The 144,179-nt window shown below is 34.8% G+C and overlaps 1 pseudogene; it reads left to right on the top strand.

Moving 5' to 3' along the window:
- Nucleotides 1-117,803: 117,803 nt before the first annotated feature.
- On the top strand, nucleotides 117,804-118,407 carry LOC131954858 (nascent polypeptide-associated complex subunit alpha-like; annotated as a pseudogene).
- Nucleotides 118,408-144,179: the final 25,772 nt, after the last annotated feature.

Below are 144,179 nucleotides of genomic sequence, written 5' to 3'. Positions count from 1 at the left end.
GCAGGGGTCGGCAACCTGCGGTTTGCGAGCCAAATGCGGCTATTCCAGGGGTCGGCAACCCTTTGAAGCGGAAATGCCAAAAGTTACAATTTTCAAAATTTCCCTGGTTTTAAAGAGCCACTAACATGTTTTTTTTTCAAATAATTTATTTTTTTATTTAGATTATTAGTATGTGTGCAAAGAGCTGGAGAGCCGCATCTTGATATTAAAAGAGCCGCATGCGGCTCGAGAGCCGCAGGTTGCCGACCCCTGGGCTATTCTGATGTCAAAATTTGGCTCTCCAACTCGTTTCACGAATATTAATAATTATATTATTTCATTTTCAAAATTCAAAATAAATATTAGGCCTACACTGTAAAGAACCACAAATTTAAACATGATAAACACACTCATCAGAGAACCGTGAGGATAGGTGCAGTATACGGACAGCCGCTTGGGCGCCAGGCCAAGCCCTACAGCCGTGCTATTGACAGACCCGTGGCAACAATGCCATGCTTGCCACTGCCCAAGTGCCGACTTTTTCGAAATCTTTAAATGGGGAATGTTATTCAGAATGCATTTCCCTATCGGTCAGTAATCATTAATTTGACCTGAGTGACGTAGTTTTTTTAGTTATTAACTTCTTACCGTTGAGCCGGGTACTGGACGGTGGGGTACGACTTTACCCTTTGTTCAGTGGGGTGGAAGATAAACCTGGTGAGAACCAAATGACAGAAGTGACCGATCAAGGGTAATCAAACCGATACCCAGGCCAGTTAGTCGGAGTTTGTCGTGTTGAGGCCTGCCTGGATAATGGCATTGTGGGGCTGGACCTAGTTCCCAAGCGGCTGTAGCTTTCCGTATACTTTCTACCTCACCTATTCTCACTGTTCTCTGATGAGTGTTTGTATCTTGTTTAAAGTTGTTTTTCTTTATAATATTTTTAAATGAGTTTTGAAAATAAAATAATATAATCATTAAGATTTGTGAATGGAACTGGAGAGCCGCAACTTGACATCAAAAGAACCGCATGCGGCTCGCGAGCCACAGGTTGCCGGCTCCTGTTGTAGGTACTTGACGACATGGCTTGCACGACCAGTTACTGCTCGTGTGTAGTGACACGTGATGCAGCACCTTGCACATACATGCACAGACACATAAAGCAGCACCTTGCACATACATACACAGACACATAAAGCGGCACCTTGCACATACATGCACAAACACATAAAGCGGCACCTTGCACATACATGCACAAACATATATGCTTATTTTAATTTATTTAATATATATATATATATATATATATATATATATATATATATATATATATATATATATATATATATATATATATATATATATATATATATATATATATATATATATATATATATATATATATATATATATATATATATATATATATATATATATATATATATATATATATATATATATATATATATATATATATATATATATATATATATATATATACACATATATATATATATATATATATTTATATATATATATATATATATATATATAAAAAAGTTAAAACATATGATATAATAAAAGATGCACTCATCTATTTGCAGTCACATTTTAAATTAATATATATTTTTAAAAAAAATCTCTTTGATATTTTTTTTTCTATTATGTATTTTTAGTTATAATTATTTATAATAAAAACATTGAGTTAAATAAGAGAAATAAGTTACACAATAATACAACAAAAGTGACAGATTTTGCGTGTACTTTAACGAATCTTTAAAGTATAAAATCACAACTGTATTCAGAAAATATACAAACTAGTGCTACGAACACCAAATGTATATTTGAGGTAACGCTTCAATGAACTTGTGAGAAATCATTTATCTTTAAAAACATGGATTGTTTAAAATTATAGAACAGTTAAATAAAGCCAACAATTTTCTGCAATTGTGGTGGTACGATAGTGTTAACAGACATGCGCAATATTAAATTATGTATTTATCTATATATAGATTAATGACTTACTGCAATCGATTTAATAAGTATCTGAATTAACTTTAATTAGTTTAACGTTAATGAAGCGCCACAAACATTTTAAACGCCAATCACTATTTATATTACCAAACTACATACTATATGTGTTTTACAAATAACAAACACCCATATGTAAGCTGTCAGTATATTAAACGTAAGTTATATATATATATATATATATATATATATATATATATATATATATATATATATATATATATATATATATATATGTATACAATTAAACTACAAATTAATTGGAGGAGAATAGTCTAAAATCTGTCTCTATGCGATCTAAACTATGATAAAATCGTCATTAATTTTCTTTACTTAAATATATATACAGTATTGTCCTATACACTCCAGTTTATGAAACCATCTGACGTTTTCTTAGAAACACTATTCAAACTAAGAATGGACAATACATCTATCTGATCTCCTTCAACATAGAATGTGATAAGATGTCTTCACCATCTTATATAATCTTAGTGATAATGCTAATTAGGATAATCCACTCCGCATACAATGTTATTAAACTGAGCTACACTCTCCACTCAACACAAGTGTGACAATGTTACCAAAAGTTTTAAAGATTCACACGGTTCTGAAAATGTTTAGTACACTCTGTACCTCTCAATCCACGGAAATTGATTGTATAATGTTGCTATAAGTGTCTCATTCTATACAGACGTTATAAAGTTACCCTAAACTCTCAGCCCTATTTACACACTAAATTTGAGAATGTTACACAAAGGTTACATCGCCACAAAATATACTAATGATGCTCTAAGCTTTTTAACCTACGAAAGATATATTAACTTGTAATATGCCTTGTGGTGTTTAAGAGGTTTTAAAAAGAGGTGCCTCACAAAATTGACATGCATTTTATTACTTCCCTTATACAAATCAATAGAATCAACATATCAACACAACTATGTATTAAAATAAAGATCATTTACATAATATATAATGGTATAATTGTATAAACATGTTATACAAAATACAGTTTTTTTTTTTCAGAAATATCTTAAACTATTTTTGTTTGTTTGTAAAATAATTGTTTTCATGAAAAAAATAATAAAAATCAAACGTCTTAGATATGTTACAAAATATTTCTTAGACGTTCAATATTTGATAATTTATAATAGTGCGCAGGAGCAACAGACACTGTTATTATTCTTATTTTGTGTGTGTACAGAAGCGCAAAATTATTTGAACATTACAAAAAGTATGGATATTGTTATTACGGATTAAAGTAACAGTTGAGAGGTCACAGCAGCCCGTCTTTATAAAAACATGCTCATATTTGTTATTGGTTTTCTTTCCTTATCAATATAAATGGTATCTTTCATTCTACTTATGTTATCTTTCCTTCACTTAGTAAGTTTTTAATCAGCGGGGTCGAGTCGGTAAAGGTTATTGTTGCTGAACTGTTAAGTCACGAGTTTGAACTCTCGGGCAAATGAGGCTCGATTTCTAGGGACAGCAACTCTTCTAGGAGAGACAACTCCAAAATCAAACACCTGCTGTCTTGTAATTTATTCTTGGTTGGACAAACTCTAAGGAAGCAAATTCAGAAAGAAAAGGAGGCTGTCAATCGGAATAATGGTCTGTATGGTGTGTGTTTTTAAATCATTCATAACAAATAGAACACGGCTTGACAAATAACACAACACTAGATACTTCTAATTATTATGAACAAATTAGTTGCAATTATAATGTTTTGTTTACCTGCACAAAGATACATTGATGAATGTGAAATATTTTAATAAATTAATTTGTAATTTGATTAAACACAGCAACGTTTACTATGTATTACACTTAACGTTGCCCTTTTATAAGTTGTTATATGGAGATACGAGAAATGACATTGGAAATTTGTAATTGATACATCCCACAATTTATAGAATATTACCTTCTGAAAGTTTGATGTTTGACAAGGTAACGTTGGTACCACTATGTATTGTTACTGTTGTTGTACTTGAATCAGGTGTTATGGTGATATATTATCGATACATGTTCGAACTTATAACTGACCATTATTTCAGGGTGTAAACACTTAAGCCTAGAGTCAGCAGAGTGGACACTTGCCTGAATGAGACAGATGCCCGAAAAAAAAATCCCTTTTTGATACTAAACAAAAACAATAAAAAAAATTTCATTAAAATGTGAATTTGTGTATATATATGTGTGAATCCCATAATAAAACGACACAAGTGAACTTTGATAGTTGTAATGTGCAAATGTAAAATAAAACTGCAACGTATCTTTATAGTACAAAGTAATAACTGTTTTGAGGAAATAAATTATCTCCTATCTTTAAAAAAATGGCAGTGTGAGAACATAATGTTTGCAAACCTTTTGCCCTTAGGTCTCTTTTCTATAAAAAAAAAAGATGGTGTTTTGTTACTACAATATCCCCATGTCATGAAAAAGAAAAATGACACTTAGGTAGTTTCTTCCCATTAAAACGACCAAAACAAACCAAGGGATGCTATCAAAGAAATATTGATACAGGATTTAAAAGGTAATGCAAAGTTAAATATATAATAAATAAATAAAAATTTAGAAAAATATATATATATAAAACAACACTATTTTGCTTTTCAAAAATAAGCGTATATTATATTTACACCAGCTTATAAAATTTTGTTTTATAATTTTTTATTAACTTGTTTAAAACCATTGAACGTATAAATTAGATGAGGCTCGTTAGCTGGGGACAGACACTCTTCTAGGAGAGACAACTCCAAAATCAAACAACTGCTGCCTTTTAGTTTGTTCTTGATTGGACAAAGGCTATGGAAGCAAATCCAAAATGAAAAGCAGGCTGAAATCGGAGTCAATGGCCTCAATGGCGCATAACCAGTTGACACGTAACGCTTAATTGTGTTGGAGGCGTGGTCGAGTCGGCAAAAAGCTCATGGTTGATAAATTCGAACAAAGTCTCGAGTTCAAACCCACTGGCAGATAAATCTCGATCCCCTTCAACACTAATAATTAAGAACGAAGAAGAAGAAGAAGAAGATTCATAATGCTGTTCCGATATAAACGTCAACTTCAGTGTAATGTTTTTGCAATTGATTACACAACTTACCTACACCAGGTGCCGGCAACCTGCGGCAGCTCGGGAGCCGCATGCGGCTCTTTTGATGGCAAGACGCGGCCCTTTAGCTCCATGCACAAAAAATAATTATTTTATTTTATTTTCAAAACTCATAAAAATATTTTTAATTCAAAACGATATAATATTAAATGTCCACAATAAACACACGCTAATCAATTAGAATGTTTTGTTACTCCCTATTTCAATGAACTTCCTATTAAAATGTCCACATCAAACAGTGTTTCTTCTAGACTTATTTCACCGGGGGGGAAAAGGCACTTGCAATTTTGGAGGAGGGGGGGGGGGATGACGAACTAAAATTTCTAGGGTGGGGCGGACACTGTTAAATGTATATATTTTCTATATAAGTTCCATTTTATTCGGGGGCGGTAGACGTCCTTCAGGGGGGGGGGGGGGGGGGAGGCACCCGAATAGATGCCGGGAAAAAACTCTCATCCCGAATTGAAACATTCAAATTCATGGTGGATATCACAAAGAAACTAAATGACCTAAATATAAAACGGCAAAAAGACAAATGAGATTAACGTTTAGACTTTTGGAATTGATACTGGTTTGGTTCAAATGCAATTGCTAGATCTGAAAATGACTCATTTGTAGAGCGGAAAAATAGAACTCAAGAGCAAGTAAAAATAGTTGAAGGTCCAGAAAAACATAAACGTGACGCTGTACAACTGGACAGCTCTAAAAGAAATGCCGCGAGTGGAGGCACTATTCTGTGACGCATGGAATAGTCTTGAAAGATGCTACATTGAGGTGCAGAATTTAGCATTTGGAGTGCTGACGATTTTCGGGTCAACATAATAATGCAGGCAAGCAATAGAAAGTAAAGAAAGAAGGCAACTAACAAATACTAATCTAGAGCCGTGATTGAAGCTGAAAACAATAAGTTATGAGCCAGGTTTAAACAAATAAACAAACAGCATAGAATGCCAAACTATTGTAAATATTATTTAATAATTATAGTTACATAATTTGATTACTGATTTTATTATTCTAGAAGAACTAGCTAAAATACTTTACCCGTTCACAGGTGTATGTTTTTATAAGAATAAATATTATTTCATTTTGTAACTATATATATATATATATATATATATATATATATATATATATATATATATATATATATATATATATATATATATATATATATATATATATGTATATATATATATATATATATATATATATATATATATATATATATATATATATATATATATATATATATATAATCCTACTTAAATATCGTAATATTAAAATTAAAACATTAATGGCTCTTTAAAAAATGGGTATTTTTGTAAATTGTAAATTTTGGCTCTTCCGTCTCAAAAGGTTGCCGACCCCTGACCTACACCAATCGTCTGTATTAGACTCAATGCCCCAAATGTAAACAGTGCATTTCTGTAGTTTTATTAACGACACGGGTGTGACGACCTCGGAAGTATGTTTGAAGTATCTTAGCACCACGTCTGCTTGTTATTTCTATTTGTCAACTTTAACATACACACCGAGCACTGGAACAGTTTAATTCACCATTAATGTTGACAAGTTACTTCCCATTCTAACAAATCATAGTTTTCAAGGGACGTAACCTTAAAAATTAATCATGGTTAAATTTTATGACAAGTAAAACACTTGAATTATAATGTGAATGCAAGTATTTTATTTTTTAAAATATATAAAATTTTATTGAGAGTTAAAATTGAATTTATGTGTTTTGAAAAAGATCATTTATTGTTTTTTTTTTCATTTTGCTCTTAATTGAATACATTAGCTATAATAAATGCGCAACTTAAAGACAGTTGATAATTCATATTGTCAATCGCTACGTTGTTTGCCTTTGCTTCAACTACATTTGAAATTTTTCTTTAAAAATAAATTATGAACAATCCCTGCTTTGGATCTTCCATTTGTAGAAATTTTATTTATTGCGATTAATATGTGAAACAAATTCAGCTATTCGTCAATGTGTTTACCTTCTATTCTTCAGCCTTATAAAATAAAAATACTTTAAGACACAAATAGCATTATGTACGTAATTGATATTAATTAGACAATAAACAGGTATAAATATATGTTAATTTTTCGTTAGTTGTGAATAAGATGTCGCTTCAATATATGATATTGTTGTTCTATAGTTCTATGTTTGTCAACGCGCAAATTTCCCTAAAAACTGGCTGGCAAAATTAGAGATTAAATAGGGGCCTTTACATCTTGTTATTTTAATTTGAATAACTTTTCACTTGAAGCAAATTGTATGGATACATCAAGTTTGTAACATGCAGAGTGAATAAACAAAATTACACTCTAAGCCAATAGACCATTTTAAGCCGGTCAAACTCTAATCACTTTTTCTTTAAATGAATAGAAAATAAGTCAAATTTTTACAGGCAAGCAACAATTGTAATTATCACTCTACTTAACACTCACTGTGTTTATTAAATATTAATAATTGGTTAACAAAAACATGCGCCTCATCTTCTCCTTGGTAAATGATTTAAATCACCACACCAGACGTCCCTCATACTAAAGTCACACAACCACAGACTGATATGGAAACAGAAACAACAATATCCAAGGGAAACAAGTTTTAGCAAAATTGTTTTTTACAAGTCTATAAGAAAGACGCTTCGTAAACTAATAGTTTGCACCGACGTTGAAATATGTGAAGTACATTTTACTTTCATTAATTTAGTTATTCACAACTCATTAGATACGTAACGGTTTAACTTGTAGTTCAAGGTGATCATAGCTCCATATAAAAAAAATGCGTGTTATATAACTCAAGCATTAACTTATTAAAACATGCAAAACACAAGTACCATCTCTTAGTATATTATACTTATAAACCTGGACTTGTATTACTTTTTTCACGAAATTATGTCTAACCACGCAGTAGTTTTACATAATTTTCTACTATCTATCTAGGCTGATGTCCTTTTCTAACTATTGCACTGTCCGATTCTAGCCAAACTAGTGCCTTACCCTAAATACTCTACCGTCCTATCCTAACTATGTAAGGTTTTAAACCGTTTTTCTTTCAGACTTTTTTTTTCTAAATTTAGGGAGGGATGTTAGATTTTTTTTTTGGGAGGGGGGGGGGAAGGGGGGTCTGATTAAATTTACCGTTGTGTATATTTTCTATATACATTATGTTTCGTTCGAGGTTTTATCAAGTTATCTGTATAGTTGGTACATTATTTCATGTTGTCGATGACAGCAGTGAGAGGTTAAACAGTTTTGTGGTGAATTAAACACTTAAACAGTAGATTACTTGATTACTTGACACTAACACAATCTCAAGTCAGCAACTTTAATTTAATTTATGGTGAAACTAAACACTACATGATAGTCTTTGAATGTTCTAAAGAATAGCCTTACAAAAGTCAGCAACTTTAATTTAATGGATGGTGAAATTAAACACTACATGATAGTATTAGTATGTTCTAAAGAACAGGATACATGTGTTCATCAATAGCGGCCAGCCTTAGGAGCCAGCCCTACCACACTTTACAAAACAAAACACGTCTACATCCTCACAAGACTAACTTTATCGTCTTAATTTATTCTCCCGGTCACAACTTCACCCTAAGGTAACCCAACCCCTGCCTGACCCCAGCTTCACCCTAAGGTAACCCAACCCCGACCTGACCCCAGCTTCACCCTAAGGTAACCCAACCCCTGCCTAACCCCAGCTTCACCATAAGGTAACCCAACCCCTGCCTGACCCCAGCTTCACCCTAAGGTAACCCAACCCCTGCCTGACCCCAGCTTCACCCTAAGGTAACCCAACCCCTGCCTGACCCCAGCTTCACCCTCAAACCCCTGCCTGACCCCAGCTTCACCATAAGGTAACCCAACCTAGTTTTAAGTGCCCCATACCCAGAAGAAAAGGTTCTGAAAACAACCAGATCAGCACTATGTATATCAAAGCTTTCATTCCAGTCATCTTCTTGCCAATCAGAGTACACACTGACCACACTCACCAAGAAAGCTGGCACATCAACTTGAGCATAGGACCTCATTACTGAAATACTAGTTGCTATTTAACTCAAGAACTAATTGATTAAAACCTTCAAGACACATTATTCATTGTCCTGGTTTATTGATTTGATGAACCAGAACATGATTGGCCTTGAAATGGTGTAAAAAAAAACGTGTCTAAAGGGTATTTCCAAACTGTGAGATAAATGGATGCTTTTCCCATCTTAGCCAAAACATAAACAGAAAAATACAGGACTCTGGTCTTCAACAACGTTCCCAAATTGATAGCGAATTTGCTATCAAGCTCAGAATGCTACCTGTGTTGGCGTGTGTGGCCATTAACACATTAGTTATGTCTTTAATAAATTATCGGAAATTTTCCCCCTTGAAGCAATGCCGCTTGCAGACTGTTTCAAGGACTACTATATTGGCAGACCACAACGTAGACGTCGGAGACAACCTATTTCCATTTGATATGTGGTACATGCACACACGTGCTGAAGACCATATGCCAAAGTCAAACAACTCATTTGAAAGCTTTCACAGAAGTTTCCAGTCCAATATGTGATGTTGCCAACCATGAGGTTTATTGTACACAGATTAATTCAGGTCACTGTTTACCAAAACAAAACAAAAATATTGATAGCAGCGCTGGAATTTCAACAGTTGTTAACAAATTTTAATAAGCCCACATTTATAGAGTATTTGCGAGACATCGCTCACAATCAGTCTTTTAAAAATTCTAATGTTTGTGTTTTGTTTTTAATTATTAATTTTGGTTCTCATCATCTTTTGTTTTTTCCTTATATAAACCTTAATTGGGGGGTTTCTGTCCAGGGGGTTTATATCGCGATGGGGTTTTGTCCAGGGGATTCGTGTCGCGGGGAGTTTGTGTCCAGGTGGCTTATGTTGGGAGGGGGGGAGGAAGGGTTTGTCCAAGGGGTTTATGTCTAAAGAGTTTTTGACCGGACACTACTTTCCATTTTCATTGAGTTATGTTTTATGCGGTCCAGTCCATGTAGAGACATTCTTGGAAACGTTACATTGTTGGGTGACTGCAATGTAGAATAGACAGTAAACTGTGAATCTGTTCGTTGAAGCTTAAACTACACCAATCGTCTGTATTTAACTCAATGCCCTAAATGCAAACAATGCATTTATATAGTTTGTTTTAACGACATGATATGACGACCTCGAAAGTGTGTTCGAAGTATCTTGGCACCACGTATGTTTGTTTTTATGTTGTTGTTTGTTTGTTTTTTTTTTGGGGGGGGGGGGGGGCGGAACCATTAATTTTGCCCAGTTACTTCCCATTTCCTCAATTCATTGTTTTCAAGGGACGAAACCTATGAAAGTAAATAATACTCGAATGTTTATGAATAATAAAACATTTGAATGTTAAATTTAAATGTTTTTATATTGTTTTTAATGCATAGTAACATATATTACGAATCTGAATTGATTTTATTTATGGTAAAAAAGGTCCCTTTTTTTTGTTCCATTTTGCTTTTTGACAAATACGTTAGCTATAAAAACAGCTTAACCTAAAGACGCTTGATAATTCAGTCTGTTCAATGTTGTCAGCAATATTTTGCGCTGTGTTTAAATACTTTTGATAATTATAATGTGCTAATGGATGATAATGTGGTTATATACCAGTGGTCGGCAACCAGCGACTATCGAGCCGCATGCCTCTTTTGATGTCCGTATGCGGCTCGCCTGTTCCTTAAATAAAGATATTAGTTTATTTTCATAACTCATACAAATAGTATACTGAAAACCAAACACGATAAAAACACTAAGAAAAGGTGGAGTAGAGCGTATACAGACTGCTGAAACAACTTTAAACACGATAAAAACACTAAGAAAAGGTGGAGTAGAGCGTATATTCTGACAGCTGCATGGACACCAGCAGGGCCGGCGCTACCTATAAGGCGAACTAAGCGGTCGCCTAGGGCTCTATCCATAGGGGGGGCGTAAAAATGTGTAATCGCCATTATTAAAAAGTAGCTAATAATTGATAACTTTGATTATATTATAGACACAATAATATACAAAGGCTTAGCTATCTATTTCGGTGCCCAGAACGAACTATCAATTTTGCGCCCTCTCCTCAAAGTAGGCCTACATATAACTATATATTCGCGTTGGTGAAAATGCCCACCCACCCACCCCCCCCCCCACCTCTATCATTCGGAAAGGTCGTGGATCTTTTAACCAGTCACTTTGCCTTTTTTTTTGGTATCCCAGAATTGATGAAGAAAACAATTAAATAGGCCCATAATGCCAAGTAGCAGTTACCGTTCTTTATTTCGACTGTATAGGCCTGTAATTCAGTAGTTAGCTTTTTATATTATTATCTACCACGTTTGGCGCCCCACCCGCCCTCCCATAGACGCGCCTCTGTTAATATAATACAATAATTATTCCATGTAATCTAAATATTTTAATTCCGAACATTTCAGACGATTGTCTAATTTTAATGTTGATTTAGTGATCGCTCTAGCGCATGACGCGATGTTGTAAAACATGAGCAATTTTGATTTATAACAGGGTTGTCAGCCTCACTGTCTCTTACTTTGAGCTAGAAATCTCGTTAGCCAGGGAGACATTTAGATTTCCATACTAAATTAAAAGTTGGCACCACAAGATCCTCAACAGAATTTCAAAGTAGAATTCTACTACACTATCTTGGATATGGGTATGCAGGCTTTGAAAGAAAGGTTTCAACAATTAGAACAACATAGTATTCGATTTGGTTTTCTTTATGATGTATCCAATATCAACAAAAGGACATCTGCTAACGCTAATAAATATATTGATGATGATCTTTGAAATGAGTTTCAAATCCCCCCCCCCCCCGGAAGAATGTATACCGAATAATTTCGTCGCTACGAAAATTATTATTGGAATGATATAGCTGTTTACTATTGCAGTCTCAAGCAAAACATTACTCGATCAGCACTCAAGTAAATTAACATTAGTACAGTCTTCTGTTTCCAAGATTTTAAAAGTGCACGATCTGAATGGTAGAAAGAGATACACACCTCCCCCCGCCCCTACAATCCCCCCCCCCCCCCACAGTATTTAAGTAACTGTTTTTATAAAGTTAAAGCATTCGGTAAAATAAAAGATACACAATATATTTAGCCTACATTAAAATTTTAAAAAAAGAATATTAAAAAAAATATTTATAATTAATAACACAATATAGAAAAAAAAAATGAACATATTTTTTTTTTAAAATGTAAGCTTTAAAGATCTACTTTAAACTACACACGATAAAATGAAATCATAATTTTACGCACATTATAGATAAATAATAAATAAAATTGTGTTTTACTAAATAAAGGATCAGCAATAGCACACAGTTATGCAAAGCATCTGATTTACCAGATCTCTGATAAGAACGTTCTACTTTTTAGTTCAGATTTCTGTATCGCTTCTCAGCTGTAACGACACTTTCCAGTGACATTGACTTATGTTTTATGCGGTCCAGTCCATATGGAGACCATCTTGGAAACATCACATTGTTGGGTGACTGCAATGTAGAATATACAGTAAACTGTGATTCTGTTCATGGAAGCTTAACCTACACCAATCGTCTGTATTTGACTCAATGCCCCAAATGTAAACAATGCATTTCTGTAGTTTTATTGAAAGGTTGAAGGGAATGGAAATCAAAAGTTTGAGGGGGGGTCGGGGGGGGGGGTGTGCAAATCGAAAGTTTGAGGGGGGTGGATGTAAATCGAAAGTTTGAGGGGGGGGGGTGCAAATCGAAAGTTTGAGGGAGGGTTTAGCCTCTTGAAGGAGTTTGTCGATTTAAAATAGGTGGTGCCCGCCACCCTACCGATATTTTAGAACGTGCTCTAAAGTAAAAAAAGGTTGGGAACCCCTGCCTTAGAAGAAGGTAGGATATGGAGGCGCCAATGTATTTTATAATGGTGCTGAAGTAACACAATGTTAGGTTTTAAGTGAAATGTTTTTAAAATTGTTTTAGCACACTTACACAATTACAAAAATCTACATCAGAGCTGGGTGGACTTAGGAACGTCAGGAATGTATATTCGGGTAAAGCCACAATCAAAAAGAACATTCTCGAGGGAAGATAGTAATATGTTGATTTTGTATTTGAATGTGTTCGAAGTATCTTAGCATGTCTATTGGTTTTTATTTTTTAATTTTTTTAATTTTAATTTTAATTTTAATTTATTATTTTATTATTTTTTATAATTTTCCATTGTCTGGGTAATACTACACCTTTAAAATCATACAGGCATTGACAAAAAAAAAAAGTCAAACATTTCCTGCTATTGTGGTGGTATGATAGTGTTAACATAAATGTAGAGCATATTCAAGCAAATATATTTACATATATATGTTAATGATATAAATACAATGATATTTAATTAAGTAAAAAAAATATTGATTTACATCAATCGATTGAATAAGTTAACGAAAATTCCGTTTAATTAGATTAACGTTGGCGATACGCCGCTACCATTTTATACGCCAGTCAATTTATTGTTACCAAAAGTCTCTACAAACTAGAAATGTTATACAAATGTCAAAAGCACATATAGAAGCTATCAGTATAATACACTTACTTATCTTGAGAAGTAAATTAAGTTGATCCATATTAAATCAAATTTTAAAGGAGTTGGTTGGGAATAGACTAGCATCTGTCTCCGTGTGATCTAAACTTTTAAAAAGTCGTTATTAATGAATGGTGTCTAAAGTAGAGGTGCCTGACATAAATGACAAGCATGTGTTACTTCCCTTTTAGCTATCAATGTACACAAGGGATACAACCTAAACATATTTATTAAATTATTTATTAAAATTAAGATCATTTACATTTATGTAGGTACACATTTATAAACATGATAAGTAAAACAAATATTTAAATATAAGTATGAATGACGTAATATTTTTTTTCTTCTTTAAAGCATTTTTGTGTGCGTTAAAAATATAGATACATTGCAATACCTTCGATATGTTAAACATTATTTCTTATATGTATGATCTTTAATAACGGTAATGTTTTCAGACTCGTATATGTCTTTGAATAATTTTCCTTTCATTTTTCCCCTTAGAAACTCACATATAATTTAACATTACCAAAAGTACAGACATGCTCACCACCTGGTAAGGTAAAATTTGATTTTACAAACAAAGCAGCCCGTCTTTGAAAACAACTACGTATATATGTAATTTTGTGTTATCCTTTCCTCTCTAATTAGTATTTCTCTTTAATTCTACATAATTTTTATATTGGTTTAAAATAATATAATACCTTAGAACAGGGGTTCCCAAACATGTGCCCGCCGAACGATTCGTGTGTGCCCGCCTCTAACTATTCGACGGAGACAAAAACATTTTCATAAACGTTATTGAAAGGTTGAAGGGAATGGAAATCAAAAGTTTGAGGGGGGGTCGGGGGGGGGGGGGGGGGGTGTGCAAATCGAAAGTTTGAGGGGGGTGGATGTAAATCGAAAGTTTGAGGGGGGGGGTGCAAATCGAAAGTTTGAGGGAGGGTTTAGCCTCTTGAAGGAGTTTGTCGATTTAAAATAGGTGGTGCCCGCCACCCTACCGATATTTTAGAACGTGCTCTAAAGTAAAAAAAAGGTTGGGAACCCCTGCCTTAGAAGAAGGTAGGATATGGAGGCGCCAATGTATTTTATAATGGTGCTGAAGTAACACAATGTTAGGTTTTAAGTGAAATGTTTTTAAAATTGTTTTAGCACACTTACACAATTACAAAAATCTACATCAGAGCTGGGTGGACTTAGGAACGTCAGGAATGTATATTCGGGTAAAGCCACAATCAAAAAGAACATTCTCGAGGGAAGATAGTAATATGTTGATTTTGTATTTGAATTAATTTTAAAAAAGACCAATCAAAAAAAAATAGTAAATGGAACTATTATAATCTTCTTTGATGTGGCAAATATGCTCTAGCGAGTCATACCGCACATAAGTATATAGCCGCAGCTACATAATGATTTGTTGGTCTAGTGTTTGTCTCGTTTAACAAGAGGTCCCTTAATAATTAGTATTGTACTTTATTAATGTTATGTTATTATTATTGACTGATTGTCGATATTTGACTCAGTGAAAAGGTTTAAAAATATGATTAAATAATTAACTCAGTTTAACAATCATTTAACTTTTAATAAATGAAGTTAATAATTGACATATGAGCAACGTTTTAACTTAGTCAGATTAGCCTGAAATGGGCGACTGGTCTCCAGGGCGGCGTGGTCACACTTGCTCACACACGGACCTCTGTAGCGTCTCTTTAGCCCCAAGCTGGCCGGCTGTACAATACATGTGACAAACTTCCTAACATCTGTGTGATATGCACATTCATTCAGACTTCAGACACATACAATTTTACAATTGTTACAAATACATTTACATTAGCCTTACTTAAGGCCAACCATAAACAGTACTAGAATATGTTTTTCATTGATACAGTGGTTTATACGCATTCTATACTCATTAATATAATATATATATATATATATATATATATATATATATATATATATATATATATATATATATATATATATATATATATATATATATATATATATATAACAGTGCAGTTAATAAATGTAAGTGTCAATTACCTTCCAATGAAGCCACACAATCCTCTAGACATTTTGCCAAAACGTAAGTTTAATTTCTCCGTGGAAAACAAGCGCCGTAGCACCAAAATAAATATAATGTAAAAATGGCTAGTGCCTTAACACCCAAAAAAACGTGTACCTTCGAAGAGGGGAGAAGGTAGAGTGACCGGACTGTAGCGTCCCTACCCTACAGGTCACATGACTCAGGCTCCGCCCTCGTGACCGCAGTCCGAGGTCGAGGCCCGGACAGCCTTACGATACCGCTGGACTCAGGTCCAGGTGTGTACCGTTACCTGTGGGGTAGCAAGAAGGGGGGGGGGAGAAGTGGAGACACCATGATAGATATTTATAATCTATCATAACTCTTGAACACGTTGGGACGAATCTCTCGCTGTATTTTTTCCTCAGCTAATGCATTTTCACTTATATTCTATTTTCTTTTATATTTTATTTCATCTTGTAAGGTCTCAATAGTGTTGGAGGGCGAGATACGATGAGATTTCATTAAATAAAACTCAGCACACACGTTTACAATATTACATGTCTTGTGAAAGATTTAACAATTGTTGTGTACTGTTAAATGTGATAAACTTTATATGCTCCACTTAAATCCACATAATTTGCCGACAGGATAGTAGGTGAAGCATCGTTCAAATTATTTTGTTCCGTTGTAATTTAATATTAATTAAACAATAAATATGTATAAATATATTTTAATGTTTCGTTAATTGTGAATAGGAGGTCGTTTCAAAATATTTTATTGTTGTTCTATAGTTATATTTATGTATATGCGAAACTTTCCCTAACCTGAATCAGGTACTCATAATTGCTTGTAATTAAGAATCTACGGAATTTGATGCGAACTTGAAACTTTCGAGATAGAAGTCACATACTCTATTATTCGACCCAAACATCAATGGCGTAGCGAGGTGGTGTGTCACTCGGTGCAGCACTTAATGGTGTCACCCCCAGAGGCTTAGAGAACCTTCCCGGGTACATACAGAGTAAATAAACATAATCTGATATTCTAGACAACAGACAATTTAAAGCCGGATAAACTCTAAGCTTTTTCTTTTAATGAATAGAAAATAAGTCTCATTTTTTTTTTACGGGCAAGCAATATGTATGATTACCAATCACCTAAACACGTGTTTATTAAATATTTATAGTTGGTTAAGGAACATTTACACGTAATATTCTTCTTGGTCAATGATTTAATTTAAGTAATGAGCTAACTAGATATTAATTAGATGTTTATGTTGCCTATTAAACTTCCTAATATGATGATGTCATCAATAACTCTTACCTAAACAAAACATCCTGGGCTGTTTAAAACTCTCAATTATGAAATACAAAACAACAACGTTTTCTGTAAAACTACTTAGAACTCTCCATTTAGCTTTTAATGTCATTGTATTGCAATAATCTCACAACTTTATAAAACAATTTTGCCCTACATTCTGTATTTCTTATTTCATACCCAATGCAACAATGTTGCCCTGTGTTTGTAAACCTACATACAATATTTTGTTTTTTAGCTTGTTTTTTTAACTTAAAGTGTCAAAATCAATTTAGCATTTTCCTAGTTACCTCCCATTTATATACTAAAAAGGGGCAAGGGATGCTACCTGAAGATGCAACAAGTCGAATTAATAAGTAAAAATACTGAAAAAAATCAATTCGTTTTTAAAAATTCTGAAAAAAATCTAAGTTAAGTTGATATTTTATTTTTAACGGTAACGATGTTTGTAATAATGTATGCTTATCACTTAATATTAAATAAATGTCTATATGCTTTAATTATAATAAAAACATTGGGGATATCTCTTAAAAAATCTGTAAATAAGTAATTATTCAATTTAATTTGTGCTTAGTGATTCACAGATATAGTGTCTCTAATATTTTTGCAATACTATATTGACATATTTCAAATGTATTTAATTTCTGCATCAACTTTGTATTCATAATTCTAACTCTTCTGTACAACAAATAACTGACTATTTATGACTTTCTATTACTACTCCTCAACTAAAACCAGGACATTAAGTGAAATGTAGCGTATGACAGTATCATTTCCTTTATCGAATGTACTGACTGATAATAATACATTTGAAAAGTTAAGTTATTCAATGAACTGTTACTGCTTTATAAATATAGCCCTAGTGCCCTAATAGAAAGTTGTTTTTTTATCACAATAAATAATTCATAACTTTTTTATTGAGTAAAGTATTTTTTAAACAATTCAAGTTAATACAGCATATCAATGAGAACCGTATAAATGTAATATAATCGTTTTACTGTATGATTTATGTTTTAAAAACAAAACAAAATGTTTCAGAAATGTATTTTTCATGAATATTTGTGGACAATACTGCTCACCCATTTTACTCACTATTCATATGCTTATCAGAGCTAGGTGGAACCAAGTATGTCCTGCTTGTTCTAACATAAGAACTGAATAAAAGTAAAATCAGTTGAACACTTGACCATGCTGTTGCATTGTTAGATACAGGCAGACTAGTGATATAATTATTTATATAAAAAAGGTTTAGCACATTATTTATTAACTGATTTAAAAACTAGAAAAATTAGTATATTCTAATATGATAGCAGAATCGGTTATTTTGTACAGTTTCACAAATAATTTCTCCCCAGTCTTCGTATGTAAAACACGTATATTTGAAGCACTATAGCATAGTCCCTTGTAGTATGCAATACACCAACACATTTTTCCTCATTGTCGACTTACCGCATCACGTGATCGTTTAAAGCGCCACTGTCAGCCTGGTATAAAACAAAACTGACAAGGTAGAGGCCATCAACTGGTGCAAGGAAGATGCTTGTATTTGGGTCGTAATGACCTGAGTTATGGCCTGGTATAAAACAAAACTGACAAGGTAGAGGCAATCAACTGGTGCAGTGAAGATGCTTGTATTTGGGTCGTAATGACCTGAGGTATTGCCTGGTATAAAACAAAACTGACAAGGTAAAGGCCATCAACTGGTGCAGTGAATATGCTTGTATTTGGGTCGTAATGACCTGAGTTATGGCCTGGTATAAAACAAAACTGACAAGGTAGAGGCCATAAACTGGTGCAGTGAAGATGCTTGTATTTGGGTCGTAATGACCTGAGTTATGGCCTGGTATAAAACAAAACTGACAAGGTAGAGGCTATCAACTGGTACAGTGAAGATACTTGTATTTGGGTCGTAATGACCTGAGTTATGGCCTGGTATAAAACAAAACTGACAAGGTAGAGGCCATCAACTGGTGCAGTGAAGATGTTTGTATTTGGGTCATAATGACCTGAGTTATGGCCTGGTATAAAACAAAACTGACAAGGTAGAGGCCATCAACTGGTGCAGTGAAGATGCTTGTATTTGGGTCGTAATGACCTGAGTTATGGCCTGGTATAAAACAAAACTGACAAGGTAGAGACCATCAACTGGTGCAGTGAAGATGCTTGTATTTGGGTCGTAATGACCTGAGTTATGGCCTGGTATAAAACAAAACTGACAAGGTAGAGGCCATCAACTGGTGCTTTAAGATGCTTGTATTTGGGTCGTAAGGACCTGAGTTATGACCTGGTATAAAACAAAACTGACAAGGTAGAGGCCATCAACTGGTGCAGTGAAGATGCTTGTATTTGGGTCGTAATGACCTGAGTTATGGCCTGGTATAAAACAAAACTGACAAGGTAGAGGCTATCAACTGGTGCAGTGAAGATGCTTGTATTTGGGTCGTAATGACCTGAGTTATGGCCTGGTATAAAACAAAACTGACAAGGTAGAGGCCATCAACTGGTGCAGTGAAGATGTTTGTATTTGGGTCGTAATGACCTGAGTTATGGCCTGGTATAAAACAAAACTGACAAGGTAGAGGCCATCAACTGGTGCAGTTTCCTTTTTTCTATTGGACCTTTCCATTGTATCAGCATTTCGCAGGTTATTTCATTCTTTTAATTTAATGGTCTAAGTTCCACAATTAAAGATTTTTTTTTCTTGTAACTTTTTAATTTTTTCACATGTTTTTTATATTAAATATAGTATTTATATAGTAAGCAATTAAAATAAAAATTGTTTGTTTAAACACACATATATTAACTTTTTTCCTCAATTTTATTTTAATATATTATATAGGAATTTAGAGTCTCAGATCTTAAAACAATAGCAGCGTAGTAACAAAATGTTTGTAACAGTTTGCCCTTAGGTCTCTTTTCTTTAGTGATGTGGTTATGCTTATTTTATTTCCCAGTTTCGCACATAGTATTAAATACCACGTACCAGTCGTTTAGAAACTACATATGTGAATAAATAAAAAAAAAATAAAAAGACACTGTGTTAGTTACTTCACATTCTACAGTCAGAGTTAATACAAGGGATGCTACCTTAAAGTTGCTTACAATTGTCATGAAATGAAAATACAATTGAAATACATTTTAACAAAATGAATTAAAATAAATGATAAAAATAATTTTATTTTTATATGGAAAGAAAACTTAAAACAAAATCATACATGTTTAGGTAAGCTTTTTTTTAAAGCGTTAGTGTATATGGTTCACACAATAAATATATTAAATAATTAATCCTTATTATAAAAATTGTTCTTTACTACCAATGATTGGATCTTGTTTTGGGTTTATGGAAATATTCAGAAATATGTTTTTTATGCGTTGATTAGGCAACTATATTTTAACATAAGAAATTTAGAGCAGGGGTCGGCAACCTGCGGCTCGCGAGCCGCATGCGGCTCTTTTGATATCAAGATGCGGCTCTCCAGCTCCTTGAACAAATACTATTAATCTTAAGGAAAAAAAATAAAATATTTGAAATTACAAAATGTCAGTGGCTCTTAAAAACCAGGGAAATTTTGAAAATTGTAACTTTTGGCTCTTCCGCTTCTAAAGGTTGCCGACCCCTGTCATAGAGGTCTGGGGTCGGCAACCCTTTTAGTCGGAAAAGGGAAAAGTTACAAAAGTTCCCAGTTTTAAAGAGCCATTAACATTGTATTCAATATTTTGGCATTTGATTAGGATTAGATGCGTACATTTGATTTTTTATTTAAAATAAATAGATTTAAATATTAATGAATATTTATAAGCCTACTTAAAAAAAACATACAAATATTTCGCACAAAGCATATTAAAGTATTTTACCTCGCTCAGGTGCGATGAAATTAGTAACCAAATAATAAAACTATACGATTACCCCGATCCACTTTACAAGCCAATGATTTTTGTTTGTTCTTTCTTTACGGACACCACCGGCTCAGGCTCCCTAGCCAAGCAGCCCTCAACACGACAAACTCCGACTAACTGGCTTGGGTATCGGTTTGATTACCGTGTATCGGTCGCTTCTGTCCTTTGGTTCAAACCAAGACCGCTCAGGGGTTGCCCTCACGCTTCCCTCGAACGCTCCAAGCTCTCGAGAAAAGCCACTTTGGTGGTTTCAATGTACGAGTGGCTAATCATCTAGTTCGATTTTTCAGCTAGACAACGCCTATCTAGTAGTAATCTTAGGTAGAATGTTTCGGCACGACAAAATAGAACTAAGATATTCTCGACGAACTAAACTCAAAGATCAACTCGACAACTCAACTTTCACAACGCACGACTATTCATCTTCCAACGAACTAAAAGTATTACCCAAATAAACAATCCTACCAAAGCTACTGTGTGACACTCAACTTGCGTTTTCCAACACACGATTACGCCATCTACCAAGAACCAACGAATCAACTCTCAAACACTCTAAAACGATATACTTTCAACTCATGATAATCTTGAAGACCTATACTCAACTATCAACTCGATCACTCAAATGTTCATATCGTCTGTATTTGACTCAATGCCCTTAATATAAACAATGCATTTCTGTAGTTTTATTAACGATATGGATTTGACGATCTACGGAAGTGTGTTCGAAGTATCTTAGCACCATGTCTATTTTTTTGTCTACTTGGAGGAGCCAAGTATGTTCACATACGCCATATTTTGACACCACAAGCCTCAAACATAACAACTGAACAGTAACCACAGCTAACACCACCACACCAGACGTTCTTTATACCAAGGTCACACAACCACAGACTGTTATGGAAACAGAAACTTCAATATAAAACAGAAACAAGTTGTAGCAATAGCTATTAAAAGTATTTAAAATGGACAACTTTGTTAACCAATAGTTAGTACACACTTTGACTATAAGATATGCGATGTGTATTTAATTAAATTAGCTTTTATTCAATGCTTTTCTTGCTTGTTTTAATCAATGTCCTAAAAATACTTGCAGGGGAAGCAGCAGCAGTACCTTATTCCCCACCACTTAGATACGTCACGTCTTGAACTTCTTTGTAACTTGTACTTTAAGGTGATCATAGCTCATTTTAAATACGTGTTTGAGTTTGAGCTACATTCAGCTTTATCAAGTGTTCCTAACTTATCCCTTAATGAATCTCTATCACTTCGCTAATACCATGATTTGACCACAATAACACTAAAGACTTTACAGGTAGTCCAAACACATGAAAAACTTTAGCATATTAAGCATGGACTTACTAAAATATCGCTTCAATAAACTATTAACATTAAATAAATGAGCCAACGACAATTTAGCGTAATAGAGTACTATAACAACAAGATGCTCGAATTTCTTAAAGTGATAACAATGGCCTTATTCTAACAGCAATTATTATTTGGATGTCTACCATCGATACCGTCTTTTCTAGATACTTGGCGTAAGTCTAATTAAAGTAGCGTTGTATGACGTAATACAATGCTCTGGTAGTGTAGAGGAAAACATTGTTACGTTTTGTGTAGAACGGTGGAGCACAATGACTCAACACATGTCCCGTAATATGTGTGCCGACATCATATGTCCTTTAATATGTGTGCCGACAACATATATCCCTTAATATGTGTGCCGACAACATATATCCCATAATATGTGTGCCGACAACATATATCCCATAATATGTGTGCCGACAACATATGTCCCATAATATGTGTGCCGACAACATATATCCCATAATATGTGTGCCGACAACATATGTCCCATAATATGTGTGCCGACAACATATTATGTCACATTAAATGTGGCCTTACAACATATGTCCAATAATACGTCAGCCTACATCATATGTCCAATATTATGTGTTCCTAAATCATGTCCCATAATATGTATGCCTATAACATACATACAATAATATGTGTGCCTAAAACCATGTGTCCCGTAATATGTGTGCCTACATCATATGTCACTCAATATGTGTGCCGACAACATATGTCCCATAATATTTTTGCCTACATCATATGTACCATAATATGTCCGACTACAACATATCGATGGTCTCGGTCGCAAACCGTCTAACTCAAAAAAATTTGATTTTCTTTTTTTTACATAAATCAAAAGCCAATATGATTCCCCATAATGCCTGAAAATATTATAGAAATCTGTAGAATGATTACTGAGATATAATCAATTGAACAAACCGCCTATTATTTCTAGCGCTAAAAATCTCGGCGCAAAACGAATATCGCTATATTTGTCAGTACACTTTTGATCGGGAACGCAGTCGCACGCCGTAATCACACAATTTTACAGCACAGCAGTCACAGTACTTATAGGTAAGGATATTTGATTAATTATGTTAAACTATTCTATTACATTTTATCATTTTAAAGAATAATAAACAAATAGTATTTGTTTAATATAGCCTATTTCCAGATCTTCTATAACCAAACTGATTTGTTTACAATTTTTTAGGCTAACACAATGCTTTGAAACTAGATCTTCATTCTAGAATCTAAATATCAATCAAAACAATATAATTCGAATGATATTTCCACCAGAGTGTGCAATAAATTTAATAATTGTTAATTCACTACTAGCTTTAGATTGAGGGTTTAGATACGTGTTAAGAAATGTTTATATGGTAGGTTAAAAAATGTTTGGTGTACATGTTCAACGACATGGTTAGTTGTCTTTAGTAAATGCTTTTATGATTAATCTTTCAACAGACAAGCCTATCTCAACACACCAGCCTCTCTCAACATACCAGCCTCTCTCAACATACCAGCCTCTCTCAGCATACCAGCCTCTCACAACAGACCAGTCTTACCACATAACAGACCAGCCTCTCTCAACAGACCAGCCTCTCTCAACAGACCAGCCTCTCTCCAGCCTCTCTCAACAGACCAGCCTCTCTCCAGCCTCTCTCAACAGACCAGCCTCTCTCCAGCCTCTCTCAACAGACCAGCCTCACTCGACAGACCAGCCTCTCTCAACATACCAGCTTTTCTCAACAGACCAGCCTCTCTCAACAGATTAGCCTCTCTCAATAGACTAGCCTCTCTCAACATATCAGTCTCTCTCAACAGACCAGCCTCTCTCAACAGACCAGCCTCTCTCAACAGACCAGCCTCTCTCAACATACCTGCCTCTCTCAATAGACCAGCCTCTCTTAACAGATCAGCCTCTCTTAACAGACCAGCCTCTCTCAACATACCAGCCTCACTCAACAGACCAGCCTCTCTCAACACACCAGTCTTACCACGTATCAGACCAGCCTCTCTCAACAGACCAGCCTCTCTCAACACACCAGTCTTACCACATAACAGACCAGCCTCACTCAACAGACCAGCCTCTCTCAACACACCAGTCTTACCACGTATCAGACCAGCCTCTCTCAACAGACCAGCCTCTCAACATATCAGCCTCTCTCAACAGACCAGCCTCTCTCAACAGACCAGATTCTCTCAACATATCAGCCTCTCTCAACAGACCAGCCTCTCTCAATAGACCAGCCTCTCTTAACAGATCAGCCTCTCTTAACAGACCAGCCTCTTTCAACATACCAGCCTCACTCAACAGACCAGCCTCTCTCAACACACCAGTCTTACCACGTATCAGACCAGCCTCTCTCAACAGACCAGCCTCTCTCAACACACCAGTCTTACCACATAACAGACCAGCCTCACTCAACAGACCAGCCTCTCTCAACACACCAGTCTTACCACGTATCAGACCAGCCTCTCTCAACAGACCAGCCTCTCAACATATCAGCCTCTCTCAACAGACCAGCCTCTCTCAACAGACCAGATTCTCTCAACATATCAGCCTCTCTCAACAGACCAGCCTCTCTCAATAGACCAGCCTCTCTTAACAGATCAGCCTCTCTTAACAGACCAGCCTCTTTCAACATACCAGCCTCACTCAACAGACCAGCCTCTCTCAACACACCAGTCTTACCACGTATCAGACCAGCCTCTCTCAACAGACCAGCCTCTCTCAACACACCAGTCTTACCACATAACAGACCAGCCTCTCTCGACAGACCAGCCTCTCTCAACACACCAGTCTTACCACATAACAGACCAGCCTCTCACAACAGACCAGCCTCTCTCAACAGACCAGCCTCTCTCCAGCCTCTCTCAACAGACCAGCCTCTCTCCAGCCTCTCTCAACAGACCAGCCTCTCTCCAGCCTCTCTCAACAGACCAGCCTCACTCGACAGACCAGCCTCTCTCAACATACCAGCTTTTCTCAACAGACCAGCCTCTCTCAACAGATTAGCCTCTCTCAATAGACTAGCCTCTCTCAACATATCAGTCTCTCTCAACAGACCAGCCTCTCTCAACAGACCAGCCTCTCTCAACAGACCAGCCTCTCACAACAGACCAGCCTCTCTCAACAGACCAGCCTCTCTCCAGCCTCTCTCAACAGACCAGCCTCTCTCCAGCCTCTCTCAACAGACCAGCCTCTCTCCAGCCTCTCTCAACAGACCAGCCTCACTCGACAGACCAGCCTCTCTCAACAGACCAGTCTCTATCAACAGACCAGCCTCTCTCAACAGATCAGCCTCTCTCAACAGACCAGCCTCTCTCAACAGTTCATTCTTACCATACAAGAGACCAGCCACTCTCAAAAGATCAGTCGTAACATACAATAGACCAGCCTCACATAACAGACATTAGACACCAACCTCTCTCAAAAAGACCAGCCTTACCATACAAGAGACCAGCCTCTCTCTAAAGATTAGTCTTATCCTACAATAGACAAGCCTCTCTCAACACACCAGTCCTACCATACAATACACCAGCCTTTCTCAACAGATCAGTCGTAACATACAATAGACCAGCCTCACATAACAGACATTAGACACCAACTTCTCTCAAAAAGACCAGCCTTACCATACAAGAGACCAGCCTCTCTCAAAAGACCAGTCAGACCGATCAAGAATTCAAATCGACAGATATTCGTGCACTGCAGTACAAGCCTGATGCTACTGTCTACTTCAAAGGGTCGTAAGATTATGATCTCATCTGTAGCCCCTGACAAGTTGTACAAGAGCAGAAAAAAAAGATAAAGCTGTCATATTTGAACACCTAAAATCAAGTCATAAACACACCTTTTTATGATTATTTCCCTGATTATAAAAATATGTTGCCATTTTAATGTTTCTTTATGTGACGTTTATTCAAAGAATATTTTTTTAAAATAAACACATTTTTTGTGTTACATTTTTGTAAAATAAGTAAACATTAAGTCAGTATTAATGTGATTAGTGTGTTATGTCTCATTCATAATATATCTGACAATACGGTTTCTGTTTTTACTATTATCATTCTACAAACCCAGCACCCACCAGATTTAGTAAAATAAACTGTGAGAATAGAAAGATGTAATAAATAAAGCATAACCTTCAACAGTTAACAAGTCTAGTGATAAATATTGACATAATGAATAAAGTCGAAAGCGATAAAGCCATACTAAAACATCTCTACTAAAAATTAAACTGACCCCATAATGTAGAATAAACACAAATAATTTAAATATGAGCCCAAAACTATAATCTAAATATTATGAAGTGTTAATTATAACTTAAAAACAGAAACATAACTAAATCACGTTCATTGCACAAAACGAACGAACGCGGCTGAGACCGAAATTCTCGGCTCAAAACAGTTAAGTCTGCGCGCGCACAGATAGACGGTTTGCACCGAGAATTTTAGACCGAGCAAACCGTCTATCTTTTAAAACCTGCTATAATTTTGTAAATATCAACAAAACCCATTTTAAAACGCTACAGTATAGTCGGTAGAGAGTTTCTTCGGAGATATCTTTAAAAAAAATTTGCATTCGAGCGATCGAGAAGGAAATAATCAGTTTATTGTCTCTCCTGTAAAATTTACATTTTCGGAGTTAGACGGTTTGCGACCGAGACCATCGATATGTTCCATAACATGTGTGTTTACAAAATACATCCCACACAATTTATGCCTACAACATACGTCCCATAATATGTGTGCCTAAAACATGTGTCCCATAATATGTGTGCCGATAGTAAATGTCCCATAATATGCGTCTCTACAACATATGTCCCATAATATGTGTGACTACAACATATGTCCCATAATATGTGTGCAGATAGCAAATGTCCCATAATATGTGTGCCTATAACATATGTCCCATAATATGTGTGCAGATAGCAAATGTCCCATAATGTGTATCCCAACAACATACATTCCTCCTGGACACTTACCCCAGCCATCTTTGATAAAACATGAGCTTCTATCAACATTCAAGACATTACATTAACTGTCACAGTAATTGCTCCCTTTAATACCCCGACCTTCTACAATGTTGTTCACTCTACAGTTGGCTAATGTTCTGTAGAGTCCAGCCAGGAAATGACCAGGATGGCAGGTGACCAAGGAATAAGCCACTCGTTAGACACGACATAGTCTAAACTAAGTTTCTATTGAATCAGTTTGAGCTACATTCAGCTTTATCAAGTTTTCCTAACTTATCCCTTAATGAATCTCCGTCTCTACGTAAATACCAGGATATGACCAGTACGTTTGTACTAGTGTTTCTTTAAATCAGTTTGAGCTACATTCAGCTTTATCGAGTTTTCCAAACTTTTCCCTTAATAAATCTCCCTCTACACGTAAATACCAGGATATGACCAGTACGTTTGTGCAAGTGTTTCTTTCAGCCAACTCCGCTCCCTCAACCTCACGAACAAAATAAAAATAAATAAAAGTTTCTAAATGCTTTAGACAGTGTCTGCCCCACTGATGGTTTGGAGTGTGTCTCGGTAGTTTCAAGTATCCTGGAGAAAAATGCCTGAAAACAACATGACTTGCACTATGTAAATCAGTGCTTGCACCCAAGTCATTTTCTTACCAATCAGAGTACACACTGACCACACTCACCAAGAAAACTGGTACATCAACTTGAGCATAGGACGACATTTTCTGAAATACTACTTGCTATTTAAATAAATAATTCATTGATTAAAACCTTCAATACACATGTCCATTGCCTTGGTTTATTGTGTTGATGAACCAGAACATCCTTTCATCAAAGCACGATACTGTTCTAACTACACTACATTTCACTTAATGTTGTTACTTTTCACGTTTCTTTCTTACGCTTAGAACGCTACTCTCATATTCTAGCTATACTACTGTTCTAACATAAATGCGCCTATGTCTATTCTTAACTACGCTACCGTCTTCTAGAAATAAAATTCACAATTATTTTCAATTAGAATTTAAATAAAAAATGTAAAATTAAATATAAGTTATACTATAAATACTAAATTTAAGTAAAAAGAAAAATAATTATTTGATCTATATGCATTAATAATAAAAAAAAAATTAAAAACATTTTAGTTGAAAACTTTTGGCGATTTTAAATAAGTATGTGCATATTTGTGATAGTTCTGATTGAACAACGTTTCTATATATTTGCTATTAGCATTGAAGAATTTATAGTTTACGATATACACACATTGTTTAAACTATTTTTTTACAGATTTCAACTTTGAATAAATATAGTTATGAAATAAAATAAAATTATGTAATTGAAAATAATATTAATAAAAAAAACATAATAAAAAAATAGGGATACATCTAGACTCTTAGGTGATCAGAACGTAAGGATATGTTTTTCTTCATGTTTTATCATAACTCTCTTATTTCAGCACTAACACTTTATTTCATGTCCACCCTTACGACATTAGGAAATATTATATCTCACTATTTTAAACAAACTAACATACATTTTTACATTTAGATTGCCCGCTAATTTCTCCCCCCTCCCCTCTTCTCCCCTCCATGTATTCGATATGAGAGTCAAATAAATAGCTATCAATGTAAATCTACAACAGTCTAAACATGTTGATTAATTAGCATAGTTATCGATACATGTACCTAAAAATATTTCAGGGTGCAAACATTTAAGCCTAAAATCGTCAAAAGGCTTAACAACAAAGTCCCGTAAAACATTTGACCAAATGTTGTTTGCTTATGGCCGTTTTCCCGATTTGACATTTGCCCGACAAAAAGCAGATCGGACACTTACCTGAATGTGACAAAAACCAGATCGGACACTTACCTGAATGTGACAAAAACCAGATCGGACACTTACCTGAATGCAACTGTTTTGTTTTCGCAGTCTACAAGCTTCAATTTATTTATTTAAAATAAAAAGTGAAGTTTGACTGATGTGATGTGTGAATATCAAATATAACTTCAACGTATCTTTAAAGTAAAAAGTACTAATTCTCTTTAGGAAATATTTTGATCAACCAGCAAATCTCTCACACACACAGCCTGGATTGGAAATGTGATCAAATTACAATTTATTTAAAGAAAAGTGGTCTGGAAAAATGTCAAAACTCACAGTAGAATTCTACGTGACACATTGCTGGATGAGGATGAAAAGAGCATTGTAGACGTAATGATATTTTTAGTCTTCTTGTGGAGTACAGGAAAAGAGTACTTCTTTGTTGATTGATTTTTTTTTCTAGTAGACATGAACTCGTGTTGAGAACATAATATAGGTATATGACAACATAGTAAACAAAAATACATTTACTATATTGTGACTTTCAACCAAAACAAATATTTCTAAACTCACTGGAAACATATGCGAAAAAAAACGAGTGCAAATAACTAGTGAAGTAACGCTTCCTTGAATTTCTGAGAAGTCACTTATTGAAAAAACAAATGGATTAGTTAAAATTATACAAAATTTGCCATTACATAAAACCAACAATTTCCTTCTATTTTGGTGGTACGATAGTGTTAACATAAATGCGCGATAATATTTATTTGAATATATAGATTAACGATTTTCAGCAATCGGCGTAATAAGTAAACTAAAGCAAATCGACTTTAATTATTTTAATATCTTATTTTTTTTTTCTATTATGCCTTTTAGTTATAATTTAACTGGAATAAAAACATTGAGTTTGAATAAGAAAAAAAAATCTACATACTTGCGAGAAGTAACTCCTATTGAGATAATTAAAAAAAAACAGAATACACTTTAATATGATGTCATTGAACCTGTATTTTTATAGTATTATAAAAAAATGCCAACGAAAAGATAGCAATTTACGGACTTCAATTTAAGTTGAATATACGACAAAAGTGAACTTTGAATTATGCAATGTTTACTTTAACTAATATTTATAGTGTAAAATCACAACTGTCTTTAGGAAATATTTTTAACAAAGCAGCAAATCTCTCACACAAGTAGACAGCCTCTAGACCAACTGGATTCGAAATGTGATCTAATTACAATGTATTCAAACAAACTTGGTCTGGGATAATTCAACAATCACAGTAAAATTTCAAGTTACACTTTTTTGAGTGGGTAAGAAAGAGGCGTTGTTAATTGTTTTTTTTTTTCTACTAGAGATGAACTCGTGAACATAATATGGATATGTAACTACTTTGGAAAAAAACATTGGCTACATTAAACTTTTGACTTTCAACCGAAACATTTTTGTTTTTCTAAACTCACTGGAAACATAAACGTACAAACTAGTGCTACGACAACAAAATGCACATTTTAGGTTACGCTTCAATGACTTTGTGAGAAATTTTTTGTTGTGAGAAATCACTTATCTATAAAAACATGGATTAGTTAAAATTATTGAACAGTTAAATAAAGCCAACAATTTCCTGCAATTGTAGTGGTACGATAGATCAATGACTTTTAGAAATCGATTTAATAAGTAAACTAAAGAAATAACGTTTAATTAGTTTAACGTTAATGAATCGCCACATCCATTTTACACGCTAAGCAATTTTACTATTACCAAACTACAAACCAGATGTGTTTTTATAAAAGTTAAAAGCACACATAGAAACTGTCAGAATATTAAACGTAACTCATCTTGACAAGTCAATGTATATATATATATATATATATATATATATATATATATATATATATATATATATATATATATATATATATATATATATATATATATATATATATCGATATAAAATTAAACTAATTGAATTGGAGGTGAATAGTCTAGCAATGTCTCCATGTGATTTAAACTATGATAAAGACGTCATTCATTTTCTTTATCTAACTAATTATATACGGTCTTGCCCTATACACTCCAGTTTACAAAACCATCTGACCTTTTCATAGAAACACTATTCAAACAAAGAATTGACAACACATCTATCTGATCTCCTTCTACATAAAATGTGATACTGATGTCTTATTCCGCTTATATAATTGTTTATGATATTGCTGATTAGGATAATCCACTCCACATACAATGTCATTAAATTGAGCTACACTCTCCACTTAACACAAGTGTGACAATGTTATTTTACCAAAAGCTTTAAAGATTCACACAGTTTTGACAATGTTTAGCACAACGTTGCTATAAGGGTCTCATTCTATACTGACGTTATAAAGTTACCCTAAACTCTCAGCCCTATTTACACACTAAATGTGAGAATGTTGCATAAACGTTACATCGCCAAAAATATACGGATGGTGCTCTAAGCTTTGTAACCTACAAAAGATATATTAACTTGTGTTGTTTAAATAGAGTTGCCTCGCAAAATTGACATGTATTTTATTACTTACCTTAGATAAATTAATAGAACCAGGGGATACAACTTGAACATATCAACGAAACTATGTATTAAAATAAAGATCATTTACATAATATATGATGGAACAAATGTATAAACATGACAAACAAATTACATATTTTATATTAGTAAAATCGTGAAACTATTTTTTTTTTTTGTTTCTAAAATCAATATTTTTTCATAAAAAATTAATACAAATCAAACCTCTTAGATATGTTACAAATTATTTCTTTGACGTTTAATGTTTGAAAATGTAAAATATTAGCCGTGTGAGGAAAAATAGAGTTATTATGCTTATTTTTGTGTGTGTACATAAGCGAAAAATGCTGAAAACTACGAAAATTGTGGATATTCTTGTTACGGATTAAAGTAACTGTTGAATATTAGCCCTATTTACACACTAAATTTGAGAATGTTGCATACACGTTACATCGTCACAAAATATACTAATAATGTCCTAAGCTTTTTAACCTACGAAAGATATATTAACTTGCAGTATAACTTGTGTTGTATAAAATAGAGGTGCCTCACAAAATTGACATGTATTTTATTACTTCCCTTTTACAAATTAATAGAAAGAGCAAGGAGATCATCACTAGCGCGGCGTGAGGAGAACAGCGTCTGAAGAGGAAAATAGATGATGTTATAGGAGACAAGTAGGAGAGAAGTACATCAAGCGACACAGGAAGTAAACAAATGGGTTCCATACAAATGGCGGATGGTGAAGAATCGCCTTCAATATTTAATAATACACCACTACGAAACGAGGTGGACACTTTCTTGTTTGGGGGTAGGCTAATGGCTACATTTTATACATATCCTTACAACTGCTAACTATAAGGTAGCAACTGGCTACCCAGTTACCCACGACCTCCCCTACAACTACTAGCTAGAATGTAGCCACTGGCTACCCATCTACCCACGTATCCCCTCCATCTACCCATGTACTCCCCTACAACTACTAGCTAGAATGTAGCCACTGGCTACCCATCTACCCACGTATCCCCTCCATCTACCAGGCCACGACACGACGGCCAGCGGGATGACGTGGACACTGTACGAGCTGGCCAAACACCCAGAGCCAGTCGCGTAGCGAGGGGGGGGGGGGCGGGGGGGGGGGCATATGTCCCCGGGCGCCGACCTTAGGGGGGTCGCCAAATTGAAAAGTTCGAGGGGGGGGGTGCAAATCGAAAGTTTGAGGGGGGGGGGGTGCAAAAGAAAAGTTCGAGGGGGGGGTGCAAATCGAAAATTTGCTCTCAAGGGGGGCGCCAAATTGGAAGTATGTCCCCGGGCGCCGGGAAGGGTCGTTACGCCTCTGCCCAGAGCACCAGGAGAGGATTTACGACGAGGTCAAGGACGTCTTGGATGGCAGGAAGCATCTGGACTGGTCAGTCGACTTGTTTTATTGGACGGCAGGAAGCATCTGGACTGGTCAGTCGACTTGTTTTATTGGACGGCAGGGAGCATCTGTACTGGTCAGTCGACTTGTTTTATTGGACGGCAGGGAGCATCTGGACTGGTCAGTCGACTTGTTTTATTGGACGGCAGGGAGCATCTGTACTGGTCAGTCGACTTGTTTTATTGGACGGCAGGGAGCATCTGGACTGGTCAGTCGACTTGTTTTATTGGACGGCAGGGAGCATATGTACTGGTCAGTCGACTTGTTTTATTGGACGGCAGGGAGCATCTGGACTGGTCAGTCGACTTGTTTTATTGGACGGCAGGGAGCATCTGGACTGGTCAGTCGACTTGTTTTACAACCATACACATGGTCAGTCGACTTGTTTTGCTAACCATGCAGTGGTCAGTCGACTCGTTTTGCTAACCATACACATGAAATGATGCCATTCCTTTTGATAAAACTTTGACAGAGTTGAACAGCGACAAAGACTTCTTTTTTTTTAAAGGATGATATATTTCTATAGCTTTTCTTCAGATTGCTTTGTAAATTGAATAAACTATTCTATGGATGTATAAGTTCAAATTCTTACAGTACATTAATTAAAATAATCACACTTACACATGTGACATTGCTTTATTTATAGTTATGTAAATCTATTCGTTATAAAAGAAGTGCTAATATGTACTTCAGGAATGATCTTCCGAAGCTGGAGTTCACAACGATGTGCATCAAAGAAGGTTACTTATATAAGACGTACTTTACAATAGTATAGCTATAAAAATCAATGTTTTCAAAATTGATATTATAAAAGCCAAAAATAAAAAAAAATAAACATAACGCGAGAAACCAGCATGTACTTTTTACGTTTCTAGCTCAAAATGAGTTTGGATTAAATATTTTTTGGGTTTGTTCTCTCAGAATGGTTATATATTGCAATAATTGCTCAGGATATAGATTATATATATATATATATATATATATATATATATATATATATATATATATATATATATATATATATATATATATATATATATATATATATATATATATATATATATATATATATACATATATATATATATACATATAAAAAAATATATATATATATACATATATAAATATATACATATATATATATATACATATATATATATACATATATATATATATATATATATATATATATAAATATATATAAATATATATATATATATATATATATATATATATATATATATATATATATATATATATACATATATATATGTATATATATAGGGGGTCCTAATTTTTTCTTTGCGGGGGAGCCTTTTTTTCCTAGTTCCACCACTGGTAGGCGATTGATTGTTTAAAAAATAAAACTATATTCGTTTTTTTTTTTTAATTTCCTATCCTCTTTATAGTACACATTGTTGCTTCCGTTTTCTAAATAATAAATTCAAAATGCATTGATACACTTTTAACGAAATATAGACCAAGACTTTGATTTGATCTTATATGTGTGCAATTTTTGATACGGGTCGGGCAAGTGTCCTATCGAGAAGTAGCTTACATTCAATCTCTATGTATTTATATGTTTTGGAATACTGACCTTTAGGAAAACGATCCTTAAACAAACTTGTATTTGAGCATTTATATTAGATCCCATCACATTATAGCTAAAGGCATTTAATTTTGATAAATCAAGTTTGGATCCCACATGGTGAATAAACAATAATTACACTCTAAGGCAATAGACGATTTTTAGCAGGTAAAATTCAAAGCACTTTTTCTTTAAATGAATAGAAAATAAGTCACATTTTTACAGTCGATCTACACATCCATTATGTATATTAAATATGGATTTTTGGTTAACAAAAACTTACATATTGTATTTATTCCCCTGATGAATAAAGTCATCAGATAACTAGGAGTTAATTAGATGCCTAATAAACGACTTATTATGATGATGTCACCTAAAACTCTTACCTAAACAAAACATCATGGGCTGTTTAAAACTCTCAATTATGAAATACACAATAACAACATTTCCTGTGAAGCTTCTTAGAACTCTACATTTAGCTTTTAATGTCATTGTATTGCAATATACTTATACCTTTATAAAAACCAATTTGCCCTACATTCTGTATTTCTTTTTCCATACACAATGTTACAATATTGCCCTGTGCATGTAAACCTACATAAAATGTTTTTTTTTAAGCTTGTTTTTACATTGGAGGTGCTAGTTACTTCCCATGTACACAATTAAAAAGTGCCAAGGGATGCTACCTGGAATGGCAATCAGACGTTTTAACACGTACTTAAAAGTGAATTCTCATTCACAAATTATGAAAAAAATGGCCTTAGTTAAATTAATATTTTTACTTCCAAAAGAAGTCATGTACTTATTTATATATTCATAATAACTTAAAAAAATATGTGTATGCTTTATTTGAATAAAACAATGGGAATACCCTTTAAACAATCTGTACATTTGTAATTAGTCTTATTAATCAGCGTTCCGATAAACTTCCAAAAATGTCTTAGATATTTTTGCAATATAATAATTATATCTAGAATCTATTCAGAAATAAAAATAAAAACGGCAGACTTACATACTACATTACATTTAATTACAAAGACAAAACTACATATATAAATATCTTACCGGCCATACTACGTAAAAATAAAAGCCTGCCTACACTGGTCATCTACACAACACTGGACAAACCAATGCAACCAACTACACATCAACCCACCTCAACAGGTAATCTCAACAGCTCAACTAACATCGAAAACAACAACACGGAATGTAATCACGTCACAGCTTGACACCACAAACCTCAAACATAGCAACTGAACAGCAACAACAGCTAACACCACAACACCAGACGTCCTCATACCAAGTTCACACAACTACAGACTGCTATGGAAACAGACCCAGTTGTAACAAAAGCTGTTACAAGTATTTAAGATAGGCACCTTTGTTAAGCAATAGCTAATACAAACGCTGACTATAAAAACAAAATGTATATTTTACTTTAATCAAATTAGTTATTCTTCACTGACTTATCTTACTTGATTAAATCAAATTCGAGAAAAAAAAGTGCGATTGTCCTAAAATTACTTACAGGGGAAGTAGCAGTTGTTTCTTTATTTCCCACCACTTAGATACGTCACTTATTGCACTTCTGTGTAAATGGTACTTTAAACCTCCAATACACATGTCCATTGTCTTAGCTAATTGAACTGATAAACATGGACGTTGATTGAATAAGTTGAAGATTTACATATGTTTCTACTAACTTAGATAATGTCCTATCATTACTACGCAACTGGCATACCCTAACTAACCTACAGTTTTAGCCTAAATGTGCTACTGTCCTACCCTACCTATGTTACTGTTCTATCATAACTACCCACACGTAATATCCTAATTAACCTACTGTCCTAACCTAAGGCGTCCATGTGTATTTTCTAAAGAAGTAATGTATACACCTTTCAGAGAATGTTTTCTCCACACTGTAGGATACTCCATTAGTGAAAACGGCTTTCGGGCAAGTGGCTTTCGTGAAGACAAACTAAATCACTTTACAACTAGACAAAGCCGACTACAAAGTCGACATCGATACAGCATTCAACAGCATCTACTAGCATCTATTAATATTCATTTTGACACAAAGATGAGTTAAACAACTTTAATAACAACATGTACTAACACCATACAATAACATCATACAATGACAACATACAATGGTATATTTATACGCACTTACAAAATTTAATAGAACCATATAACACAAATACTACAAAATAGCGAAATGTCATAAAAGCAACATGCGATGACATAAGTCAATTACCGCAGGGAATACCATTATGCAATACCAATATGCAAAAACAAGTGCAACAATAACATGCTATGACAATATGCCTTAACAGCATGCAACATCATTTAGCAATACACATATCCAATAAAAACATGTAATGACGAACGGTTCCCAGAAAGAACCGCAACGGAAAAAAGCGCAACGGAAAAAAGCGCAAATCAAAAAGCGCAACGGAAATAAGCGCACACGGAAAAAAGCGCAAAGAGAAAAAAGCGCACACAGAAAAAAGCGCAAAGAGAAAAAAGCGCAAACGGAAAAAAGCGCAAAGAGAAAAAAGCGCACACAGAAAAAAGCGCAAACAGAAAAAAGCGCAAACGGAAAAAAGCGCAAAGAGAAAAAAGCGCACACGGAAAAAAGCGCAAAGAGAAAAAAGCGCAAACAGAAAAAAGCGCAAAGAGAAAAAAGCGCACACAGAAAAAAGCGCAAACAGAAAAAAGCGCAAACGGAAAAAAGCGCAAAGAGAAAAAAGCGCAAACGGAAAAAAGCGCAAACAGAAAAAAGCGCACACGGAAAAAAGCGCAAACGGAAAAAAGCGCAAACGGAAAAAAGCGCAAACAGAAAAAAGCGCAAACGGAAAAAAGCGCAAACAGAAAAAAGCGCACACAGAAAAAAGCGCAAACAGAAAAAAGCGCAAACGGAAAAAAGCGCAAACAGAAAAAAGCGCACACAGAAAAAAGCGCAAACGGAAAAAAGCGCAAACAGAAACAGAAAAATGCGCAACCAGAAAAAACACAAAGAAAAATGTGCAAAAGAGAAATTTAGCACAAAGACCATATGGACTAGATGACACATTTATACATGACTGTTAGGGCTGCTGTGAGAGTGTCGTTTGATCACGTGATCTACTACCATTTAAAGCGTACCACTACCATCTGCATTCCCATCACCACGATACAGGCGATAATCACTTTACACAATGCCTATTATTTTCTTGGTCAATAATTATTCAACTACTATTCTCGTATAAACATAAAACTATCGACATTACACGAAGTATCTTTCACATTCTCCCTAGTCCGAACTACCTAGCTTGCATACTATAACAACCCGTTCCTATGGCAAAACTTCACTCTCTTTCATCCGCGTCATCAAACATGCATTCGTCATATCTCTCGTAACAACATTCATTCGCACCAAAATAACAATTTTGTATTTAATATTTTTTCACATCATGACGCACCTACCTACCTACCTACTACCCACCTACCCACCTACCTACCTACCTACCTAACTACCCACCTACCCACTTACCCACTTACCCACTTACCCACCTACCCACCTACCCGCCTACATACTTACCAAACTACCCACCAAAAAAGTATCGGCGAAGTTCGTAAGTTTCGTAAACTGTACTAGAGATCTTTTTTTTAAATGAAAATTCATTGACATCATTGACATATGTTACATATATATTACATTTTGCGACAACCTTAATTAGTGCGTTGGGCTTGTATGAAAACTCACTTCGAACTAACTCAATTACATGCTATTTATTTTAACATTACACGGTAAGCGTCACCCAACTGTTGTGATGTGAGGTGAGGACAGGTTCGACAATAAACCAACACGAAAGTACGAAAGAGACATAGATTGCCTATTAGAGAATGGACCCCTTAACTTTCCTAACCCCACCATATATATATATATATATATATATATATATATATATATACCGAGGGGTCTCTAATAAAATATGTCTAGTGCAGTTTACGAAACTAACGAACTTCGTCGATACTTTTTAGGTGGGTAGGTGGGTAGGCGGGTAGGTGGGTAAGTGGGTAAGTGGGTAAGTAAGTAAGTGGGTAGGTGGGTAAGTGGGTAGGTGGGTAAATGGGTAGGTGGCAAGGTGCGTAGGTAGGTGCGTCATGATAATATTAAATACATAATTGAGAGATACTTCATGTAATGTCGATATCAATGATATTTTGATGTTTATTTATACGAGAATAGTAGTTGAATAATTATTGACCAAGAAAATAATAGGCATTGTGTAAAGTGATTATCGCCTGTATCGTGGTGATGGGAATGCAGATGGTAGTGGTACGCTTTAAATGGTAGTAGATCACGTGATCAAACGACACTCTCACAGCAGCCCTAACAGTCATGTATAAATGTGTCATCTAGTCCATATGGTCTTTGTGCTAAATTTCTCTTTTGCACATTTTTCTTTGTGTTTTTTCTGGTTGCGCATTTTTCTGTTTCTGTTTGCGCTTTTTTCCGTTTGCGCTTTTTTCTGTGTGCGCTTTTTTCTGTTTGCGCTTTTTTCCGTTTGCGCTTTTTTCTGTTTGCGCTTTTTTCTGTGTGCGCTTTTTTCTGTTTGCGCTTTTTTCCGTTTGCGCTTTTTTCTGTTTGCGCTTTTTTCCGTTTGCGCTTTTTTCCGTTTGCGCTTTTTTCCGTGTGCGCTTTTTTCTGTTTGCGCTTTTTTCCGTTTGCGCTTTTTTCTCTTTGCGCTTTTTTCCGTTTGCGCTTTTTTCTGTTTGCGCTTTTTTCTGTGTGCGCTTTTTTCTCTTTGCGCTTTTTTCTGTTTGCGCTTTTTTCCGTGTGCGCTTTTTTCTGTGTGCGCTTTTTTCCGTTTGCGCTTTTTTCTGTTTGCGCTTTTTTCTGTGTGCGCTTTTTTCTCTTTGCGCTTTTTTCCGTTTGCGCTTTTTTCTCTTTGCGCTTTTTTCTGTGTGCGCTTTTTTCTCTTTGCGCTTTTTTCCGTGTGCGCTTATTTCCGTTGCGCTTTTTGATTTGCGCTTTTTTCCGTTGCGCTTTTTTCCGTTGCGGTTCTTTCCGGCCACCATGACGAACATATGTAAATACAACATGCAGCAACAATGTTGGAGAGCAACTTGTAATACTCAACAACAGAACTGCAAAAGAAATAATGGAAGGGGATATTCTTAATCAATACAATAGTAACGTTTTCTCAACAATAGAGTTATTGGGACACATATACATGGGGTGGCCATTAAGACCAAGTCTAACCGTTAACTTTCTGGTACCAGACTTGACTTATATTAAAATCTCATTTAAATTTGAGTCAAACTCCGAGTCACTAGATCAGGCCTTTTACTCAATAGTGTATATATTCTCTATATTCAAGCAGTGTTTCTTCCAGACTTTTTTTCTCCGGAGGCGGCACTTGAAATATTTATGGGGGGGGGGGGCGGTAGACTTTATTCGGGGGGGGGGGGGGCGGACACTGTTAAAAGTAGCCTATATATTAATTTATTATATATATATATATATATATATATATATATATATATATATATATATATATATATATATATATATATATATACATATATATATATATATATATATATATATATATATATATATATATATATATATATATATAAATGTCATTTCGTTTGGGGGGAGGGGTTACATTCTCTTTGGTTTAGGGGGTTCTAACCGCCCCCCCCCCCCCCCGAAGATATGGCTGGAAGAAACTCTGCATTCAAGTTATTGAACTTTTGTATCGCATTGGGAGCCAGAAGTTTGCCAGACGACTCTTAGATATTTAATATAGTCACTTTTTTTTTCTTTTAAGTAAATGCATCTTGCATGAATAAAATAATTAATAATTAATGTAAGATAATAATAACAGAGCATTTAAAACTAGAAACAAACGTTATTTTCTAGAGGTTTTATTACTTTTTAATGATTCATTTGTTTTTTAATATGATTCTTTTCTAATACTCTGCCTTTACAGATGTCAATATAAAAATACGAAAACTATTGTTTTTTTTTTTCAACTAATTATTTTTCACTAATTTATATCGCTATCATACTTGCTTGACATTTCCTTTTGAATAAAATATTGTTGTAGAACTGTCCACACTTTAAGTGGCTTTTGATTTATTTTGTAGTCAGGCAATTATCCATTGGGAAAACATTTGAATTTGTGGTATGGTCAATTTGGAAAACAGATCTTTGGAAAACAATTTGGGGAATTAAATGTATTCGTATCTTTTTTTTTTGAGGAATCGGAAATAAGCCACTTCTCTACAGGCAGCATTAACGTTTGAGTACTGGAAATCAAAATTTCTACTGTATTTATCAACTTGCAATATTTGGTGGGACAAAGAAATATAATATTTAATATTATGCTTTCTAAAAGATTTAACAAATAATTAGATGTTAATTACATGTTTCTGTTCCCTTTAAAATATCTCCATCAATACAAATGCAATAATGTCATTGATATTTTTCTTACCTAACAAAACATGATTTACCGTTCTATCAATTGTGAACACATAATTCTGCAGTGTTGCCCTATATGTTTGCTTAAAATAGACAATTCACTTTGTTTTAGTTATTTCTCATGTATACAATACAAATTATTAAGTGATGCTACCAATAGTGTGTATTTTTGTTAACCTTAAAGTCGGATATACAATAGACCACTTTATCAAGTTTTCCTAAGTTATCCGTATATGAATGACCAGTGCGCATGTACCAGTGTATCTTTCAGCCAACTCCGCCCCCTCATCCTGACATACAAAATAGAAAAAAAAAATTGTATAATATAAGTTTTATCAAGTGTTTCAAACTTGAAGGCTTTATACAGTATTTCTTTCAGACTTTTTTTATTCTCCGGGGAGGGGGGTATTTTTATATAAATTCCCAGGATAGAGAAGGTTCTGAAAACAACCAGATTTACACTATGTATATTAAAGGGTTCGTCCCAGTCATCTTCTGGCCTACTAGAGTACACACAGACCACACGAAAGAAAGCTGGTACATCAACTTGAGCATAGGAGGACATTTTCTGAATTACTATTTGCTATTTAACTCAAAAATTAATTGATTAAAAAATGCAATACAAATGTCTATTGTCCTGGCTAATTATGTTAATGAACCAGAACATCCGTTCACCAAACTACGATACATTTCACCAAACTTCTTTACTGTCCTACACTTGTTTCGTTATTTTCTTACGCTAACAACGCTACTCTCATATTCTAGCCACCCTAATGTCCTAACATAAATGCTCTCAGTCATATCCTAACTACGCTACTTCCCTAACTAAAACAATGTTTTACCGTTCTAGAATATAATTAACCAATTAAATATTTTATTTTAAATTGAAATTAAATCTTAAAAATAAAACAAATTTTACCTATAATTTGTTCCCATTAGCTTACATTAGATTTACCAGGGGTTACAACTCATAATTAATGTTCACAAAGAAATAGAAACAATAGTGTATCCTTACACTTAAGCAATTTAAACTTATATTTTTTAAAAAATTAGAATAATAATATATTGTTTTAGAAGACATATATAGATTGTATATGTTGTAATCGTCATTTAAAATATCAGAACTTCATTAACACTTGAAACCTTTAACTTTACTTACTATATAATTTGTATAGCTATGATATTTAGTTAAATGTAAGTGTTAATTTCATGAAAAACATCGGCTATTGTCTTTTCTAATTCGCCAATCGCAAGAATGTTTTAAAAACATTAAAAATTAAATGAAAAGCTAAATTAAAATTAGTCCCTCCCTTCCCCCTCCCCCCCCCCCCAACTTCATTCAGCAACTACATTCACGTGAGTCCTCTCTGAGCATGACTACCTGTATTCGTTATAATACAACACGATGTAAGTCAATATAAATACAAGATGTGTATCTAATCTTAGAGGCCAGGTCATCACACAGTTAATTCATCATAAACAGAATATCTGCTACATGCGTTTTTGAGCCACGATACGTTTGATGTCTCCACGATGTACACTAGAACGATGGCATATAGACCATGCACACACATTTTGGCAAAGTAAGACAAGATCCAAATGTGTATAACGCTATGATAACCACCCCCCTCCACCATTAATTGTAACACACTCATCACTAAGGACTCTTGAGTAATGAAGCAAGAGTGGCATCTCTCGAACTTTCCCTCATTATATATAATTTTGTTATTTCCTTTAATACTTTAATTTGTTTAAACCGAATAGAATCGAGCAGAAAAACTATTGCCACCAAATGAAAACAAACTGTATAAGTAGAATAGAGCGGAGGTTTAGTACTTAATAAAAGAAATACTAATTTCCTATTGTTGAGAAATCGGAAATGGTGTAGAGCGAAAGAATTCAACAAATGAAATAGTAAATCTATGAATGTAATTTCGTCTAGTTAAATGACACAATACTCAAGTTTCTTGGCATTTTATTATATTTTTAGAAACTAGAACCCGTTAAAGAACCAGTACTTTAGTTTAGTTGACACGATCACACACACAAACACACACACACCGAAACACACACACACACAAACACATACACACACACGGACAGTTTTGCGATTGCGACACGTTAAAAATTGTCAAAAATTTTGATTTCGATTACGTTTGTGTGCATAGTTACACTTGTTTCTCTACACTCTGTATTAAAAAAAAGGTAAAAGGAATCGCTAAAACATACCATCATTTTAAGAACTAACGATAGCATTAACATATACCAATAAAAACTTCAGACATTCCATACTAACCCTAACACTTATGGATATCCTAATAGCCATCATAGGCAGAAAACAAGCCTACCAACATTGTTCATCTACACAACACTTGACAAACCAATGCAACCAAACCAAACACACCACATTAAGTAATCACTTCAGCAAAACTAAAACGTCAGCAATAAAAGGTAACTTAAGCGCGACACAACCAGACACCACAAGCCACACAAGTAACACCACACAACGACAACGACCACCAGCAAACCGAAGTAAGATGTGTCTAGTCCAAAAGATACACAACCACAGACAGCTATGAGGCCAAAACAAGTAGAAAATAGTTTAATTACACAACAAACAATATACAAAATCTTCGAAAACTAATGTAGATATAAAAAACAACCCAACCAAACACTAAAAAAAAAACATTACAACTTGTTTTTATATGACTTGCAATTTACCATAAACTGCATTTCCTTACCTATATTTTTTAACCAATTTAAACCGCCGTTATAAATAGTGCGTTAGGATTTTTTTTTTCACGCAACTATTATTTCCACATAAAACCTACAAGATTTATTATTAAAAACATACTACAGGAAACAAAATGGACATTTCAAAATGTAAGCTTTAAAGATCTACTTTAAACAACACATGATAAAATCAAATCATAATTTTACGCCAATTATAGTTAAATTTTTAATAAATTATGTTTAACTTAATAAAGGATCAGCAATAGCACACAGTTATGCCAGTGCATCTGATTTACCAGATCTCTGATAAGAACGTTCTACTTTTTAGTTTAGATTTCTGTATCGCTTCTCAGCTGTAACGACACTTTACAGTGACATTGATTTATGTTTTATGTGGTCCAGTCCATATGGAGACCATATCAAACGTCACATTGTTGGGTGACTGCAATCTAGAATAGACAGTAAACTGTGATTCTATTCATGGAAGCTTAACCTACAACCAATCGTCTGAATTTGACTCGATGCCCCAAATGTAAACAAACCAGTTCTGTAGTTTTATTAACGACATAGATGCGACAACATCGGGAGTATGTTCGAAGTATCTTAGCACCGCGTCTGTTTGTTATTTTTTTTTTGTCAACTTTAACGAGCCAAGGTTTTTAACATACACCCCGAGTCAACTTTTAATTTAGCCAAGTTACTTCCCATGACATCAAGTCAATAATTTCAAGGGATGCAACCGATAAAAAGAAAAAAGAATGGTTTCACGTTTATGCTTAGTGAAACACTTGAATTATAAATGTAAATGCTATGATATTTTATTTTAAACAAAGTAACTGTTATTAAAAATTGAAATTAATTTATGTTTGTTAAAAAAGGTCATTTATTTTTCCATTTTGCTTTTAAATCAACACATTAGCTATAATAATTGCGCAATTTATAGACGGTTGATAATACAGTAAAATCATCTCTTCAGCGTCGTTCGTTATGATTGCATTTTAAATTTAAATTATACGATGCTTTGTGTTGTGGGGTGTTAGCATGTGTTGTGTTATTTGTTGACTAGTGATGTGTGTGTAATTGATGTGTTAGTGTGTAAGGTATTTACAAGTGATGTGTTAGCATGAAATATGTAAGCAAATTGGTTAGCACATTATTAGTTAGCAAGTGTTACATTAGAAAAAAAAGCTGTTGGTACGTGTAAGTTTATTCATAATTTGAAGATCAAAACTGCTTATACAATGCTTTTCATATTCCATTCGGATTCAACTGTGATAAAAGTCCACTGCTCGACAATGTGTAAACAAACTATTCTTCAGCCTTATCATATAAAAAATTCTTTTAGATATCAACAACATTATGTACGTAACTGATATAAATTAGACAATAAATAGGTATGATTATATGTTAATTTTTCGTTAGTTGTTAATCATTTTCTCCTATTGTGTGAGAGTATTTTTTAATTGGCTTTTTTTAAGGCGACTTCATATTATGCTTACACTAATGATGTGTGACAACTTCCTGTTCGATCAAGTATCTGTCGTTATCAAATAACTTCATGCAGACGAAAGAACTCCCTAACTTTTTGGCGTGTTCCGAATGTCTCGTCTCAAAATGACGTTTTAGTTTTGAAGGTTTCATAGACTCGTTGATGAGAACAAATTTGGACAGTGAGCATTGTTTATTTTCTGTTCCATTTCCAGTGATGTAAGTCAGGCCGAATTTCAGATATTCTTTCAGATATTGAGAAAACATGGATTAGTTAAAATTATTCAAATAGTAACGTTAAATAAAGCCAACAATTTCCTGCAATTTTGGTGATACGATACTGTTGACAGACATGTGCAATAATAAATTATTTATTTAACTATATAAATTAATAGCTTACAGAAATCGATTTAATAAGTAAACTATAGAACATTAAGTTGGATTAGTTTAACGTTAATGAAGCGCCACAACCAATTTACACGCCAATTAATATTTATATTAACAAACTACGTACCAGATGTGTTTTACAAAGGTCAAAAGCATATATATATATATATATATATATATATATATATATATATATATATATATATATATATATATATATATATATATATATATATATATATATATAAGCTGTCAGTTTATTAAACTTAACTCATCTTGACAAGTCAATTTATATATATTCATATACAATTAAAGTTTAAATTAATTGGAATGGGGATAGTCTATCATATGTCTTCATCTAATCTAAACTATGATAAAGTCGTCATTCATTTTCTTTACCTAATTATTTATATACTGTGTTGCCCAATACACTAGTTTTTAGAAAACGATCTGACGTTTTCTTAGAAACACTATTCAAACTAAGAATTAACAATACATCCATCTGATCTCCTTCTACATATAATGTGATACAAATGTCTTAACCATCTTATATAATCTTTGTGATAATGTTTACTAGGATACCACACCACATACAGTGTTATTAAATTGAGCTACACTCACAATTCAACACAAGTGTGACAATGTTACCAAAAGTTTTAAGATTCACACAGTTTTTACAATGTTTAGCACAATATTGCTGTAAGTATCTCATTCTATACAGAAGTTATAAAGTTACCCTAAACTCTCAACCCTAAATTTTAAATGTTGCTTAAACGTTACATCGTCACAAAATATACTTATGTTGCTCTAAGCTATTTACCTACGAAAGATATATTAACTTTCAATATAACTTGTGTTGTTTAAAATAGAGGTGCCTCAAAAAATTGACATGGATTTTATTACTTCCCTTATCGAAATTAAAAGAATCAAGGGATATAAGTTAAATATATAAACAAAACAATGTATTAAAATAAAGATCATTTACATAATATATGATAGTGTGACTGTATAAATAGAATAAAAATAAATATGTTTTTTAGTAGAAATATCGTGAACAGTTTTTTGTTTCTTTCTAAAATTAATTTTTTAATCAAAATTTGATAAAACTCAAAACACTTAGATATGTTACATTTTTTTTCTTAGACTTTAAATATTTGACATTATATACCAATCCGTGAATTTTGAACAAGTGCTGATATTCTTGCTTTGTGTGTGTACAGAAGCTGAAAAATAAAATAAATCACAATCTGGAAAAATACCAATACTGCAATACAACCATTTTTGCCAGAGCTGCATTAGTAAACAGATATATCATTCCAAAAATAATTTTCGTAGCGACGAACTCTACAATACCCAACTCATTTATTAAAAAAACAAACAAGCACATTAGAGAGTTCATATTCAAAAATACGATTAGAAACATTAGCCACAAAACCTTAATACAAAATAAATTAAATGGAGGTATAGGGCTACACGACATTCAAACTAAAATAAACACCTTCCGATTAAAACACCTGGATAGAATAAGGATAGAACCACATTATCATCCATTAGCACAATACTACATTGGGTTAAACATAAAGAGCATTTTAAAATTAAACATCATAACACCACACTATGGGGGAAATGACATAGGCAGCTTTTATAAATAAACGCTAGCAACATTCCAAGGAAACAAAAGCATTATTGGGGAAGACACAAAAAAAAATATACGACATCCTAATCAAACAACAAGCGACACCCTTATACACGAGAATTAGTTGGGCCAGGGAACACAATATAATAGACATTAAAGATACATTTAGAAACCTACATTATAAACGCATTACACCAAAAGAAAGGGAAATAGCATACAGACTGATTTTTAACACAACTCCAGTTTCACGAAATACAAAGTCAAATCAAAATGTTAAAATAACATGTCAAACGTGTAAACAAAATATACAAGAAACTGAGAAACACATTTATTTAGATTGTATATTAGTACAGAAAACAAAGCAAACACTTGCGAAAATATTAAACACCACCAATCAAACAGCCACAACAAATAAAGCAATCACACTTAATTTAATTAACACGACTAGACAAAGAACAGAAGACGAAAACAGACTAGTAGCAATGGCTATTTATAGATCGACTATATGGCAAATTAGGAATAAAGTCAGATATTTTTTCACAAAATACACGGACATCGAGTTAAAAGAAATATTTCAAGCAAAGCTAAGACATAGACTGGGAACTCTCACTTAACTGAGAAAAAGAAAAGAAATATACAGGAAATAAATAACTAAAGTATTAATTTTAATTTAGACAGTCTCAAGCCAAACATCACTCGATCAGCCCCCAAGTAAATTAACATTAGAACAGTCTTCTGTTTCCCGGGTTTTAAAATGCAGAACCTGAATGGTAGAGATACCCACTTCAACCCCCCCCCCCCCAACACACACACACACTCTCCCCCCCCCCCCCCCCCCCCCACCACTTAACCGGACTGGCGGACATTTCAAGGTAGCGTGCCCTCATTGCCAAGGGTCAATTTTATGTCATGGAAAGTTTTGGAATGATAGATCAGTACGTGATTACAGAGACCCTTCTTCCACAGTCGTTTCTATTTCTGTCCATGGGTGGCTACAGTGTGAACTTTTGACTCCGCAGCACACTAAACTAAGCAGTGAAGAAAAACCTAGTTTGCACACCTTATTTTAATCTAGTTCTTATGCCATTATATTTTTTTCCCTTTGATTATTATATATGCAATTGATGTTCATTGTTCATGTCTTTGATGCTGTGTAAAATCTATCAAATATATTATTATTACTGATATAAGTGTTTAAAACAATTGAATTAATAAAATAAAAATTTTAAAAAAATCTACCCCCTCCTCTCTCCCCCTCTATCCACTTTTCCCTCAGACATGATAACCCCACAATCCCTTTAACTGTTCCAACGACCCCACCACCCACCGCAACATCAATATCCAGAACTTATTTAAAGTTCTAAATCTTGTCTCTTTCCCCTCATCTTTCACACTGCAACCTTTTGAAAACTCAATGCGACCACTACAACACCCTTTCAACAATTCCACTTAAGTTGTTTCCCTACAAAGAAAATGCTTCACTGTCCCATTGACCCTCTGAAAAATTTCCTTTCCTCTCCCCACCCAGACTTCTGACACTTACATTTGACCATCACCCCTTTTACTGTCATCCTTTGCAATTTTTTATAATCAAATACATGACATCATGTAAACATTCATTATGTACATTTGCAAAACCTTCCGTTTTCATTTGGTGTTCAAAATTATGTTAAAAAAATTGATGTTGATGTACTTGCTTTAATTGCAAATAAAAGTATTAAAAAAAAAAAAAAAAAAAAAAAATATTTTCTCGTAAACAAAAAAAAAAAAAAAAAAGTGTGTGTACAGAAGCGCATAATTATTTGTACATTACCTACAGCAGGGGTCGGCAACCTGCGGCTCGCGAGCCGCATGCGGCTCTTTTGATATCAAGTTGCGGCTCTCCAGCTCTTTGCACAAATACTAATAATCTTAATCAAAAAAATAAAATATTTGAAATAAAAAAATGTTCGTCGCTCTTTAAAACCAGGGAAATTTTGAAAATTGTAACTTTTGGCTCTTCCGCTTCAAAAGGTTGCCGACCCCTGACCTACAGTATGGCTATTTTTACTACGGATTAAAGTAAAAGTTGAGAGGTTACAGCAGCTCGTCTCTTTAAAACATGCTCATATTTGTTATTGTTTTTCTGTCCTTATCATAAAATTGTTATCTTTAATTCTACTTATGTTATCTTTCCTTCACTTAGTAAGTTTTTAATCAGCGTGGTCAAGTCGGTAAAGTTTAGCCTATTGTTGTTAAGTAACGAGTTTGAACTCTCTGGCATATGAGGCTCGATATCTAGGGACAGCAACTCTTCTAGATGAGAGCCAACACCAAAATCAAACAACTGCTGTCTTGTTGTTTTTTCTTGGTTTCCACAAAGGCTATGAAGCAAATTCAGAAAGAAAATCAGGCTGTCAACTGGAATAATGGTCTGTATGGTGCATAGCCAGTTGACACTTGTACTTAACTTAACCCTTCCCACACTAAACTTAAGAACGAAGATGAAGAATTATATAACACGTTACAAGAGGGTAGGTATAGAGGGTGCAGATATATCTTATAAGGGTGCTGAAGTAAAAAAAAAAATGTTACGATGTAAGTACGATATTGCTTTATTGTTTTAGAAGAGTTAAACAATTAAAATAAATTACTTTTCCTTACCTATAATTGTATAACCAATTCATTAAAACATTAAATGAAACATCCTACTTAAGTTAAAAATACTGGCCGGAGATAGGAATTAAATATTCGTAACCCCTACCACACAAATTACATTAAAATATTAATTGAATAAAAAAAAAAGTACTGCCTTACTCGTTAAAAAACAAAACTATATTAAAAAGGTGTAAGAGTTTTGCATCATTCATATCGAATAGAACGCGCCTTGACCAAATAACACAACACTAGATACCAAATAATTATTATAAACAAATTAGTTGCGTAACTAATGATAATTAACAGCTTCTAAAGTGGATTGGTATAGTATATTATTTTATTTATAATTGTATTACTCTGGGAACACATGTGTATAATTTTATCTGAATTAATACTATATTTTAAATAACACATAAAATATATTTACCTAATCCTGATCAAATACAAAAGATAAATTAAAAATGTAAGTGGCTCTTTAAAAACAACTGCGACATTTTGTCAATTGTAACTTTTTGCTCTTCTTTCTCACAAGGTTGCCGGCTCTCTTCTAGTAAAATAAATACGTTTATATATGAATTTGTATCGATGTTTTATTTAATTAGTAAACTATTGATGCACTAATTCTGTTAATTGTATCCATTTGATTTATTACGATTAATCGGATATAAAATTCCACTGTTCTTCATCACGTATACATATAATGTTTTTTTTAGCTTTGACAAATGGAAATACTTTTAGATATAACCAACATTATATATGTCACTGACATGTAATAAAAAAATAGCTTTCAGCCGAGAAACAAAAACCCGATCTTCCTTGAACACGTCGGAACGAATCTCTAACTGTATTGTTTCCTTAGCTGATACATTTTCCCTTAAATTGTTTTCTGTTATATATATATATATATATATATATATATATATATATATATATATATATATATATATATATATATATATATATATATATATATATGTATGTATGTATGTATATATTACTTTCTCGTATATACGAAGTATAGAGAACGTCTTGAAATCGTGCAAAAAAAATTGGAATCTTTGGAAATTTCGACGTTTTACACTTCACTGATACGGAACTTTCCATTGTAATCATTGATGTAGCATGTTTTACTCTTTCTATAACCATCTTCTCACAATATGTGTGATGTTTCGTTAAAGATCTACTTTCGTCCGCGTTAATACAAATATTGTTATTTATTTATAAACATTAAAAATAACAACGAAATTCTGAATAATGAACAAGCCAATTACACGTATTAAGATACAATTAAACGATAAAGAGTTGGTGGGGAAGAATCTAACATACGTAATATTGTGACCTAAACTGTTATAGAGTTGTCATGCAATTTCTTTTCTTTGCTATTTATATTGTGTAGCGCTGTAGCCTACATTCTATATATAACAACATGTGACAACGTTGTCATAGAAACACTATTCAAACTAAGATTTGATTATAGGCCTACAGCCCTCTGAACACTTTCTACATAAACCATCGGAAATAAAATGTGTGATAATGCTGCCTAGGATACACCATTCAACTTCCAGCGTTATAAAATTACTCCAAACCCTCCACTCAACACACGTGTGATAATGTTACCAAAATCTTTGAGATTCACCAAATTTTAATAATGAAACAATCAGTATATTCGTTGAAACGTTTTAGATATTCATAACTATTTTTCTTACTCCTTTAACCTGAAAGTATGATAAATGATAATGTATAAAATAAAATAAAGTAACGGTAACTATACAACATTAATGTTCAAAACACGCAAAATATTTTTCAAAAATGTGAATCGGTCTTCAGGTTCGTAACGTAAAACTATTGCTTTTATTGCATCATCAACACAAACATAACGCTTACGATTCTATGCTAGCAGATACATCGTTATGATCACACCTCTCTATTACTGTGTGATCATGTATTGTTTGAACTCTTGCTCGACATGTTCTAATTTCACATTTTCAAATATCTTTGCCGGCTGCTCTACTTACGGCTTTTATAAACATAAACTAACCAGAAACTGATGTCCTCTACCCTTTCTGCAAAGTAACAAAAGAGATCATAGCTAAGCAATCACCACTAATACTGATTTGTTTGCATGTACGCTACGACAAACTTAGCTCCGCGATGACCGCTGTCTAAGCATTTCTCACCTGATCACTAAGGTGTGACCGAAGAATAACTATTGACTTTAGATTCTAGTTGTATTGTCCATGGAGGGTGGTTGTCTTTCCCTTAAGGCATGTCTCTGACATCAAAGCGGGCGGCCACCTTAATACGAAGGTGTGTCTTTATTGTTATTTCATCAGCCTGAAGTGGTATGATTATCTTATTTTCTTTAATCTTCGTATACTATATAACTAATACTAACTTTAAAATGTTGAGTGCAATATGACAAATGTATACGGCAAACGTTTCTTACAATTACTATATAGGTCTATAAACAACATTAAACAAAGTAAACAAAAACATATGACAGTCAATTAAAAAAAATCAGATCATCTAAAATCATCCACTACACTATTAAAATTTAGGTGTAAGATACTTTGTCTGAGATATGTTGTCTGAGATCGTTTGTCCGTGGTATCATTTGTCCTGATATTTTTTGTCCTGGTATCTTTTATCCGTGAGATCATTTGTCCTTGAGATCATTTGTCCTGAAATCATTTGTCCTGAGATCATTTGTCCGTGAGATAATTTGTCTAAGATATTTTGTCTGAGATCATTTGTCATGATATCGTTTGCCCTGTCACCATATGTACATATATATATATATATATATATATATATATATATATATATATATATATATATATATATATATATATATATATATATATATATATATATATATATATATATGTATATATATATATATATATATATATATATATATATATATATATATATATATATATATATATATATATGTATGTATATCTGTTATAGATTGTTTTTTTTTCCTCTTGAATGACGTTTTTATTTTTAATTCTACTTATTTTATCTTTTCTTAAAATAGTAAATTTTCTAATCATATAACACATTACAATAAGATTTAAAATATATGACGCCTGGCTATTTTATAATGGTGCTAAAGTTACAACCTGTTATGTTTCAAATGCGATATTTTTTGTTTTTTGTTTTAGATGACTTACATAATTTCAATAAACTGCATCTTATTTACCTATAGTTTTATAACCAACCTAAACCGCCAATTTTTTTTTTCAAGCAAATATTCTGTCCACATAAAACCTAATGGATTTATTTTATTGATAAAATATATAAAAAACAAAATTAACTTTTGTTTTTTAAATCTAAACTTTAGAGATTTTTTTATTTTTTTTTATTTTTTTTTTTAAATTTAAGAGTCAAAGTGTTTAACTTACACCCCTAGCAATGACACAGGTCGAACATTAATTTTACCAAGTTACTTCCCATTATTACAAATCAATGATTTCAAGGGATGAAACATGTAAAATAAATAATGGTGACATTTGCATGAATAGTGAAACATTTCAATGATTAATTTAAAAAAAAAATTGTTTTGGTTTTTATAAAATAGTAACGGTTATTGCGAATCGGAATGTATATTTTTGTCTGTTAAAAACGTCATTTTTTGTTCCATTTGCTTTTAAATGAACACATTAGCTATAATAAATAAGTCACTTAAAAACGTTTGATAATTTCAGATTAAACTTCCCTATGGCTCCCACCTAGACAGAGCAAAAAATACTTTTCATTGGACTGATTATATTTTTAAATATATATAACAAAAAAAATGGTTATATTTTAATGTAAATTATAAACAATCGCTGTTCTGAATACTCCATTTGAAGACGTTTGATTTATTTGGATTAATTGTTGAGAAAAGTCCACTGTTCGCCAATGTGTTAACACATTTTCGAGTAGCCATAACAAATGAAAATACTTTTTAGGTAAAACCTACATTAGAAACTCATAACAAAAATTATACTGTAAAGAAACAGTTCAATACCACAAGCACGACACACGGTTTGTACACGCTACATAATACACAAGGTAAAAATAACAACACCGACAACACACAAAAGAACGCACAATAAATGCTACCACCCCAAACTGCCTTGAATTAAATTTCTAACACAAATCCATCTACATACTCATTACCACCCAAGGCAAAAAGTAAGCATGTCGACAAACCACAAATATTATGGTAATTGATTAGGATTAGGTAAATAAATTTTAAATAATATTTATTCGTATAAAGACACACACGTTTTACAAAACATAATAACGTATTTTAGTTAGCTCTATTAGGATACTAAAATCAAAATATATAACGATACCACTATCCCTACCCAATTTATAAGCTACTAACTAAAAATCTATGTCATTCAAGTCAAATTAATGCACACTGACACAATATGCAAAAATGCTTTCTGAATAAAATAACAATTACTATTGAAAACAATTCGAAAAAAATTGCACTTCGGTAGTTGAAAGCATCGAACCACTGCCGCGGGGCTGACCACACCACAATATGTCGGGAGCCCATTTGTCGGTAGCCAAAATGTCGTGAGCCCATTTGCCGTGAGCCCATTTGTCTTGAGCCCTTATGTCGGGAGCCAATATATCGGGAGCCGCTTTGTCGGGAGCCAATATGTCCTGAGCCTATTTGTCAGGGGTTAATATGTCGGGAGTCCATTTGACGGGAGCCTAAATATCGGGAGCCCATTTGTCGGGAGCCTATATGTCGCAAGTCAATATGACGGGAGCCCATTTGACGGGAGCCAATAAGTCGGGGCCCTTTTGACGGGGCTATTTTGACGGGGTCGGTTTGTCGGGAGTCGATTTGACGGGGTCGTATTAACGGGGCCGTTTTGACGGGGCCGATTTGTCCCGGGCCGTTTTGACAGGGCACCCCTGTCAAAACGGCCCGGGACAAATCACATTGCCATCAATGTAAGTACACATTTAGAGAAGTGCTAAGCAAAACAAATATTTTAATGTCAGTAAGAAAGTGTATGGTGTATTCTTTTTCTTACAAATAACACAGCGTTGCTTCCCTTTTAGCAATCAAAATTAACAAGGTATACAACCAAAAAGTATTTATAGATATATTTCTTAAAATAAAGAACATTTCCATATATATATGTATATATTTATAGAAATGCTAATCAAAACTAATATTTTAAAGTCAGTAAGCAAATGTATAGTGTTTTTTACTTCCTGCAACCAATTTTTAAAAAAAAAATTGTTTATATTAAACTTAATTGAAAACTTGTATATATGTTACAAATTATTACTGTTAAGGTAAATTTTTAAAAATTAGGTAACATTTATCATCATTGTCCTGTTTTCTAAATATAACTTTGTTTTAGCACAGGAGTCGGAACCAGTAGCTCGGGAACCGCATGCGGTTCTTTTGATGTCAAGATGCGGCTCTCCAGCTCCTTGCATAAATATGAATAGTTATATTATTTTATTTCCAAAGCTCATATAAAAAATTATACTGTACAGAAAGAAACACACAGGTTTAAAGAGAAGAAAAAGAAAAACATCAGAGAACAGTGAGAATAGGTGCAGTAGAAAGTATACGGACAGCCACTTGGGCACCAGGCCCACATCCGTGCTGGGGACAGACACGTGACAACAATTCCATGCTTGCCACTGCCCAAGTGCCGAATTTTTCGAATATCATTAAATGTGGAATGTTATTTTAAACAGAATGCATTTCCATATCCATCAATAATCATTAATTTGAATGACGTAGTGTTTTATTAGCTTCCTATTGTTGAGCCGGGTACTACACTATGGTGGACGAGTTAACCCTGCGTTCAGTGGGGTGGAAGATAAACCTGGTGAGGACCTAAGGACAGAAGCGACCGGTACACGGTAATCAAACCGATATCCAAGCCAGTTAGACTGAGTTTGCCGTGTTGAGGCCTGCCTGGCTAATGGGAGGCACCTCCTGAGCCTGTGATGTCCGTATAGAAAGAAAAAAGTTAACTTCTTCTCAGGTAGATTGGGATTGTCCTTATTTTTAATTGTTGATTACTAATTTCATTATTCTGGCGAAACAAGTGTATGTTTTTATGTGAACAATTATTATTTCATATACAAAGCTATATATTTTAAATAACAAATCAAATGTATATACATTATCCTAATTAAAATAATAAAATATTGAGATAAAAAAATGTTAGTGGCTCTTTAAAAACTGGGGAATTTTGAAAAATGTAAGGCATTGCTCTTCCGTCTCAAAAGGTAGCCGACCCCTGTTTTTACACAACCGAATTATCCTTTTTGCTAAGATCAAAGTGCAATGTCTGTTCTTGAAACTGCAATAATCTTAGCCATTTGGTTAGTCGGCCTTTTTTAGATCTACTCAACTCAACAAGCAAACCAAGATCGCTCAGGGGTTTGCCCCTACACTTCCCTCGAACGCTCCAAGCTCTCGAGAAGAGTCACTTTGGTGGTTTCAATGTTCGAGTGGCTAATCATCTAGTTCGATTTTTTAGCTAGACAACGCCTACCTAGGAGTAATCGTAGGTAGGATGTTTCGGCACGACAACATCGAACTACGATAATCTCGACGGACTATACTCAAAGATCACGGATGTGACGATCTTGGAAGTGTGTTCGAAGTATCTTAGCACCATGTCTATTGTTTTTTGTCTACTTTAAGGAGCCAAGATTTTTAACATACGCCACGAGCACTGGAACAGGTCGACCATTAATTTTGCCGAGTTACTTCCCATTATAACAAGTCATTGTTTGCAAGGGATGCAACCTCTAAATATAAATAATTGTTAAGTGTTTATGCTTAGTGAAACACTTGAATTATAAATGTAAATCTTATCATTTTATTTCTTTAAAAATAATAACTTTTATTAAAATTAGAAATAATTTTATGTCTGTTAAAAATGGGCATTTATTTGTTCCATTTTGCTTTAAAATGAACGCAATAGCTTTAATAAATTCGCAACTTAAACACATTTGATAATTTATTCAACGCCATATTTGGATTGTGAATTGGAAATACTTTTGATAATTATTTTTAAACCTAAAGCGACACCTTCAGAAACTTACATAAGAAGCAAATAACAGAGAGATTAGCTATAGGTCAGGGGTCGGCAACCTGCGGCTCGCTAGCCGCATGCGGCTCTTTTGATATCAAGATGCGGCTCTCCAGCTCCTTGAACAAATACTAATAATCTTAATAAAAAAATGTTAGTGGCTCTTTAAAACCAGGGAAATTTTGAAAATTGTAACTTTTGGCTCTTCCGCTTCAAAAGGTTGCCGACCCCTTCTATAGGTTAATATTTAACACAACCCCAATCTCACGCAACACCAAGTCAAGCAAAAACTTAAAAAATTACATGCTAGACCTGCAAACAAAACATACAGGATACAGCTTCGCAAGTTTTCATGGCGATTGGGTTAATGATGCAGTAATGCATAGTAGACAGAAACATGTTTTTTACGTGTACAACTGTATGGGGGGGGGGGGGATCCGCAAATGACGTCACATGTTTAACGGCTAACAAAAAGCCAGACACTACACTGTAATTCCGCCCCTGAATGGGACATTATTTCTCTATTCGCTCTGAAAGGGACACGGGTCGCAATCCAGCTGTGGATACTACACCACAATCCACACATTTGGGAGGATCCACACGTTTACAACCCAGAGAGGTTTCACCCAGACAACCAGGCCAACATGGATCCATTCCAGTTCCTTCCCTTCTCCGCAGGGTCAAGGTCACTGTGCCTGATTATAGTATTAAGACTCACCCCAAATGTAAACAATGTATTTCTGTAGTTTTAACATGTGTGTTTACCACATACATCCCACACAATGTATGCCTACAACATACGTCCCATAATAACTGTGCCTAAAACATGTGTCCCATAATATGCGTCTCTACAACATATGTTCCTTAATATGCGTCTCTACAACATACATCATACACAATGTGTATCTACAACATATGTCCCATAATATGTGTGCCGATAGCAAATGTCCCATAATATGTGTGCCGATAGCAAACGTCCCATAATTTGTATGCCTACAACATACAAACCTGCTTGCCACTTACCATCTTTGATAAAACATGAGCTTCTAGCAACATTCAAGACATTACATTAACTGTCACGGTAATTGCTCCCTTGAATACCCCGACCTTCTACAATGTTGTTCAATCTACAGTCAGCTAATGTTCTTTAAATGAAGAGAAAATAAGTCACATTTTTAGAGCCAAGCAACATGTATAATTATGATGCATCTAAACATCAACTGTGTTTATTAAACGTTAATTATTGGTTAACAAAGATGTATGTTTTTGCATCTAGAAATTGTATTATACTTTACACTGTAAACTGTATATTATTGTGTTGTTTTAGTTATCATTAAATAAAAATGATGTTTTAAATATACAAAAAATTAATTATCTAATTTGCATACAGAGTGAATAAATACAATTACACTCTAAGGCAAGGGTTCCTAACACCGTGCGCGCGGGCGCCATGGCGCCCGTCAAACAATTCGTATGTGCCCGCCTCTCACTATTCGACAGAGACAGAATTTATTTCATAAACATTATTGCAAGGTTGAAGGGGATGGAAATCGAAAGTTTGATGGGGGGGGGGGGGGGGGAGGTGCAAATCGAAAGTTTTGTCCCCGGGTGACCCCTGCTCTAAGGCAATGCACGATTTCTAGTCGGTCAAACTCTAAGCACTTTTTCTTTAGATAATTAGAAAATAAGTCATGTATGTTTATCACTCATCTAAATATACACTGTGTTTATTAAATATTAATTGTTAGTTAAGGAAAACTCACACTTACTATTCGCGTTGGTAAATGATTTAAGTCATCTGCTAACTAGAGGTTAGTTAAATGTTTATGTTCCCTAATAAACTTCCTAATCTGATTATGTCACTTAAAACTCTTACCTAAAAAAAAAAAATATGGGATGTTTCAAAACTCTCAATTATGAAATACAAAATAACAACGTGTCATGTAAAACTACTTTGATCTCTCCATTTAGCTTCTAATGGCATTGTATTGCTATAAACTCACAACTTTAAAAAAACAGTTTGCCCTACAAAATTATGAATTTCATATTCAATACACAATGTAACAATGCTGCCCTGTGTAAGCATACATAAAATGTTCTGTTTTTAAGCATGTGTTTTATTCATTTTTAAATTGAAAGTGTAAAAATCAATTTATTATTTTTGCTAGTTACCTCCCATTTACATACTAAAAATTGGCAAGGGATGCTACCTGGAGATGCAGTACTACGAATTAAAAGTAGAACTACTGAAAACGTTAATTCGTATTTAAAAATTTTGCAAAAAAAAAAAGCCTACGCGAAGTTGTTATTTTTACTTCCAAAAGTAACGTTGTACGTATTCAGGTATGCACAATACTTTTAAAAAATGTGCGTATAATTTAATTATGATAAAAACAATGTGAATATGTCTTGAATAATCTGTTAATTAATAATTATACAAATTAATTAGTGTTAATGGAGTATCTTAAAGCTAAATGCCTTTATTATTTTTGCAATACCATATATCTAGCCCAGGGGTCGGCAACCTGCAGCTCTCCAGCTCCTTGCTCAAATATTAATAGTTATATTATTTCATGTTCAGAACTAATAACAGATATTATACTGTAAAAAAAACACAAATTTAAACATAATGAAAATGAAGGTTAAATATTAATTTCTTTTATATTTTTACAATAACATGTGTCTAGCCAGAAAAAAAAAAAATCATACATTCCATACTACATTAAATTTAATTACAAAGACAAAACTATATATATGCTGATCTACACAACACTGGACACACCAGTGCAACCAAGCACACATCAACCCACCTCAACAGGTAATCTCAACAGCTCACCTAACATCGCAAACAACAACACGGATTGTAATCACGTCACAGCTTGACACCACAAGCCTCAAACATAACATCTGAACAGCAACCATATCTAACACCACCAACACAAATTTCCAATAAACCGATCTGATTGTAATATCTCGTATCTCCATCTAACGAGTTATAAAAGTGCCACGTTAATTGTAATTCAGAGTCAAGTTTATTGTGTATAACTACCTGCAGTTGAATTAATTTAAACATATTATAGTAACGTAACTAATGTGTTTATAATACATATTTGGTATCTAGGGTTGTGTTATTTTGCCAAGGCGTGTTCTATTATTCAATTATAGGTAAGGAATTGTAGTTTATTATCAATGTTTAACTCGGAAGAGTGGCTGTCCCCAGCTATCTAGACTCGTCCGAGAGTTCAAACTCGAGACTTAACAGTTTAGCAACCATAACCTTTACCGACTCGACCACGCTGATTAAAAACTTACTAATTGAAGAAAAGGTAGCATAAGTAGAACATAAGTAGAAGTAAAGATAAAATCTTAATTGATGAGGAAAGAAAAGCAATTATATGTATGAGCATATATTTACAAAAGACGGGTTGCTAATGATCAACAGTTACTTTAATCCGTAATAAGAATATCGATATTTTTGGTAAAGTTAGAAAAAAGTTGGGTTTCTATAAACAAATAAATAAATATATAAATTTTATCACAATTAACAATCAATGACAGATTATTTTCAAAGATTAAAAGTATAGGAAATAAATCGTTACGTATCTAAGACGTTTGATTTTTATTATTTTTTCACTGAAAACAAATAATTTCAAGATCTTACTGACAAAAATTATTTGTTTTTTTAAGTGATTATAGATGTGTACCTTTATAGACTATGTAAATGATCTTTATTTTAAAACATCACTTTGTTAATAAGTTAAGTTGTATCCCCTGATTTTATTAATTGCAATAAGGGAAGTAATAAAATATATGTAAATTTTGTAAGGCACCACTATTATAGATACCACAAGTTAAATTGCAAGTTAATTTACCTGTCGTATGTTAAAAAGTTTAGAGCAACATTAGTGTATTTTGTGGCGATGTAACGTTTAAACATAAACCGTGTGAATCTCAAAGTTTTGTCATAGCTTTATCAGACTTGTGTTGAGTTGTGAGTGTTGGTCAATTTGATACCAGTGTATGTGGAATGAAGTATGGTATGAAGAATTATCATAAAGACTATATTAGATGGTGAAGACATCTTTATCACATTGTATGTATTGATGTATTGTCAATTCTTAGTTTGAACAGTGTTTATAGAAAAACGTTATCACATGTTTTGTAAACTGGAGTGTATAGGGCAACACCGTATCTATAGTTAAGTAAAGAAAATTACTGACGACTTGAAGCATAACCTCAGTTGCTAGACTATTCCCCACCAACTCCTTTAAAGTTTAATTGTATATGGATACTTGTAATTGACTTACCTAGAAGAGTTAAGTTCATTATTCTGACAGCTTCTGTATTTGCTTTTGACAATTGTAGAACAGATCTAGTATGTAGTATGGTAATAGTAAAATTGATTGGCGTGTAACATGGTGGATGAGTTTCATTAACGTTAAACTAATTAAAGTTAATTTGCTTTAGTTTACTTTTTTATCATTTATCTATATATTTAAATAAATATCATTTTATTATTGCGCATGTTTGTTAACACTATAGTACCACCACAATAGCAGGGAATTGTTGTCTTTATTTAACGGCAATCTTTGTATCATTTTAACGAATCCATGTTTTTGTAAATAAGTGATTTCTCACAAGTTCCTTGAAGCGTAACCTCAAATATATATGTTGTGGTCGTAGACTAGTTTGTACGTATGTTTCTGGTGAGAAATATTTGGAAGTCAAAAGTTTAATGAAGCCAATGTTTTTTTTTCTTTGTGGTAACATACACATATTGTTATCGTATCTAGTAGAAAAAACAACCAACCAATAATTATTACTGCGGCTTCTAATGTACCTGAGTATAGAAAACTGAACTTCATGTCCATATACTCAAACCAGAAGAATAAAATTATCATTACGTTAGAAATATTTTCTTCTCCATTCAGCAAAGCGTCTTTTGGAATTTTCCTGTGAGTGTTCACATTTTGTTTGAATGAATTGTAGTTAGATCAATCCATAATAATTGTATTATTTTATTTTATCAAAACCAAAAATATATTACACTGTAAAAACAACTTTAAACAAAATAAAAAACAATGAGAATAGGTGGAGTAGAGTAGCAGTAGAGTGTACATGGACAGCCGAGAGCCGCTACAGCTGTGGTCGATATTTTTTATATAAATTCCCAGGAGAAAAGGTTCTGAAAACAACTAGATTTACACTAAGTATAGCAAAGGGTTCGTCCCAGTCATCTTCTGGCCTATTAGAGTACACAAAGACTACACTCATCAAGAAAGCTGGTACATAAACTTGAGCCTATGACCATCTTACTTAATACTACATGCTATTTAACTCAATAACTAAATGCTTAAAACCTGCAATACAAATGTCCATGGTCTGGTTTATTCTGTTGATCAACCAGAACAACCGTTCACCTAATTCCGTTACTTTCCTACCGTAACTACGCTACATTTCACCTAATTTCGTTAATGCCCTACATTTTTTTTCTTACGCTAACAACGCTACTCTCATATTCTAGCCACCCTACTGTCCTAACATAAATGCGCCCAGTCATATCCTAACTACGCTACTTCCCTAACAAAAACAATGTTTTACCTTTCTAGAAATAAAATTGAATATTCAATATTTTATTTTCAATTAAAAAATTTAATCTTAAATATAAAATATGTTTCAACCTTAATTATTTCCCATTGTTTTACATTATATTTACAAGGGGTCACAACTCGTAATTAATGTTTTAAGGAAATTAAAACAATAGAGTATCCTTACGCTTAAGCAATTTAAACCTATATCAATTTAAAAGTAATAATAATAAAGTAATATTTAAAAGACTATATAAATTGTATATGTTGTATTTGTAATATAAAAAATAGAACTTGATTAAGATTTGAAACCATTGACTACTAACTATATAATTTGTAGACATCGGATGTTTAATACATTGTGAGTGATATAGTTTTGTGAACATGTTTTCAATTGTCTCTTTACTACGCCAACCCGCAATAATTTAAAAATTAAATTAAAAGAAAAACTAAATTAAAATAAACGAGCCGACCCGCGGTATAAAGCCACTATTTAGTTGTTTTATGTTCTACTTTTCAGTAATTCATAATTTGTGAATTCGACAGTACCAATGCTGCCACTGACAATATTTGCTTTAAAACACTACCCCCCCTACCGTATACCCCCCCCCCCCCCCCGTGAAAGCAGCCTCCTCTTAGTTACCTCCTCTAGTTTAAAATCGTTTCAAACTAAATTATCTGCCCCTAATAGCCGTCACTAAACCCAGTTCCACGAATGTAAACATTTAGAGTGAACCACAGCTCACCAGACCATGTAGTGGTGGGGTGGTAGTGATAGAGAGGAAGAGAGGGGACTGCAAGCGCGCTTGCAGCTTGTTTTCTAACGTCTCCCAGAAGAGAATTATATATATATATATATATATATATATATATATATATATATATATATATATATATATATATATATATATATAGATCCCCCTCATAATTCATTTAGCAACTACATCACCTGAGACCTCTCTGTGCATGACTACCTGTATTCGTTATAATACAACACGATGTAAGTCAATATAAATACAAGATGTTTATCTAATCTTAGAGGTCATCAGACAACACGATGTAAGTCAATATAAATACAAGATGTTTATCTAATCTTAGAGGCCAGGTCATCAGACAACACGATGTAAGTCAATATAAATACAAGATGTTTATCTAATCTTAGAGGCCATCAGACAACACGATGTAAGTCAATATAAATACAAGATGTTTATCTAATCTTAGAGGCCAGGTCATCAGACAACACGATGTAAGTCAATATAAATACAAGATGTTTATCTAATCTTAGAGGCCATCAGACAACACGATGTAAGTCAATATAAATACAAGATGTTTATCTAATCTTAGAGGCCAGGTCATCAGACAACACGATGTAAGTCAATATAAATACAAGATGTTTATCTAATCTTAGAGGCCATCAGACAACACGATGTAAGTCAATATAAATACAAGATGTTTATCTAATCTTAGAGGCCAGGTCATCAGACAACACGATGTAAGTCAATATAAATACAAGATGTTTATCTAATCTTAGAGGCCAGGTCATCAGACAACACGATGTAAGTCAATATAAATACAAGATGTTTATCTAATCTTAGAGGCCATCAGACAACACGATGTAAGTCAATATAAATACAAGATGTTTATCTAATCTTAGAGGCCATCAGACAACACGATGTAAGTCAATATAAATACAAGATGTTTATCTAATCTTAGAGGCCAGGTCATCAGACAACACGATGTAAGTCAATATAAATACAAGATGTTTATCTAATCTTAGAGGCCAGGCCATCAGACAACACGATGTAAGTCAATATAAATACAAGATGTTTATCTAATCTTAGAGGCCAGGTCATCAGACAGTTAATTTATCATTAACAGAATATCTGGTACATGTGTTTTTGAGCCACGATACGTTTGATGTCTCCACGATGTACACTAGAACGATGACATAAAGAACATGCACACCCATTTTTGGCAAAGTAAGACAAGATCCAAATGGATATAACGCTATGATAACCACCCCCACCCCCCACCACCATTAATTGTAACACACTCATCACTAAGGGCACTTGAGTAATGAAGCAAGAGTGGCCTCTCTCGAACTTTCCTTCATAAGATATCATTTTGTAATTTCCTTTAAAACTTTAATTAGTTTAAACCTAATAGAATCAAGCAGAAAAAAAAAAAACTATTGCCACCAAATGAAAACAAACTGTATCAGTAGAATAGAGCGGAGGTTTAGTACTTTATAAAAGAAATAATGATTACCTATTGTTGAGAAATCGGAAATGGCGTAAAGCGAAAAATTCTGGTCACTGGAAATGTTTAAAAAATTTAAAGAATTCAACAAATGAAATAGTAAAACTATGAATGTAATTTCGTCTAGTTAAATGACACAGTACTCACGTTTCTTGGCATTTTATTATATTTTTAGAAAATTAAAACCGGGCTAAGTACCAGTACTTAATTTTATAGACACGAACACACACACACACACACACACATCAAAACACACACACACACAATATATATATATATATATATATATATATATATATATATATATATATATATATATATATATATATATATATATATATATATATAAGCTGTCAGTTTATTAAACTTAACTCATCTTGACAAGTCAATTTATATATATATTCATATACAATTAAAGTTTAAATTAATTGGAATGGGGATAGTCTATCATATGTCTTCATCTAATCTAAACTATGATAAAGTCGTCATTCATTTTCTTTACCTAATTATTTATATACGGTGTTGCCCAATACACTAGTGTTTAGAAAACGATCTGACGTTTTCTTAGAAACACTATTCAAACTAAGAATTGACAATACATCCATCTGATCTCCTTCTACATATAATGTGATACAAATGTCTTAACCATCTTATATAATCTTTGTGATAATGTTCACTAGGATAATCCACACCACATACAGTGTTATTAAATTGAGCTACACTCACAATTCAACACAAGTGTGACAATGTTACCAAAAGTTTTAAGATTCACACAGTTTTTACAATGTTTAGCACAATATTGCTGTAAGTATCTCATTCTATACAGAAGTTATAAAGTTACCCTAAACTCTCAACCCTAAATTTTAAATGTTGCTTAAACGTTACATCGTCACAAAATATACTTATGTTGCTCTAAGCTATTTACCTACGAAAGATATATTAACTTTCAATATAACTTGTGTTGTTTAAAATAGAGGTGCCTCAAAAAATTGACATGGATTTTATTACTTCCCTTATCAAAATTAAAAGAATCAAGGGATATAAGTTAAATATATCAACAAAACAATGTATTAAAATAAAGATCATTTACATAATATAAGATAGTGTGACTGTATAAATAGAATAAAAATAAATGTGTTTTTTAGCAGAAATATCGTGAACAGTTTTTTGTTTCTTTCTAAAATTAATTTTTTAATCAAAAATTGATAAAACTCAAAACACTTAGATATGTTACATTTTTTTTCTTAGACTTTAAATATTTGACATCATATACCAGACCGTGAATTTTAAACAAGTGCTATTATTCTTGCTTTGTGTGTGTACAGAAGCTGAAAAATAAAATAAATCACAATCTGGAAAAATACCAATACTGCAATACAACCATTTTTGCCAGAGCTGCATTAGTAAACAGATATATCATTCCAAAAATAATTTTCGTAGCGACGAACTCTACAATACCCAACTCATTTATTAAAAAAACAAACAAGCAAATTAGAGAGTTCATATTCAAAAATACGATTAGAAACATTAGCCACAAAACCTTAATACAAAATAAATTAAATGGAGGTATAGGGCTACACGACATTCAAACTAAAATAAACACCTTCCGATTAAAACACCTGGATAGAATAAGGATAGAACCACATTATCATCCATTAGCACAATACTACATTGGGTTAAACATAAAGAGCATTTTAAAATTAAACATCATAACACCACACTATGGGGGAAATGACATAGGCAGCTTTTATAAAGAAACGCTAGCAACATTCCAAGGAAACAAAAGCATTATTGGGGCAGACACAAAAAAAAAAATATACGACATCCTAATCAAACAACAAGCGACACCCTTATACACGAGAATTAGTTGGGCCAGGGAACACAATATAATAGACATTAAAGATACATTTAGAAACCTACATTATAAACGCATTACACCAAAAGAAAGGGAAATAGCATACAGACTGATTTTTAACACAACTCCAGTTTCACGAAATACAAAGTCAAATCAAAATGTTAAAATAACATGTCAAACGTGTAAACAAAATATACAAGAAACTGAGAAACACATTTATTTAGATTGTATATTAGTACAGAAAACAAAGCAAACACTTGCGAAAATATTAAACACCACCAATCAAACAGCCACAACAAATAAAGCAATCACACTTAATTTAATTAACACGACTAGACAAAGAACAGAAGACGAAAACAGACTAGTAGCAATGGCTATTTATAGATCGACTATATAGCAAATTAGGAATAAAGTCAGATATTTTTTCACAAAATACACGGACATCGAGTTAAAAGAAATATTTCAAGCAAAGCTAAGACATAGACTGGGAACTCTCACTTAACTGAGAAAAAGAAAAGAAATATACAGGAAATAAATAAATAAAGTATTAATTTTAATTTAGACAGTCTCAAGCCAAACATCACTCGATCAGCCCCCAAGTAAATTAACATTAGAACAGTCTTCTGTTTCCCGTGTTTTAAAATGCACAACCTGAATGGTAGAGATACCCACTTCAACATTTTGGTAAAGTAAGACAAGATCCAAATGGATATAACGCTATGATAACCATCCCACCCCTACACACATTTTGGCAAAGTAAGACAAGATCCAAATGGATATAACGCTATGATTCCCACCCCACCCCCACACACATTTTGGCAAAGTAAGACAAGATCCAAATGGATATAACGCTATGATAGCCAGCCCACCCCCACCACCATTTATTGTAACACACTCATCACTAAGTACACTTGAGTAATGAAGCAAGAGTGGCCTCTCTCGGAAATGAATCAAAATTTGAAAGAAACTAACACATAAGATCTTAAAAATATGTATGTAATTTCGTCTAACTGTCTGAAACAGAACTCAAGTTTTTGTTGTAGATTCAGTATGTTTTGAATGTAAAGCATCAACACTTAAATTTAAAGACACGAACACAAAAAAACACACACACACATATATACACAACACAAAAACGGACGTTGTTGCAAACCGTTAAAAATAGTCAACCCTCTTGATTTAGGTTAAATTCGTGTGCACAATTACACTTTATTCTCTATAATCTCTATGCACGAAAGTTTAAAGAAATCATTAATACTAACCATCATTTTCAGAATTAATGAAAGCATTAACATAATAAAATAAAATACGTATACAAATATTTATTTATTTTCTTCATTTCTGAAATGTATTGGTGGTATCTAATGTGTTGATGGCTATTACTAAACATAATGCAATCAGTAAAGTAAATAGTATAGTTCAAACATTAATTAAGCTAAGTTTCGGTGACCGATTTGGCCTTCCCTTGAGGCTTCAAGCAAGTGCCTGTCGTGTTAAAATATTGTGTGAGCATTTTCCAAGCATCTTCTTATCTGTATTGACATGTTCTCCTATCTTGACCTGCTAGACATGGCTGTATTAGACACTATATCCCGCCTGTCCTATTTCAGAACCTGAGTCAGAATCTAAGTCAGTTGTTAATGATGGCATGTGTCTTGTGTCTGTTTGTTTTGAAGACTTTCAATTTGGATTAAATTCATAAATAAACAAACTGAACATAATAATATCTATAAAATGTGTTCACAGAAGTCTATAAAACAATGTATTTTAGTAAAATCGTCAACCACGAAAATGTTACGTTATGTCTTGTTAGTATCTTTATGTCCCTTATTATTATGTATACCGTAGTGACGCCCCTTGTATACTGAGTGTTTATGTGTAGCTGATGTGTAGCGGATGTGTGAGGCAATTAACGAAAGGCCGAGTCAGAGACAGGACGTGTCGTCTGAGCTGTCTGTATATAAGCATAATGTACTAAGGTCAACACAGAGAACTGTGAATGTTTAAGTAATGGAACAAATTAACACGTAAAATCTTCAGCCTTAAACTAGGTCCGATCCTAGCACTTGTCCGTGTCTCCATTAAGATTAGCTTGCTTCCCCGTCCCCTGATCAAGTAGTTAGTCGCTGCTCATCTAGCGATAGCTAGCCCCCCCCCCCCCAACCCCCAGGTTTTATCACTAAGAGGCTCCACCACTAGCACTAGCTGTCTCACCACCATTTCCCCTTTCCACCTTACATGTCGTAAACTGCTAATATCATGCTATTTTTTGTTATACCAACAAGCCTTGAAATAAAACTAAGTACAAACTTTTCCTACATCGATTAAACTGGCTGATAATAATACTTGAAGAGCTGACTTATTCAATGAACTGTTACTGCTGTATTGATAGTAAGCAATTAAAATGTGTACCCGTTTGTTAAACATACATATATTATTATTTTTCTCCAGAATTTTATTTTTAATAAATTATCTAGGAATTTAAGGTCTAAGATCTTAGAACCATAGCAGCATAGTAACAAAATGTTTGCAAACAGTTTGCCCTTAGGTCTCTTTTCTTTAGTGATCCAATTATGCTGATTTTATTTCACAATTGTGCATATAGTATGTAAATGTCTGTTAGAAATTGCATCTGCGAAAAAAGAAAAAAAAATACATCGTGTTAGTTACTTCCCATTTTTTAGTCAAAAGAAAATCCAAGGGATGCTACCTAAAAAGTGTTTTTCGATTGACTTAAAATGAAAAGCAAATTGAAATATGTTTTAATAAAACGTCTGAAAATACATGTTGAAAATAAATGTCTTACCTTTTTTTAGAAAAAAAAAACTTGCAACAAAATCATGCATCTTTTTTCAATTCTTTTTAAAAAGTTAATTTATATAGTTAACGCAATAAATGTATTAACATTTAATCATAACTTAAATAATTATTCAATGTCCACAATGTTCAATGATGGCTCTTTATTTGATGCAAGTATTTTTTGCATTTGATTACGTAACTACATTTTAATCTACGGAAACACTTTAGACAGTTGACAACATAGCTTGCACAAACACTTACTGCCCATTTGTAGTGACACATAAAGCAGCACCTTGCATATACATGCACAAACTTAAATCTCTGTTTCGTTTAATTAATACTATTTTTACAAGCTTTTATTTAACTCACTTCCTCGTCATTCTGTCTGTCGTCAGTCGTCAGTCTAGACGGAAACGCAGGAGTGAAAATTCGGACAGTTCTACTTGACCGATACGATTCACATTTGGCACGTGGGTCAAGACATGAAGACAATGCAATCTGAAACTAAATTTGACTTAATTGGATGCCTAATTGATTTGTTATGAATTAATTAAAATTTGGACCGAATTAGTAGGCATGTCTAGCCAACCACACCACACGCGTCATCAATAGCTGCGCCATCACGACCACGTAATGGCTGCGTTCAAAAACCATTGCGCGTCTACCGAACGTGATATTCAGTAGGCGCGCAATGGTTTTTAGTCATGTAACTCTATAGTAGATAAAACATGTAAAGTACTGAAAAAAAAATTCATAAAAAACGTTTTAATAACAAGCTTTTATGTAATGATGCACTAAAAAGTAGAAAATAAATTATAGACTACTATTTAAATAACTATAAAGAAAAGCGTGGGTGTCTTCCTTAACATTAGTAAAGGTATCCAATAGATACTAAAGTGACCCACGCTTTTCTTTATAGTTATTTAAATAGTAGTCTATAATTTATTTTCTACTTTTTAGTGCATCATTACATAAAAGCTTGTTATTAAAACGTTTTTTATGAATTTTTACTCTTTAATGTTACCACATTACTCTCTCTAGCAAGGTTTCTAGTAATAGAACACATTAATGTATGATTAAAGGGTCGAGGTTATGTGAGGCGCCGTTTATTTTTAATATATACTTTTTTTAAAATTGGAGACGCAAAAACAAAATGATTAAAATATTTAGATTCCTTTAAGTTAGAAAGCTCTATTAAACTTACTTTTCCTATTGTTTAGTACATAACATTTAATTTTATAAAAATGTTAACACCCAATGCCATTATGCTGCCAATGCAATAATTATTTTTTAATGAAATTGTTGGTCACTAATTGGGATACACAGTGCTTTGAACACAAGTGGTTTAGCCATTGTTCTTTTGAGTTTGGATTTCGTCAACAGAAAGGCTTTTTTCACTTTGCTTTTTGAGTGAAATAATGCTTATTTTAATTTCTTTTAACTATATATCAATATTGAGGAAAGTGTACATGTACTTAATTTTAGAAAGTTAAAGCATATGATATAATAAAACGTACACACATCTATATTCAGTCAAATTTTAAACTAAAGTATATTTAAAAATATCTTATATTTTAAATGGCATTTTCACTTATGGATTTTTAGTTATTATTATCTAGAATACAAATAATGAGTTGTATAAAATAAATAATTTACACACTTGCGATAAGTAACAGTTATCCTCATTCAATCGGCTGTTTGCGTCTCAACAACTAAAAGTGAAATAAATAAACAACATAATCAATATACACTTTAATATTATGTCATTGAAACTGTATTTTTATAGTACTTAAAAATGCAAACAAAAAGAGAGCATTTTTTATTTTTTATTTTTTTAAACTTTAATTTATTTTGATAGTACGACAAAAGTGAACTTTGACAGATGTAACGTGTACTTTAACGAATCTTTAAAGTATAAAGTCATAACTGTCTTCAGGAAATATTTTGAACCAAGCATCAAATCTCTCACACAAGTAACCAGCCTCTAGACCACCTGGATTGGACATGTGATCTTATAACAATTTATTCAAATAAAAGTGGTCTGGAAAATATCAACACTCAAAGTAAAATTCCTAGTGACAATTTTCTTAGTGGGTAAGAAAGAGGCTTTGTTGATTATTTGTTTTTCTACTAGAGATAAACTCGTGGACATAATATGGATATGTGACGACATAGGAAAAAAAAAACATTGGTTACATTAAACTTTTGACTTTCAACCAAAACATTTTTTCTTAACTCACTGGAAACATAAACGTACAAACTAGTGCTAGGACCACAAAATGTATAATTTAGTTAACGCTTCAACGAACTTGTGAAAAATCACTTATTGACAAAAACATGGATTAGTTAAAATTATTTTTAAAAATGCCGATAATTAAAGCCAACACTTTCCTACAATTGTGGTGGTACGATGGAGTTAACAGACATGTGCAATAATAAAATATGTGCTTGAATACATAGATTAACGATTCACTACAATCGATTTAATAAGTAAACTAAAGAACAATACGTTTTAATAGTATAACGTTTAGAAGCACAAATACCATTTTACATGCCAATCAATTTTACTATTACCAAACTACATATTAGATCTATTTTACAAAGGTCAAAAGCACAATGTGATAAAGAGTCTTGATCCGCTTATATAATCTTTCTGATAATGATGATTCGAATAATCCACATATACTGTTTTAAAATTGAGCTGCACTCTCCACTCAACACAAGTGTGACAATGTTACCAAAAACTTTAAAGATGCACACAGTTCTGAAAATGTTTAGTACACTCTGTACCTCTCAATCCACGGAAATTGATTGTATAATGTTGCTATAAGTATCTCATTCTATACAGACGTTATAAAGTTAATCTAAATTAGCTAATGTTGCATAAACGTTAGATTGCCACAAAATGTACTAATGTTGCTCTAAGCTATTTAACCTACGCAAAATAAATTAACTTGCAATATAACTTGTGGTGTTTAAAATAGAGGTGCCTCACAAAACTGAAATGTATTTTATTATTTCCCTTATACAAATTAATAGATTCAAGGGAAACAACTTGAAATTATCAACATAACTATTACTATTAAAATATTTATTAAAATAAAGATTATTTACATAATATATGATGGAATAATTCCACAAACGTGCCAAATAAAATAAAAGTAATTTAACAGTTTGATTGAAAACTATTGTTTTTCTAAAATCATTTTTTTAATTAAACATTAACAAAAATCAAACCGCTTAGAAATGTTACAAATTATTTCTTAAACGTTTAATATTTGAACACTAACATCAGTCAACAAAGATAAGTAAATAGTGATATTATTTTTATTCTGTGTACCTAAGCGCACAATTATTTGAATATTAACAAAATTATAGATATTCTTGTAACGGATTAACGTAACTGATGCATAATAGAGGCGCACAGCAGCCCGTATTAAAAAAAAAATGCTCATACTTGTTATTGGTTTTCTTTCCTTATCAATATTTTTTTTTTATCTTTAATTCTACTTGTTTTATTTCTTTAACTTAGTAAGTTTTTAATCAGTGTGTTCGAGTTAGTAAAGCTTATGGTTTTTAAACTGTCAAGTCACGAGCTTGTACTCTCGGGCAGATGAGGCTCGATAGTTAAGGACAGCAACTCTTCTAGGAGAGACAAATCCATAATCAAACAACTGTTGTCTTGTAGTTTATTCTTGGTTGGACAAAGACTATGGAAGCAAATCCAGAAAGAAAAGCAGGCCATCAATCGGAGCCAATAGCCTGTATGGTGCATAACCAGTTGACACGTATACTTAACTGTGTTGGAGGGAATCCCTTCCCACACTAAACTTAAGAAAGAAGAATATAAATTATATAACACCTTACAAGAGGGTAGGAATAGAGGGCGCAAATATATTGTATAAGCGTGCTGAAGTAAACAAAAACTCGTTAGAATTGAAGTGCTATTTTTCTTTATTGCTACATTACCTTACCAATGCATTTAAACATTAAATAAAACATCCTTTTTAAAACGTACCCTTTTTAGTATTCAAAAGTTTCAAAATTTGCATATTAATTACCAAATACTTTTTTTTCTATGAAAGCAATCACAATTCCCTCGTGACAAAAGTTGTATTTTTGCATCAAGAACAAGTACTGAAAATATGGTTGGCATTGTTTAATAAATAAAAAAGTAGTAGGCTTTTTAGTGTTAAAAACATGCGAAATGAGAAAAACAGCCAAAAGTAACGAAAACTAGGTCAGGAAAGTATCATATCTGTGTAAACTGCAAAGCCGATTGTTAGCTTTGGGTGTTTCCGAGATGTTGGAAATTAAGTTTATTAGATACATGAGAAATCCAGCTTTCCAATGATGTCAAATACAATATAATGATGTATATAAAACTTTTCATAGAGATCTTGTAAGATTGGGAAAAATTGATTATTTTTTAATTAATAGGGTCATAAAAATCGTAATTCAAACACATAAAATATTTTTTTCTCTTTAAAGTTATTATTTTCTTTATACAAAAATGGACAAAGTATCCAAAAGTGCAAGAAACTGTTCATGACGAAAAACAAGAAATTTTGTGATTTTTTTTTTTTTTTTTGCGCATATCCCCTTAAGTTGATCAATATTAAATCAAATTTTAAAGGAGTTGGTTGGGAATAGACTGGCATCTGTCTCCGTGTGATCTAAACTTTTAAAAAGTCGTTATTAATGAGTGGTGTCTAAAGTAGAGGTGCCTGACATAAATGACAAGCGTGTGTTACTTCCCTTTCAGCTATCATTGTACCCAAGGGATACAACCTAAACATATTTATTAAATTATTTATTAAAATTAAGTTCATTTACGTTTATGTAGGTACACATTTATAAACATATTAAGTAAGACAAATATTTAAATATTAGTATGAATGACGTAATGTTTTTTTTTTTGAAAGCATTTTTGTGTGCGTTAAAAATATAGATAAATTGCAACACCTTAGATATGTTAAACATTATTTCTTACATCTATTATCTCGAATAATTGTGCAATGGTTGTAGACAAGTATATGTCTTTGAATAATTTTTCTTTAATTTTTTCCCCTTAGAAACTCACATATAATTTAACAGAGCCGAAAGTACAGATATTTTCACTACCTGTAAGGAAAATTTGATTTTACAAACAAAGCAGCCCGTCTTTGAAAACAACTACGTATATATGTAATTTTGTGTTATCCTTTCCTCTCTAATTAGTATTTCTCATTAATTCTACATAATTTATATATTGGTTTAAAATAATATAATACCTTAGAACAGGGGTTCCCAACCCTGTGCCCGCGGGCGCCATGGCGCCCGCCGAACAATTCGTGTGTGCCCGCCTCTCACTATTCGACGGAGACAAATTTTTCATAAACATTATTGAAAGGTTGAAGGGAATGGAAATCAAAAGTTTAAGGGGGATCGGGGGGGTGGGGGGTGCAAATCGAAAGTTTGAGGAGGGGGGGGTGCAAATCGAAAGTTTGAGGGAGGGGGGTGTAAATCGAAAGTTTGAGGGGGGTGTGCAAATCGAAAGTTTGAGGGGGGGTGTAAATCGAAAGTTTGAGGGGGGGGGTGTGTGCAAATCGAAAGTTTGAGGGAGGGTTACGCCTCTGGAAGGAGTTTGTCGATTTAAAATAGGTGGTGCCCGCCACCCTACCGATATTTTAGAACGTGCTCTAAAGTAAAAAAAAAGGTTGGGAACCCCTGCCTTAGAAGAAGGTAGGATATGGAGGCGCCATTGTATTTTATAATGGTGCTGAAGTAACACAATGTTAGGTTTTAAGTGCAATGTTTTTAAAATTGTTTTAGCAGACTTACACAATTACAAAAATCTACATCAGAGCTGGGTGGACTCAGGAACGCCAGGAATGTATATTCGGGTAAAGCCACAATCAAAAAGAACATTCTCGAGGGAAGATAGTAATATGTGATTTTGTATTTGAATTAATTTTAGAAAAGACCAATCAAAAAAAAAAAGAAAATAATAGTAAATGGAACTATTATAATCTTCCTTGATGTGGCAAATATGCTATATCGAGTCATACCGCATATGAATATATAGCCGCAGCTACAGAGTGACTTGTTTAGTCTAGGGTTTCTCTCGTTGGACAAGAGGTCACTTAATAATTAGTATTGTGTTTTATTAATGTTATGTTATTATTATTATTATTGACTGATTGCCGATATTTAGCTCAATGAAAAGGTTTATAATTATGGTTGAATAAGTTACTCAGTTTAACAATCATTTAAATGTTAATACATAGGTGCAACGTTTTAACTTAGTCGGCGTGGTCGAGTCGGTAAAGCTCATGGTTGCTAAACCGAAAAGTCTCGAGTTCGAACCCTCGGGCAGACGAGGCTCGTTAGCTGGGGACAGCCACTCTACTAAGAGCGACAACTCCAAAATCAAACAACTGCTGTCTTGTAGTTTGTTTTTGGCTTGAACAAAGGCTATGGAAGCAAATCCAAAAAGAAAAGCAGGCTGAAATCGGAGTCAATGGCCTCAATGGCGCAAAACTTAATTGTGATGGAGGCGTGGTCGAGTCGGCAAAAGCTCATGGTTGATAAATTTGAAAAAGTCTCGAATTCAAATAAGCAGATAAGGCTTGATTCCTTCCAACACAAAAAATTAAGAACGAAGAAGAACAAATGATTAAATAAGGAACTCAGTTTAACAATCATTTAACTTTTAATACATGAAGTTAAATATAATAATTGACATAAGAGCAACGTTTTAACTTAGTCAGATCAGCCTGAAATGGGCGACTGGTCTTCAGGGCGGCGTGGTCACACTTGCTCACACACGGACCTCTGTAGCGTCTCTTTATCCCCAAGCTGGCCGGCTGTAAAATACATTTGACAAACTTCCTAACATATGTGTGATATACACATTCATTCAGTCTTCAGACACATACAATTTTACAAATGTTACGAATACATTTACATTAGCTTTACATAAGTTATAAACATTACTAGAAATATATTTTTCATTCATACATTTTTTATACGCGTCCCATACTTATTAATTAGTATATATATATATATATATATATATATATATATATATATATATATATATATATATATATATATATAAATAAATAAATAAATATATATATATATATATATATATATATATATATATATATATATATATATATATATATATATATATATATAGATATAGATATAGATATAGATATATATAGATATATATGTGGCCTCCCTATCTTCAGGCTCCGCCCAGGGGCGGAACTACAGTGCCGCCAGACCCCGTAATGCGGGGGGGGGGGGGGGTGGGGGTGGGGGGGGGGGGGTGGGGGGGGCTTATGCCATTTTAGGGGCCCATAGCCGACCATAATAATTTTTTTATAGTTAAAAAAAAAAATTCTTGCATTTTTTACTTGACGGTAAAATCTTTTGTAAATAACACACAGATCTACTACAGTTGTGATGTTATACAGTAGCTAACACATGCTGTTGCGTAAAAAAATATACATGTGTGATCTGTCGTGTGAAAGATAGGCAAACGTTCAAAACACTTCCATGACTTATTTACCTTTTTTAAATAGTTAAATAGGGGTACTCATAAGCTCCTTTTAATATATTTGTACTAAACAAATTAAAAAGCAATTTCTTCTCTTAATTATTATTAAAAAAAATAAAAGTTAAAGACTGACATAGCATAAAAAGGAAATATATTTAAAACAAATAATAGGAATAGAAAAAAAAAACATAAAAATAAACATAACACGAGAAACAAATACACATACACAGCTTTCACGTTTTTTGTTTTTTTTTCGACCGGCTCAATATTAGAGGGTCGGCTGAATTACAGCAAACATTTTGAATAAACTAGTTCTAAATTAAAAAAATAAAAATAAACTCAAAACAGACCAATGCACAAACACACATGACATGTTGTAATTTGTTTAAATTAAAAAAATAAAAAAATCTGTTTTTCAAAACCCGATCGGGCCAGAAATGAGAATCTAATTTATAAGTTATGTGTTTATATATATATATATATATATATATATATATATATATATATATATATATATATATATATATATATATATATATATATATATATATATATATAAGAGGGGGGCCCAAAAACCAAAAATATGTTTTTTGCGGGGTGGCCCATTTTTTCTAGTTCCGCCACTGGCTCCGCCCCCATAACCGCAGTCCGAAGTCCAGGCCCGGTCAGCCTTACGATACCGGTGGACTCAGGCTCAGGTGTGTACCGTTACCTGTGGGGTAACAAGAAGGGGGGGGGGGGGGAATGGGAGACACCATGATAGATATGTATAATCTATCATAACACTTGAACACGTCGAGACGAATCTCTCGATGTATTGTTTCCTTAGCTAATACATTTTCCCTTATATTATATAAAATATAAATTTTCTTTTATATTTTATTTCATCCTGTAAGATCTCAATAGTGTTGGAGGGCGAGAGACGACAGGATTTCATTAAATAAAACTCAGCACACCTGTTTACAATATTACATGTATTGTGAAAGATTTAACAATTGCTGTGCACTGTTGAATGCGATAAACTTGATATGCTCCTCTTATCCTAATATATAAATCCCCACGTTCGCACATCTCTCTCTCTCTCTCTTTCTCTGTCCGCAAAAAATTTTCGCCGGACATCACGTCAGAATCGGCAGCGATATATCGAGAACTTTTTACGGACTTTTGTTGAAAAAAATATGTTAGATGTTTTAAATGTATAACCACAAAATTATTTAAAGAAGAAAAATAAAAAATAAAGGCGTATTCGAATATAGAGAAACAGTATTATTTATGCAACCGGAAAAGCATTAATATATGTGAAAAAGAACGCATAAAACTGTGACGTCGCTATTGTTTATACATTAACTAATGACGTCATCTGCCGTGTTTAGAATGAAAAGAAATGAACTATTTCATTCAAATTTGATTTAGATCTACGTACACTATGAAATGTATACAATACAATTTTTCCGGCCTAAACTCATAAAATTTATTTTATGTATTTGGATTCTAGATCTAGAGATTCTAGATCTAGACTAAATCTAAATCTACGCAATAACTAGATCTAGACGTAGACGCTAAGATCTAGATTTAGACTCTAACTTCTCTAAAATCAATTCCAAAAATAAATTACTATATTAGGACTAAACTATTTCAAGACTTATTTATTTTATACAAAATCTTTGTTATGAACTGGCTAATTTGGGATAAAAAATTAATTTGAAAGAATAGGCATATTCGCGTAAGTTAAGATTTTAAAATACGTCTTTCATTCTCCGTATTTTATAAGGTGCCTAAATAGCGGAGATGTTAGTGTACATTAAACCACGCAGGTGGTGCGGGTTCGAGACACAGCAAGTCAACTTGGTTGATGTATTCTTTTTTATTATGCTCGGGCTAAACTTAAAAAAAAATTCTTTTAGGAATCTAGATCTAGATCTAGATTGTCGGGTGTCCGATAGGGCACTTCCCGGCGCCGCAGGCGCTTCAAATTTGGCATGATCTTGCCTTGGTGCGACAGAACACGGGGGCCGGTTGGCCGAAAAGTCTACGATGTGGGGGTCAAAACTGACCTCGACTGACCGGTACCTTATATGAGCTATAAATCGAAAAAAAATGTCCACCGAGGAACCTCTTCATAACTCTTGAGGTCGTAGACCGACCTTCGGGCGAATTATTTAAGCATTCAAATTCTCAATGTTTTCGAAAGCCTAAGCGAAGCTGGGCAGCATGCCTAGTAAACATATAGTGTGCCGCCATGATGGTAGGTTGAGCATCGTTCAAATTATTTTGTCCATTGTAATTCATTAATAATTAAACAATAAATATGAATACATATATTTTAATGTTTCGTTAATTGTAAATAGGATGCTATTAAAACATATATTATTGTTGCTCTACAGTTCTTTTTTTTACGAACAACTTTCTCTACCTCGAATCAGCTGGGTGGACTCAGGGAAAATCTACGGACTTGAATCCCGATCAGTGTTTCTTCCAGACTTTTTCTCCGAGGGACCCAGGAAATTTTCGGGGAGGGGGGGGGGGGGGGGGCGGACACTGTTAAAAGCATATATTTATATAAATATATAAATTAAATTCATTTCGTTCGGGGGGGGGGGGGGCGGTAGACTTTCTTCCCCCCCCCCCCCCCCCCCGAAGAGATGCCTGGAAGAAACTCTGATCAGTTTAGAAGTCATATACTCTACTATACAACCTTAGCGTCCCATGTCAATTACCTAATTAAGTAGTCTTTATACTGTATTACAATTATAACTATCTATAAAGTTTTACTTGAGACAAAGTCAGGGGGATATGTGTTGAACCCAAGTGATAAACTTTATATGCACCTCTTATAAACATATAGTGTGCCGCCTTGATAGTACGAGAAGCATGGTTCAGATTATTTTGTAATTTCGTATTAATTAAAAAAAAATATGCATGCATATATTTTACCGTTTCGTTAATTATGAATAGGATTTAGTTTCAACATATTCTATTGTTGTTCTATAGTTCCATTTATTTCTACGCGCAATTTTCACTAACTTGAATAAGGTACTCATAAGGGCTGGGTTGACAATCTTCGGACTTGAATCCCGATTCGAACTCGAGACTTTCTGATTAGAAGTTATAAACTATACCATTCGACCTTAAAATCCCATGCCAATTGACCTCTAAGTCTAACATCTCTCTTCCTTGTGTTCGACTTCGTTTAGATTCAAACATTGTTTTAACTATTTACAAGACAATAAACTTGTTTAAGCCCAAGTCTAACCTTTAGCTTTCTTGAACAAGACTTGACATAAAAAACAAATGTTTAGATCCAAACAATGTTTTAAATACTAACAAGACAATAAACTTGTTTAAGTCCAAGTCTAACATTTAGCTTTCTTGTACTAGACTTGACATGGAAAACAAATGTTTAGATTCAAACAATGTTTTAATTTTGAGCCAAGCTCTTGGTTACCAGATCATGCCATAATCTATGTATTGTATACATTATAGTATGGGTCATTGGATAAATGCATCACAGTGGGAGCCCCGAGTATATATTGCAAAATTACAGATTAAATATACATCTAGTATTTTAATTGTATTTACTTTTAAAATCTGTGTCGATGGAGTACGTTGGCGATTAATATTTAAAAATAAAATACATTGTTTTTTGTATCCTCTTTAAACTACGCATTTTTGTTTCTGTTGTATAAATAATACATTCAAAATGTATAGATTCATTAATAACGAAATATAGACCATGATTTGTATCCTTACCTTATGTGTGTGCAATTATCCATGTAGGTCTGACAAGTGTCCGTTTGAAAAGAAGCTTACATTCATTCTATCTTCCTTTGGAAAAGTGGCCTATGGGAAAACGATCTTTAAACACAGTTTTATTTGAACACATATATTAGACCCCCCCCCCCAACCCTTTAGAGAAACACATAAAATTTTGATAAATCAAGTTTGGACGTGACTGGTACATTCTAACACACAATGTATCAATGTTTCCCCTAAAACTGCCAAGAACACTCATTTATCTTTTAATGTCATTGTATTGCAATAATCTCACAACTTTACAAAGCCATTTTGCCCTACATTATGTATCTCTTTTTCCAAACACAATGTAACAATGTTGCCCCGTGCTTGTAAAACTACATAACATGTTTTGACTTTAAGGTTGTTTTTTAAATTGGAGGTGTGAAAAACATTTTAGCATTGTACTACTTACTTTCCATGTATACACTAAAATAATTACATCGGACGTTACCTTGAGTTACAAAAAGACGTATTAACATGTACTGAAAAAAAAATTCCTATTTAAAAAGTATGAAAACAAGGCCAAGGTTACATTAATATTTTTACTTCCAAAAGTAATGTTGTACGTATTCATGTATGCTGTATACTATTAAAAAATGTGTGTATGTTTTAACTAAAATAAAAACAATGGTAATATCTCTAAACCATTTGTGTTCAAAGCACAGTGTATTCCAAGTAGTGACCAACGATATCATTAAAAAAATAATAACCATTTTATTGGCAGCATAATTGCATTGGGTGTTAAACTTCATCTCAAATTAAATGTATGTTATGTCCTGAACAGTAGGAACAGTAAGTTAATATCGCCTTTGCACTCTAACTTACATGAATCTTATTTTTTTTTAACATTTGATTGTGCGTCTCTATTTAAAAAGAATGATTTAAAAAAAGGGCGCCTCACAAACCTCGACCCTTTAATCCACGGGTTCCCAAACTGCGGCTCACGAGCCGCATGCGGTTCTTTTGATGTCAAGATGCGGCTCTACAGTTGCTTTCACATTTTATATTTTTTTTATTTTCAAAACTCATTTAATTATTATAAAGAAAAACAACTTTAACAAGATAAAAAAAAACTCATGAGAGAACATAGAAAATAGGTGAGGTAGAAAGTATACGGAAAGCTACAGCCGCTTGGGAACTAGGTCCAGCCCCACAGTCGTGTAGTGACCAGCCCCACAGTCGTGTAGTGACCAGCCCCACAGTCGTGCAGTGACCAGCCCCACAGTCGTGTAGTGACCAGCCCCACAGTCCTGTAGTGACCAGCCCCGTGGCAACAATTCAATGCTTGCCACTGCCCAAGTGCCAACTTTTGAATACCGAATGCATCTCTCTGTCAGTAAACATTAATATCACGCATGTTTTTACTTTCTCGTATATACGAAGTATAGAGAAAGTCTTGTAATCGTGCAAAAAAAAATCGAGATTTTTACAAATCTCGACGTTTTTCACCTCACTGATACGGAAAAACATAATTTTGCAATCTTGTCCGTATGTCTGTGTGTCTGTCTGTGTGTCTGTCTGTGTGTCTGTCTGTGTGTCTGTCTGTGTGTCTGTCTGTGTGTCTGTCTGTCTGTCCGTGTGTAAACACGATAACTTGAGTACCGTTACTGCTAGGTTGATGAAATATCATATATAAGTATTTTATCAAAATCGTAGATCCGTATTAACTTTTGAGCGATTTCCGACAACCGGAAGTGGTACTTTTCCTACTTTGAATTTTTCAAAAGCCTATAACTTGAGTACTATTTCAGATAGATAAACGAAATTCCACATGTAAGTAAAAGATCCAATTTTCTACCTCCTATTAAATTTTGAGTAATTTCCGTTGACCGGAAGTAGTAATTTACGCTACTTCCGATTTCTCAAAAAACTAATGTAAATTTTAAAAGTACTAATAATATTGCGCACTATTATGCGCTTTTTTATTTGGCGTTCACTTGGTGTGCAATTAATTTGTCTAAGAGATTTTATTCTATTTTTAAAACTTTAAGTATTTAAAATGGATTAAAAATCATGTCTATAGCCCGAGTTCCCATCCCCTGTTATTTTATATAAGAATATTCGAGAAAGTTCAGGGGAGATCACTCCCGGTTTATTTTAGTTATTAACTTTTTGAAATATCTTTAAATGGGGAATGTTATACATAATGCATCTCTCTATCTGTCAGTAATCATTAATTTCACGCATGTTTTTTTAGTTATTAACTTTTTGAAATATATTTGAATGGGGAATGTTATTTTATACATAACGCATTTCTCTATGTGTCAGTAATCATTAATTTCCCGCATGTTTTTTTAGTTATTAACTTTTTGAAATATATTTAAATGGGGAATGTTATTTTATACATAACGCATTTCTCTATCTGTCAGTAATCATTAATTTGACGCAGATTTTTAGTTATTTACCTCCTACGGTTGAGCCGGGTACTGGACGGTGGGGTACGACTTTGCCCTCCGTTCAGTGGGGTGGAAGATAAGCCTGGTGAGAACCAAAGGACAGAAGCGACCGATACACGGTAATCAAACCGATACCCAAGCCAGTTAGTCGGAGTTTGTCGTGTTGAGGGCTGCCTGGCTAGGGAGCCTGAGCCGGTGGTATCCGTAAAGAAAGAACAAACAAAAATCATTGGCTTGTAAAGTGGATCCGGGTAATCATGTAGTTTTATTATTTGATTACTAATTTTATCGCACCTGAGCGAGGTAAAATACTTTAATATGCTTTGTGCGAAATATGTGTATGTTTTTTAAGTAGGCCTATAAATAGTCATTCATATTTAAATATATTTATTTTAAATCAAAAGTCAAATGTATACATCTAATCCTAATCAAATGCCAAATATTGAAAAATAAAATGTTAGTGGCTCTTTAAAACTGGGAACTTTTGTAACTTTTGGCTTTACCAGCTAAAGGGTTGCCGACCGCAGACCTACATGATTTCCTTAGGTTAGAATATAGTTGCGTAATCCAAGCAAAAAATCATATTTCTGAATACTTCCACCAAGCGACATCCAGCATAAACAATTATATTATAGAAACATTATAATAATTAGGATTAAGTGTTTAATATATTAATTGCGTAAACAATATACACTAACACTATTAAAAAAGCTGGAATAAAGAATCATGAGTTTGTTTTATATTTTCTTTCGATACAAAAATAAAATTTTTTTTAACATATATTTTATTTCACTTTTTTAAAATGTATTTTAATTTTATTTACATTTTAAGACAATTGTAAGCAACTTTAAGGTAGCCTCCCTTGTGTTATAACTGACTATGGAATGGGAAGTAACTAACACGGTGTGTCTTTTATTTTTTTTTATTTTTTCACATATGCTTTTTCTAAACGACTGTTACGTGACATTTACATACTATGTGTGAAACTGTGAAATAAAAGCAGCATAACCACATCCATATAGAAAAAAGACCATAGGGCAAACTGTTTACAAACATTTTGTTACTACGCTGCTATTGTTTTAAGATCTGAGACCCTAAATGGCTAGATAATGTATTAAAATAACATTGTGGAAACGAGTTAATATATGTATGTTTAACAAACAATTTTATATTTTTTTGCTTACTATATAAAAACTATATTTAATATAAGAAACATGTAAAAGCATTCATAGGTTACAAGAAAAAAAAATATTTCTTTACCTGTAGAGCTTAGACAATTAAATTAAAAGAATGAGATGACCTGCGAAATGCTGATACAATGGAAAGGCCCAATAGAAAAGTTGAAGGAAACTGCACCAGTTGATGGCCTCTACCTTGTCAGTTTTGTTTTATACCAGGCCATAACTCAGGTCATTACGACCCAAATACAAGCATCTTCACTGCACCAGTTGATGACCTCCACCTTGTCAGTTTTGTTTTATACCAGGCCATAACTCAGGTCATTACGACCCAAATACAAGCATCTTCACTGCACCAGTTGATGACCTCTACCTTGTCAGTTTTGTTTTATACCAGGCCATAACTCAGGTTATTACGACTGTTCGGGTCAGTTGTAGGTTAGACTAGAATAGGATAGAATGATCTAGAATTAGGGGAGAGTGAGTGTGTGAGTTGAGTTTACCCTAGACTATTGTTAACCCCGGTGTGTTTGTGTATTGTTATCCCAAGGTCGAATGCGGTATAAAAGCTGGAGTGAATGGTTGTCAGGGATTAGTTAGTTGGCAGGGTTAGGTCGAGGGCTATGTTGTAATGTGATATGTGAGACCTAATAAACGTATCGAACGTTAACCCGAGTCGTTCTTGAATTCGAATCTAACCCGGACGTAACAACTGGTGGCCAGTATTAAAGTAAAGATAGCGCATTCATCAGAACATCATTACCACTGGATGTCACCATCACTAGACGTCACCATCGCTAGACGTCACCATCACTAGACGTAATCACCACTGGACTATACCATCCTGGGACCATCAGAACGTCAGTACCACTGGATGTCACCATCATTAGACGTCACCATTACTAGACGTCATCATCACTGGACTATACCATCCAGGGACCATCAGAACGTCAGTACCACTGGGAGTCACCATCACTAGACGTCACCATCGCTAGACGTCACCATCACTAGACGTCATCATCACTGGACTATACCATCCTGGGACCTTACCTGAACAGAAAGTCGCAATCAGAACGTCATTACCACTGTACGTCACCACCACTAGACGTCACCATCGCTAGACGTCACCATCACTAGACGTCATCATCACTGGACTATACCATCCTGGGACCTTACCTGAACAGAAAGTCGCAATCAGAACGTCATTACCACTTGACGTCACCACCACTAGACGTCACCATCCTGTGACCTTACCAGAAGAGAAAGTCGCCATCACTGGGTTCTACCATCCTTGGACTTTATCAGAACAGGAAGTCGCCATCACGGGATTCTACCATCCTGGGACTTTATCAGAACAGAAAGTCGCCATCACTGGACTCTACCATCCTGGGACCTTACCAGCACAGAGCCTTGCCGTCACAGGACTTTTGTCTTTGTCGATCCAGGTCTTTGTATTCACATGACCCGGCCATTACAGGATTTACCATTGTTTTCGAAGGGCTAAAGTAGGGGACGGACTACTACAACAGATTTGTATTTGAGGTAAGTGTTTTTGAATTAGTCTTGGGCACGGTACTCGCAACCGGGGATTACCCTTTGGCTAACACTGTATTGGGTATTACAATTTTGATAAGGTGAGATGGCTAGCAAAGGCTTAACGCTAGAGCATTTTATAGCGTTAGGGGAAAGATGTAAACTAGAGGGAAGGGAGCTGTTGGAATGGGCTGAGACTAAATTGTTAGAGGCGGAGGCTAAGGCTAGGCAGCAGGCTGAAAGGGACGAGAGGGCTGCAGACAGGGCACTAACTAGGGCTAAAATTGAATCAGAAGAAAAACTAAAATTGAAGGAGCTGGAAATAGCAAGGGAGGAAGACATAAAGGGCAGGGGTAGGGCACAGACCCCAAGAATTAAGCTGACTGGACTGAGAAACAGTAGGGACCAAACATATATGGAGGTGGTGGTTGACATTTTTGAAAGGGAAGCCCGAGAAATAGGTTTAGAAGATAAGTTTTGGTGCCACGAGTTTAGGAAAGTTCTGCTAGATATAGGCTGCGAATCGTGGTTAACAGAATTGGGAGCAGAAGAGAATTATGGGAAGCTGAAAAGGGAGGTCCTAAAACACTTTGGTTTGACGGAGCAAGGATACAGTGATAAGTTTAATAGCGCCCAACCATCAGAACAAGATAGAGCAGGGAGTTACATTAGGAGGGTACGACACTACTTGAGAAGATGGGTCGAAGCTAGCAAGTGTGACAAAACATTTGACGGACTGTTTGACCTACTCTTAAAAGACAAAATAGTGAGAACAGTCGGACAAGACGTAAGACAGCACATCCTCAGGCAAAACCCGAGGACAATAGCAGACGTAGAAAATGCCTGTGACAACTACTTTGACATCTACCCAGACAGAAAATTAAAACCGATCGACGTGACAGAGGACGCATTTGTTGCCCCCATGGCACTTGCATCAGGATCTAGGAATCCCTTTAGAGAGGACAAGGACAAACGAACCCTAAGACCTAGATCTAAGAGCCCCATTAGAGAGGAATGGGGCACAAGAAATGAAGTCACCCTTCAACGGGAGAGAAGAGGACAAAGCCCGGTCCAACCTAGGCCGAGTAGTAATATTAGTCCCAGAAGAAGCCCAATCACATGCTTTAACTGTGGGGCTGAGGGGCACATAGCGGCGGGGTGCCGGTCCAATCGTAGACAAATTGGACATGAGTACAGAGGGAGAAGGGTAGGCTTCAGGGACATTCAAGACATATGACTAGTACCAGAGTTCAGCGGGGAGTGCGGCGACTGTGGACAATGCCTAAGTCAAGTAAAGGGCGCTGTCCCTGTAGGGAACATTGGAGCTAATCGGAGATTCATGAGCGACAGAGGGTCACTTCCTATAGTTGCAGGAAAGCTGGATGGGAGGACGGTGACCGTCCTACGGGATACGGGCTCTGTAGTCGTAGCTTGTCGAAAAGCTCTAGTCCCAAGAAATAGATGGACAAAAGAATGGATAACCACAAAGACCGCGGATGGAGATAAGAAAAGAGTACCAGGAGCTGTAGTCAACATAGAAACACCATACCTTACGGGAGAGTTCTTTGCCGTCCTTTTAGATGATCCACCCGCTGAACGTATAATAGGGAATGTAGCAGGCGCGAAATTACCGAGGGAAGATTCGCTAACATTAGCGGCGGTAGAAACCAGAGGACAACTTAGAGCAGGGGGCAACCAGAGAAATGAGCCGGGGCATAAGATTTTAGACCAAATAACGACATCGAAAGATTTTAAAACGCAACAGAGCGAAGACAAAACATTAGCTAGGTGGTGGAAGCTCGCGGAAAAGGGCAAACAATGTAAAACGATACATGGGTTATTATATAAGATCATAAATCACAGCAAAACAGAAGATCAGATTAGACTAGCAATCCCAAGGGGACTTAGGCCCACCATCCTGAAATTAGGACACGACACACCTATGGCGGGGCACATGGGTGTAGCAAGAACGAAAGCCAGAATTCTGTCACAATTTAGCTGGCCAGGGGCAGGGGAGGATATCAGGCGTTACTGCGAAAGTTGTGATGTCTGCCAGAAAAGCAAAAAGAATGTTGGTGGCAAGGCGCCTCTGGGTAGAACTGAGGTAGTGGGACAACCGTTTGAGAAAATCGCCGTAGATATTGTGGGGCCACTAACTCAAACGAAAAAAAAGAACAGATTCATACTCACAGCCGTAGACATATGCACACGGTGGCCAGAAGCCGTACCGCTGAAAAGTGTAACGGCAGCAGAGATTCAAGATGCGCTACTCTCCATCTTCACGAGGATGGGATTCCCGGAAGTCATACTCTCAGATAACGGGACCCAGTTCACGTCGGAAATTTTCTGCACCGTGTCTAAAATATTGGGGATTAAAATCATTCACGCTTCGGCATATCACGCCATGGCCAACGGGGCGGTAGAACGATGGAATGGAACTTTGAAGGAAATGCTAAAGAAAGTAGCTATAGACAAGGATGACGATTGGGACGTGTTCATCCCAGCAGCACTTTTCGCCTACAGAGAAGTTCCAAACGAAAGCACTGGTTACACGCCATTCGAACTTATGTTCGGCAGGAAAGTGAGGGGCCCGATGAGCATCCTAAAGGATATCCTCACAGGAGAAGTAAGGGAATATAAGACAAGAGCTGCATATGACTACCTGCTGGACCTTAAGCAGCAGTTGCAAACGGCATGCAGTTATGCAACCCGCAAATCAGAAAATGAGAAAGATAAAGCAAAGAGCTACTACGATAGATCAGCCACAACCAAAGATATCAAAGTGGGGGATCATGTGCTGATATTGAAGCCCCAACTATTAAACAAACTTGAGCTAAGGTGGGCGGGGCCTTACGAAGTCTTAAAAAAAATCGGAGACTTGGACTATGTTATTAAAACAGGGGACAGCACTAAGGTGGTCCATGTAAATCGGATGATGCTGTACCATCACAGACAAAAACCAGACGACAGCAAGGGACACCCCATGTTAGCGGCAGTGTCAGGAGTGGTGGAGGCAGAAGAAGAAAACCAAGTATCACTAACAGATGAGGAGGACATGGAACCGGGTATTCCATTGGACACAATAAAAACTCCCGACATACTGGAGGAAACTAAGTTAAGTGATATCAAAATAGGAGACACCCTGACAAAAACACAGCGGACGGATCTAGACAAAATTATCCAAGAGTACACAGCTGTAATTAGCAACTTACCTGGAAAAACAAGTTTACTAGAACATAAAATAAAACTGACCAACACCAGAGCAATAAGAACGAAACCCTACTGCATACCATACGCCCGAAGAGAGCTTATGAAGAAAGAGGTGGACGAAATGGAGAGACTGGGGATAATAGAGAGGTCCGACTCCGACTTCAGCGCACCAGTAGTACTAGTTAAGAAAAAAGATGGGTCGACACGGTTCTGTGTAGACTATAAGAGACTTAACGCAGTCACAGTCTACGTCGCGGAACCCATCCCAGATACAGATGAGCTGTTCGCTAAATTAAATAGGGCAAAATATTTTACTAAACTCGACCTCACAAAAGGGTATTGGCAGATCCCCATGCAAAATGACAGCAAAAAACTCACCGCATTTGTCACACCCTGGGGCCTATTTCAGTTTAATTACCTGCCCTTTGGCCTATGCACGGCACCCGCCACATTCGCCAGATTAATGCGAGTCGTATTAAAAGACTTGGAAAATGTGGTGCCATTTTTTGATGACATCTGTATCTACAGCGAGACATGGGAGGAACACCTTATGGCAATAAAGGCGGTGTTCAATAGATTGAAGGACGCGGGCCTGACAGTAAGACCGGCCAAATTAGAGCTAGGGTTTGAAAAAATTAATTTCCTAGGGCACATAGTGGGGAGGGGGCTACTGACACCAGAGAGAAACAAGGTAAACAAAATCTTAAACGTAGCAATACCCACCACAAAGAAAGAGGTAAGATCATTATTGGGTCTTATAGGGTATTATGCTAAATTTATACCAGAATTCAGCGAGGCCAACGCAATACTGACAGACTTGTTAGCAAAGGGTAAACCTGAAAAGGTCGTGTGGTCAGATGAATGTAGCCGTGCTTTAAGACTGGTCCAGAAACACTTGAACTCAGAACCATTTCTTATTTTACCTAATATTAATGAGCAATTTATCCTCAGGACCGACGCCTCGTCACGAGGTATCGGTGCAGCCTTGATGCAAATGAGAAATGGGGTCCTAAGACCAGTAAAATACATCAGTAGAAAACTCCAACCGAGAGAGACTCGGTACTCTACTATAGAAAGAGAGTGCCTAGCAATTGTCTGGGCCACACGCAAACTAGCGTTGTATTTATACAACGCTAGCTTTGTACTGCAGACGGACCAGCGTGCTCTAAAATACCTTCATAAATGTAGGTTCAATAATGCCAGACTGACACGCTGGTCCTTACTGTTACAGGAATATAAATTTACTATAGAACACATTCCGGGGAGGGATAATCTTCTAGCTGATTTTTTTTCAAGAAATTTTAGATCGGGAGTCTGAGATGTAAATTGTAATTTAAACCACAGATTTGTTTGTTTGTTGTTTTTTTTTTGCTGTTATTTTTTTCGGTTATTTTTACTCGGTTGTTTGTCTTGGATTCATGTACAAAGAGATGTATAAATGCATTATTTATTTACTCTCCTCTTGGTGTAGTATACCTGTCAAATAATTATTTTTTATTTTTTTTTGTTTGTTTTTTAAAATTATTTTATTTATTTATTTATCTATTTTTTCTCTGTTTGTTTTCGCCCTCTAGGTTAACTTAGGATTTGGGGATTTAGTTAGTATTTGTAGTATGTACTACAAATACTTGGGTGGGGGGTAGTGTTACGGGTCAGTTGTAGGTTAGACTAGAATATGATAGAATGATCTAGAATTAGGGGAGAGTGAGTGTGTGAGTTGAGTTTACCCTAGAATATTGTTAACCCCGGTGTGTTTGTGTATTGTTATCCCAAGGTCGAATGCGGTATAAAAGCTGGAGTGAATGGTTGTCAGGGATTAGTTAGTTGGCAGGGTTAGGTCGAGGGCTATGTTGTAATGTGATATGTGAGACCTAATAAACGTATCGAACGTTAACCCGAGTCGTTCTTGAATTCGAATCTAACCCGGACGTAACAACGACCCAAATACAAACATCTTCACTGCACCAGTTGATGGCCTCTACCTTGCCAGTTTTGTTTTATACCAGGCCATAACTCAGGTCATTACGACCTAAATACAAACATCTTCACTGCACCAGTTGATGACCTCTACCTTGTCAGTTGTGTTTTATACCAGGCCATAACTCAGGTCATTACGACCCAAATACAAACATCTTCACTGCACCAGTTGATGGCCTCTACCTTGTCAGTTTTGTTTTATACCAGGCTATAACTCAGGTCATTACGACCCAAATACAAGCATCTTCACTGTACCAGTTGATGGCCTCTACCTTGTCAGTTTTGTATTATACCAGGCTGGCAGTGGCGCTTTAAACGGTCACGTGATGCGGCAATACGGTAATGAGGAAAACAATGTAGGTATATTACGTACTATAAATGACTATGCTAGTTCTTCAAATATAAGTGTTTTACATATGAAGACTGGGGAGAAATTATATCTGAAACTGTACACAAAAACAGAACCTGCTATCATACTAAACTAATTTGTTCCTGTTTTTTAATCATTTAATACATAATGTGTTAAACCTTTTTAAATAAATAATTATATCACTAGTTTACCTATATCTAACAATGTGCTGGCATGGTCAAGTGTTCAACTGACTTTTCTTGATTTCAGTTCTTATGTTAGAACCAGTAGGACATACTTGATTCTACCTAGCTCTGATAAGCATATGAATAGTGAGTAAAATGGCTGAGCAGTATTAACCGCAAATGTGTATGAAAAAACCATCAACTTTTGTATTGTATTTATCAGCTATTAACAGTTGTAAGTAAATGTTGAATGTTTTGTTTGTTTTTAAACCATAAATCATATAGTAAAACTATTATATTACGTTATACGGTTGCTATTGATACGTTTTATTAACTTGCATTGTGTTAAAAATATTTTACTTAATAAAAAAAAAGCATGAATTATTTCTTGTAAAACAAAAATACTTTCAATTAGGGCAATTTTTTGTATCTAAAACACCAAGAGTTCATTGAATAACTCAACTCTTCAAATGTATTATTCGATATAAGAAACGTTTGTATGTTTTATTTCGAGTCTTGTTAGACTAACAAAAATAGCATGATATTATAAGTTTACAACATGTGAGGAGGAATGAAGAAATATTGGTGAGCTAGCTAGTGCTAGAGGTGAAGGCTCTTAATGAGAAAACTTCGGGGGAGGGGGGGGTACATTACTTACAGGTTGTTCCGCTTGATAATATGTATGCTAGTTAATGGGAAATAATTACTGATAATTTTTTTTTTTTAAATTTTAGATTTAAATTAAATAAAAATTGCAAATAAAAAACCGACTGGTCAATTTTATTTCTAGAAATAACATTGTTGTAGCTAGGGCAGAATATGAAATTGACAAGTTTATGTTAGGGCAATAATGTAGCGTTGTTAGCGTAAGAAAGTAACGTAAAAAGGGTATGATAGTAACGTTATTCGATGAAATGTAGTGTAGTTACGGTAGGTAAGTAAAGTTTGGAGCATTCTCAAACCTGACGGTCTACGGCCTGTTTCTCTGACCTCGGCATATGAAGGGATAGTAGTGTTAGCACTATGCCCAGCCACCTTTACTTTCCCTAAAGTGTTAGGTATCCATCAGTACTGGGTTCTACTGACTTAAACTCGGATTGGATCTCGAAACTTTCGGGTTAGTTCTCTACCGCTAGGACATCCCGTCCCTGGATAATCAAGGACAGAAACGTAATTAGGTGAAATGTAGCGTTGTTACGGTAGGAAAGTATCGTAGTTAGGTGAACGGACAATATACATGTGTATTGCATGTTTTAAGCAATTAATTTTTTAGTTAACTAGCATGTAGTATTTCAGAAAATGTCGTCCTATGATTAAGTTGAAGTACCATGAAATACTAAAAATTATTAATGCATGGAGCTGAAGAGCCGCATCTTGACATCAAGAGAGTCGCATGCGGCTCGAGAGCCGTAGGTTGCCGACCCCTGCATTAGGACTGTAGTACATATTAATTTTTTTCTTTTTTTTTAAACTTTTATTTACCATAAAACAAATTAAAACATATTTTACACTGGCAGGTTGATAATACTTTACATAGTGGCAAATTATATGTTGGAGTTAAAGTGATATGTACAAATCGAAAGAATAACCAAAAGGGTAACAATATAAGCGGTTAAATATAACAAATGACTAAATATAACATTTCTAGATTACAGTTTGACTTTTTGATCACTTCCAAAGAAAGGGAAAGAATCCCCCATACTCACATAATAAATTTTAAATGGTATTCTGCTTAGTAATGTACATCTCAAATGCCTCGCATTTTTTAAAAAAAGGTGATACATGTGTAAACAACAAATGTATAAAATAAAGGAACTTGTCCTGACTGACATCATAAAAAAATTAATACAATAATAAAATTCACAAAATAAACTGTGCCATTATGTCAGAATGTTGCACTGTATCGGTGGGGTGGCGGCGTCATAGCGGCATGGGTTAAAAGGGGGTGGGGATTGGTTGGGTACGGTGGCCCATACATCAGGAGCAATGTTGCGTGACCTGAACGAACGCTGTGATGTTCTACATACAGCGTGTGAGTTCGTGTGTTTCTATATATGATAATACTAAAATAGAAACAAATGATAGCTTTACAATGTTTGTAAGCTCTATAAATGAAACAGTACACAAAAAGCAACAATAGGAAACTGAATGACAAATTATAAATGGTGTGAAACAAGGTGGGGAAATGGGGGTTGAGGGGTGGGAGTCAAATTAATGTTGATTGAAATGCATTTAGGTAATACATCATCTTCAGTATTTAACATAGTATTTTAACACAGGGGTGGGGGTCGTGGGGACGAAGGGGATGCAGTTATGAGGTGTAATTTGATATTGGGATCATGAGGTTTAGGGGCGCGGGGCGGGGAGGGTGTGATGAAAGGGGATGTGTCGGTTCGATTAGGCGGTCCAGGTGGCAAATGCAGTGTAATATGTTTTTTTTTACGTTTTGCTGTTGCTAATTATGGTATATATGTTTGAGTGCTGTCATTGTCGAGTTGTCTACGATAAATCAAGTCTAGTACGTGTCCCGTGAACTGTACCTTGTAGTGTTTTGCTTTTATTCTACTTTTCCAGATAGTCTGTCTATATATAGCTACCGTCCTTGCTTTTTGCTCTAGGTCCGTCCTGTCTCTTTGTTTAGGGATTTTGTTTAGAGTTATGACTATATCGATATTGTAGGTCTCGTTTTTTATTATTTTGGTTTCTAGAGTCTTTTTCATGTTATGTATGGTGGGGCATTCTAAATAGATTTGCGTTTCGGTTTCGGGTGTGTTTTGTCTGCATAGTGGGCAAAATGGTTTCTGTTGTTTTGCTAGGGGTGTTAAATTGTAGATGAGTCTGTAAGTTATTTCCCTGGCTTTGGGTGTGATGGTTTTGAGATGTAGGTTTCTGAAGGTGTCCATTGTGTCTGTTAGAGCGTATTTCCTACGTTGTATTCTGTTGTATAGTGGGGTTGAGAGTTTTTGCACTAACTTTTTGTAGATGTTTTGTGATTTTTTTGTGAACAAGTTTTTCGTTGTTTTTTAATATTTGTAAACATTCTGTGTAAAAGGGACTATGTTTTCCTCCTATGTAATGTGGGGTTGCATTATTGAATTTTGTAAGTTTGTTGAGCTGAATGCCTATATAGTAGTGAGCTAGAGGGTGAAAGTTTGGTTGGCTAATTATTCTGCTAATGTGTGTTAGTCTGAATGAATTGATTTTGGTCTGAATATCGTGCAGGTTTATTCCTCCATGAAGTTTGTTTTGTACTAACGTGTTGTGGCTAATGTTTGAAATTGTGGTCTGAAATATGTACTCTCTAATGATTTTATTCAGATGTTCAATTGTTGTCTTTGGGATTGTTTTAAGCGTGGCTATATAGGTAATTTTTGGGATGACGTACCTATTAATTATAGATGACCTAGCAAAAATTGTTGTTGAGCTAAATTTATAAAGTGCTATGGTGTTTTGGATGTTGCTTAAGACTTGTTTCCATTCATCATCGTTGTTGGTGTGTGGGTTACTATAGTGGGTTATGCCGTAAAGTTTTAATTTGTTGGTACCTAGCATGTTTAGTGGGTAATTGGGTTTGTTGATCCACCGTCCAAGTCCCATAATTTTGGTTTTCGTTAGGTTAATTTTTGACCCGCTACCCAGCCCAAAGTCAAGGAAAATATGTCTTTTTTTTTTTTTTTTTTTTTTATTTTTGTATTTTTTTATTTTTTTTAATACTTTCATTTGCAATTTAAAACAAGTACATCAACATCAAATTCTTACATAATTTCGAACATCAAATGAAAACGAAATAGTAATACAATATATTACCAGGGGCGGAACTACCATACCGCCAGACCCCGCAATGCGGGGGGCCCAGGACGTTTAGGGGCCCAGTTTCGACAAAAAAACAATGAAATTTTTGTTGAAAAATTATGTTTTTCATGCATCTTGAAAGTGGTTTTGTAAAAAAAAAAAAAAAAAAAAAAAAAAAAAAAAAAAAAAACAGGTCTACTATAGCAGAGATTGTTGCGTAGAAAATTATTTTAAAATCTACAAGAGCTATAGTTTGAAAGGTAGGCTAACATTCAAACTACTTCCATGACTTACTGCCCTTCTTTAAAATAGGGATGACCACAGAGTTCATTTAAATATTTGTGTACTATGTATATTAAAAAGCAATTGATTCTCTGAATTATTATTTAAATGAGACGTGCTAATCAATGGTATAGCTAAAAAAATAGATGTTTTCAAAATTGATATTATAAAAGCCAAAAATGACAAAAATAAACATAACGCGAGAAACCATTCACGAATCAAGCTTACGTCTTTATATATTTTTATTTTTTGACCTGGATGTTTAGTAGTGGTCACCATAATTTGTAGCCCAAAATGAGTTTGGACTAACTTTGTCTGGTATGTTATCAGAATGGTTATATATTGCAATGAAATAGACTAAATTATATATATATATATATATATATATATATATATATATATATATATATATATATATATATATATATATAAGGGGGCCCTAATTTTTTTCTTTGCGGGGGAGCCTTTAATTTCTAGTTCCGCCACTGTATATTACAATATATTACAATAGTAATATTTCTTTCTTACTTGTAGCCTGCTTTCATTCATTTAAGATGGTTTACATATTCATAGATGTAATACAAAATGTCTAAATATAAAGAAAAATTAAAAATTAAAAACCAATCTGAAACTGAAAATGCAAATGTGTAATTAAAATTAAATGATGATTCAAGGGATTTTTTTTTCTCGGCGTGGTGGGCTGAGGGGACGAGGGGGGGGGGGAGAGGGGGAATTTGTTTTTTTTTTTTAAGTAGAGCTGAAATGAATTTGGGATTACAGAGAATTAAAATGATATAAATTGTAAGCAATCGGAAAAGTTATGTTATTACAATGAGACACGTAAAAGCAAACACTCTTCCCTTTCAAACATCTATATCTATACAGTCCTCAATTAGTTGTTTTTTTCCTTTTTATTTTTTTTTGTTTTATTAATTCAATTGTTTTAAACGGTGCCCTGTCAAAACGGCCCGGGACAAATCGGCCCCGTCAAAACGGCCCCGTTAATACGACCCCGTCAAATCGACTCCCGACAAACCGACCCCGTCAAAATAGCCCCGTCAAAAGGGCCCCGACTAATTGGCTCCCGTCAAATGGGCTCCCGTCATATTGACTTGCGACATATAGGCTCCCGACAAATGGGCTCCCGATATTTAGGCTCCCGACAAATGGACTCCCGACATATTAACCCCTGAAAAATAGGCTCAGGACATATTGGCTCCCGACAAAGCGGCTCCCGACATATTGGCTCCCGACATAAGGGCTCAAGACAAATAGGCTCCCGGCAAATGGGCTCACGACATTTTGGCTACCGACAAATGGGCTCCCGACATATTGGCTCCCGGCAATTGGGCTCCCGACATATTGGCTTTTGACAAAATGACTCCCGACATATTGGCTCCAGAAAAATGAATGATATGACCACTATTGGCATAAAAGTAACCATTGTGTCCTACCTCCAAGACCACCATAACCTCTTTTTAATGCCCGAATGAAATTATTTATTCATGAACCAACATTAATTCACAAGCAAATCGAGCCCTTAACAGCTAAATTCCCCCAATTCTAAAGTTTTGATAATGTTTAATTTACAACAGAAAAGATCTGTTGCTTAAAAGCGAGCACAGAAGTGTAAATGTATGATATACATGATTTTAACATGATAACAGCATTTTGTTTTGATAACCTACAAGCACAGTGGCGTAGCGAGGTCGGGTGTCACCCCCGGGGACAAACTTTCAAGTTTTCGATTTGCACCCCCCCCCCCCCAAACTTTCGATTTGCACCCCCACCCCCTCAACGTTTTCTCTATATATTTTGCTATTTTTTGCCTTGGTGTCACCCCCTAAATGGTGTCACCCGGTGCGGTCCGCACCCCCGCCCCCCCCCCTCGCTACGCCCCTGTACAAGCATATTGCAGTAAGGAAGGTACAGCGTGGACCCTTCTCCCCACACTGAGTTGAAACAGCCTATAACCGACTCAATTATGATGTCATAGATAGATGACCCTTAAATTAAAACATACTATATTTTATAATAGATAAACTAATATAAAAATAAGGCCTGCCGAACAAGAGATGCATACGTTGTATTACATAAGAGTGTTGGATAAGCTAACTCTAAAGAATATTGATGAAGGGGTCCCACTGGCAGATGTCATATTCAATGAGACCGCTTTGCCAGGAGACTTAGTCTCTACAGAAACGGTATTGTCAGTGCAGTGGCGTAGCTAGGATTTTTGGGCCCCTATGCAAAAATTATCAGTGGGCCCCTTCGTTAGCCGTTAGGCCAGTGGCGTCGCTAGGTCGGGTCTCACCCGGTGCAGCACTTCGTATTGTCACCCCCTCCCAGGAAACAAAGCATATATATATATATATATATATATATATATATATATATATATATATATATATATATGTATGTGTGTGTGTCGGCCTACATAGGCCTAAAATTTATATATATGCCACATACTGGTACACGTACGTGTTTAAGCTTTAATCACTGCTGACTTAATAGTAACGATGTTTATCTACAGTCTGTTTATAATACAGTTGGATGTAGCATTGTTTTCTTTATAGTTTACGTTTACGTCGTGGTGTCACACCCCCCCCCCCCCCCCCCTCTTGATATAATTTTCGATTTGTACTTAGAAGACTATTTAACTTTAACTAATGGATCTGGAAAATGGCATTTCATTCTATAAATTTTACAATTTTTTGCCTTTGGTGTCACCCCCCCCCCTAAATGGTGTCACCCGTTGCGGTCCGCACCCCCCGCCTCGCCTTCGCTACGCCTCTGCGTTAGGCTACAGAGGAGTTAAACGAAGAGATCAACTTCTACTTACGATGGATATTCTTTAATATATAAATATTCTGAAGGCAACATTTTGTATTTTATATGTCCTGATTTTGTATTTATACTATATTATTATGCTTGCCTACTACTGCTAAAAAGTTTATTTATAGGCTGATTCTCTCAATGTCTTGCACGACAAAGAGATATAGCCTGTAGTGTTATTATAACGATTGGGCTCTGTTTGACCCACAAACACTGAATCCCACTGCCGAAACGGTGGGTGGGGGGGGGGGGGCTTTTTGGAACTTTTAACCTTTTTCTTTTTTAAAATTATTTATATGTAACAAATATTAAAATTCCATTGTAAAAGTTTTAATTTTTTATGAGGGAAAAGGGCTTTACGGTAGCTATGCCACTGTGTCAGTGGTCCTTTTGTCTGGAGCCAAATTGACAGGAGCCTTTTTGTCGGGAGCCAAAATGACGCTAGCCTATTTGTCGGGAGTCGTAATGACGGGGGCCGTTTTGTGGAGAAACTAAATGACGGGAGCCTATTTGTCGGGAGTCGTAATGACGGGGGCCGTTTTGTGGAAAAAACTAAATGACGGGAGACTATATGTCGGGAGCCAAAATGACGGGAGCCTATTTGTCAGGAGCCTTATTGACTGGAGCCCTTTTGTCGGGAGCCTATATAACGGGAGCCTATTTGTCGGTAGCCTAAATGACGGGAGCCTATTTGTCGGGAGTCTATATGACGGGGTCCATATGTCGCTGGCCCTTTTGACGGGGCCGATTTGACGGGGTCGTTTTGACGGGGTCGTTTTGTCGGGGTCGTTTTGACGGGGCCGTTTCGTCATTGGCCGAATTGACGCCGCACGGTTTTAAACATTTACATATGTCAAAATAAGAGAAAAACTACCAAAAACAGTACAATTACGGTACAATATTGCACAGTTTTCAAAGATGATACTTGTAAGAAATAATATATGAAATATCAAACGTATTTGTATTTAACTATATATTTTACAAACAAAAAATGTTTAAATATTTTTTTTTAAACAGTATTATTTTAACTTACAAACAAATACTTGTTTTGCTTACGTTGTCTATAAATGTGTACCTACATATACCTCAATGATATTAATTTTAATAAATTATTTTATAAATAATTTTAGATTGTATCCCTTGGGTCAAATTGCAAGTTATTATATTTTTGTTGGTTTAAAAGTTTAGAACAGCATTATTACATTTTGTGGTGATGTAACTCTTATACAACATGCAGTTAGGGCTGAGATTTTAGGGTAACCTTATAACGTCTGTTTGGAATAAGGCAACGTTTAAGTCAACATTTTCAAATTAGCCGCGGAATGAGATGTACAGAGTGTAGCGCACCATATTTAAAGAACATGATGAATATTTTAAGCTTTTGGTGTTAAGTGGAGAGCTTATGACCATTTTATAACATTGTATGAGAAATAGAGTATCCTAGGCAGCATTATTACATTGATTAAATACGATGGTTAAGACATCTCTATCACATGTATATAGAAGGTGATCTGAGGGCGGTATTATCAATTCTTAGTTTGAATAGTGCTTCTAATAAAACAATTGGTATATTTTATGTAAAATGAAGTGTATAGGGCAACATAGTATAGGCCTATAAAGTTAAGTACGTGATGTTGCAGATCCATCGATTGTTTAAATCTAATAGTGATTAGTACATCTACGTCAGATCCATCGTTTGTTTAACCCTTAAAGTCACCAGTACATCTACGTACTTGCTATTGCAGATCCATCGTTTGTTTCACTCTAAAAGTCCTCAGTACATCTACGTACGTGATATTAAAGATCCATTGTTTATTCCAATCTAAATTCATGTAGCTTACTTCATCAATATTTGTTTTAAGACTATTGTCATCATGTTTTAAACTTTCATATTCGCGTAGAATAATACAGTTTTTAATCCTAAACGTTATACTTGTTGCCTAGTTGGTGCTCATGTTTTATTATTTTTAGATTTAGTGGTTTTTTTTTTTTTTTTTTTTTTTTTTTTGACTTAAAACAAACAGGACAACATCTGACGTGTGGGCAATGTCCAAATTGATACACACTATGGTCTAGACACGTATGGTCAAAACACAACACATCTCATTCAATAACAAATTAAGCGGGTGTGATCTCGCCTAAAATGTATCGGATCGGATACAGCGTAAAGAACTACCACTGGTCATCGGAAATTGTTTAAAATTTAAAAGATGTCAGCGAAATAGATAGTTTACTTTTACGTGAAATTTCGTTATCTCAAATAGCACTCAAGTTATATTCTTTTGAAAAAAAATGTAGAACAATTGTCATTTCTGTTTCCTAGAAATCGCTGAAAAATTAATACGGAACAACACATTTCAAATAAAGCTTGTATAGGAAATTTCATCATTCTAGAAGTATCGATACTCAAATTATCTTTTTCAGAGGCATACACATACAGACATACACACATAGACATGCGAATTAAATTGCAAAACTAAGTTTTTTCCGACTTAGTGAAGTGTAAAACGTCAACATTTCGTACACGATAATGTAAATGACTGCGTACGTTATATTTAATTTTACTTTAATTGTCTCATTTTTTATTGCACATAAAACCTCGTCAAGGTAAGAACGTATATGTGAGGACAGTGAGTAAACGATGTACAATGCACAACGTTTAATCCTGCATTTTGAAAACACCAACATCATTGATACATTTTGTCTGGGATATTTTGTCTGAGTTTATTTGTCAAAGTTAGTTTCTTGACACGGAAGTCTTGCATAGCAGCCATTTAACAACTAACACAGACAAACACATGTCAGTCTCTTAATTGTTCTAGAAAATTAATTGCCAGCCAACATCCCAAAATAACAAAACACGTTGTTCCCTAACTTTGTGTAAATATATTTCTATGCAATGAAATCTCGTCGTCTGCCGATCCCCAACACTATTGAGACCTTAGAAGATCAAATAAAATATAAAAGAAAAATGTAATGTAAGGGAGAATGTATCGGTTGTGGAAACGATACAGTCAGAGAGTCGTGCCGACGTATTCAGGGTAGATCTAGATTTTGTTTCTCGGCTGAAACCTATTTAATGTTTGTATAGCATGCCATTTACGTAGATAATGCTGGTTATATCTAAAATATGATCCTTGCTTAGGGATGAAGAAAAATTTGTCAACACATTGACAAACAATGAATTCACAACACAGATTAATCCGAATGAATCAAACGTCAACAAATGGAATATTCTGTACAGCAATAGTTTGTAATTTCATTTTTAAAAACAAATAATTATCAAAAGTAATCGGAAAAGGTTATTCAAATCCAGCTGTGATTTATTTTAATTATCAAGCGTCGATAAGTTATGCTGTTATTATAGCTAATGTGTTCATTCAAAAGCAAAATGAAAAACTAAAATGATATTTTAAACAGACATAAAATAATCTTCAACGCTCAATAACTGTTTTTAGAAATTAAACAAACAAACTAATAATAACATTGAAATGTAATACTCAAGTGGTTCATTATGCGTAAACATTTCATTATTATTTATTTTTACATGTTGCATCCCTTGAAACCCCTGATTTTATATAATGGGAAGTTACTAGGTAAAGTCAAATGTCGACCTGTTCTAGTGCTCGGGGTGTATGTTAAATAATAAACAATCAAAAAATGCAATAAATAGCAAATAGACGAGGTGCTAAGATACTTTGAACACACTTCCGAGTTCGTCACATCCGTGTCGTTAATAAAACTACAGAAATGCATTGTTTACAGATGATTGGTGTAGGTCAGGGGTCGGCAACCTTTTGAGACGGAAGAGCCAAAAGCTATAATTTCCCAAATATCCAAGTTTTTAAAGACCCACTAACACTTTAATTTCAATATTATGATATTTGATTAGGATAATTATATATATATATATATATATATATATATATATATATATATATATATATATATATATATATATATATATATATATATATATATATATATATATATATATATATATATAAATTAATAAACATTTAAGAATAACAATTTTTTTTTACTACTTCGTTATATCAAGTGTACAACAAGCGTCCCATAAGTGGGACGCTAGCAACGAATGGCCCATGTACATTGTTACACAAGCGTCACATTTATTGGACACAAGCGAGAAACACAGATGCAAATGTTTATGTTAAATGGTTATTTATGGTGAAACAAATGTTGACTTTGTTACCTGCTAACTTTGGGGTGTTAAGTAGTATTTATAGATATGTAATTATGACCTTGACCTATATTTATGCAGTTTGTTACACAAGCGTCACATTTATTGGACACTAGCGAGAAACACAGATGCAAATATTAATGTTAAATGGTTATTTATGGTGAAACAATTGTTGACTTTGTTAACCTTTGACTTTGGGGTGTTAAGTAGTATTTATAGATATTTAATTATGACCTTGAGCTATATTTTCTTATATATTATTGTATTAAAAAATTGCAAATATTGAAAAACTTACATTTTATTTTTAAGTTTTCAGAATTACACTTACTGAAGTATTTAATACCATTGAATACAAACTAATTTAGCATTGCTGTAAATTTACTAGCGCTTGATATTAAAATTATAAAATAAGAATAATAAAAATGGCCACGATTTAGGTGAAATGATTCAGTCATGGGGGTTGGTTAATATCGCTAACCCTCTTCCGAAATGATGCATGAAAGAAACTCTGCCCTCAGTGAATTTGCAAAAAATGATCCGGTCCAGTCCCAGATGTCATACAGCCATCTTCTCTTTTGTTACCCTTGCTATCTACCCCTCACAGGCGTACATTAGGCGTACACTGATGCTATAATAAGTGCGCAACTTATAGACGCTTTATTATTCAGATTTAACACTGTTACAACAACGATGCTATTGCTGATACTTTTGATAATTCTTCTTTTATTTAAATTATTAATTATTATTGTACTGAATATTTCATTTGTAGATTTTGATTTATTCCAATTATTCTGTGATGATAGTCCACTGTTCGTCAATGTGTTAACAAATTATTCTTCAGCTTTAACAATGAAATTACTTTTAGATGTAATAACATAATGTACGTAACTGGTATGTTATACAAAAAAAAAAGGTTTCAGCCGAGAAACAAAAAAAAACACATCTCAATTGAACACGTTGGGAAGAATCTCTGACTGTATCGTTTCCTCAGCTGATACAATCTCCCTTAAGTTATATGTTTCTTTATATTTTATTTCATCCTGTAAGTTCTGAATAGTGTTGGAGGGCAAGAGACGACGAGATTTCATTAAATAAAATTCAGCACACATGTTTAAAATAGTAAATGTCTTGTGAAAGATTTTACAATGTTTGTGTACTGTTAAATGTGATATGATAAACTGTATATGCTCATCTTATAACCATATATTGTATGACCATGATAGTAGGTGAAGCATCGTTCAGATTATTGTGTCCGTTGTAATTTAGTATTAATTAAACAATAAATATGTATACATATATTGTAATGGCTCGTTAATTGTGAATAGGATGTCGTTTCAACATATTTTATTGTTGTTCTATAGTTCTATTTATTTCTACGCGCAACAAAGTATTTGGAGGTTGTCTCTCAGTTGTTCACGTAGTTTGGCTAAATTACTGTTGGCAAAAAGGTCTAGTAGTGCAGCTTTGAGTTCCTGCTTTAAATCCTGATCATCTGGCATTTTTGGAAACTGAAAATGAAAAAAAAAAAAAAATATTTAAATTCGTATTAAATATTTAAAAAAATAAGGATTCCGATGCAGTTATGAAAAAAAAGACTAACAAAATTCACTAATCTGAACATATTTTTAAGAGAAGAATGTTCTCTTACCATGTAAGTTCCACTTTCATCACAAAATATCTGCTTGTGAGCTGAATCAAATTTAATATTCAGTTCGTGGTCACCATAAGACATCACTTTCTCTCTTTTTGATGAGTTATCTTTCTTGGTTTGTTTTGCAGTTGAGCTTTTGTTGTCAGTATTGCCTCTGTTTCTTGTCCTAGTTGGAACACGAGTTTCCACAACTACTGTCTTACTCTCTGCATTTCGTTCAGTCTTCATCTGGTAAGCAACGTCGTCTTCTGTCTTTGTGACCGTTTGGTCGCCATTTTTATTCTGGTCAGTGGCGGCTGGAGCTTCATATACAGTGGTCTGCTGGTTAGCATTGTGTTTAACCTCCCTCTGGTCAGGTATATCCTCCATTATCTCCTGGTCAGGTATATCCTCCATTATCTCCTGGTCAGGTATATCCTTCATTATCTCCTGGTCAGGTATATCCTCCATTATCTCCTGGTCAGGTATATCCTCCATTATCTCCTGGTCAGGTATATCCTCCATTATCTCCTGGTCAGGTATATCCTCCATTATCTCCTGGTCAGGTATATCCTCCATTATCTCCTGGTCAGGTATATACTCCGTTATTATAAAAAAGCAATGTTATAAAACGAATTTTAAAAGTTAATTTTCGGTTTTAGAAAACTGTTTTAATAAATTGTAATAACAATTGATTAAAATACTCTATTTTGACAGATTTCAGACAAGACTTTGGAAAAATGTAGCTGTTTAAAAAAATTCAACTCTAATTTTGAGGGGGGGGGGGGGGGGGGGGTTGTAGGCTGAGGTGTGACGCCATTTTAGGTGGGGGGGTCTGTATTTTTGTGACGACGTGTGACGGAGGGGAGGTAAAACTCGTCAAAAAGCGTGACGTCATTTATGGAGGACCCTTAATTAATATAATGCTTTATGTTATTGGGTAGGTGCTTGGGAGAATTGAGTGTTTTTTCGTACCAAAGTTTTATATGCACACAAATGTACAGCCATGTTGTAGCGCATGTGTCAAAAGTGTATTGTCATGATATACAATCAATTTACGTTATTTAATAAATACTGCATGGTATATTAAAAAAATTATGTTATCCCGTAAATGATGCACCACATCTAGGTGGATATTAACTAAACTTACATCTAATTTCAGTATCGTAGAGGTTTGCATATTGAAAACACTAGCTTATTTATTTTTAAACGCAGAAGCTAACGTAACTATATTAAAAATGTATATAGACTAAAAAGACGTTTAGACATCTAGGTATGTAGAATATATTACTTATTAGCGCCACCTATATTCAATAATTAATAGGCCTAATATGAAGAAATCAGTTAAGGAATTTCCTGCATATGACTTGTTTAGAAAAAAAAACAACTAAAACTTACTGGAAACAGGAAGTTTTCTCATCTAACCAACTGTCAATTTCTGTTGAGAGTTTACTGTGAAGGTTATCCAAATTCAGGAAATGAAATGAACTGTTGGAATTGTAACACTTTTAATAAATAACTGTACGTCCTATGATAATTTGCATATGAGGCATCAAGCTCATCCCATTGGTCAATATAGATAGGGGCGTGGTTCACGTCACGTGATTGGCTTGTGCAGTGAACCATGTCGACTAGTTGACACGCTTAGCTCATCATCACCACCTGATAGCGGTCAATCATAGACGCCCACGCCACGTCCACCTTTCTTCAAAGCACAGGCGGTCAGTTCTACACAATAGGAAGGTAACTAACCGGTAGATCAAATGAGATGTCAGAACACGTAAGAAAAACATTCATTGACCAAAACATATTTGGTTGTTTTATTACCAGAGTTTCTTCCAGGCCCCCCCCCCCCCCGAAAATTTTTTACCGCCCCCCCCCCCCGAACGAAATGAAATTTATATAATTTATATAGAAAATATATACTTTTAACAGTGTCCCCCCCCCCCCCGAAGAAAGTTTACCGTCCCCCCTCCCCCCGAAGATTTCAAGTGCCCCCCCCTCCCCGGAGAAAAAAGTCTGGAAGAAACACTGTTTATAACATGAGGGAGATGTCAGAACACGTAAGAAAAACATTCATTGACCAAAACATATTTGGTTGTTTTATTACAACAGGGAGATGTCAGAACACGTAAGAAAAACATTTATTGACCAAAACATATTTGGTTGTTTTATTACATGAGGGAGATGTCAGAACCCGTAAGAAAAACATTTATTGACCAAAACATATTTGGTTGTTTTATTACAACAGGGAGATGTCAGAACACGTAAGAAAAACATTTATTGACCAAAACATATTTGGTTGTTTTATTACATGAGGGAGATGTCAGAACCCGTAAGAAAAACATTTATTGACCAAAACATATTTGGTTGTTTTATTACATGAGGGAGATGTCAGAACCCGTAAGAAAAACATTTATTGACCAAAACATATTTGGTTGTTTTATTACAACAGGGAGATGTCAGAACACGTAAGAAAAACATTCATTGACCAAAACATATTTGGTTGTTTTATTACAACAGGGAGATGTCAGAACACGTAAGAAAAACATTTATTGACCAAAACATATTTGGTTGTTTTATTACATTAGGGAGATGTCAGAACACGTAAGAAAAACATTCATTGACCAAAACATATTTGGTTGTTTTATTACATGAGGGAGATGTCAGAACACGTAAGAAAAACATTCATTGACCAAAACATATTTGGTTGTTTTATTACATGAGGGAGATGTCAGAACACGTAAGAAAAACATTCATTGACAAAACATATTTGGTTGTTTTATTACTTGAGCGAGATGTCAGAACACGTAATAAAAACATTCATTGACCAACACATATTTGGTTGTTTTATTACATGAGGTAGATGCCAGAACACGTAAGGAAAACATTCATCGACCAAAACATACGTGGTTGTTTTATTACATGAGGGAGATGTCAGAACACGTAAGAAAAACATTCATTGACCAAAACATATTTGGTTGTTTTATTACATGAGGGAGATGTCAGAACACATTAGAAAAACATTCATTGACCAAAACATATTTGGTTGTTTTATTACATGAGGGAGATGTCAGAACACGTAAGAAAAACATTTATTGACCAAAACAAATTTGATTGTTTTATTACAAGAGGGAGATGTCAGAACACGTAAGAAAAACATTTATTGACCAAAACAAATTTGATTGTTTTATTACAAGAGGGAGATGTCAGAACACATAAGAAAAACATTTATTGACCAAAAATGCGCGCGGGGGGGGGGGGGGGTATGTACTGTACATTCAAACAGTGCGCTTAAAGGCATGATACAAAATATGAACAGAAATTATTTTCTTGGAAATGTCTTGGGAAATCATAGCTATTGTTGTTAAGTGAATATAATATAGATGTAATTATATGTTACAAACATATCTGATTATATCAACACAAACAAATGACATTTAAAAAAAAAATTAAAAGCCCAAACGATAAGAAAGCTATTTAATGTTTTAAGTACTGAACGATGCACAGTGTACATAAAATCTCTTTAAAGTTAACGCATCACTCTCTTTCTAGCAAGGTTTCTGATCATAGAACACATTCAAGGGTCGGGGTTTGTGAGGCGCCTTTTTTTTTATTATCGGAGACGCAAAAACTAAATGTTTAAAACAATGAGATTCCTGTAAGTTAGAGCACGAATGCGATATAACTTTCTTTTCCTACATACGGTCCATATACACTACATAGCTCACTTCATGGAAACGAAAAAAAAAAAATCAACGGGACCTTTAGATGGGTACCCCTACACTTAGCAACACTATTCATCAGCTAACTAGATGAAAATTAAATGTTTATGTTGCCTAATTAACTTCCTAAAATGATAATGGCATCAATAACTCTCACCTAAATAAAACATAATGGGCTGTTCAAAACTCTCAATTAAGGAATAAAAAGTAACAACGTTTGCTGTAAAACTACTTAGAACTCTCCATTAGCTTTTAACGTCATTGGATTGCACTAAAATTACAACTTTTAAAAACATTTTGCCCTACATTCTGTATTTCTTATTTCATACTTAGTGTTTCCCTGTGTTTGTTAACCTACATAAAATGTTTTGTTTTTAAAGCTTGTTTTCAAATTAAGTTATGAAAAACAATGTAACAATGAGCAAGTTACTTCCCATGTAGGCCTACACAATACATAATGCCAAGGGAAGCTACTTCAAAATGTAATAAAAAGTATTAACAAGTACTAAAAACATATTTTATATTAAAAAAATTATGAAAATAGGCCTAAGTTAAATTTATGTTTTTAATTTTAAAAGTAATGTTGCAGTAATCATGTACAGTTAATACATAAGAAAAATATATGTGTATGCTTTTATTAAAATACAAACAATGGGGATATCCTTTAAATAATATGTACATAAATAATTTTTCAGTTTAAATAGTGCTGCTTAAACATGTTTAATTGAAAATGTCTTCATTTTTTTTTTTTTGCAATTAAAAAAATAAAATAAAACATAGGCCTACATCTAGCCCAGGGGTCGGCAACCTGCGGCTCGCGAGCCGCATGCGGCTCTTTTGATATCAAGATGCGGCTCTCCAGCTCCTTGCACAAACACTAATAATCTTAATAAAAAAAATAAAATATTTGAAATTAAAAAATGTTAGTGGCTCTTTAAAACCAGGGAAATTTTGAAAATTGTAACTTTTGGCTCTTCCGCTTCAAAAGATTGCCGACCCCTGATCTAGCCTGATGAAAACATCAGACATTCCATACTACATTAAATTTAACCCATATTCTGCTAGCGTCCCACTAAAATTTATTAAAAACTAATTAAAACACAAATTATGTTTCATTGTATTTGAAAATGGTTAGACTATTGAATTTGTGTGTGTTTTGTGAAAAAAATTAATTTAGAAACAAGTAATTAAAAAAAGTCTAGTGACAATTTTAGCGCAATTTCCTTGTGTTATCTAAAAATAGCTCTGTCAAGAGCAGGGTTAGTAAAACCATTGGTTAGTTATTAAAACGTTTTTTATTAATTTTTTTTCAGTATTTTACATGTTTTATTTACAATAGAGTAACATGACTAAAAACCATTGCGCGCCCAGCTACCGAACGTGACGTCGCAGCCATTGAACGTGATGGCGCAGCTATTGAACGTGATGACGCGTGTGGTGTGGTTGCATAAAAGGCCTACTAATTCGGTCCAAATTTTAATTAATTCAAATTTTTTTTTGTGACCAAACGAAAGGATATTTTTGAAAACTTTCTTCGGCAATATTGTTCTAAATTATGGCAAGAATCGATTGGTACATGTTTCAAGTCGCTAAGTGGTCTGGTTGCCGAGATTTCGGCCAAAAACTGCATTTTTTCGAGGTTTTTTGGCTTTTCCGGGAAATCCATAAAAGAAACCCGGAATTTTTATGGCCTATGTTCATCCTCGTAACTTGCTTAACATAATTGCTTTGGAACTAGTCCTCGATATTGCTTCGTTGAGGAGGAGATACGACATAAACCTGCGGACACACATCCATCCATCCATTCATCCATCCATCCATTCCCAGAAAAGACGAGTTAATAAACGCAATTCTCCAGAATGGAAATTGCGCTAAAAAATGTAATAGTGCCGGATTTGCAGGACTTGTCAAAATGGCGGAAAAAAAGAAAACATGCGCACAGGAAAATGCATATCTTCTAAAATATTAACATTTTAAGTGCAAAATACATTTGAAACTTGTAGCAGTACCATATTTCTATCTGATAAGAATTTAAGAATAACTATTTTTTTTACTACTTCGTTATATCAAGTGTACAACAAGCGTCCCATAAGTGGGACGCTAGCAACGAATGGCCCCATGTAGATTGTTATACAAACGTCACATTTATTGGACACTAGCTAGAAACACAGATGCAAATGTTTATGTTTATGTATTATTGTATTAAAACATTGCAAATATTGAAAAACTTACATTTTATTTTCAAGTTTTCAGAATTACACTTACTGAAGTATTTAATACCATTGAATACAAACTAATTTAGTATTGCTGTACATTTACTAGCGCGGGATATTAAAATTATAACAAACCAGAATAATAACAATGGCCACGATTTAGGTTAAATGATTCAGTCATGGGGGTTGGTTAACTCTCTTCATAAAAGAGAGCTCAAGCTACATATAGCAGAAATGTGAATTAGCTGTGTACAGTTGTCATACCCCAATAATATTACCCTCCAAACATTCCTGATACCAGTTTTACTTTGTTAACTTTTTAAGGAGATTCCTGGAGTTAGATTGGGAGCCGTTCGCATATTGAGGTGCATACATGGATAAGAGCCATGAACACTCAATACAAGCCCCCAGAGACGGATCCGTGCCCTAGAAATAAGATGTCTGATGTCCTAATGTACGCCTGTGAGGGGGGGGGGGATAGCGAGGGTAACAAAAGAGAAGATGGCTGGATGACATCTGGGACTGGACCGGATCATCTTTTGCAAATTCACTGAGGGCAGAGTTTCTTTCAGGCATCATTTCGGAGGAGGTGGGGGCTTCGCCCCCAGAACAAAGTGGAATTTATATACAAAACATACTTTTACCAATGTCCACCCTTCCCGTGAAATTTAAGTCCCCACCCCTGAAAGTTTCAAGTACACCCACCAAAAAATCAATTATTTATATTTAATTATATTACTGTTTTTGATGAATAATAACAATATTTGTGATCATGTGTGTCTAATTAGATGTACTAGTCACAGCTTTACTTATTTCCAAGTGTTATTCACTTTGATGGATGCTAGATTGAAAGAAAACTAGACTTTTGAACATAATTTCTGCATTTTAGACCATGGTATGGCTAACCCAATTGATCATTATCAGTATTTTTAGCTGTCCTAAACAATGTAATCATTAGTCTAACAATACAAAATCAGTATACAGCTTAATTTTCGCGTAAATAGCCATATTTCGTGATAAATGATTTTTTTTTCAATAAATGTTCGTTGCTAGCGTCCCATTTATGGGACGTTTTTTAAAAAATCGATATTTAAAAAAGTATTGATTTAAAAAAAAAATCCATAGTCATTCCTTCATTCAGTGCCCAAAAGCTAAACCATATCCAAAAATTATGAAAATTTGAGACCTTGGGATAATATGGGATATATATATATATATATATATATATATATATATATATATATATATATATATATATATATATATATATATATATATATATATATATATACATATATATGAGTGTATGTGTGTGTGTATGCGTGATGGTGTTAACTTAAACTTTAATGTTGCCCTACACTCTGTACCTCTCATCCACGCAAAATGTGAAAATGTTGCCATAAGGTACTCTTTCCACTAGTTATTACAATTTTGTACTAAACTACGTAGCCGACAACAGTAATAGTACTCTTTAAGTTTAAACCTTTGGTTTTAAGACTATTGTTTATGTAGAAAGTGACACTCTGTTAGTTACTTCCCATTTGGTTAACTTAATTAAACAAGAGATATAACTTTAAAAAAGCCAATAGTTTAATGAGAAAATTAAAATAAAACTTGATACTTAATTAAAATATTTACTAAAATACAGTTGCAAAAATATTATTTTATTTGTTAAGGAACATTTTAAAAGGTTTTTTATCAAGTTTTATTTTGTTATAGTTTTAATTAAAATACAAAACCTTTTACATTTATAAAACATTATTTATATAATTACAATAATTCCATTTGAATTAAAGCGTACAACACTTTGTTCATGCGAAATATTTGTTTTCACTATCATTGGCGCTATCCTTGGATTCTTCGTCCCAATGACCCCACCCCTGTGTTAAAATACTGTGTTAAATACTGAGGGTGATGTATTATCAAAATAAATCGCTAACAACATTAATTTGAATCCCACCCCCACAATCCTAATGTTCCCACCTCGTTTTGCATTATTAATTATTTGTTATTAAGGTTCCTAATGTTACTTGTTGTGTATTGCTTTATTTATACAGCCTACAAAGAGACATTGTAAAGAGATTATTTGACACTATTTTACTATTACCTTGTATGTTTGGTACATTGGTCCACCACGTACAAAATGACCCTAATGATTCCTTCTCCTTTTTTATTCATTTTATTATCTATAAATTAATACTTACAATGGTTTTATTAATTTTAATAACATGTAAAGCCTTATTTGAACTCTTTTATGAGAACACTATTAACCAATTTTTTACCTTTAAAGCTCCCCTATATCCCTACCGTGCGGCGTCAATTCGGCCAATGACGAAACGGCCCCGTCAAAACGACCCCGACAAAACGACCCCGTCAAAACGACCCCGTCAAATCGGCCCCGTCAAAAGGGCCAGCGACATATGGACCCCGTCATATAGGCTCCCGACAAATAGGCTCCCGTCATTTAGGCTACCGACAAATAGGCTCCCGTTATATAGGCTCCCGACAAAAGGGCTCCAGTCAATAAGGCTCCTGACAAATAGGCTCCCGTCATTTTGGCTCCCGACATATAGTCTCCCGTCATTTAGTTTTTTCCACAAAACGGCCCCCGTCATTACGACTCCCGACAAATAGGCTCCCGTCATTTTGGCTCACGACAAAAAGGCTCCTGTCAATTTGGCTCCAGACAAAAGGACCACTGACACAGTGGCGTAGCTACCGTAAAGCCCTTTTCCCTCATAAAAAATTATTACTTTTATAATGGAATTTTAATATTTGTTACATATAAATAATTTTAAAAAAGAAAAAGGTTAAAAGTTCCAACCCCCCCCCCCTTCCCCACCCACCGTTTCAGCAGTGGGATTCAGTGTTTGTGGGTCAAACAGAGCCCAATCGTTATAATAACACTACAGGCTATATCACTTTGTCGTGCAAGACATTGAGAGAATCAGCCTATAAATAAACTTTTTAGCAGTAGTAGGCAAGCATAATAATACAGTATAAATACAAAATCAGGACATATAAAATACAAAATGTTGCCTTCAGAATATTTATATATTAAAAAATATCCATCGTAAGTAGAAGTTGATCTCTTCGTTTAACTCCTCTGTAGCCTAACGCAGAGGCGTAGCGAAGGCGAGGCGGGGGGTGCGGACCGCAACAGGTGACACCATTTAGGGGGGGGGGGTGACACCAAAGGCAAAAAATTGTAAAATTTATAGAATGAAATGCCATTTTCCAGATCCATTAGTTAAAGTTAAATAGTCTTCTAAGTACAAATCGAAAATTATATCAAGAGGGGGGGGGGGTGTGACACCACGACGTAAACGTAAACTATAAAGAAAACAATGCTACATCCAACTGTATTATAAACAGACTGTCGATAAACATCGTTACTATTAAGTCAGCAGTGATTAAAGCTTAAACACGTACGTGTACCAGTATGTGGCATATATATAAATTTTAGGCCTATGTAGGCCGACACACACACACACACACACATATATATATATATATATATATATATATATATATATATATATATATATATATATATATATATATATATACATATATATATATATATATATATATATATATATATATATATATATATATATATATATATATATATACATGCTTTGTTTCCTGGGAGGGGGTGACAATACGAAGTGCTGCACCGGGTGAGACCCGACCTAGCGACGCCACTGGCCTAACGGCTGACGAAGGGGCCCACTGATAATTTTTGCGTAGGGGCCCAAAAATCTTAGCTACGCCACTGCACTGACAATACCGTTTCTGTAGAGACTAAGTCTCCTGGCAAAGCGGTCTCATTGAATATGACATCTGCCAGTGTGACCCCTTCATCAATATTCTTTAGAGTTAGCTTATCCAACACTCTTATGTAATACAACGTATGCATCTCTTGTTCGGCAGGCCTTATTTTTATATTAGTTTATCTATTATAAAATATAGTATGTTTTAATTTAAGGGTCATCTATCTATGACATCCATAATTGATTCGGTTATAGGCTGTTCCAACTCATTGTGTGGGGAGAAGGGTCCACGCTGTACCTTCCTAACTGCAATATGCTTGTACAGGGGCGTAGCGAGGGGGGGGGGGGGGCGGGGGTGCGGACCGCACCGGGTGACACCATTTAGGGGGTGACACCAAGGCAAAAAATAGCAAAATATATAGAGAAAAAGTTGAGGGGGTGGGGGTGCAAATCGAAAGTTTGGGGGGGGGGTGCAAATCGAAAACTTGAAAGTTTGTCCTCGGGGGTGACACCCGACCTCGCTACGCCACTGTGCTTGTAGGTTATCAAAACAAAATGCTGTTATCATGTTAACATCATGTATATCATACATTTACACTTCTCTGCTCGCTTTTAAACATTATCAAAACTTTAGAATTGGGGGAATTTAGCTGTTAAGGGCTCGATTTGTTTGTGAATAAATGTTGGTTCATGAATAAATAATTTCATTCGGGCATTAAAAAGAGGTTATGGTGGTATTGGAGGTAGGACACAATGGTTACTTTTATGCCAATAGTGGTCATATCATTCATTTTTCTGGAGCCAATATGTCGGGAGTCATTTTGTCAAAAGCCAATATGTCGGGAGCCCAATTGCCGGGAGCCAATATGTCGGGAGCCCATTTGTCGGTAGCCAAAATGTCGTGAGCCCATTTGCCGGGAGCCTATTTGTCTTGAGCCCTTATGTCGGGAGCCAATATGTCGGGAGCCGCTTTGTCGGGAGCCAATATGTCCCGAGCCTATTTGTCAGGGGTTAATATGTCGGGAGTCCATTTGTCGGGAGCCTAAATATCGGGAGCCCATTTGTCGGGAGCCTATATGTCGCAAGTCAATATGACGGGAGCCCATTTGACGGGAGCCAATAAGTCGGGGCCCTTTTGACGGGGCTATTTTGACGGGGTCGGTTTGTCGGGAGTCTATTTGACGGGGTCGTATTAACGGGGCCGTTTTGACGGGGCCGATTTGTCCCGGGCCGTTTTGACAGGGCACCATCCCTACACCCACCCCTAACCTGTCGGTACTAAACATCCAAGTACACATAAACACTACTCAGTCCACCGACTTGAACATACCAACCTTTCACCCTCCCGCTTAATCGCTCACACAGCCATATGTTCGGCAAATCACCCCCCCCCCCCCCACCCACACACTATAAATAGTAACACCTCAGCAGTTAGATCACACAGCACATATTTTGACGCTTGGCTTGCCTTAAACAAATACAGACAATCTCTCCATGCCTAGTCAGAAGCCTCTACCCCCTCCCCCCTCCCCTCTCTCTGCCCACATCACCCTCAGACATGATAAACCCACAATTAGTTTAACTGTTCCAACGAAACAGGTGAAGTAGAGTTAGGTAGGTGTAGAGTTCACCGGTGACGTCAGCATAACAAGGGATAGTGTGGTTAGACCCATGCTCAGCCGAAATCTGAGTTTTAAAAGACAAAAACATGTCGGAATTGAGGGGACACAATGGACAGGTGAAGAAGAGTTGACCTGTTTTTGTGACCTCAGCATATTAAGGAATAGTGTGGTCAGACTCATCTCATCCGAGGTCTTTTTGAATGCGGGGTCTGTTTTTTTTTGTGCCTATAAGTTACACGAAGTTATGTCAGTTATCCAAAGGATGACGGGTGGTCTAGTTATGTTTATAAACCACTTTACATGAGTGTAGGAATTGAAGGTTTGATGGTGAGAGGTACCAAAATGTTTGGCAACCCCATGCACGTAGGATCAAAATGCTTTTATTGTTGTATTGTTTAAAATTCGTTTTTACTAAGTTTCAATAGCCATGTACATTTTTTTTAATAAAGGGGTTAATACCGTCATTAGATAAGTTGTGTTTCGTCCACACATTGTTTGATCATAAAGATTATTACTTTAGGTTTTGTCAACATATGGAATTTTTGAGTTCCTTTTCGTCCACATAAAGCTTACTTGAAATAATATTAAATAAACAAAACAAAAAAAAAACAAAGAGAAAAAAATATTCATAAACCCCTTACCCCCAACATCAACAACAACAACAAACAATAATAAAAGAATTAAAAATCAAGTACTGTCTTACTGTTTACATCACACAAGTAAATTCTGAATGCGATCTAGAGTTTAAAAAACGTTAAGATAAAACAGACCGTTCTTTGACAAAATAACACAACACTAGAAACCAAATGTTAGAACAAAACAGTTACATTCATGATAATTTGCCGCCTTAATTAATATGGCTTATTTTAATTAATTAATTTGTAATCTGATTATACAGAACAAACCTGACACTGTATTACACTTAACGTTGTCCTTTTATAAGTCGTTAGATGGAGATACGAGGGATGACAATCAGATCAGTTTATTAGAAATTTGTAATTGATGAATCCCACAATTTATAGAGTATTACCTTCTGAAAGTTTGATGTTTGACAGCGTAACGTTGGTACCACTATGTATAGTTACTGTTGTTGTACTTGAATCAGGTGTTATGGTGATATATTATCTATACATGTTCGAACTGATAACTGACCATTATTTCAGGGTGTAAACATTTTAGGCTAGAGTCAGCAAAGACTCTACGACAAATTCGCGCAAGACACTTGCCCAAATGCAAAAAAAATGCCGAATACGACAAAAACCAGAATGGACAATTGCCTGAATGCGACAGGTGCCCGAAAGTCGTTCGCTCGAAAAATTCCATTAGTGATACAAGTCAAATAAAATATGTAACATTTCATTACACATTTTCATTTTAATATTAATTTTAATTTTAAATTAATTGTTTTTTTTTTCAATACATCCAGAAATTAAAGGTCTCCTATCTTAGAACAATAGAAGCGTCATAAGAACTTTTTTTTTGTAAACTGTTTGCCTTTAGGTCAATTTTCTATAAAAATATGTGATTTTGTTAAAACAATATTCAAATATCGAAAAAAAGAAAAAGACACGTAGATAGTTATTTCCCATTACTGCGATATAAATGAATCTAAGGGACGCTACGTAAAATATTAGTTCAATTTTTAAAAGGTAATACAATTTTTATTTCAAAATAATTAATATTAAAACATACAAAAATGTGTATGAAGAACAATATTTTGCATTATAAAAATATGAATTCATTGTATTTATAAAGACTAATTTTTTTTTCTCGAATTTAACTAAATATAAAAACCATGAAATTATTAATTTATTAATCAGTAACTTTGCAATTATTCAGATTATGTTATCTTTCAACAGCGTTTTCGAAATAAACCAACTCTTAATATCAAATTTCCCTAAGGCTCAATCCATTCAATCCTAACAATAATTGAAAATATCAAACAATGCCTGTCGACGCAGTAGAGAAGCCCTTAGAGGAAACCAAACCTGCTGAAGATATTGCATCTTCTGATTCAGATGATGATGACACTCCACCAGAACTGGAAGAACACGATGCAGCTGCCATGCAGCAACAGAGCCAGGTTGCAGCTGCAGCAGGACTACCAGATGAGTTGGTATCCAAGGCCAAGCAGAGTCGTAGTGAGAAGAAAGCAAGAAAAGCCATGTCTAAACTTAGTCTTAAGCCAGTACCTGGTGTGACGAGGGTAACTATCAGAAAGGCAAAAAATATTTTATTAATTGTGAAAAGTCGGCCAGATGTTTACAAAAGTCCTGCATCTGACACATACATAGTATTTGGTGAGGCTAAGATAGGATATTGAACTCGTCATGTCTCAGGCCAATGTTTCTAAAGCCAAGGCTGTCAAAGCTCTTAAAAATAATAACAATGATATTGTCAATGCTATTATGGAATTGACGATGTAACTCCCCCCTGTATGTGTGTGACAGTTGGACCTTTTGTATTTGAGCTGTATTGTTAGAATGATACCTAATTTTAATCAATAAATAAACACGTTTTTTACACTGATAAAAAAAAAAAAAAAAAAAAAAAAAAAAAAAAATCAAATTTCCCCTCATAACTACATCCCCTTTCGTCCCCATGTCCCCACCCCTGTGTTGAAATACTATGTAAAATGCTGAAGATGATGTACTATCCAAATACACTTCTGACAACATTAATTTAACTACCACCCCTCAACCCCCATGCCCCCACCTTGTTTCGCATCATTTATCATTTGTCATTCAGATTCCTATTGTTGCTTTTTGTGTATTGTTTTATTTATACAGCTTACAAACATTGTAAAGATATCATTTGTTTCTATTTTACTATTATCATATATGTAAGGTACTTTGGTCCACAACGTACAAAATGACCCCAATGACCCCTACTCATTTTGTATTCATTTTATTATCACCAAATTAATACTTACAGTTGTTTTGTTAACTTTAATAACTCTTTTATGAGAACACTGTTAACCAATTTTCGACCTCTAAAACTCCACTGTATCCCCACACCCCGTGATGGCTACACGCCTACCCACCCCTAACCTGTCGGTACTAAACATTAAAATAAACATAAACACCGACTTGAACATACCAACCTTTCACCCTCCCGCTAAATCCCTCACACAGCAATCCGTTCGTCAACCCCCCCCCCCCCCCCCCACCCACGCACACTATAAATAGTAACACCTCGGCAGTTAGATAACACAGCACATAATTGGACGCTTGGCTTGCCTTAAACACACACAGACACCCTCTCCACGCCTCGTCAGACACATCTACCCCCTCCCCCCTCTATCCACTTCACCCTCAGATATGAAAACCCCACATCCATTTTTACTGTTCCAACGACCCCACCACCCACCCCAACGTCAATTTCGAATCACTCTTCATTTACTTATTTAAAGTTCTAAATCTTGCTTCTTTCCCATCATCTTTCACACAGCAACCTTTTGAAAACTCAATGCGACCAGTACATAAATAAACACTCTATCAACTGGTGAACATATTTTGTTTCCCTACATAGAAAATGCTTCACTGGCCCATTGACCTACCCCAACAATCCCCCCCCCCCCGCCCCTTGAACAATTTCCTTTTCCACTCCCCACCCGGAGTCATGACACTTTCATTTGACCTTCACCCCTTTTACTGTTATCCCTTTCAATTTTTGTATAATCACATGCATAACATCATGAAAATATTTATTATGTACATTTGCAAAACCTTTCCCTTTCATTTAATGTTAGAAATTATGTGAAGAATTTGATGTTGATGCAGTGGCGGAACTAGAAAAAATGGGCCACCCCGCAAATTTTTTTTTCGGGCTCCCGATATATTATATATATATATATATATATATATATATATATATATATATATATATATATATATATATATATATATATATATATATACATATATATATATATATATATATATATATATATATAATTATCCTAATCAAATATCATAATATTGAAATTAAAGTGTTAGTGGCTCTTTAAAAACTTGGATATTTGGGAAATTATAGCTTTTGGCTTTTCCGTCTCAAAAGGTTGCCGACCCCTGACCTACACCAATCATCTGAAAACAATGCATTTCTGTAGTTTTATTAACGAAACGGATGTGACGAACTCGGAGGTGTGTTCAAAGTATCTTAGCACCACGTCTATTTGCTATTTATTTATTTTTTGTTTGTTTATTGTATCAAGCTTTTTTAACATACACCCCGAGCACTAGAACAGGTCGACATTTGACTTTACCTAGTTACTTCCCATTATATAAAATCAGGTCTTTCAAGGGATACAACAAGTAAAAATAAATAATACTGAAATGTTTACGCATAATGAACCACTTGAGTGTTACATTTCAATGTTATTATTAGTTTGTTTTTTTAATTTCTGGTAACAATTATTGAGCGTTTAAGATTATTTTATGTCTGTTTAAAATATCATTTTTAATTTTCATTATGCTTTTAAATGAACACATTAGCTTTAATAACAGCATAACTTATCGACGCTTGATAATTCAGATAAATAACTGCTTCCTTTCTGATTACTTTTGACAATTATTTGTTTTAAAAAAATGAAATTACAAACTATTGCTGTACAGAATATTCCATTTGTTGACGTTTGATTCATTCGGATTAATCTGTGATGTGAATTCATTGTTTGTCAATGTGTTGACAAATTTTTCTTCATCCCTAAGCAATGATCATATTTTAGATATAACCAGCATTATCTACGTAAATGGCATGCTATACAAACATTAAATAGGTTTCAGCCGAGAAACTAAAACTAGATCTACCCTGAACACATGGGGACGAATCTCTGACTGTATCGTTTCCACAACTGATACATTCTCCCTTACATTACATTTTTCTTTTATATTTTATTTCATCTTGTAAGGTCTCAATAGTGTTGGGGATCTGCAGACGACGAGATTTCATTGAATAGAGAGATATTGACACAAAGTTAGAGAACAGCGTGTGTTGTTATGTTGGGATGTTGGCTGGCAATTTTTTTTTCTGAACAATAAAGATACTGACATGTGTTTGTCTGTGTTAGTTGTTAAATGGCTGCTATGCAAGAATTCCGTGTCAAGTTACTAACTTTGACAAATAAACTCAGACAAAATATCCCATACAAAATGTATCAATGACATTGGTGTTTTCAAAATACAGGATTAAACGTTGTGCATTGTACATCGTTTACACACTGTCCTCACATCTAACTTCTTACCTTGACAAGGTTTTAAGTGCAATAAAAAATGAGACAACTAAAGTAAAATTAAATATAACGTACTCACACTTTTTACATTCTCGTGTACGAAATGTTGACGTTTCACACTTCCCTCAGTCGGAAAAAACAAGTTTTGCAATTTAGTCCGTATGTCTATGTGTGTATGTCTGTATGTGTATGCCTCTGAAAAAGATCATTTGAGTATCGATACTGCTAGAATGATGAAATTTCATATATAAGTATTATTTAAAATGTGTAGTTTCGTATACATTTTTCAGCGATTTCCGGGTAACAGAAGTGAAAATTATTCTGTATTTTTTTGTTTTTCAATAGAATATAACTTGAGTACTATTTGTGATAGATACATGAAATTTCACATACAAATAACATTAACTTCACTGCCTTCTTTTAAATTTTGAGCAATTTCCGATGACCAGTGGTAGTTCTTTACGCAATATCCGATCTCTTAAATAAACGCATATGAATTAAAAAATAACTAATTTTCAGCACTATTATTCACATATTGTTTGCTGTTCCCTTCGTGCGCATTTTTTTTTTGAGTGTTGTATTCTATTATAAAAAGTGTAAGCATTAACAATTGATTAAAATAGTGTCTATATCCCGAGTTTCCATCCCCTGTAATATTAGACAAGTATAATCAAGAAATGTTTGGGGGAGATCACACATGTAAAAAAAAAAAAATCATGTAAAAAATAAATAATAAAGGACACTAAATAAAAGGAAATCATCACTTAAGAACAAAATTAACCATAATTCAAAAATAATTATAAAACAAATAATTAAGAGTATCAGAAAATTGTATATACTTTGTATGTTGTAATTGCAATTTTCGAATAACATGAGCTTAGTTAAAATTTAAAACCATTGAGTTTACGAATTAATTAGATGTTCTTGTTTACAATTAATTTCCTAATATGATGATGTCATCAATAACTCTAACATAAACAATACATCATGGCCTGCTCAAAACTCTTAATTATGAAATGCACACAGAGGCGTAGCGATGGGTGGGGGAGGGGGGGAAGGGGTGACGGACATATGTCACAGGGCGCCGACCTTAGGGGGCGCCAAAATGGGTTGTAAAAAGTAATCGAACATTTGAGGGGGGTGAAAATCAAAAGTTTGAGGGGGTTGCAAATCGAAAGTTTGTCCCCGGGCGCCGGGAAGGGTAGCTACACCTCTGAATATACAGTAGCAAAGTTTCCAATAAAACGACTTAGCTTTTAATGTCGTTGTATTGCACAACGTTACAAAACCATTTTGCCCTACATTCTGTATTTCTTATTCCATACACAATGTAACAATGTTGCCCTGTGTCTGTAAACCTACAGAAAATCTTTTGATTTTAAGCTTGTGTTTTTAAATTGAAGCTATGAAAAACATTTTAGCATTTTGCTAGTTACTTCCCATGTATATAATCATTTATGCCAAGAGAAGCTACCTAAAATTGCAAGGAGATGTGTTAACAAGTAGTAAAAAAAAAAAAATTCTTGTTTAAAAATTATGAAAATGTTCTTAAGTTAAATTAATATGTTTACTTCCAAAAGTAATGTTGCACGTACTCATGTATGTTTAATACTTAAAACAATAAATATGTGTATGCTTTATTTAAAGTAAAACAATGGGAATATATCTTAAATAATTTGTAAATTTGTAAATATTCAGATATTTTAGTGATCGGATCATGTTACCCATGTAAAGTCTTCAATTTTTTGCAATACCACATATACTATATACTTACCTGGCACAGGAGGCACCTAGATCAGGGGTTGGCAACCCTTTGAGACAAAAGAGCCAAAAGTTACAATTTATAACATTACCCGGTTTTTAAAGAGCCACTAAAATTTTTATGTCAATAGTATATTTGTTTAGGATTATGTATATATATATATATATATATATATATATATATATATATATATATATATATATATATATATATATATATATATAATCCTAAACCAATATATTATATATGTAATTTTAAATAAATAGTTTTGAATACATGAAATAATTTCATTTGAATTTGTGTTGAGAGGATCTACTATGTAAGTCAGAGTACTTGCATTTCTTTTGTATTACTCAAATCTCTCGGTGAAAACATCCTTCATTGTGTTTATATTAATGCTGAAGCGATTGAATAGTAGCATTGGTTTCAAAACGATATTTATTTCAGATTTTTCGTAATTTAGTAATTTACCGCTCTTTATATATTCAACAAAACTTTTTTTTTTTTAAACAAACCACTTCTTCAAGCAAGACATAGTCCGGGTTTTCCTTTCAGTTTTACACTAATTATTAGCTGGTTTAGTTTATTTGCAGGTTGCCGATCCCTGACCTAGATCAGGGGTCGGCAACTGGCTCGCGAGCCGCATTCGGCTGTTTTGTTGTCAAGGTGCGGCTCTCCAGTTCCATGCGCAAATACTAATAATTATATTATTTTATTTTCAAAACTCATTATACTGTAAAGAAAAACAACTTTAATTTCAACAGGACTAACACATTCATCAGCGAACAGTGATAGTAGGTGGGGTAGAAAGTATACAGACAGCTAACAGCCGCTAGTGCAGTAGCCCCATAGTGCTGCTGTAGCCCCGACCACTCTATGCTTGCCACCAGGCATCTCTTCAGTGTGTGTGGGGGATGTGGGGGGGGGGGGGGGGTTGTCGCACAGAGCCTAACCCCCCCCCCCAGAAGAAAGACTCCCCCACCCCCCCCACCCCCCCCCCCCCCCCCCCCCCGGAACAAAATTTGATCAGAGTGACGTATTATTTTAGTTTTTAGTTTCCTACGGTTAAGCCAGGTACTGGACTCTGGGTTCGTGTAGGGTGGAAGATAAACCCTGTGAGAACCGAAAGACAGAAGCGACCGATACAGTAATCACATTTATTTACTTAAGCTTTGTCAAATGCAAGAATATTGAAAACTTGGTATTAGTGGCTCTTTAAAAACTGGGACATTTGTAAATTAAAACTGTTGGCTCTTCCGTCATAAAACGTTTCCGACCCTTGACCTAGATCAACAAAGAGGTCATCCCGGCCTTTTCGCTAAGATCAAAGTGTAGTATCTGTTCTTGATTCTACACTGATCATAGCCATTAGTTTAGTCGGCCTTTCCTTAGGGTCGATTGCCTTGGTCGGGAGGCGGTCAAATCTACTCAACTCAACAAGCAAACCTAGATTGCCCTGGGGTTGCACCCACACTTCCCTCGAACGCTCCAAGCTCTCGAGAAGAGCCACTAAGTGCTAGTACTTTGGTGGTTTCAATGTACGAGTGGCTAATCATCTATTTCGATGTTTCAGCTACACAACGCCTACATAGGAGTAATCTTAGGTAGACTGTTCAGTCACGACAACATCGAACTACGATAATCTCGACGAACTATACTCAAAGATCAACTCGACAACTCAACTTTCACAACGCACGACTATTCATCTCCCAACGAACTAAAAGTATTACCCAAATAAACAATCCTACCAACGCTACTATGTGACACTCAACTTGCGTTTTCCAACACACGATTACGCCATCTACCAAGATGCAACGAATCAAATCTCGAACACTCTAAAACGATATACTTTCAACTCATAATAATCTCGAAGATCTATAATCAACTATCAACTCGATTACTCAAATTTTCATATCGTCTGTATTTTACTCAATGCCCTAAATGTAAACAATGCATTTCTCTAGTTTTATTAACGACACGGATGTGACGACCTCGGAAGTGTGTTCAAGGTATCTTAGCACCATGTATATTTTTTTGTCTAGTTTAATGAGCCAAGGTTTTTAACATACACCTGGAGCACTGGAACAGGTCGACCATTAATTTGGCCGAGTTACTTCCCATTATATCAAACCATTGATTTCAAGGGATGCAACCTATACAAATAAATACTGGTTAAATGTTTACGCTTAGTGAAACAATTGAATTATACATGTAAATGATATGATTTTATTTCTTTAAAGATAATACATCTTATTGAGAATAGGAATTAATTTTATGTCTATAAAAAACAGGTCATTTATTTCTTCCATTTTGCTTTTAAATTAAGACATTAGCTATAGAAAGTGTGCAACTTATAAACAGTTGATAAGTTTAATTAATTATTGGCTACTCTCCAATGTGAAAGGCGCATACTTTTCATAAATAATTTTTTAAATTTAAATTATAAAATATCGCTGCTTTTGATATTCCATTCGGATTAATCTGTGATAAAAGTCCACTGTTCGTCAATGTGTAAACAAACTATTCTTCAGCTTTATCATATAAAAATACTTTTAGATATCAACATTATTATGTACCTAACTGATATTAATTAGACAATAAATAAATAGGTATAATTATGGTTTATTTTTCGTTAGTTGTGAAAAAGTTGTCGTTTCAACTTATGTTATTGTTGTTCTATAGTTCTATGTATTTCAACTCGCAACTTTCCCTAACTTGAATCCGGTACTCATAAGAGCTACGTGGACTCAAGTACAATCTACGGACTTGAACCCCGATTCGAACTTGAGACTTTCAGGTTAAAAGACTAAACTTTACGTGGAGAACAAATGTTTAGATTCAAACAATGTGTTAATTTTGAGCTTAGCTCGTGGTTACTAGATCAAGCCATAATAACTGTATGTAATACAATATATGTGCAATCGGACATATGCATATGTTAGTTGAGTTTGAGTTTGTAATTTAATTTAATTAATATTATGGAATTTCTGATGTTTTTGTTTTCAGTGTTGATATAGATATATGATCATAATGCAAGGATATGTTTTTCTTTGTATTTTTCTTCTCTCTTATTTCATAAGTCACCCTAAAATATGATGCACCCTCCCGACATCTGGAAACTATATAGCACACGTTTAATGAAACTAACATCATTGTATACATCTAGATGGCTCATTAATTTATCCGCAACCCCCCCCCCCCCCAACCTGTAATTTCCTCTCTAGGTATTTATACCACTCTCCCCTCTCCTCCACATATTCATACCCAACCCTCTCCCTTACAGACGTATAATATATTTTTTCAGATAGTGAACTCATACTTCACGAACATAAAATTCTGTATAATTTTTACACGGCGGTATGAGAGTCAAAGAAATAGTTATCAATGCAAATTTACAACAGTCCTCTTATATCGAACAATGAGCATAGTTTTAGCAACCAAAGCTTTTATGAAAAAAAAAGGAAATTAGTTTTACTTTCTTATTTTCATTGAATTAAATATTCTTAGCGCAAAAACAAACAAAAACATTTAACATAAGCAAATTATTATTAACTTAGAATTATAATTAAACATTTGGAATTAAACTTAAACCTGACATGTGCAATTCATTAACAAATCAAATAAAATATCTTACTTAAGCAGAAAATACGTGTCGGCGAAATAAATATGTTACTCGTTACAGCACACAAGTATATTCAAAATGTGATCGAGAGTTTTAAAACCTAAAGATCAAACTGAACCTTGACACAAAACAACACTAGATACCGAACTTTTACCTTCAACTAAACATTTATGTTATTGATCATTTGCCGCCTTAATAAATTTGACATATTTTTAATTAGTTATTTTTTAAGTAATGTATACACAATAAACTTGACGTAGCCCTTCTAAAAGTTGGATGTTGGACATAGTATTGTGTGTACCACTATGTATACTAACTGTCTACAGAAGATTTCTCTAATTGTCTCAAAATTAGTGTTGTTGTCATGTACTATCGATACATGTTCGAACTGATAACTGACCATTATTTCAGGGTGTAAACATTTTAGGCTTGAGTCAGCAAAGGGCTCTCAAACAAATTCCCGCAAGACACATGCCCAAATGTCGTTTGCCTTAAGGCCGTTTACTAGAATAGCCACTTACCCGAATACGACAATAAGAAACAGAATGTTCACTTGCCTGAATACGACAAAAAGACACAGAATGGACACTTGCCCGAATACGACAAAAAGAAACAGAATGGACACTTGCCCAAATACGACAAAAAGAAACAGGATGGACACTTGCCCGAATACGACAAAAAAAAATCAGAATGGACACTTGCCCGAATACGAAAAAAAGAAACAGGATGGACACTTGCCCGAATACGACAAAAAGAAACAGAATGGACACTTGCCCAAATACGACAAAAAGACACAGAATGGACACTTGCCCGAATACGACAAAAAGAAACAGAATGGACACTTGCCCGAATACGACAAAAAAAACCCAGAATGGACACTTGCCCGAATACGACAAAAAGAAACAGAATGGACACTTGCCTGAATACGACAAAAAGAAACAGAATGGACACTTGCCCGAATATGACAAAAAAAAAGAAACAGAATGGACACTTGCCCGAATAAGACAAAAAGAAACAGAATGGACACTTGCCCGAATACGACAAAAAGAAACAGAATGGACACTTGCCCGAATACGACAAAAAGAAACAGAATGGACACTTGCCCGAATACGACAAAAAGAAACAGAATGGACACTTGCCCGAATAAGACAAAAAGAAACAGAATGGACACTTGCCCGAATACGACAAAAAGAAACAGGATGGACACTTGCCCGAATACGACAAAAAGAAACAGAATGGACACTTGCTGAATACGACAAAAAGAAACAGAATGGACACTTGCCCGAATACGACAAAAAGAAACAGAATGGACACTTGCCCGAATACGACAAAAAGAAACAGAATGGACACTTGCTGAATACGACAAAAAGAAACAGAATGGACACGTGCCCTTATACTACAAAAAGAAACAGAAAGGGCACTTGCCCGAATACGACAAAAAGAAACAGAATGGACACTTGCCCGAATACGACAAAAAAAGAAACAGAATGGACACTTGCCTGAATGCGACAAAAAGAAACAGAATGGACACTTGCCTGAATACGACAGATACCCGAAAGCCGTCTCACCAAAAAAAAAAATCCTTCATTAATACAACTCAAATAAAATATGTAACATTGCATTAAACACTTTCATTTTAATATTTATTTTAACTTTTTTTTTTCAATAAATCACGAAGTTAAATGTCTCCTATTTTAGAACAATTGCAGCGTGATATGAACGTGTTTGTAAAAAAGATTTTATTTTGTTACTAAAATTTACTAATGTCGCGAAAAATAAACAGACACGTAGGTAGTTACTTCCCACTAATACGACCAAAACAAATAAAACAAAGGGATGCTACCTACAAAAATATTTATACAATATTTACAAATTAAATACATAAAAAATTGAATTAAAAACTAGAAAAGTAACTATTTTGCACAAATCATTCCTTTATAATGATGAAATTTTTATTGTTGATATAGGTTCATCGTATTAAACACTCTCTTTAAACTGTGTTTGAATAGAACATGTCTATCTCTATCCCCACAACATGTTAGTTACTTGCCATTGATATGTCAGAGTAACCACGGTTCATAGAATAGTATCTAAAGACAAAAAAAAATAATTTAAGCACAATATGATTCAGAAAATAAAAATAATACAAAATACCACATATCCCTTCATATTCCGAGGTCAAAGAAACAGGTGAACTCTACTTCACTTGTTTCATGGACCATTAGTTCCGAAAAGAGAAAGTCTATCTATAGTCTATGTTTACTGTTACATTCAACTTAACTAGCTAAATTGCTAGCACATTCCTTAAACCTGTTAAAGCAACTGCGTGAACACATTGTTTGATTTACGTTATGCCACTACAACAACCATTCTTATAATTATTTTAAACTGCAACAGGTCGACCATTACTTTTACCTAGTTACTTCCCATTACAACAAATTTTCGTTTTCAAGGGATGCAACATGTAAAAATAAATAATGGTGAACTGTTTATGTAAGGTGAAACATTTGAATGATAAATGTAAATGTTTTAATATTATTTTTTAATGGATATTATCAGTTATTGCAAAGTGGAATTGATTTTTATGTCGGTTAAAAAGGTCATTTTTTGTGGTCTATTTTGCTTTTAAATGAACACATTAGCTATACCAACTGCGTAACTTATCGACGCTTGATAATTCAGATTTATCATCGTTTGTGTTGTATGCTGATTTTCCTGAACAGTTTTGATAATTGTTATTTTTAATATAAATTAATTACATTTGTGTGTGTGTGGGGAGGGGGGGGGGGGGGGGGCTGGGGTTAAGAATATGCAATTCCTATCTCCGGCAAGTATGTAGGATGTTTCATTTAATGTGTTATTGAATTTATTATTCAATTATATGTAATGCATTTTAGTTTATTATCAATGTTTAACTCTTCTAAAACAATAAAGCAATACCGCACTTAATCCTTACCATTTTTTTTTATTTAATCCTACCAATTTTTTTTGTTATTTCAGCACCCTTATAAAAATATATTTGCGCCCTCTATTCCTACTCTCTTGCAGTGGCGTCGCTAGGTCGGGTGTCACCCGGTGCGGCATTTCGTGGTGTCACCCCCCTTAAGAAACAAAGAATATATATATATATATATATATATATATATATATATATATATAATTTAAATATAAGCCACATACAGTTACATGTATGTTTATAAGCTTTAATCACTGTAGACGTAATATTAACGATGTTTTTCTAGACTATAGTCTGTTAATAACACAGTTGGATGTAGGATTTTTTTTGCTTTACTGTTAACACGTTTACGTCATGGTGTCACCCCAGCTCTAGGAATAATTGTCGATTTGTATTTAAAAGACTATCTAACTTTAATTAATCACTATTAGCTCTGGCAAATAGTAATTTTCTTAGGTACATTTTGCAATTTATTGCCTTGGTGTCACCCCCCTAAATGGTGTCACCTGATGCGGTCCGCACCACCCGCCCCGCCCTCGCTACGCCTCTGCTCTATTGTAAGTTGTTATATAATATTTCTTCTTCGTTCTTAAGTATAGTGTGGGAAGGGATTCCCTCCAACACAGTTAAGTATAAGTGTCAACTGGTTATGCACCAAACAGGCCATTGACTCCGATTTCAGACTGTTTTCTTTTTGGATTTGCTTTATAATTTTTGTCCAACCAAGAACATACAACAAGACAGCAGTTGTTTGATTTTGGTGTTGACTCTCATGGAAGTGTTGCTGACAGTGTTTCTTCCAGACTTTTTTCTCCGGGGGGGGGGGGGGCACTTGAATTTTTTGGGGGGCGGTAACCTTTGTTCGGGATGGCGGACACTGTTAAAAGTATATATTTTCTATATAAATTATATACATTTCATTTCGTTCGGGGGGGGGGGGGGGGGCGGTAGAATTTTTTTCCGGAGATATGCCTGGAAGAAACTCTGGTTGCTGTCCCCAGGAATCGTGCCTCATCTGCCCGAGAGTTCAAACTCGAGACTTAACTGTTTAGCAACCATAAGCTTTACTAACTTAACCACACTGATTAAAGAACTTTCTAAGTGAAGGAAAGATAACCTAAGTAGAATTAAAGACAAAATCATAATTGATGAGCAAATAAAGCCAATTACATATATGAGCATGTACTTACAAAGACGGGTTGCTGTGCGCCTCTAATGATCAACATTTACTTTAATCCGTACTAAGAATATCCATACCCTTGGTAGCGTTCAAATAAAGTTGCGTTTAAAGTGTTCCTCTCTTGCTGCTTCCCCAATCGAGCAAGGGTAGGTAGCAATAGCAGGTTTACATGAGCACATACATACATTTTTATACATATTTAAACAGTTTAATCCGTGCTTGTCGTATTTTCTGTGTCCTTCTGTCTTCTGGTTTAACTTGTTTTTACTTCCGGTTTCTTGGTTTCCTTTAAAATAACATAGAGTACATGACAAAACATGATCGCTTCTCGGATTTCTTTGACCTTGCTTCTTGCGTGTATTACAATCTTTTTTGTGCGGTGGTTGATTCTTAGTTGGTAGTATCTAATTTTATAGAGTCGTTGCAGTTTGCGAGTATCAATGAAGGATGTTGCATTGTTGAAAGGACGAGTCTCGTGTCTTGTCGTTGATGGTAGAGTTGATCGAATGGAATATAGCTTGGAGAGGGTAGTTGAGGTAGTGTTGAGATGTCGTTTTTCATAGGTTGCTTTGATTTATTGTTCATTGTAGTTTGAGAGAGAGTGAAGTTGTATCGTAGGGTATTCTTGCGTAGTCAAGTAGTTGAAGTGGGCGAAATACTGAAAGAATGTTTAATTTTCGTGATATTGCTGTGTCGAGGAATGTGAATGAGAAGAATTTGAGAGTGGTCGAGTAGTCGAAAGCTTGGTCGAGTAGTTGAAATAGGCGAAGTGAAGCCGTTGACGAGTGTTTATTTTACACGAGTTGAGTAACCGTGAAGTTGTTTGAGTAGTTGGTCTTTGAGAGATGTTGAGTTGATTTGCTGGCATTTGTCACGGAACCTCCCATCTAAGATTTCTCCTATGTGGGTGTCATCAGGCTGAAAAATAGAAAATTGAAAAATTAGGCACTCATACATTTAGAAGCCACCCAATACAAGTACTGGATGACTCATCTCGAGGGCATGGTGCAATTCGAGGGATGTGTGGGCGCAACCCCACAGCGATCGATGGCCAGATTTGCAATTGATTGTTTGATGAGTTGAGTAGTAGATTGACCTGACCGCCTCTCGGCCCCGGCAGCCAGCCCTAAAAAGGGCTGACCAACCAAATGACTAAGATTTATGTAAAATCCATAACAGACACAAGAGTAGTATATTAGGTCACTTTTGGGTCGCATGGGTGAGCAGGATGCGGATGCGGATGCGGATGCGGAACAAAGGCTATATAGGAAAATACTCGGATGCGGATGGACAACGAGATATAGTAAAATACTCACCCACCTGGGTGGAGTGGGTGATGCGGATGGACAACGGGATATAGTAAAATACTCCCTGGGTGATGCGGAGGTACACCGACATATAGTAAAATACTCACCCACCTGGGTGAGGGTGGGTGAGCAGGATGGACAATGACATATAGTAAAATACTCACCCACCTGGGTGAGGTGGGTGAGCGGGTGGGTGAGGGTGGGTGAGCAGGATGGACAATGACATATAGTAAAATACTCACCCACCCTAGGGTGGGGGATGCGGATGCGGAGTAGGTCAGTAGGTCACCACTGTGTGACCTTGTGACGTAATCATTGACCTTGTGACGTAATTAGTGACTTTGTGACGTCATCACTGACCTAGTTACGTAATTTTAATGCGTTTTTTAATTAGTTTGAATTTAATTTTTAAATTTTAATTAGTTTTTTAATTAGTTACGTAATTTAATTACTTTGTTTGTATTTTGTTTTTTAAATTTTAATTAATTTTAGTTTGATTTAATTAGTTTGAATTTAATTTTTAAATTTTAATTAGTTTTTTAATTAGTTACATAATTTAATTATTTGTTTGATTTTAATGAATTTAAATACTTTGTTTATTTATTTTGTTTTGTAATTTTTATTGACGAGTTACGTAATTGGATTATTTGTTTGATTTTAATTAATTTGATTTTAATTACTTTGTTTATATTGTGTAATTTTTATTAACGAGTTACGTAATTTGATTTTTATTTTTTTTTTTAATTTTTAAATTTTTAATTAAATTTTATAATTAGTTAAATTATTATTATTATTAACGAGTTACGTAATTTGATTTTAATTTTTTGAATTTTTAAATTTTAAATTTTATTTCTTTGATTTTAATTACTTTTGTTTATTTATTTATTTGATATATTTCTTTTCTTTGATGTATGGTATTTAAAATAAAAGACACTGTTTATTTGATTTTAAACGGATAGGGGTGTTGGTGGATGAGAGGGGGAGTAATGATGGGGTTTGAGGGTAGGGGTGCGTTAGCGTGTACTTTGTGAATAACATCCATTAACCAGACATGTAACACCTGTTACGTATCGATCTACTAGTGAGGTTTTCTCGCCGCTGCCCGTTTTAATGGGAATGTATTGATCGCACCCACGGGGCCATGAGAGCCTACCTAATTAAATTTGATCACGCATCAGCGATTTATGTGGGTTCACTGACAACAGCTGGTGCTGTAATTAGGCTGAACAAACGGGCTTTTTTGTTGTAACTATTGATTTTAATTAAGTTGATTTTAATTACTTTGTTTATGTTTTGTATGTTTATTTTTAATAAGTTTAATTAATTTGACGATCAGAGCGGTAAAGGGATATTTCCAACTCGGTATCCAGTATTTTAAATGGTTCATTTTGATTCCAGTCATACATCTTATAGGTAATTAAGGCGAGCCATTAAGCGCGTCTCCACGTTAACTGTGGTAACAGATGTTACGTATCGATTCACCAGCAAAGTTTTTTTAATATTGATCCCACCCACGGGCCATCACAGCATGATGTCCCGCCTAATTAAATTTTGTTACGCATCGTCGATTTTATGTGTTGTTCACGGAAGCGAACACCGTAGGGTCCGGTGTTTAATGAGGTCCATTAAGCGCGTCTCCGCGTTAAGTGTGGTAACAGCTGTACCATTTTAATTGATTTTTCCCCGCTCGGTTACTAGAGTGGGAAGCCATCACGTAACAGCTGGTGCTGTAATTACGCTGAGTAAGGACATTGGTTGTAACTATGCGCTTATAGCGAGGGTCAGCGAAAACAAAATATATATTTAAGGGTTGGAATTTTCTTTCAACCACCGTTAAATCAGGTTTTGAGACGAAACGAAGTCTCCGTAGGTTCGTGTTTTTTAACGGGCGACAGGGTGACTTGGTGCGTTGGTACGTGAGGTATGCGGGGTAGACATGTTTTATACAAGTCTGGAAAAGTAATTAAGTTTTTTATGACCGTTCCGATTTTCTTTTGATCTGACCACCATTTGACCACCCTGAGCCAGATAAATTTAACAAATGTTCAATACATAGTCGCTTATAGTAACATGGGTGAGGGGTGTAAGCAGGCGGGTGACGGTGTGAACAGGTGGGTGAAGGGGGAAATATTAACAAATGTTCAATACATACTCGCTTATAGTAACATGGGTGAGGGGTGTAAGCAGACGGGTGAAGGTGTGAACAGGTGGGTGAAGGGTGAAAGGTGGGTGAAGGTGGAGAAGGTGGGTGAAGGGGGAACACGAGTAGGAGTAAAGGATATATAGTAAAAGACTCTACCACCTGAGTGAGGTGGGTGAGGAGGCGGATTTTAATTTTAATTTTTTATTTTATTTTTTCATCATCTGTTAACTTTAAGGTTCTATAACTCTATATATTTAAATACATTTTTTGATTCAAACGAGTTTACTTTTCCTAATGTAAGTACAGGTAAAGAGGGATTTCCTATAGATCTGTAATGAAGTAGGCCTTGTTGACTATGACTGGTTGTCCAGGTGTTGACATGATACACTTTTTTGAGATACACGTACACACACACACACACACACACACACACACGCGCGCGCGCGCGCGCGCGCGAAATTCATACTAGGTCGATAAAGGCGGAGAGAACTTATAGGTATACATTATCATGGTGACAACAAAAGCGATCCTTATTTTATTTACATGAAAGCGTGTTTTCCAAAAAGTGTCACCATGCCGTTGTCATTTTCGCAGCGGGGTTTATTTTAAGTGCACCTCGTGCACGCTTGTTTACATTTTAAAAGTCGTGTCGCGTGTCTTCCCTAATAGAGAAACGAGAGGAAAGACAACTGTTCTAAAATTAGAACAGCCTTGTTTACAGCCAAGAGTAGCGTCCCTTGTGAAAAAACTCTCGTCAGAATCCTTAACTAAACATGCAATTTCTTTAACAAGTTAAAAAAAAATTTAGGAAGACAAGGGTTAACAACATTAGACGCCACCGTTTTTGTTTCCTGTGACGACAAGGCACAATACACTTTTGTAGTTTATGTCTCAAGTAGAGGGGTGGGATATTTTTTCTTTGTAAGCGTGTTGTAAACAATAGGTAGAGGAAGCGATTACTAGGTAAGAGGGGAGAGAACGTGACGTACATCGCGATATTTGAAAACATGGCGATGTTTAACCTCAACCAAAAAAGGCAATGAACCTAGAAGGAAGACGAATATATATCTTAGTCTTGCAGCAGATTACCTTCCCATGTTCGCTTTAGTATTACAGTTTTCATCAAACTTCTTTTTGACTTGAACTTCTTTAATTTTTAAGAAAGTTTACTTATACATAATTCATTACGTCTAATGACAATTTTTTATTTTTACCACTCAATGTATTTTGTTTTTCTATATCTTACATTGTCATCTTAATTTTTGATCACCTTAGTAAAAATTTGCTTAAGATTATAAACTTCAAGTTTTAAAAAAACAACAACGTCGTGTCAAATGACACACCGTTTAAAATGTCTACATTTAAAGTTCACCAAAATAATGACGTAAAAACTAAATATGATATGACATTAGCATACATATCATTCAATCTAATCACTCTAAAGTACAAATCAATAATTTTGATTGATTAAGGGGCTGGGTGAGTTATTTTTATTCGGGTGCGCAGGGAAGGTTTGGAGTTGGTTGGGACAGATTTTATACACGAGTCGGTGACGTTTTCACCGAGCCAGGGTTCGAGGCTAGTCCATGTATGTTTTAGAATTGTTAGGGGTCCAGTCTATAGTAGGGTCGGGGGAGTTTTGTTAACACAGAGTGATGTTGATACATGCATGTTTTAGAATTGTTGGTAACCGAGTTCATACTAGTGTCGGTGAAGGTTGGGTTTTGAACTCGGACCATGCATGTTTAGGAGTTGGATGCGGTAGAGTTTACACAAGGGACGGATGTGTTTTGGTTACACCGAGGGTGGTTTCAAAGTTCGTACATGCATCATTGGAATTGTTAGGGGCCGTGTTCATACTAGGGTCGGTGAAGTTTTCACCGAGAGTGCTTTCGAAGTTGGTACATCCATGTTTTGGAATCGCTAGGTGTAGAGTCCATACTAAGGTCGGTGAAGTTTTCACCGAGGCAGGTTACAAAGTTGGTACATGCCTGTTTAGGAATGGACAGGGGTAGAGTTCATACTAGGGTCGGGGAATTTTGTTAGCACTGAGGCGGGTTGGAAAGTTGGTACATGCATGTTTGGGAATTGTTGGTAGCCGAGTTCATACTAGTGTCGGTGAAGGTTGGTTTTGAACTCGGAACATGCATGTTTTGGATTCGGAAGGTATAGAGTCCATACTAGGGTCGGTGAAGTTTTCACCGAGGGTGGTTTCAAAGTTAGTACAGGCATGTTTTGGAAGTGTTAGGGGCCGAGTCTATACTACGGTGGGATGGTTTTTCTTTTTACCGAGGCCGGTTTCAAAGTTGTTACAGGCATGTTTTGGAATCGATTGGTGTAGAGTTTAAACTAGCGTCGGGGGAGTTTGGGTTTCACCGAGGCGTGTTTCAAAGTTGGTACAGGGATGTTTTTGAAGTGATGAGGGAAGAGTTTAAACTAGCGTCGGTGAAATTTTCACCGAGGCGTGTTTCAAGGTTGGTCCAGGGATGTTTTGGAAGTGTTAGGGGCCGAGTCTATACTAGAGTGGGAAGGATTTTGTTTTCACCGAGGCAGGTTTCAAACGAGGACCATCTCTGTTTCGGAGTTGGTCGGGGTAGAGTTTACACTAGAGTGGGACGGTCTTTGTTTTCAACAAGACAGGTTTCAAAATTGGTACATGGATGTTTCGGAGTTGGATGGGAACGTTGTCACTTGTGACAGTAAACGAAGGGGGATAAATGTTTGTCTGTTACTTTGTCTGTCCAAGTAATAGTGTGGGTAGAGGTACGGTCTGTTTATCAAGCGGGTGTTTAGGGACGGGGGCGAGGGCGGCGGACAAAGTTGTCGATGTAGGTAGGGTGCAAGAGATATTCAACGAGGAGTGGTGTCTACAAGTTATGTATCCCAGTCTGTTGGAGTGGTTTCTAGGGGGTTGTGATATTCGTTGAATAAATATTTGTCTGTAGGATTGTCATACAGCCTTTGTCTCTTAAATGGAATAGGTATAGTGTGGGTAGTAGTACGGTCTGTTTATCTAGCAGTTGGTATTGAGGTTAGTGTGATGACGCAAGGTTGGATGGGAGAAGGGGAAAGGGGTTGCGGACAAAGGGAAGGGGAAGGGCGAATAGCGATAAAAATAACTCACCCAGCCCCTTAATCAATCAAAATTATTGATTTGTACTTTAGAGTGATTAGATTGAATGATATGTATGCTAATGTCATATCATATTTAGTTTTTACGTCATTATTTTGGTGAACTTTAAATGTAGACATTTTAAACGGTGTGTCATTTGACACGACGTTGTTGTTTTTTTAAAACTTGAAGTTTATAATCTTAAGCAAATTTTTACTAAGGTGATCAAAAATTAAGATGACAATGTAAGATATAGAAAAACAAAATACATTGAGTGGTAAAAATAAAAAATTGTCATTAGACGTAATGAATTATGTATAAGTAAACTTTCTTAAAAATTAAAGAAGTTCAAGTCAAAAAGAAGTTTGATGAAAACTGTAATACTAAAGCGAACATGGGAAGGTAATCTGCTGCAAGACTAAGATATATATTCGTCTTCCTTCTAGGTTCATTGCCTTTTTTGGTTGAGGTTAAACATCGCCATGTTTTCAAATATCGCGATGTACGTCACGTTCTCTCCCCTCTTACCTAGTAATCGCTTCCTCTACCTATTGTTTACAACACGCTTACAAAGAAAAAATATCCCACCCCTCTACTTGAGACATAAACTACAAAAGTGTATTGTGCCTTGTCGTCACAGGAAACAAAAACGGTGGCGTCTAATGTTGTTAACCCTTGTCTTCCTAAATTTTTTTTTAACTTGTTAAAGAAATTGCATGTTTAGTTAAGGATTCTGACGAGAGTTTTTTCACAAGGGACGCTACTCTTGGCTGTAAACAAGGCTGTTCTAATTTTAGAACAGTTGTCTTTCCTCTCGTTTCTCTATTAGGGAAGACACGCGACACGACTTTTAAAATGTAAACAAGCGTGCACGAGGTGCACTTAAAATAAACCCCGCTGCGAAAATGACAACGGCATGGTGACACTTTTTGGAAAACACGCTTTCATGTAAATAAAATAAGGATCGCTTTTGTTGTCACCATGATAATGTATACCTATAAGTTCTCTCCGCCTTTATCGACCTAGTATGAATTTCGCGCGCGCGCGCGCGCGTGTGTGTGTGTGTGTGTGTGTGTGTGTGTGTGTACGTGTATCTCAAAAAAGTGTATCATGTCAACACCTGGACAACCAGTCATAGTCAACAAGGCCTACTTCATTACAGATCTATAGGAAATCCCTCTTTACCTGTACTTACATTAGGAAAAGTAAACTCGTTTGAATCAAAAAATGTATTTAAATATATAGAGTTATAGAACCTTAAAGTTAACAGATGATGAAAAAATAAAATAAAAAATTAAAATTAAAATCCGCCTCCTCACCCACCTCACTCAGGTGGTAGAGTCTTTTACTATATATCCTTTACTCCTACTCGTGTTCCCCCTTCACCCACCTTCTCCACCTTCACCCACCTTTCACCCTTCACCCACCTGTTCACACCTTCACCCGTCTGCTTACACCCCTCACCCATGTTACTATAAGCGAGTATGTATTGAACATTTGTTAATATTTCCCCCTTCACCCACCTGTTCACACCGTCACCCGCCTGCTTACACCCCTCACCCATGTTACTATAAGCGACTATGTATTGAACATTTGTTAAATTTATCTGGCTCAGGGTGGTCAAATGGTGGTCAGATCAAAAGAAAATCGGAACGGTCATAAAAAACTTAATTACTTTTCCAGACTTGTATAAAACATGTCTACCCCGCATACCTCACGTACCAACGCACCAAGTCACCCTGTCGCCCGTTAAAAAACACGAACCTACGGAGACTTCGTTTCGTCTCAAAACCTGATTTAACGGTGGTTGAAAGAAAATTCCAACCCTTAAATATATATTTTGTTTTCGCTGACCCTCGCTATAAGCGCATAGTTACAACCAATGTCCTTACTCAGCGTAATTACAGCACCAGCTGTTACGTGATGGCTTCCCACTCTAGTAACCGAGCGGGGAAAAATCAATTAAAATGGTACAGCTGTTACCACACTTAACGCGGAGACGCGCTTAATGGACCTCATTAAACACCGGACCCTACGGTGTTCGCTTCCGTGAACAACACATAAAATCGACGATGCGTAACAAAATTTAATTAGGCGGGACATCATGCTGTGATGGCCCGTGGGTGGGATCAATATTAAAAAAACTTTGCTGGTGAATCGATACGTAACATCTGTTACCACAGTTAACGTGGAGACGCGCTTAATGGCTCGCCTTAATTACCTATAAGATGTATGACTGGAATCAAAATGAACCATTTAAAATACTGGATACCGAGTTGGAAATATCCCTTTACCGCTCTGATCGTCAAATTAATTAAACTTATTAAAAATAAACATACAAAACATAAACAAAGTAATTAAAATCAACTTAATTAAAATCAATAGTTACAACAAAAAAGCCCGTTTGTTCAGCCTAATTACAGCACCAGCTGTTGTCAGTGAACCCACATAAATCGCTGATGCGTGATCAAATTTAATTAGGTAGGCTCTCATGGCCCCGTGGGTGCGATCAATACATTCCCATTAAAACGGGCAGCGGCGAGAAAACCTCACTAGTAGATCGATACGTAACAGGTGTTACATGTCTGGTTAATGGATGTTATTCACAAAGTACACGCTAACGCACCCCTACCCTCAAACCCCATCATTACTCCCCCTCTCATCCACCAACACCCCTATCCGTTTAAAATCAAATAAACAGTGTCTTTTTTTTTAAATACCATACATCAAAGAAAAGAAATATATCAAATAAATAAATAAACAAAAGTAATTAAAATCAAAGAAATAAAATTAAAAATTTAAAAATTCAAAAAATTAAAATCAAATTACGTAACTCGTTAATAATAATAATAATTTAACAAATTAAAAAATTAAATAAAAAATTTAAAAATTAAAAAATAAAATAAAAATCAAATTACGTAACTCGTTAATAAAAATTACACAATATAAACAAAGTAATTAAAATCAAATTAATTAAAATCAAACAAATAATCCAATTACGTAACTCGTCAATAAAAATTACAAAACAAAATAAATAAACAAAGTATTTAAATTCATTAAAATCAAACAAATAATTAAATTATGTAACTAATTAAAAAACTAATTAAAATTTAAAAATTAAATTCAAACTAATTAAATCAAACTAAAATTAATTAAAATTTAAAAAACAAAATACAAACAAAGTAATTAAATTACGTAACTAATTAAAAAACTAATTAAAATTTAAAAATTAAATTCAAACTAATTAAAAAACGCATTAAAATTACGTAACTAGGTCAGTGATGACGTCACAAAGTCACTAATTACGTCACAAGGTCAATGATTACGTCACAAGGTCACACAGTGGTGACCTACTGACCTACTCCGCATCCGCTTCCCCCACCCTAGGGTGGGTGAGTATTTTACTATATGTCATTGTCCATCATGCTCACCCACCCTCACCCACCCGCTCACCCACCTCACCCAGGTGGGTGAGTATTTTACTATATGTCATTGTCCATCCTGCTCACCCACCCTCACCCAGGTGGGTGAGTATTTTACTATATGTCGGTGTACCTCCGCATCACCCAGGGAGTATTTTACTATATCCCGTTGTCCATCCGCATCACCCACTCCACCCAGGTGGGTGAGTATTTTACTATATCTCGTTGTCCATCCGCATCCGAGTATTTTCCTATATAGCCTTTGTTCCGCATCCGCATCCGCATCCGCATCCTGCTCACCCATGCGACCCAAAAGTGACCTAATATACTACTCACAAGGGCTGTCGTGTTACATTTATGTGAGCCATTTGTCAGCTACTTCTTATCTGTAATGCCATGGTCTCCTGCATTGTCCTTCTAAATGTGGCTGTGATATACTCGGTGTCCTTACCTACTAAATGTATTATTAATAACACACTATTGGAAAACCAAAAGAACTTTTTTTTTTTAAATCTAGGCTTTAAAGATCTACTTTAAACTACACATGCTAAAAAAAAATTATAATTTTACGCAAATTACAGTTAAATGATTCATACAATTATGCTTAACTAAATAAAGGATCAGCAATAGCACACAGTTATGCCAGTGCATCAGATTTACCAGATCTCTGATAAGAACGTTCCACTTTTTAGTTCAGATTTCTGTATCGCTTCTCAGCTGTAACGACACTTTCCAGTGACATTGACTTATGTTTTATGCGGTCCAGTCCATATGGAGACAATCTTAAATGTACAATAGACAGTAAACTGTGATTTTGTTCATGGAAGCTTAGCCTACTCCAATCGTCTGTATTTGACTCAATGCCCCAAATGTAAACAATGCATTTCTGTAGTTTTATTAACGACACGGATGTGACGGCCTTGGAAGTATGATCAAAGTATCTTAGCACTACGTCTGTTTTTGTTTGTCTACTTTAATGAACCTCGTTTTGTAACATACAGCCGGAGCACTGGAACAGGTCGACCATTAATTGTGCCTTGTTACTTCCCATTACAACAAATCATTGTTTTTAAGGGAAGCAACCTGTAATAATAAATTATGATGAAATGCTTGTTAATAGTAGAACACTTGAATGATACATTAAATGTTATAATTTTGTTTTTTAATAGATAGTTACAGTTATTACGAATTATAATTGATTATATGTCTACTGAAAAATGTCATTTTCTTTTTTCATTTAGCTTTTAATTGAAAACATTAGCTATAATAACTGCATAACTTAGAGACACTTGAAATTTCAGATTGAAAATCGTTCAATACTTTGTGTAGTTCTTCTGAATATTTTTTGATAACTATTTTTTTAATTAAACTTATAAACTACGAGAAAAATGGCCCGTTGAGGAAGGGTACAACGGGCGCTAGGCTGATAGTGCTGTCTCTTTTCTCTAAACTAAAACCAACCCACCCCCCCCCCACACACCACCCCCACCCCACCCCCCCACCCCCACACACCACCCCCACCCCCACCCCCACCACACACCACCCCCAACCCAACCCCTCAACCCCACTCACCACCCCCACCCCCACCCCCACCACACACCACCCCCACCCCCACCCCCCCACCCCCACACACCACCCCCTCCACACACCGCCCCCCCCACCCCCCACCCCCCCCCCCCCCCCCAAAAAAAAAACATGTCTACCGTCCCATTCAACGAAATATAATTATATACTTTTTCCAGTGTCCGCCCCCTCCCAGAAAATTCTACCCCCGCCCCCGAAAATTTCAAGTACCCCACCCCTCTCCGGGGAGGAAAAAGTCTGAAAGAAACACTGAAACCAACCCACCCCCCCACACACCACCCCCCACCCCCCCCCCACACACACCACCCCCCCCACACACACACCACCCCCCACCCCCACCCCCCACACACACCACCCCCCCCACCCCTCCACCACCCCCCACCCCTCCACCACCCCCCCACCCCCAAAAAAAACATGTCTACCGTCCCATTCAACGAAATATAATTATATACTTTTTCCAGTGTCCGCCCCCTCCCAGAAAATTCTACCCCCGCCCCCGAAAATTTCAAGTACCCCCACCCCTCTCCGGGGAGAAAAAAGTCTGAAAGAAACACTGAAACCAACCCACACACCACACACCACCCCCCCCACCCCCACACACCACCCCAACCCCCCCCCACACCCCCACCCACACCCACCCCTCCACCCCCCCCCCCAAAAAAAAAAACATGTCTACCGTCCCATTGCAAGAAAACCACTTTTTAGATTAGACACATTAATTAGGCGGTAATTTTATTATAGAGTATCGATGAGGAAATTTCTTTTGAGTTGTGGGGGGGGGGGGGGGGGCTCAGACGTTCTTACGCGGGGGGTGGGGCTTCGCCCCTACCCGAAGAATTGTATGCAAGAAACTCTTCACGCAAACCATTTAGATTAGACAACATTTCCTTTTTTTCAATGTTTACGCGAGAATCAATGACGTCATTTTACTGTGTGCACTCTCTGGTTTGAGATTATGTTCTACTCTACGCTAAATGTGTCGACGTCATATTTCGTTTTTCGAATTACTGTGCATGTTTTTATTTTGCTTGTGTTTTCTCTAGAGCGTTCTTGTCAGACAAAGCGTTCTTGTCAGACAGAGCGTTCTTGTCAGATAGACAGACAGCGAAACTATTATTATAGATTGCTGTCCTTAATATTCCATTTGTAGACGTTTGATTTCTTCAGATTAATCTGTGATAAAAGTCCACTGTCGTCAATGTGTTAACAAATTATTCTTCAGACTTAAGAAATGAAAATATGTTTAGATACAATAACAATATGTACGAGAATTACATGTTATACAAAAAAAAAAAAAGCTATCAGCCGAGAAACAAAAAGCAGATCTTCCTTGAACACGTCGGGGAGAATCTCGGTGGTATTGTCAAAGCCCCATTATGGTCAATGCCCCATTATGGTCAAAGCCCCATTATGGTCAAAGCCCCATTATGGTCAAAGCCCCATTATGGTCAACGCCCCTATGGTCAAAGCCCCGCTGTGGTCAAACCACCTATGGTCAAATCGCCTATGGTCAAAGCACCTCTGGTTAAAGGTCCGCCCACTCGAATCTCTGACTGTATCGTTTCCTCAATTGACCCATTCTTCCTTCAATTATCTTTTTTATTTATAGATTTCATTTCATCTTGTAAGGTCTCAATAGTGTTGGAGGGCTAGAGACGACGAGATTTCATTAAATAAAACTCAGCTCACATGTTTACAATATTACATGTGAAAGATTTAACAATTGTTGTGTACTGTTACATGTAATAAACTTTATATGCTCCTCTAATAACTATATATGGGACGGAGTGGTCTAGCTGTAGAGAGCTGGAATGCTAACCCATAAGTCTCGAGTTCGAATTCGGGTTCATGTCAGTAGACCGTCACTGAGTCCACCAAACTCTAATGGGTTCCTAACTCACGTTAGGGAAAGTAAAGGCGGCTGGGCATAGTGATGACCACAGTATCTCTTTATATGCCGAGGCTACAGAAACAAGTGAACTCTACTT

Source organism: Physella acuta, unplaced genomic scaffold (assembly GCF_028476545.2).
Source record: "Physella acuta isolate Inbredline_101_S28 unplaced genomic scaffold, ASM2847654v3 ptg001035l, whole genome shotgun sequence".
NCBI lineage: Eukaryota > Metazoa > Mollusca > Gastropoda > Physidae > Physella > Physella acuta.
This window is presented reverse-complemented; position numbering and strand designations above follow the sequence as displayed.